At 40.8% G+C, this 103,414-nt stretch overlaps 4 protein-coding genes and 1 long non-coding RNA gene across 11 annotated transcripts in view; 3 read left to right on the top strand and 2 right to left on the bottom strand.

Annotated features, from left to right (window-relative positions):
• The window catches only part of LOC117459984 (zinc finger and SCAN domain-containing protein 10-like), a 5,734-nt gene extending 2,755 nt beyond the window's left edge, over nt 1-2,979 (top strand). For all 3 annotated transcript variants that reach the window (XR_004553582.2, XR_004553583.2, XM_034101171.2), the window contains exons 2-3: nt 1-121; nt 813-2,979. The exon at nt 1-121 is cut by the window's left edge and continues 43 nt beyond it. Coding sequence is in view for 1 of the 3 variants with exons in the window: in XM_034101171.2 (XP_033957062.1) it covers nt 1-121; nt 813-1,786 (1,095 nt within the window). In the remaining 2 variants the exon portion in view is untranslated. The remainder of the gene's footprint in view (nt 122-812) is intronic.
• Nucleotides 2,980-16,271: 13,292 nt separating this feature from the next.
• LOC117459640 (equilibrative nucleoside transporter 1-like) lies at nt 16,272-61,908 on the top strand. Of its 3 annotated transcripts, none has more exons than XM_034100663.2 (13): nt 16,272-16,387; nt 49,428-49,518; nt 49,715-49,796; nt 50,672-50,838; nt 52,256-52,395; nt 53,204-53,338; nt 54,933-55,030; nt 55,324-55,405; nt 55,984-56,069; nt 56,308-56,416; nt 57,112-57,197; nt 59,933-60,132; nt 60,347-61,908. In XM_034100663.2, the coding sequence occupies exons 2-13, from the start codon at nt 49,490-49,492 to the stop codon at nt 60,456-60,458; spliced, it is 1,326 nt and encodes a 441-aa protein (XP_033956554.1). In that variant the 5' UTR covers nt 16,272-16,387; nt 49,428-49,489; the 3' UTR covers nt 60,459-61,908. The 3 variants fall into 3 exon arrangements, with proteins under 3 accessions (XP_033956554.1, XP_033956552.1, XP_033956553.1); XM_034100661.1 differs by lacking the exon at nt 16,272-16,387 and adding an exon at nt 33,013-33,117; XM_034100662.2 differs by lacking the exon at nt 16,272-16,387 and adding an exon at nt 47,210-47,317.
• A 699-nt stretch (nt 61,909-62,607) lies between these two features.
• Nucleotides 62,608-83,279, bottom strand: LOC117459627 (atlastin-2-like). Its single transcript, XM_034100632.2, has 14 exons — nt 83,128-83,279; nt 77,913-78,079; nt 77,052-77,264; nt 71,273-71,404; nt 70,996-71,100; nt 70,845-70,895; nt 70,700-70,756; nt 70,263-70,355; nt 69,876-70,014; nt 69,631-69,758; nt 69,138-69,194; nt 68,982-69,053; nt 68,137-68,568; nt 62,608-64,972 (listed from the first exon to the last, which is right to left on the bottom strand). Exons 1-14 carry the CDS (start codon nt 83,198-83,200, stop codon nt 64,853-64,855), a joined length of 1,839 nt encoding a protein of 612 aa, XP_033956523.1. The 5' UTR covers nt 83,201-83,279; the 3' UTR covers nt 62,608-64,852.
• A 2,995-nt stretch (nt 83,280-86,274) lies between these two features.
• LOC139435258 (uncharacterized) lies at nt 86,275-87,483 on the top strand. The gene is made up of 2 exons (XR_011644551.1): nt 86,275-86,390; nt 86,952-87,483. It is a non-coding gene; the product is annotated as an uncharacterized lncRNA (long non-coding RNA).
• A 2,500-nt stretch (nt 87,484-89,983) lies between these two features.
• Nucleotides 89,984-92,784, bottom strand: LOC117460106 (uncharacterized). 3 transcript variants are annotated; one of them, XM_071205672.1, is made up of 7 exons: nt 92,607-92,784; nt 91,424-91,484; nt 91,289-91,339; nt 91,008-91,072; nt 90,789-90,897; nt 90,430-90,501; nt 89,984-90,301 (listed from the first exon to the last, which is right to left on the bottom strand). In XM_071205672.1, the coding sequence occupies exons 3-7, from the start codon at nt 91,295-91,297 to the stop codon at nt 90,008-90,010; spliced, it is 549 nt and encodes a 182-aa protein (XP_071061773.1). In that variant the 5' UTR covers nt 91,298-91,339; nt 91,424-91,484; nt 92,607-92,784; the 3' UTR covers nt 89,984-90,007. The 3 variants fall into 3 exon arrangements, with proteins under 3 accessions (XP_071061773.1, XP_071061772.1, XP_033957232.1); XM_071205671.1 differs by having other exon boundaries at nt 92,612-92,784; XM_034101341.1 differs by lacking the exon at nt 92,607-92,784 and adding an exon at nt 91,908-91,995.
• Nucleotides 92,785-103,414: the final 10,630 nt, after the last annotated feature.

Below are 103,414 nucleotides of genomic sequence, written 5' to 3'. Positions count from 1 at the left end.
TTTCACTGTTTTGAACGAACAATCTTGAAATATGAAGACGAAGCTTCGAGCTCTAAACAGGAAATCGAGCGACTGAGGGGTGTTCTGCTGGAGTTGGCATCAAACACAAACCACAACACAGGTTTGTTAACTATTTATTTATACTTGTGTCAGTGGCAGACTTCATTATAATGTATCATCCCACTTATTTTTAATTGTTTGACACCGTTACATCATGTTTTGGTAATTTGTAGTCAACAGGGGTGTGAACTCTCACTTTGAGTCCTGAGTGAAACAGTATTTGTTTATTTAAAATAATGTATATGTTATTGTTGTATTGTAATGCCTGTATCATTGTGTTCTTAAACTGATACAAAAATATATAGACATCAACAAAGCAGAACTAAAATAAAAGTATGTAATGACTAATAGCCTAAAAGATTTTCAAGATTAAGTCTGCAACAAAATGCAAGAATCTTGCAATGGGCAATGTGTAATAGTTTGTCTCAATTATATCAATGAAAGTGGAAAACTTTACCCAAATAATTTGAATTATTTTGATCAATATTGATTTATTGAAACAGCTAAACAAGACACTTTAAAATGAGAAGTGTTAACAGGTAATTAATTACTTTGATAAGTGGGGGATAAGTGCAGATTAATGATAAGGAAAATAAGAATTAGCTGCCACCATTATTGATTTGATACCGTTACTATTTAGTTTTTTTCCAATATTAAAGAACATATTAACTATGTTGGTTCTAAAACTGATACAAAATGATATAGACGTGAAAGATGCAGAAGGTCTAAACCCTTTACTCTTTTGCCCCCAGTATCTTCTCAGGCGTTGTTGTGTAAAGGGGAATCTTCCCCTGAGCACCACCTCTGTGAGCAGGAGCCGGGCCCCAGCGTCTCTCAGGAGGAACCAGAGCTCCGGCACATTAAAGAGGAAGAAGAGGAACTGTGGGCCGAACAGCAACAGCAACAAGAAGAGGAACAGGATGTGGAGTTTGGGGATGTGGATGCCTCTTACCTACCTCATTCATCTGTCTGTGAACAACATGTGGATGAGGACACAGAATCTCAGACTGAAAACAGTGATTATGAAGAGCAGTTTAAGGGGCAAACTGAAAATGTACACGTAATGTTACATCTCCCTCAATTTTCAGAAACTCTGATCCAAAATGATGGAGTCCAAGATGTCCGGGACAATGGAATACCTGCTGCAAGCTTTACCTCAAACCAAACATACACAGAGCAAACTTCCTCTATCGCTTCCAGAGAAACCACTGAGTTAAATCAATATCTCCCCTGCTTTTTGTGCGATAGATCATTTACTTCCAATTATCACTTGACAAATCATGCTTTCCGCATACATACAAGGATTACAGACGTCATCTGCGCAGTGTGTGGACAGACCATGGAGTCCAACCAAAGCCTTAACCTGCACCTCAGATCTCACAAGAGCTCCAGATGTTGTCAGGTGTGTGGCAAACAGTGCAATAGCATTACTGTAATGAGCGAACACATGGCGAGCCACGCCGGGGTCAAACTGCATCGCTGCCAAATCTGCGGGAAAGAGTGCAGCCGGAAAGGAGATTTAAAGATTCACATGAGGATCCACACGGGCGAGAAGCCTTTCTGCTGCTCCCACTGTGATAAGAGCTTCACCCACAGCGGACATCTGAAGAAGCACATGAGGAGCCACACGGGAGAGAGGCCGCACCGCTGTGAGCTCTGCGGCAGAGGATTCCTCCAGAGCGCACACCTGAAGTATCACATGGGGACGCACACTCAGAAATATTAAGTGCATCCCCCTGAGCCTGTGTTTTTAGGAAGGTTATTTGCTGAGTGTGAGACATTTATCAAGCATGTTACATCTCTTACTGTAAATGTTAAAGTAACATTTGAGAGCCGCTCATAAGATATGACATTATTCATATAAGCAGAAATTGCCAACCAGAGACAACAGTTTCCTTAACGGCCCATCTACGCTACAGGCATCGAAAAATGCTTTCACCGCTTCGCCCATTCACTTGAATGGGGTGACGTAGAAGATTTTGAATCTTCGCCGAACTGCATTGTGGGGAGCATGGCTTCGCAAGCATCGTGAGCATCAAAAGTTGAGCAATGTTCAACTTTTGATGCTCCCGATGCTTTCGAAGCTGGCATCAGCCAATCAAATCCCGTTTATGCAAATCCCGCCAGTACAAGCGCTAGCCAATCAAACCGCGTGCAAGCTGGGAGAGCCAGACCGCAGTTCATTTCCTCATATTCCAAACGAGAAATTACGGTAGCAAATCACCCGGTTCTTTCCGACCAGAACTATTTACCGGGATATTACAAACCGGAGGAACCAGGCATGGAGGGAGGTGGCAGTGGGTGAAACTGGTAGGTTTTCGCCTGTTTGGGGAGTTTATATCCAGTTTACTTCGTTTTAACATTGCTATTGCTTTGTATGTCGGGGGCGGGAGATTCATGCGATTGGTTGTTGGTCGCAAAAAATCGCCAAGCTTCAGACACGCCCAGCATCAAGATTTGTTGATGCCTGTAGTGTAGACGGGCCGTAAGTATGCCATATTGTCATTTATTAGTATTATTTTTTTAGAGATATCTTTCTTATTTTTAAATCTTTAATAACAAGTATCAGGAGTATAAGGGAAACATCTTTTGCTGATATTTTTTATTTAATTACAACTTTTAGCAGTTAAATGTGTTCATTTTCACTGTTGACAAGTTGGGAACTCATTATTTAGTAACAACTAACAGGAAGACTAACTATTTTCAGTAATATCACTGCTGTAAACATCAAGAAAATAAAATGTGCGTGTCAATAGATAGAACTTTTCCTATATTTATTTTTTAGTATTATACCTATATATTCATCAGACTCAAGTTATGAATGCTCTGTTTCTGGTCTGTGATGAATATGGTTTACCACTAGGGGGAGCTGTAGTCGTGTTTATTCATCCATCTATCCTGCAAATCAGTGAGGGCTCTTGAAAGTGAGATTATAAAAAAATAAAATAAAATACTAGTTTTTCTGACTTAAGGTGATATTGTTTATAAAACTGCAATCAAATAACTGAAATTTCTATACAGTATTCGGAAGTAAGTCACAAAGTACAACACTATTATCCTGACATCTTGCACAATCAGAGCTCCAATTCTGTTTAAGGGCCGCCAAGTGAAGATGCTTCCAGGTGAGCTTTTATCCAAAGTAACTTCTACTGCAAGGGTTTAAACTAAACACTCCTAGTTTCTGTCCAAAGCTCTGAATTTCAAATGTTTTACTTGAACTGCCTAAATATTACCTCTCACTTCTATAGAAAAGTAGATGCTACAGTCACCTGGTTTTGAGCCACTCATCCATTACATTTTGGTGGGATTCAAGTACCATAAATTTATAAAAAGCTCCACTTGGATCGCTCCCCAGTGACCCGAAAACTTCCCACAGAACAGGAGCTCATTCAGGTATCTGTGTGTTTTGGAAGCAGCTTCAGGGGATTCAGATTTTAGATTGTAGAGCTAAAGGGCTAGTGAGGCCTCAGTGACCCTCAAACCTAAAACCAACTACTCAAATCTGGTTACACAACCCCCCGTAAAGATGTAGGATTACCAGCAAACACCCCTGGGAACTGTTTCCCAAAAGTTAGCTCATTAGTATATATCTATATTAATCTGCTAGCCAAATCACTGCTAAATGATGGATTCAACTAGCTGTAACACTTCAAAACTATTCTAATCTAAATGTACTTGCAGCAGTATTTTACCCAGACTGTAGCTATTTGAGAAAATTGCCCATACTTTACTGGTAAAAAAAGGGGTGAGAGGTTAATCTTCTGCGAAATTAAATGATCGGAAACTTACTCAAGGCGACTGGACGGATTTTCCGTCAGACTGTGTCTCAGAGATTAACACATTGGGCGAGGGGCTGTGTGCAAAAGCGACATTTCTTCACTCACAAGTTGCTGCAAAGAATTTAGCTAGCGACTTGGCAATCGTGGGGAATTCCTCTGGTCTTCAGTTGCATAACTGGGTCATTGAGTTACTCACCAACCCACCCAGGGAAGTCTTTGCAGCGGAGCCGAAGAATTTGAGGGGGATCCATCTGCACCCTGCTGAGGATGGAGATGATCCAAGTTTCTGGTGGAAGGATGAGATATGACAGGATCATCCTCCTGGGTTGATGAGGAGGAGGAGGATAGCAAACATCTGGTGGACATCCTCCAGAGGCTGAAGCATGCACACCAACAAGCACGGTGTTAAGCAAGAAAAATAAATGTGGGAGTGGGAGGAGACACAGTGCATCTGTCAGATACTCAAATAGTGATGAAGTGTGGAAAGAAATGTATTTGAGTTTATAACCTGTACTGATTTTAATTTAAGACAACAAATAGTATCAGAAAAGTGATTAATGCACATGAACATGCATAGAATTAGAGGTCTGTACTGGAGAGAGTGTGTGACTGTGAATTTGCAAAGAATAAAGCAATGAAGTAGGGTTTTTTCAGTGTTTGGTTCCTACAAACCTAATCATTATATTAAGAAGAACAAGAAAACGTTTTTTATTTGCAGAGCATCTGAGGATGTTGCAGAATCTGTAAATTCAAAGACAGTTTATTTTGTGGTAAATCTTGAGGAAGAACAGATGATATTTCCTAATTGTTTACTTTCTATTGCTAATCCCAGTATTTATAAATCACATGGTGGGCTGCTATTAAAAGCATTGAGTGTGACGGACCCAGCTGTTGTTGCAGTGGAAAGGTTTCCAACACAGTTGTTTCCTCACGTACTCTGCACAGCACTCGTCCTTTACAGATAGTACATTTCTCTCGTATAGGAGAAATAAATATAGGCCTACCTTTTTAGAGAACATTAAACCATCCGGATCAAGTGTGTGCATCCTATGAGGAAACATGTAGTAATCACAAAAAGTCTATACACAACATACCTGCAAAATGTTTACCAACAACATTTTCATGTGTTTTCTTGCTCATACCAAATAGAGAATAATCCAACCGTTTCCATGGCTAGGTATGGGCAGGGGCGCCGCCAGGGATTTTGGGCCGCATGAAAAGATATCACATTGGGCCCCACCACCAGGCCCAGGCCACGCCAACCAAGCACAATGCTGTAACCACACCTCCAGAACCCAACCGACTCATTTATGCTTTGAATAACTACCTGTACAGGCTTGCATCTATCTTGTAGTCAAATACTAACTGCACAATATTTACTGACACTGAGCTGTGAAAATATAACACTGTGCAGACGTGCAACATTCTACTGCAGTAGAATTCTCTATTTGATATAATACTAACATTCCTGACAATAGACCTCAATAGTCATCTTTTATGGTGTACATGCCTTTATTTAAGCTGCCAGGTCTTCCTGCCTCTGCCTCGCTAAGCTGCTGCTGCCACTGCTGTGTTCACTTGCTGTCAAGCCCTTGGGTATATTTGCAGTTTTCCCCGCTTGAAAGGGATGGTACAGTCCATAGGAGGTTTTCACTGGGTTTCACTCGTACAATGACCACAACTTTGTTTCTTTTGAATTCTTCTTTACTTTGGTATTTGTTGTTGCAGTACAGCTTATGTTGTAAGGTTGTAAGGTAAAAAACCTTAAATGAAAAATAATTACTGTAAATACAATGCACATCAAATAATAAATGAAAAAATACATGCTTTACATATCCTTTTTAACACTTGTGAATATTGTATTGAATATTAATGTATTTTTATAAATTATGTTTTAAACAGTTTTTAACTTATGCAGTCTCATTAAAAATGCAAATATAATAGACTGAATTCTTAGCAGCATGCAAACCGTTTTTACCAATCTACATCTCAATAAACAAAACTCGTTTTTTCATGTTGCTTTAGCTTGAGGACATCAAACAAACAAATGACACTGAACTAGAACGCACGTTCTAACGTGCGTCATGAACGGTAAGTTGTATGACTTGACTAAACACACAGTTCGTCTCTCACCGGCCGCTTCTCCAGCTTTTTATGGCTGCACCAGTGCTGCTTCTTCAACGTTTATTCTGCTGGTTCGTTGCTGCTGCTGGACGGACGCACGCACGCACGCTCTTTAGTTTGTCCCTTTCCAGCTTGGATTACTGCCCTTCTTTCAGGTGCGTTGCTTTTAAAGGTGCAGCGACGCTGATTAGCAATTAGAGACTGATTTCAGACAGCTGCCACTCTGTCAATCAGCCCGACTTTTTAACCCCTTGATCTCCTGTGAGGATTTTTCAAGTTGACTTCACACCTCCCACTCGACTTTCCAGTTGAGACACCTGGGAGGTCGCATGTTACAAAGGTAAACTTGGGTCAGACGCTTTGTTCTGCTCTTCAGCGGGAAGCAAGACGACCAGTCGCCTGACGTCTCGGTGAAGAACTGTCGCTGGGATCTCCTCTGAGCTTTTTCGATCTTTGGTGATTTGCTTTTGCTGTGGTAGGCCTTGTGACAGGAACAGGGTAGCTTGGGAATGTTCTGACGTTGACATCCCTCACAATTCCTTTGCTGTCCGAGTTGACACTGACCACTCTTGCAATCCTGAACTGACCCCTCAGGGCGTTTTGGTCTGCAATTCAGACGATGTCTCCGACTGCGACATTTCTCTTGGCTGTATGCCACTTGTTCCTTACGAATAGATTAGGGCCAGCGAGTTGACTCCAGTGCCTCCAGAACTTGTTCACTTGCGCTTGCATTTCTTTAAGCCTTTTGTAGGGATAGTCACTGAAGTCCAATGTTCTGACATCTCCACTCTGCGATGCTCATCCGAGCAGGAGACAGTTAGGAGTGATGAACTGAACGCTGTCTTCTCGGCTCTGTGTTCTGGCGTCAATTGGTCTTTCATTTGTAAGATTGGCTGCCATGTAGAGAGTTGTTTGGAATTCACTCCAACTTAGCCTCGACTCTGCAGTGCTCTCTTGATGATGCGCACAGCAGCTTCTGCAGCACCGTTCCGGTGTGGAGAATCGGCAGGATGAATTTTCCATGTCCATTCTGTGCCATTCTTGGCAGCTCTCTCTTCTAGTGTAGCTTTGTCAAGATTGGTAAGGAATCTGTACTGTTCTTCTAGGACTGGCTTAGCCCCTACGAAGTTAGTACCTGGATCTGACCAGATCTTCTTTGGATGACCTAGTAGTGCTGTGAACCTCTGGTAGGCGAACAGGAAACTTTCAGTGGATTGAGAGTTCACCAGCTCTGTGTGAATAGCTCTGGAAGCCATGCAACAAAACACAACTCCCCAAACCTTCAGTGACACTCTTTTCTTGACATCATCCTTGACTTGGTACGGTCCGAAGAAGTCTACTGTTGTGTATTCAAAGGGGCAGCTGGTTCTGTCCTCTCTGGAGGTAGATCACCCATTATTTGCTGGCATCTTTTTGCTTTAGTTTTTCTGCAGAGCATGCAGCTTTTGACCACTTTCTGAGCAATCCTCCGACCCTTCACGACCCATGCTCTTCTCCTCATCTTGAGCAAGGTTCCGGCCACTCCATTGTGGTTCTCCTCGTGGGCTTCTCGTGCTAACAGCGTTGATACGACAAGATGGGGACAGCAACTTTATCTTCATTGAAGATCTGCACGCGACCCCCACAAGCCAGTCTCTTGGTCTCTGTACACCACTAGCCTGTCTGTGGTTGTACTTGGGAAGGATGCACCTTGCTGTGCCGCAAGAAAGATGTCTCTTAGGGCATCTTCTCTCTTTCACTGAGATGACTTGCGAAGACGACACTGCCTCCCACTTTGGACTGTTTGCAGTTTGCCTCAAATGAACTTCTTCGCTGCTCTCCAAATCCAAGCAACTGTCTTGACGAGTCGACTTGGGTTGCTGAACCGCTCGACGTTCACAAGGTTTAGGACAGCTGATCCTGCTGGTGGCCTTTTTGGGTGTGTTTGGGTTTGTTGCTGATCTAGCTTTAGCTCTGATGGGTTTTGTGTGTTGGCATCGTTTGGATCTGATGGCACTTGTGCCTTTGCCTTGGCTCTGGTTAGTGCTGCAACAAACGTTTTCTTTTGCAATCTGTTGAACTTGACACTGTCTCTGGCAGCTGTCACCAAATCTTTGGCAGATTTCATTGGCCAGTCATCCACTGGAAACTTCAAGAACGTTGGTCCGTTCTGCCATTCTGAACTTTCATCCAGGTCTTGAGGACTGGCCCCTCTGGTTATGATGTCAGCAATATTAAGAGGACCAGGAACCCACCACCAATCTTGGATCGCTGTTGTGTTCTGGATCTCTCTGATTATGTTTGCGAAAAAGGTCTGATAACCATAGCTCTCTCTCTGGATTGCACCGAGGACTGTTTGGCTATCAATCACATGGAACCACTTTCCAACCTGGATCTTGCTGTGCTGCTCGAAGTATGTTTTGAGACGTGAGGCAAACACTGCTCCGCATATCTCTGCCTCAACAGCATCACCTTTGTGGTCTAAAGGAGTTAGTTTCGCCTTGGACTCCACCAGAGTGACAAATGGGCTTTGGTCGGTGTTCCACCGGTACATCACAGCACCGTAAGCATGCTCACTTCCATCGGAGAATGTTATTGCCCAAGGTTTTTCAATGACGCTTGGAGGCGTTATGGCCCTGGTGAATGTAACCTGCCCGAGTTGCACATACTCTTCAAAGAGTCGGATTGCATCTTCTCTGAGGCTGTCTGACAATGCTGTATCCCAGGTGTCTTTGACAGGGCAGTTGTCGCTCTTTGCCTCCTGGAATGCTCTCCGCACAAGGATGGCACCCTTCTGCTTGGCAGGAGTTACCAGACCAACTGGATCATACAACCCTGAGACTTGACTCAGGAGGTTCCTTCTTGTCAAAGGGTTTGGGGTTTGCGCTCTTACTTGGTCTAGTAGAAGGTCTTGGCCAAGTCGCATCTTCTTTCTCTTTGAGAAGTTAATGGATGCCATTACATGGATCTTGTCTTCTTCCACAAGGTAGCCTAGACCAAGCGCTTTGTTATCTTCATCCCTCATTTGATTCGGGAGGACCATGTTATTAACTTTGGTCTTCATTGGTTTGTTGTCGTTCCCCTTCCTCCCACTTTGGCCTGAGAAGAACCAAGGCTTCAATAGGAAACCTCCAGCTTTCAGGATTTGCTGTGATGGTTTTCAGCTTCTCGAAGTCGTTGTGAGACGTGAGGATGTCGTCAACGTAGCTATCATTTTGTAGTACCCCTCGCTCCTCTTCAAGGTGGGCGAAAGGAGGTAGGTTGGCTGTTTCTCGCATTGCGAGCTGTGCGATGCATCCTGCAGGCTTGTCACCAATATTGACTCTGGTGATTGTGTACTCCTCCAACTCTTTGTCCTCAGAATCCCGCCAGAGGAACCTGTGGAGGTGCATCTCTCCATCCATACAGAATTGTACATTTTCCTGATGTCCCCTAAGGCAGCGTTGGTTCCCCCTCTGAACCTCAGGAGGACAGCACATATCTGGTTAAGGACGTCTGGCCCTTTCATCAGCAAGTCGTTCATGCTGGTGCCTCTGAACTTTTGACTGCTGTTTCAGACGAGCCTTAACCAGGTTGTTGTAGAGCAGGGGTGGCCAACCCGCAGCTCTCGACCCGCATGCGGCTCTTTGCCTAGTTTCATGCGGCTCTTCAGTTCATATCGAATTGTATGTGTGAGTTTGGGGGAGAGACACTGACTCCTGACTAGTGTTGCACGGTGTACCGATACTTGAAAGGTACCGCGATACCCTGCCGTTAAAAACGTTACGATTCCTCCGTTTCATTAGTATCGGTACTTTAAGAATGACGGGGAAAAGTACCCCGGTGAGAAAGCGCCGTTTTAATAAGAGCCGTGTGTGTTCAGCGCTCTGCTTCCACTCCCTGCACTACAGCCGTGCCTGCAGTCCCTCACCTCTCTCGTGCACGCGCAAGCTGCCAGAGCATGTGAAAAAACGACAAGTATGGCTGCAGGTGGGAGTGCAACTGCCGCTGCGCCTCGGCTTGTTGACAAAAAAGACGCCAGAAGTGAAATTTGGAAGTATTTGAGCTATATCTCTGACAGTGAGGGCAAGCCTACGGACACCACGAGGCCTGTCTGTCAGACATTGTTTAAAAGTTTGTGTTATGGTTATGGTTCTGGTGTGAAATAAAGCACAATAATTACATTTAAGACTGTTTCCCTTTTTTTAAGAAAAGTATCGAAAAAGAATCGGAATCGCAATTCTTGACTTGGTATCGAAACCAACATGTTGGTATCGTGACAACACTAGCTAGCTACTCCTGACAGTTAAACCTGATATTTAGTAGGTCTGTTAAGTATTAACGTAATTTGGCCGGTCAAAGTTGTTTGGGCTCGGATAAAATCGCTCCGTTACTTTCGTCCCGGCTCTCCCTACGTGTGTATGTGTGGTGTCAGGTGTCAGTATGAGAGGATGACATCGCGTCTAATTTTGATGTGGCCCAAGAACCAATCACAATAATACCTGCGATGCAGTGAACCAATCACCTTTGAGGGGGGGAAAACCTATCGTTGATTAAACACTATCCAGTGTTTCCCCTACCATTGTCTTGGAGGGGCGCTGCGCCCCGCCAACGGAGCCCCGCGCCCCCCCCCCTAAAATTCAAGGTGTTTAAAAAATATATATGATTTTTTTTAAATATATATGTATAGCACCAAATTGCAAATAATCTATAACTACTGTCACTTTTCACATTGAACATGTGCTCTTTTATTAAATAAACTAAACGCTTTCATCTTAAGTTGTGAGTTTAGGGTTTTTGACCCTAAGAAACACTGATGCATTAATCAATAACAATAATCCACAGCTCCTCTCTCTGCTCCAGAGGATTTAAAGAATATATATCCCAATGCATCAGTGACGTGGTTGAAATCTTGTCTCCAGAAAACAAAAAACTGAAACAAGCGGTATCAGTGACTGTGTGTTTGATGTGGCTCTTTGCAGTAACATAGAAAAAATGTGGCTCTTAACCTCTGACTGGTTGGCCACCCCTGTTGTAGAGTGTGCATGGGTTTGGTGCAATAAGGTGACTCACGAACCATACTGGTCCTTTCCAGTTCATGATCTGCTCTTTAGTCAACTTGATTGCAGCTCCTCTGTCGATCATGTCATGCACTTGAGCTTTGTAGGCAGACTTCCACTCTGGTGCCTTGGCTAGCTGCTTCTCTGTTCTTAGGAATGTTGCTTCAACTGCACCTCTGTTGTTCGGCAGTGAGGCCGGATCCTCTAGCCAGGGATACTTTGCATGCCAATGTGGTTCTCTGCTGTGATCATCGCTCCTGACATAGGCGAGTCCATCCTTTACCACCTCAAGCTCCCTTTCCTCCGACAGGGTCATTTCTTTACCACCGGGCTGGCAGTTTCCGCACCGGCAGCCTCCACATCTGGGCTTGCATGATGCGCCAATGACGTCCCATTGCCACCATTTCAGGAAACTCTTTGCTGGTCGAAACAGTTGATCCCTGTATTTCAGCTGCTTCTTTGCTTGAGGGGTTTTGTTCTGGAATGGGGTTAGTGAGCTCTTCATATTTCACAGCTGCTGCTCTCATTGATCTCGCAAAGTGCATCTTTGACATGTGGGCTGACACTTCAACCTCCTCAAACAGTCTGGGGTGAATTCCTCCAACTGTTTTCCCGAGTGGTCCGTCCCACAGTACGAGGTCTCCCACGACTCTGATCCTCTGAGGAGCTAACTGGCCTTCTCTGTGGCTAATGAGAAGCTCGACTTCTTTGGGCCTCACAAGCTCATCAAGAGGTACGTCTGGGAAGAATGGCTGCAGTTGCTGAGGTGTCACACTTTTGTGGACGTCTGTAATGTTGTCAAGCCCATAGCAAACCAATTGATGTGCTCTCAGTGTGCCCTTGGGGGTGGATACACGGATTTTGAGGAGATGGCGCTTTGTCTTTACTTGAATCTTCATTCCGCCAACTCCATGTACAACGAGCATGATATCTTCACTCTTGAGATCCAGGCGGCTCGCCGCTCTGTGAGTGATGTAATTTGTGTCAGATGCTACAGTAAGTCGATTAGTGTTCCAACTTTCTGTCCGGCGTTAGCATCATGATCACTGGAAGCTCTTGCATTCCACTCTTTCAATTAGACTTTGTTGGTCATTTGAGGTTTTGAAGACTCTGGAGGCAACATTTGAGAAAACCTCCCTACACTGCTTTTCTAGGTCTGGTGGGAGATTTTTGATGAAATCTTCTTGACCCTCTGTGTACTTCTTTTTGCCTTCATCCTTTTCAGATCCGTCACCAGACCTCTTTGACACAGACTTGGGACAGAGGTAGTAGTGATGCTCAGCCTCTCCATCTCTGCAGTCCTCGTTTCTGCATAGAAAGCCAGGTTTTCAGGATGACTGGTCGTCGTGAACCTCAAGGCACCTTGTACATGCACCCAACTTCCTTACTGAAACCTTCCTTTCTGCTGCACTCAGAGCCCTGAACTGCTTGCAGAAGTAGAGCTTCCTCTTGTGTTTGACATCGCCGCAGACTACACAGCCTTGGTCATCAGCTGAATTTGTAGACTTGGTTCTGGCACTTTTCTGCTCAATTCTGGTGTCTTTCCAACTCGGCTTACTTGGCTCCTCATCTCGTAGCTGCTCGAGCTCCTCAGATAGTCTCTTGCTGCTTGAGAAACTCCAAGAGATAATCAAACCTTTTATCTGGCCTCACCTTTTTTGGATCGGCTACATATACAAGCCACTCTTTTTTGATAGACTCAGGGAGTTTACTCTCTATCGATTTTGTTACGAGGGGATTCTTTATGGCGCCTGTGTCTCCGAGGTCACTCAGGTCCCAGAGTGCTTTCTCCACGGCTTGAATCAACTCGTCAATTTTCCTTGGTTGGCTACTTCTGACAGATGGCATCTTCTGAAGGTCTTCCACTATTTCAATGGCAATAGCCGTTCGATTGCCATAGCGGTTCTCCAAGACACGGAGAATGTCATCTGCGGTGTTATAAGTAGTGAGGTGAAAGTCTTTCTTGATCCTGTCATCGAGACTGTCTAGCAACTGTATCTTTTTCACTTCTTTGGAGCCTGTTGGTTCTCCCTGTATTTGGAGCGACTCCCAGTCTCTTCTCCACCTGTGAAAATCACGCTTGTAGCCAGAGAATCTGGGGAGAGCTGTGGGTTTTAGCCTAATACTTGGGGTAAATATGGGATGACTGGCAGTACTTGTTGATCCTGACCTTGTGTCTTCCTGTCGTCTCGCCATGATGAACTCAGCCTTTCTGGAAACCAGACTGGTTGCTTCCCGTTCGATGTCTCTCAACCGATTGCTGAACTCCTTCTGGTTTTCCACTGGAACCCACTGCTGCCACTTGCAATGAGCTTCCTTTGCAGTCCCCACCAGTGACTTCAGATGGCTGAGCATGAATTCGTAGGCCTCATGGTTGCCATCAGGACGTACTCGAGCAACACGCTCACACTCAGCTTCTGCTAGTTCTACAGCTGTGCACAGTTCATCTCCAAACATTTACCAAAGCATGTCTCTAAGTAGCTCTCCAACCTCCTTCAGCTTCAAGTCACATTCATTTGTGGTCCTTGCTATGTCAGCTTCTTGCTGTTCGGTTAGTTCGACTGACTCCTCCTCTTTCAGCTCTGCCTGCTTTACTGCAATGACCTCTTCCATGACTTCGTCATTGGTTTCCATGACTTTGTCGGCTCCCATGGAGAGTTTATTGGAGCTATATTGGAGCTGGTCTTCTGACATGCCGTCGTGAGTTCTGATGATACTGTTAGCTAGTCGTGTGAAGGATCGTTTTGCTGCAGTTCGCTCATTTTTGAGTTGCTCAACTGTTTTCCTGACCGTTTGATCAGCCATGTTGGATTTCGGTACACTGACTGTTTGAAAGGTGGTATTTTATCTTTTTCCAGGTCACTGTTTTCACTGTTCCAGCTTACAGCCCCGGTTTTTTACTGTCAAGCCCTTGGGTATATTTGCAGTTTTCCCCGCTTGAAAGGGATGATACAGTCCATAGGAGGTTTTCACTGGGTTTCACTCGTACAATGACCACAACTTTGTTTCTTTTGAGTTCTTCTTTACTTTGGTATTTGTTGTTGCAGTACAGCTTATGTTGTAAGGTTGTAAGGTAAAAAACCTTAAATGAAAAATAATTACTGTAAATACAATGCACAAATAATAAATGAAAAAATACATGCTTTACATATACTTTTTAACACTTGTGAATATTGTTCTTACTTTCTTAATGTATTTTTATAAATTATGTTTTAAACAGTTTTTAACTTATGCAGTCTCATTAAAAATGCAAATATAATAGACTGAATTCTTAGCAGCATGCAAATCATGTTGCTTTAGCTTGAGGACATCAAACAAACAAATGACACTTAACTCGAACGCCCGTTCTAACGTGCGTTATGAACGGTAAGTTGTATGACTTGACTAAATACACAGTTCGTCTCTCACCGGCCGCTTCTCCAGCTTTTTATGGCTGCACCAGTGCTGCTTCTTCGACGTTTATTCTGCTGGTTCGTTGCTGCTGCTGGACGGACGCACGCACGCTCTTTAGTTTGTCCCTTTCCAGCTTGGATTACTGCCCTTCTTTCAGGTGCGTTGCTTTTAAAGGTGCAGCGACGCTGATTAGCAATTAGAGACTGATTTCAGACAGCTGCCACTCTGTCAATCAGCCCGACTTTTTAACCCCTTGATCTCCTGTGAGGGTTTTTCAAGTTGACTTCACACTTGCTATTGCTGCGTTCATGTTGCTGCTGCTTGCCTGCCCCACGTATCACTCCCAGCCCTTGGTTAGTGTTAGGAAAATATCATGTAACATTGAAAAAGTCAGTGAAATGAGTCACAAGACACAGTTTCTTTTCAATATTCACATACAATCAAGGTGTTTTTGTTTCCTGAACACAACAACAGGCAGCACTTTTGCGGCTTTCACACCAGCGCTTTTCAGTTTCTAGCTCCGAGCGGGAGCTTTTCTGGTTCAGCTCCGGTTTCCCTTTTCAGCTCCCGCTCTGTGCACACCGCCCACTGGCGCCCCAGAGCTGCCCTTGCTGCGTCATGACGTCACCGTTTACATCGCTGATTTGCCCCCCAACGGCAGCTCACAACAACAACAACAACAACTGCGTCGGGTCGATGATCGTGTTGCTTTTAATCACACGAAGCCAGAATAAATTGAATAACGACTTCTCCAACCTTATACTTTTCTCCAGAGTGCCGTGCTTCATTGTTTATTAATGTGTTTCTGCGGCATTTACCGACCGCTGCAGGAGTTTATTCTCCCGTTAGCTTCCGGTTAGCTCACACTGCAGCGGCCGCTCTAAAGTATTCACTGTCCGACTCACACAAGCAGCTGATGCATATCCCCAGTTCCCTTAGCCTAAGTGAATGTGTGTCAGTCTGAATTGACACTGTTTGGTATCACAACGCTGTTATGAAAGTTTCTCTGGTATAAAACGGGTGATGTTAGCATAGCAACCGAAGCTAAACTGACTACTTGCATCCGATAGCTGCAATAATACAAAACAACACGTCTGCCTCTCTCCACAATGATCGATAACAGCGAACGGATGGTCAAAGTAAGGCACAAATAAACAGAATCACACGAAGCCTGGTTAGTGTTGCCTGACTTTATAAAGTGTGTTTATAGGCACTACTGCTTGTAGGCAGGCATAACAGTCGACCCATGGGAGGTGGGTTTAGTTTCCTGCACGCCTCGACGTAAGAGAGACGTAAGCGACGTCACCTCTTAGCTCCAAAGCTCTTGCCTCTGGACCGACAATTTTTTGGAGCTGGAAATGAAGTGGATTCCGGAGCTAAGAGCCGGCGCAGCTCCGGTGTGAACTGGAAAACCCGGCGCTTTTCAGGCTCTAGCTCCGAGTCGGAGCTGAAAAGGCGCTGGTGTGAAAGGGGCATGTGTAGGGTGCACCTTAACTGTCCACCTGAAAGGCTTGCACTCTGCACAACACATAGCGCTTACAAATGATATTAGAGCTGAATGCTTCATCAATAAATGAACGAGTAGGTTATGATCCTCAGGTGTTTGTGACATATGGTGGAGTGGAGTCCAGTCCCACACCATACGCCCCTGTTGTGTTACAATACCTGGGCTGTGTTTAATATTGTTGTCACAGAACCAGTGTAGTTATAATAAAGAGCTCTCCCTGACCCAGTGTGTGGCTGCTCTGGCGCACGGTGCAAAGGACTATAATCTGCTGGTTTATGTGTAAAAACCCCAAAGTAACCAGCTGGCCTGCTATTTGTCGGAATCTGGACCAGTCACAGAGACCCCCCCCCCCCCCCGGTGCCAGCTGCAGGACTGCGGAGCGTTTAGTGGAGTTTTGCTGCTGAAATAGCTTCGATTAAAACGGACTGAATGAATGCATGAGCGTCGTTGCCTCCGAAGCTACGTGCTGCTCCAATGCGAGGGTATCGCAGACCGGTTGTCTGAGGGTAAGTGTGACAAGTGTGTGCTTCTCATGCGTCGCTGATAGACGGTGTGTGCATAGCATACTGCTGACACAGCCTGCCAAAAATACAGAGCCCGAGGGGGGAGGGGGGGCAGAGCGTGGATGTCAACAAAGAGCACGTTGTTATGCTGCTAGGCTCATGCAGATGTTCAGTTTGAGCCGATTGTGTGCAGTTGTTGGAGCTCCAGGTGAAATGGTGACAAGGTCAAATGGTCACCAAGTCGCAGTGCGTTGATTTGGGACGTGACTGGAGCATAACGTCCCCCATAGCTCCTGGAAGTGTTGGTGTAATGTTGGGGGTCAAATCTGACCGTAAGAGGTGAGAGAAGTACATTCACACAGTACATTTATTGCTTCAAGGCCTTGTAATTTCCTCCACAGTAGGCATTTGAACATATAAAATGCTGGTCACTACTTTTATTTAATTATGAGCGGTTTGGTCAACTTTGTTACCCCTACATGGTGTTTGACCGCCATAGGAAGTGACCCTAGATTATGTTCTTCCATCAGATAGTAGGCTACACACCCACAAGTGCACAACCAACCAAATGTTAATATTGGAAAACATTTTCAGTGTCTATGCTTTGTATATATATTGCAGTCATGTAAACCAGTACTCTGAGACATTGTTTACAGCTTAAAAGGATGTTAAATACAATTTGACATGATTCATGTTTCACTGTAAGAGAAGTTAAAACAGACCAGTCACATTTGACCGGGAACACCAAAGTAAGGGGAAAGAAACTAACATGACAGGAGGTTTAATAAGGTCAGATGAGTGACTTGAGTCATTAGTCATGAGGTCTTTTCTTTATCAACATAATACCAATTGTGTTTTTGTTGCTAACAAAACCACACTCTTTACAGAGTGCTCAGCTCTGTGGACCTGACCTCTTTGCAGGACATGCTTCACAGACCATAGCACTTGCTTCGATATTATATATAGTGTCTGATTTGAGTCCAAGGGCATTTGCTGATAGCTACATTTGATACGTGATATCAGAGAGTATGCTACTCTATATTAAGACCAGGAATATCTCTCTCTCTCTCTCTCCGTTAGTAATCCAGTCTGCATGTTGTTGTAGCTGCAGAGGAAGTTAAAAGCTGACCTCGCGTTGGACTCAAAGTTGTTGAGAGCCAGAGGTTGAGACTTGTACACAGTCTGAGTTAAGGCATCACAGCAGGCGAGAGTGTGAGAATATAGATCGTCCTCACACACACAAACTTACACACCTCACAGAGGGGGGGAGCATGAAAGAGATCCAAGAAAAGACCCCATTGAGCTAAAAACCACGACTGTACCAAGAAAACACTTGGTACAACTCTGTTTGGAGTGCACACACACACATACACACACACACACACACACACACACACACACACACACACACACACACACACACACACACACACACACACACACACACACACACACACACACACACACACACACACACACACACACACACACACACACACACACACACACACACACATTTTCCTCAGTGTGCTTGATACAATGTTGGTGAAGTATGTTTGATAACTTTTGAAGGAGCTTTGAAAAGACTGCTATTCTCACAGTGATAAGCTGCATGTCAGTCGTCACATGCAGCGAGCAGCGTTAGGCACGTAAAGAGGAGAAAGTTCAAGATGCTCAGCTAAGAATCAAGCTGCTGGTGTCGCTAGTGCTGAAATACCAGAGGAAGATTAATAGGTGAACGTTTTGATTACTAGTTTCTAGAGCCGCAATCATTCAAGATTGGAAGAAAATGCTGTTTTCAGCCTCTCAAATATTATAATTTCCTGCTTTTCACTGTTTTCAGTCATTTCAAACTAAATATATTTGGGTTTGGGACTGTCAAAACAAGACCTTACGGATGTTTTCAATTATAAGTTAAAGTGCCAGCGTGATATATAAAATATATAAATACATTCTCTCTATCTAGAAAACAGATCCATTTGAATGTTTACCTTTTTTTCATACAAAATAATCCATCAAGTGTATGGACTCAATACAGAGAAATGGTCAAAGTCAAAGCCTGATATATCCTCACTTTTAGTCGCCAAAATGGTTCCACATTTCCTGTAATGAACAAACAAATGGCATCTTTTTATCAGGCCCTTCCCGCTTCTGAATTCAAATTTCCAAACTTCTTTTTTTTGTGATGGCTTTCTGTTTTAAATCTGAAGTTTACAAGCCCATACCCTTTCCCCTGACGACGCACTGACACACTTCTCAGCCATGACGGAGCTCAAACATTATTCTGAGAAATAAAAAGGATAGAACTTGAAATGTATCCCATAACTGAGGTCACAGACTAGACGTAGGACACCATGTTTCCTAATGAAGTGCCTTGGAGCAGGACATTGAACGCCTCCACCTCAACCACAGTATGCTGATCCTTTTTACACCTCTCTCAATCCCCCGATGTCACACCAAACCCTCGGTCTCAAGACAACGAAATGACCATGATGAGAAGCTTCTATGAAAAGCAGGCAGCACAGCACATAACTATGTAGAGTGTTATAATGCAACCATGTGACCAGGATTGGATAATGAAAAGCATCATTGTGTTTAAAACCAGACGCCCTGTGATATACAACGTCATGAATACTGATGAATCTGGGGGATTTATTTAGGGGAACAGCAAGAGCGGGAAAGTAGACAACTGCAGACTGTTGAATTGTTATTCGATTAATTGCTCAGTCTATAAAATGTCAAAATAAATAAGACTGATTTGAACGTTTCTTAGAGCTCAAGAGGACATTTTTTAATAGCTTATTTTCACCAAAACAAATACATATTCATTTATGAGTGATATACACGAGCAAGGAGTGGAGAGAAACTCCTAACATTTCAAAATATTTTTGGCAGGATATAATGGAGATTGCCTGTGTGTGTGTGTGTGTGTGTGTGTGTGTGTGTGTGTGTGTGTGTGTGTGTGTGTGTGTGTGTGTGTGTGTGTGTGTGTGTGTGTGTGTGTGTGTGTGTGTGTGTGTGTGTGTGTGTGTGTGTGTGTGGATGTTCAGTTGGTCGTGTCACGTTCTCTCACATGATGCAGGGGAGGGAGGCTGGGAAGTTTACGTTAAAAGAGCTCCTGGAGTTATCTGAAAAAATAAGGCATCTAAATATCCCTCAGATAAAATAGTTTGAACACAATTATTGTTCTGCTACGGGTCAGTTCAGTTTAAAGACATTGGAATGTGGCTTCATTAGTTTTCCATAAGTAAATAAGCTTAGGTTTGTTTTTACATCTTGCACAACATATATTGTAAACACACACACACACACACACACACACACACACACACACACACACACACACACACACACACACACACACACACACACACACACACACACACACACACACACACACACACACACACACACACACACACACACACACACACACACACACACACACACACACACACACGGTGGAGGCAGATTGAGGTCAGTTTGGCTTTCAGCAACATTTTTACATAGTCATTTGTTTCCATCACATGTAAAGTTAAAGCAGCTCATGTCACAATAAAATCGTTTGGGAAAGTCGTAAAGATTGGAAAAAATCGTAGAAAGCCTTTCTTCATCAGAGGACTCGATTATATAACCTCCCCGTGTTGGCTCAGGGAAACTCCTGGGATAAATGTGAAACACATGTTAGCCATTTAAAATGTTCAAATAACATTGGAACATCATCATTTCTGCCTGTGGCTTCATGTTTGTTGCTATTCTCGTCTACAAAGTTAACCACCTACACACAATAAAGCAAAGAAACACAAAAATGAAATACAGTATCCATGAAAGCAAACAATTGTTCTGCCAATCCATGGTCCCCCTAAATATTTACAGATAATAATAGTGAGGCCTCTTTATTCTGTTTGCAGGAGGTATTAGGGATGTAACGATATATCGAATATCACGATATCACGGTAAATAGATGTCTCAATACCGTCGTGAGACTGACAAAATCTACCGCGATTTCTTTTTTTTTAAAAAACCTTTATTTAACCAGATGGTCCCATTGAGATCATCGATCTCTTTTTCAAGGGAGACCTGTCTAACATGGCAACAAGTCGGTTACAACATGAACATAAAACAACAGATAACACAAAAGGACATTGTATTTACAGGGCTACATGTACATACCTAGAGACATAGACAAGTACCAACAGTATATTTATATCTCGCCCTGTCAATAAGCCTCACCTTCTTGGCAAAAACTGTATTGTTTTTGAAGTGGTGGAGAGACAATGCACAGTTTTACCCACTGCTGTCACCCATGGCCAAAGCATATCTCTCTGTCCCAGCAACATCAGTACCAAGCAAGAGAGTCTTTCCCACAGAGGGGATCAGGTTCAGGTTCAGGTTCAGGTTATTTATTTGTACCCGTAGGTAGATTCTGTTTGCAGAGAAAAATACAAGGGTTCCATCCTGACACTAAAAACAAACACAAACAACAGACACATCTCTAATAAAGGACTAGTAAAAGTACAAGTATACCCTGCTCAACCAAATCTCAAAAATATTTAAAAATATTGTAAACGCCCAAACATCCCAGCTTCTACCTGGAAATGTGGACATGCTCATATTCCTAAAAGATAACTTTGATGATGCTGAGCGAGTGAATTAGTGAGTTAGAGTTGAGTTACTTGAAAAACTAAAGTGAAACTTGATTTATTCTATTGCAGGGTCTGATTATTATATTGTTGACACTTTAAAATACTACTATCCTACTAAAATACTGTACAAATCAGATGTATTATTTAATAAAGAACCGTGAGTTTTTGGTACATCCCTCGGAGGTATACTGTATGTGAGCTTCAGTGTGAATATTATGAGATTCAATTGAACATGAAGACATTTGCCATGGATTTCCAGATGTTTTTAAATCTGTGATTGATACTGACGGTGCTTGATACGCCGCAACACTTCTCTCAAACAGATGAAAGGATGAGAAAATAATTCCAATATTAACAAAGCATTTTACTATAATATCTGTGCGTGGAATGTGGTATTGTTAAGTCTAGGGAAAGGTCATGGTAACAGTTGTTAAATGCCTGAAACACTACATGCCCATGCACCCTCACCTCATAATGTAAAGGTCACACTATTTCCTGCACTCAGTATTTGCTTTGGAAGTAAATCAGGAAAGTTATTCCCAGTGCTGGAGCCGTGACAAGCTCTGTTTTTTGTACTCCTCAAAAGTCAAAGCTAATCTAAGCTACGGCTTGTTTAAAATTACCTTAAGTCATAGTCTAAGACTACATTTGAGTACAATTTTGAAGGAACAGCAAACACACACATTTACATCCTCTTTCTGAGGTCTGTGTTTTTGTCAATTCAGATGGCATTACTCAACTTAGCTTGTCTGCTTTTTGTAGACGACCACAACTTCACTTTACTTTAGTCATGGTGGTTGTTAGAAGTCAGGGCGGGCTTTACTCTCTGCTATGTGTAATGCATTTGTGGTTAGTCTTTTCAGATATTTAGACATTTCTTCAACCGGATGACATTAATATTGTAAATGTGTATATATATATATATATATATATATATATAGTACAGTAGATTAAATGATCAACGGATAGAGAGTTCACATACGACATTTGGTAGCTATTATTAACTGTTTAAATCATATAGTACTTAAGTATTTTCTGAGTGTCAGACTAATACAATTCTCTTAAGGCTCTCAATTATAAAGAGCATTTTATGTAACCTTATTGACGTACAAAACAAACAAATGTATTTCCTACTTAAAAAAAAAAGTGTTTAAAATAGTTTTCCGTTTCATGTTCAGCTTGCTGCTTTCTTTTTTCTCTTACCCCTGCTGCTACCTTTTACTGCATATTGCACTGATATGTGTACATATATCAATATATGCAGTCTGCAGGCATGTACCACATCACTCCCGTATGTGTGAAGTGTGTCTTAGTGCTGGTTGATCATTGTTACACATATTTGCCCCACAGTGGCAATCATGTTTAACATTTCAACTTTAAAGTGTTACTTTAATCTGAATGTATGACCTTACTCAAAGACATGTCACGTAAACAAAACAGAAATACATTAAGTGACATCCTGCTGCCTGCAGTATTGTTAGGCTTGTCTGCTATTCTGTGTATTGTTATCTGGAAATACCAACCATTGCAAGGTCTCAACGGAGGTTTCACCTTTCGTTGTGTTGTGTAATGAAGGTACAGAGTGAGGACATAGTGCTAAGAACAGAGCTGTGAAAACAATAACACTGTGATTTAAATGGAGTCATTTAACTTTAAATCAACTCTTAATGTATGAGAAGGCAAACATATGTTATAGTAAAGTGTATATTAAGTATGTATTTGATGCTTAAAGGTGGGGTAGGTAAGTTTCAGAAACCGGCTCGAGATACACTTTTTGTTATATTCCATGGAATGCTGTTAACATCTCGATAGCAATGAATACATTAAATGCTTAAAAAATACATAAAACAAATGTCATCTGTGGAAGCCGTAGTTCTGTAAAAAGCACGACCAATCATCTGAGCCGGCCCGGCTAAAATAATTGGATGGCCTACCTGCCTGTCAGCCTTCCACCTGTGCACAAACTTATCTCGTGCCCTCACTGGTCATGTGCGCGTTCATGTGTGTTGGAGGAGGGGCTCTGGAAGGAAGTGGCAGATTTTTTCCGGCTGTGTATTTTCAAATTCTAGCGCACTCGAGCTGGTTTCTCCGAAATTACATACCTCACCTTTTAATATGAACTTTTTTTACATTTTGGAAAAACAGATTACTAAATAAACAAATCTAAAGTAAAAATAAAACATAAAATCAAATGTATATTCCTACATAATATGCAACATGCTCTTATTTACACACACTCAATAGCGTGTATGTGAGTGTTGTATAACAGGCCTGTATTCATATTCTCCCCTCATACTTTATTACTCAGTTCTCGTTAGCACTGAATACATTTGCTCATTAAAATGTAATATTTAGTCACCCATTAATATTAATGGTAATATGATAATGGGACTACTGGATCTCTCACACTAGACATGTGAAATTGAACCCATTCCCTGAATGATATTGAGGCAAGTGACACATTTCACACGCAGTTGTTGGGACACATATGCACAGATGCATCTCACTTAATCATATGTGTCAGACTACTATGCACTCTGCATGCAACTGAGGGCTCTTGTGACAGTTATGGAAATTACTTTATCTCAGAAACAAGGGGCTTCAAACTCAGAATATTGTAAAATAAGTGCACTTATATAATAAATGTGTTCTTTTTATTCACAGATGTTTTCCACCAGGTGTTTTCCTTTATGTTGGCTGATAAGACCTCTTTCAGGACTGAAAGGTGTAATCACACATTGAGTGATTGGCACTTCCCTCAGTCTTCTTTTACTGTACTTGCACCTGTCAAACGACAGTTTTTCATGTCACCAACTGCCGTTTCTAAAGCTTAAAGTTACTTCACAGCAGCTGCTTCATTTATTTGTGCCAACGAGATGTATTTTCTGTTTCCACTATTTCACTTGTGCACACGTCACTGAAAAGTAATCCAGCATAAACATGATTTCTAGGAACAGTCTCCCCCTTCCTCTTCAACATTCACAGAAAGAAAGCAATGGAGAAGTGGAGTTAAGTCTGTACAAATATCCTGAAGTCATTGGTTAATCATCAAAACCACCTTCCACCAATTGTAATAAGTATCTTCAAACTCCTTCATTTTTGCACGAGTTCTCTTTAACAATGTTACCTTGGGTCTAATGATCTAATGGTTTCAGCAGATGGCCTCCAGGGTCCAGAGAGTCAAGCAAACAAGAGGTGTGGTTTGGAAATAATCAAGGTTTAATTAGCCGGTGTCAGTAAGACTGGGACATTCAGACATACCGTCTCACGCAACAATAGAGAGAGAACAATTGAGTAATGAATTGCAATTGGGCAAGCAGGATGTTTAATGGACGTCACTTAACCAGACAATAGAAAATATGGCAATGGCAACACTCCAAAATCTTACAAAAATAAGACCTTGCCCTCAGTTACCCATGTTTAATTTCTTTCCATATCAGGACAGGCCAACAGGATGGCTGACAGCTTCTGATAAGATAAAGGGATGGGTCAGCATGAGGACCTTTAAAGATGATCTTTGAAAAAGAGAGAAATCACTGCAGAGGAGAGGAGATCTATAGACGTCCGACTGCAAAACTCAGCCTACAGAGGATTATTTAAACAGCTGAGTCGGTCGGAAGGGAATTCTCATTTCCTGAATTGATGTAACAGACGTCTGTATGTGGGGAACATAATGTACATGCATACAAAAGAAAACAAATACATCTGATTGCATGTGCGTGTGCGTACACCCAACTGTATAGCTGTATTGTAATTCATAAATGTAATGCGCGCTAATGCAAAGGAATGAAAGGACATAAATCCCCTGAACAACAATGTAAGTACAGATTGTACCATGATAAACAACAGCGTCGTCTTTGTGCTATTTTATGTTTATCCACTTAAAATAAATTAAGTTAAGGATCTGCCAGCCAGGACAAAAGAAGTGTACATAAAAGGGTTAAAAAAAGACTTCAGTAAATGTTATATGAAGAATAGAAACTTAAAAAAGGAGAAATAAGTCTGTGCAGGGTTGCATCCATCTTGCAAGATCTTTGCAAAACAATTTTGAGTTACACAAGTTTTTTTTGCCCATAGATTTAGCCGCAACTTCACTTCATTGTAATTGATGCCCTTTTTTGTTACAATTCATTGCACACAAAAGTGGAAAGGGTTTTAAGGGTGACAAGATGAAATTGTGGACTCAATTAAATAAGTAAGTGAAAAGTGTGCATCTGCTTTTCTTAAGCTAGTTAGCTCAGCAATGTGCAACAAGGGCTTAGTACTGCTTTATATTTGAACTTTAAGTGTACTCTAAAAACGTTATCACATTTTTAAATGAAGATGTTTTTCAGTTTGAATGACTTTTCATTCACCATTTAAGTGAGTAACAAATGCCTGCACCGATCCATCTTTACATTGAAGATGTATTCATTTCACAGTAAACATGCAAAGCTTGCCGTTCAGCCCTATTACAGTCGTGCGCCTCAGTGTAAGCCGATGATGCCGACCCTCCTCCAGATCAGGGTTGGGTACAGACCTACTTTCTACTTTGGTAACCTCACATCTCTGTTGCGTGTCAGACCTAAACGGTGGTGTTCTTGTCTATAATTGGGAGTGACAGCAGTTGGGTGTGGTAGTCAGCATAAGGACTTGTGATTTAATAATACGTTTTAAAAAGATCAGGCCATGCTTTAAAACTTGTTGGGACTGACCTCTCAGAGGGATAGATTGGATGTTTAATCAGGGTAAAATAACAGTTTTTGAGCATAAATGGAAACAATGGCTTCACTTTCTTGTTGGAAATGGCAGTCTAACAGAAAGGTAAAGCAGGGGAAATATTCTAAATATATTAAACAATTAAACTGATATTGTTATTTGTAAGTTGGCCTTTCTTTTTATGTCTAAAATAAGATATGCTGTTGCCCCTGTCCACAGCAGTACATTGCCTTGCTTTACTACTCCAGTCTGTTTCCTACAAACTATGGGAAAGCCATACTGTAGGTAATATACTAACTATAAGCAAAGTAACTCAAACAACCCCACTACAGAATTTCAAAGTACCCATTTAATATCTGCTGGAAAACATCCTCATGATTGGGTGTGGGCTGAAGATAAGACACACTCACAAATCAACCCCTTAAGACTGTAGTGGTTTTCTGCCAGAGTGGGAATGTGTGGGTTTAACCTTCAACACAAACGTTCTCAAGGGAGCCGGATTCAACCCCGTTCATCAGGACAACACTGTTACCAAACATGTCAAATTCAAGCAAAAAAAAAACAAGAATGTGGAACTGATAGGAATGCACGCTCACACAATCCTCCTCCTCATAAAACCGAATCTGAACTTTGTATAATTGCTAGATTTTATGAGCTTTCACTGGAAGAAGATTTGGCACTCAGGCCTTGATGCCTGTTCACATCAATCATTTTGGCCAACAGTGGTTGGCCAAAATGAGTGATGTGAACAGGCATCAAGGCCTTCTTTAGCTTCTCTCATTTACATCAAATGAATTATGACACTTTGTCCTTACTAAACGGCTTTATTGATAAATGGGGAATCACAAGGGATGTAATTGAGCATTATAAACCAACGTAAGATCCTAAATGAATAAAGAGATGCATCTTAAAACCCACGAGCAGTAAACATCTTAGCTTCAATTTATAAGGCTTACATTTTTTAGATAAGATTGAGCATGAAATCTAAGCATTTATCAACATTTGGCATACAACACATATTGATAAAGGAGGATTGTAAGGAATGAAGGGTATAATGTTTGTAATGGAGGGGAGATGGTTGCAATACGCCACAGAGCATTTGTGGACACATTTTGAGTAGCTGGATTTAAGGAGTGAATCCTATAATGAAGTGTTTCAAATGTACCACTTGTCCCTAAATGCACCACTGGATCAAGAGGAATTCATTGTCTGTGCAGCAGCAGATTTGTGGGTCATCCATCGTGACGAGGATTTCATATCAGAGCCTGACCCTCACACTCTGTTGGGAACTTGTGGTCAGAGATGAGGAGGGATTTCTTTCCCAGACCTCCCTCAGGAGTTATTTCTTTGTTTGCCTGTCTTCGTCACTTCAGCCCGAAACTTTAATCCTCCTTAATGGAGCCAAGCCTTGAAATTATTAATCCCAAATGGGATTTACTTGACTCTCTGTGTGTCTCCTGCGTCATTTAGGGGTTGAAGAGGCCATCCATTGGAATTCCTTTTTTACCGCTGTCCTCTTAAATCTCAGTATGTGGCCAGAAAGCCACTTCCAGTCCATTCATGTCATGCCTCTCCACGAGTTTGCCTCTTTTGCCACGAACTTCACAGGATGTCCTCGAATTAGACATGTATGATGTTTATTTGCTCATAAACCTTGGGAAAGGGAACTTTCTCGGGTCAGCAGGAAGTGAAGGAGTTCAATTACAGAAGATTTTCTGGACGACAATAGAAATGCATACAACTGTACAACATAAAGGAGGCCATTGAACTTTCCTAGTCCACATACCTTGTGATTTAAGCTACTGTGAAGTCAGGCTAAACTCATTCACTGTTTGTACTTATACCTAGAAAAGAAATCCACAATAATGTGCATGTAACCAAAGGTATTGTGAACCGGGATGTACAGCTAAAGTAGTACATTACATTTTATTTAGCGGGTGCTTTTATCCATAGCGACTTACAATAAGTGAAATCATCCATGAGGATACTAAATCAGAACAGCAGGAATCCTGCAAGTACATTAACTTCAAACTGGCCAAACCATTTAAGGTGATGGTGCGTTAGCGTCAAAAGAGTAAAAGGGGGACAAAGCCAGCAGAGGTCAGGGTGGATAGATGGGTGACATAAACAAAGGAGACCGCTGTTTGTGTCCCATGTGAACCAACAATCAATGTTGACTTTTTGAACATACTTTTGTTTTGAGGTTTGTTTGTTACATAACTTATGTATGTAACCGATGCCGCATACGTCTGTTACATGGCAAAAAAAAATACTTCAATGTTTTTCCATCTAAGGACTTTTTTTTAATGAAAAGGGCTTTGCAGTTGCACTGATCGTTTGAGTTGAAGTATATGTATAGGAAAACAAACGTAAATCGTTATATAAATATATACGTCTATATATTTTTGGCTTTTGCGGGATAGTGTTACTGGTAGATACATATATTGTTAAACAGTTGCCTCATAGAAATCAGTTTGTGGCAAAGCCGTCTACCACACATGCACCTGTTGAAACGGTTTTCACTATTTTCAGTTCATTCCTCATCATCTTTATTCCACTTCCATTAAATCTCTCAATTATTCAGTGTTTGTTGTTGTCTAATGACGTACGTGTCTCATAGATAACTTTAACTTGTCTCCGTCTTTAACTGTCTCTCTGTTTTTCTCTGTTTTACATTGTGTCTTACTCATCTCCATGGAAAAACCTAGTCAAGGCTGCACTAAAAAGCTGCTGACACATTTTAGCTACACACGCCAGAGAAAAAGTTAGAGAAATAGAGATAGAATAGAGGGAGAAGTTTTAAGGCATATTTAGCTGCAGGAATATAAAGATATCCGTTTGATTCAGTGATGGAAATGAGATATACTTTAGTGTCTTCACACCAGCAGAGAGAGACAGTGGTTCCTCAGTCCTGCTGTCAGGTTTGAGTTGGAGAGGACGGAGCCAAACTAGCACACATGGTTTCTGTCTTGAACCACAGCCGGCTTTTTTTAGCCTTTGGGGAGACAGGGTGTGGATGACTGTGTACCTACCACGACTATATGAGCAAACAGCAGGGACCAAAGCTTAATGTGGCTCACAAAAAAAGACCGTAAACAACACCTCCGCACGGCGGTTCAGACAAGCCAAAGTGTTGTTATGGAATTATACATTAGTGTCATGTCTCTCAGACTCTTAGAAAAACAAGCTGTGCTCCTAAAGCAGTGGAGAGAATTATAACATGTTTACTTTGTCCTTTCCAGACAGCTTCAGGGCATTGTGTTGCTTATTAGCATCAATTGAATGCACATTTTTGAGTAAGTAAGTCATGCCTCATCTAGTATAAAGGAAAAACATTCACTCTTTATTTTTGTAAGTGGGATGTCTTAAAGTTTAAAGTGAGGTTTCACACAGTCGCACAGACACAAGCTCTCTCGTGCACACTCTGACTTTCTTATACTTGGCTTGTATTGTTTTGTCCTTGAATAAATGCCTCAGGCTGTTAAGCACTGTCATCAGGGGCGCCGTAAGGGGGTGAAAAGTTAGGACGATTCTAAGGGCCCGTGACTGACAGGGGCCCAAACTATTTTAGAACATTAAGAAGAAAATGTTTAAGTAACCAATGTGATATCTTTTCATGGGGCCCAAAATCCCTGGCGGCGCCCCTGACTGCCATCATTGACCTTCAGCCTGGAAACAAATGCTGTCTTGCATTGTTTGAAGTGTTTAAGGGTGAATAATGCTAGATAAATGACATAATTCAGGTCACAGCTTCAATTCATTTAATTTCATTTCATTTTTATTTGTCCCGCTTATGGTACGCAAAACCACATGTACAATAATTGCCACAAAACATGACTCTACCAAAACACCATTGAGCGAAAAGGAGCAGGGAGAAGAATAAAATGTGACCTGCCCCTTTCTAAAAAAAACAAAATAAATACAAATAGATGGTCTGCCCTTCATAATTATTTTATTTTATTTTGTTCACAGCCAAACATAACAGTATCTTAGGATTCTAAGAGAAACACAAAAAAACAAAACGTATTTCCCATTTGACGGTTAACGGAAAGAAATAAAACAACACCAAAACATCACATGTATAAGGAAAAGAAAAGTGTAACACCCTCAGCTGAGTCCTACTGGAGAAGAAGGTGGAAAGCGACGCATGATGATAATAATAACAATAACAACAATAACAATGGCAATGGGACCCGCAAATACAGAGGACATCAAAGACATCAAAAACATGAAGGACCAGAGTACATATACTTATTCACATTCTGCTTCATATAGTCCCATCTTTCTTAATTTATACAACTTCTTTAACTGAAAAATACAAATACTATTCTTTAGATCCTTTTGCTGAGAATTCCACAATTGTACACCAACCACCGAAATACACATTTGTTTAAGAGTAGTCCTTGCATATGGATGCTTAAAATGTAATTTCCTTTTGTGATCTTCCTTGTCTGATCGAAAAACAAACAACTGTTGTAAATATGCTGGTAACATTCTGCTTTTTGCCCTGTGCATTACTGATAATGTCTGCAGCTCAGCTATGTCTTTGAGTTTCAAGAGTCCTGACTTAAAAAACAGTCTGTTGGTGTGTTCTCTTGAGTCAGCTTTATGAATTATTCGGACTGCCCTTTTCTGTAATATTGACGATGGCTTTATGTTGCTCATATATGTGTTGCCCCACACTTCTATACAATAAATGAAAAATGGCAAAATGAGTGAACAGTACAACATCCTCAATGCCTTGTAATCTAGCAAATACTTTGCCTTGTTTAGAACAGAAATATTCCAAGACACTTTCGTTTTAACATGTGCTATGTGTGATTTCCATGTCAACTTTTCATCCAGCGTCACACCTAATAATCGAAATTCAGAAACCTTTTCAATAAAAACTCCATCAATGGACAGTGACATTTTTTCATCTTTTTTTCTATTAGCAAAAGCCATAAACTTCGTTTTATTCAAATTTAGGATTAACTTATTTTCATCAAACCATCTTTTAAGTTTGACCATTTCATGTCCAATACACTTTGCTAAAATGTTTAAATCATCTCCTGAACAAAATAAATTTGTGTCGTCTGCAAACAACACAAATTGCAATAATGTTGATGTTTCACATATGTCATTGATGTACAAAATAAAAAGTATAGGCCCTAAAACCGAGCCCTGCGGGACACCACATTCTATGTTCATACACTCCGATGTACTACCAGCAAATTCTACATATTGTTGTCTGTTATCTAAATAACGTTTTTACCAAACTAGAACTACTCCTCTCACTCTGTATCTATTTAATTTCGAAATTAATAGGTAATGGTCTATGGTGTCAAATGTCTTTTTTAAGTCAATAAATACACCTATTGTGTATTTCTTTCTTTCTATAGCTGTTGTAATTTCTTCTATTATTTTCATTAAAGCTAAAGCTGTAGATCGATTTTTCCTAAATCCATACTGACTCTCACTCAATAACTAATTTTTTTCAATAAAATTATCAAATTTTTGGACAAACAATTTCTCAAGGACCTTTGAAAATTGTGAAAGCAAGGACACTGGTCTGTAGTTGGTAAATTGGCTTTTGACCCCTGTTTTAAAAAGTGGGATAACTTTAGCTATTTTCATGCTATCTGGAAAAATACCTGTCTGAAATGAAAGATTAAAGATGTAGTTTAGCGGTTTAATTATGCAGTCGTTTTCACTATTGTCATGTCGATCCCATCACTCAGTCGAAGTCTTATTTTTGCATTTGTCGACAATGGATCTAATTTCAATTTCGTTTATCTCTCCCAGAAACATTGACTGCAACACTTTACTTCCCCCAATTCCGCCATCATGTTGTTTTGGAATAGTCTTTGCAAGATTAGGTCCGACATTTACAAAAAAAGAGTTAAATTCTTGTACCACTTCATTCATGTTTTTTACAACCTTATTTTTGTCATCAATGAAGTGACTGGGCAGGCCAGTGGATACAGATTTATTTCCAATAACATTATTTAAGATTTTCCATGTGCCCTTGATATCATTTTTCTTTTCTTTTAACATATCATTATAATATTCTCTTTTTGCTTGTCTCATTATAACTGTCAACTTATTTTTATATGCCTTGTATTTCTTTTCAATTGCCTTTGTCCTAAATGTTATGAAGTCTTTATAAAGGTTATTCTTCTTCTTGCAAGCATTTTGTAAGCCCTTGGTTATCCAAGGCTTTTGATGATAAGTACCTTTTATATGCACGGAGTACAGTGGGATAATGTTTTTCATACAGTGATATGTAGATTTTTAGGAATTCAGCTCCCTCATGCCTGTTTACACACAAACGAGAGAGTATAACTCTGTGAATATCAGAACATCAATAATCTTTTCATCAGATATTGCATCATGCAACTTTGGAACTTATTTCCCTTTGTTCTTTTTTGGAAATATTCAAAAAGCAGGCAATTATTTTCCAATTATTGAGGACATTTAGTTTTTTAGCTGTTACACTAAAAGTGTGTTTGTAGTTATGGTCTTATATACGCTTTTTATCTTGGTCCAAAAATATGGCCTGCTGAGTCAGGAAGAGACTTCTCAAAAATGCAATCCAACTCAGAACAGCAAATTACTTCCAGCTGTTTTCTTTTCTGTTTTTCTCAAATCTCTTCAGATATCAAGATTTAAGTTGTGTCCTATTAAAAGTATTTATACATATTTTGTTCATGTCTGGTTGTATCTGAATATTGTGAGTAATGTTGCAAATCAATGAGCAAGAAAATACTATCTATCATGATAAAAGAGTACATACACAATGTGATATTTCATCAGCTCAGATGTGAAATGTGTTTAACAATAACTCATAACTGACAGACTGAGAGACATAGTTTGCAGCATTTGATGCACCTTTCCCCATCGTTAATGTTGATGGGTTTTTAAAAACAGTATTCATTTCCATACACGTTTTCAGAATTGGGCAAATAGAAGGAAGACTGGCATTTTAGTTTCTCCGCACATCAAATAGGCTATGAAATTCCCTCCGCCTCCTCTGATGAAGATTCTGCTTCAGGGACACTCGGGATTTCATAAGTGCGAGTTCAGGACAGTTGATTCAGGACACTTGAAGTTACCGCATATGTATGTATTTATTATCAGTTACTAGCTCACATAGACTGCATGGATAAGATAATTGTATTTTCTAAAAATGTAATTGATGGTTCAGTACAGGATTTGTAATCGACTTAATTTTGTTAAACGATTCATATTTAATTTACGAAATAAAACTGTTGGGTGTTCGTTTTTGCGGTAGGAGTCTAGTTTTCCCGACTAGTCCCTGAAGGTAACTACTCCAGTAGTGTCCCCCTGATCATCAGAGAGGACAGACTCGATCAGATGCAACACGCCTGCACACACTGTAATGATAAGGTAGGACATCTCACAATTTAACACGGTGTTAACTAACTAAACCTAACTGACAGTCATTTATAACCTTTATCCGTGAAGAATGGTGGCTGCTTTCATTCAAAACACTCGATTTTGCTGTTAAAACAACGTTAACGTGACTCGTTTCGGGTTGAATTCAGCCTTTTTTCGTGTTTGTTTTGTTCAATAATACCATTCCGTGTAACGTTTGTATTTGTTTTACTGTCCTGGACGCTTACATGAAGACACATGTGGCTTGTGTTTTGGTGCTGGAAGCATGCCTCCTTTGTTGACGGACGCAGGGAATGACATTAAGCGCCAACTTCAAGCGTGGTGCGTCCATGGACTGTATAACCGGGCTTTTTTTTTTGTTTTCTACCCCCAGCAAACGAGATAATTTCCTCGAATTGTCACCCTGAGCCATTGCTCTTAGTGAATACAGTTCAAATTGTTATGCTATTTTGAATATTTGAAATAAGAGCCCTAAATATGGCACTTTCTGTCTTGAATTGAAGGAGTAAAGAGCTGCATTTTAAGTCTCCATTCACCGCGATAATGATGTGCCGCATGTCATGCTGCTTAGGGAAGCACCTGCGCTGTGTGACATTTAATGAAATCTGGTGGTGGGCTGATACAGTATCACAGGACCAGACAGTAGAACAAGTAACGAATGGATTTAATTGTAAGCTTTATAAGCTTGATACGTTTTTTATTGATTTACTCATTTACTAAATCAATAAACCTACTTACTGCTGTAGTCGAAGGAAAAAAACAAGATAAATCTAAATCAAATATTTGTGCATGGTCCCTAAAGTCACTGTAATATTCAGTGGTGAATAAAGTATTCAGATACTTCACTTGAGTAAGTACCAATATATAATTGTCAAAATACTCCACTACAAGTAAAAGTTCTGCATATCAAATCTTACTTAAGTGAAAATACAAAGTATTATCAGCAAAATATACTTTAAAATAATCATTGTGCAGAAAAGTACCTCAAAATTGTACTTAAGTGCAGTACTTGAGTAAATGTACTTAGTAACTTCCCACCTCTGTATATTCTTTTAAATGTGCCTGTTGTACTTACTAAAGTTACTTTGGATACTTAGTTGTACATTTGTGTTGCCCATTTGTGTTGCCTATTAGGATAGTTTTTGGGTTATATTATGTTTGAATAATTTTAAGGGCTCATTTTTTTGTATTCTCCTAAAATGCATTGGGGCTGCACGATTTGGGGAAATAATCAAATTGCGATTTTTCTGACAGATATTGCGATTCGATATGCGATATTTGTTTTTAAGCGACCCAACGGAAGTTTATTGTAAAATGTGGCCATATCTCCGGCTAGGAAGGTCGTATCAACGTGCTCCCGTCTCTAGCACCCCCGCAGCCCGAGCTACGAGTGAAAGAACTAAACTTACATGAAACTTCCGTTGGGTTGCTTTAAAGTCAAGCTTCAGTTTAAGATTCACCCTGTAATAGAAACATGTGATGGAGCATTTCTAACCTGACTCAGGACTCAGATGGTTTGTTCCACCAAACCATCAAGGAAAGCTCCATTGGAAGCCATTTGGAAAAGTATTTCAAAAATACTTGGCAGGTGATTGGATCAATCTGTCTATCACCTACTATCATGGGCCACTTCTGATTGGTTAACAATGACTGGTACACGTGGAGCACAGCACTTCTGATTAGGGATGTCCCGATCACCTTTTTTTGCTCCCGATCCGATTCCGATCATTTGATTTTGACAATCTGCCGATACCGATTTTTCCCGATCCGATCTTTATGCAATGCATTAAGGGGGTAAAAAAGGTAACAGATAACGGCTGGTCATCCAACGCGATGAATTCAGCTATCTTGGCTGTTATTTTTTGGGCCTTTTCACTGTTCTGGGGCAGTTTCTCTTTCCTTTTAAAAGTCTCTGAAAGTGTCGGTTGTTTCAGTGCCATTACCTGAGTGGCCGCTGTGTACTCGTCGTGTTGTTGTTGGTGTTTGTTTCTCAGGTAGCGTATTAGATTCGTCGTGTTGAACGTAGCTCTGTTCTTTCCACCACGCGGAACCTCCGCCTTGCAAACATTGCATCTGGCTGTTACACTGCCTTCGCTTTCAATTTTATAATACTTCCAAACTCCTGACATTTTCTCTGTCCCGACTCCCGAGTCACCAGCTGAACGTAGCCTCTCGTTAGCTTACTGCTACGATTAGACACTGCGCCCACTCTGTTGCCAGATTTGAGAGAAATAAGCAACCAGGTCTATGAAAACAAGCCCAAAGAAAGCAACACATACATGACGTTGTGTAATTCTAAACCAAAACTAAGTCCTCAGGATGACTTTAAGACGTGAACATGGTCATTTTTGTTTTGTAACATTAAATAAAATAATACAAATATTTTATATAAGAATCTCCCGATTCCGATCTTTTGAAAATCACGTGATCGGCTCCGATCACGTGATCGGATCGGGACATCTCTACTTCTGATTGGTGTGGATGACTGACACACAAGAAGAACAAAACAATTAAAAAAAATCGCAGGCTTTGCGATTTGATAATTGCATAATTTAAAATCGCGATTTAGATTTAAAATCGATTAATCGTTCAGCCCTAAAATGCATTACACAATTCTTATTATCCATTTAATGACGAGGCATCTGTCAGACTGTGTTTCCCTGCTGTCCTGCATGTCACACATGTCTGTGCTATTTGTGAATCCATGACCCTGAGGCCAGAAGAAGAGTGCACCAGAATGGAGGCTTTGTTTTCTATTGAACAGCTGATGGGACAGCAGTATCAACCACCTCTGGTTGAGCATATGTGTTTTATAGGAGTGGGAGTGAAGTTATCCCATCTGTTTCCTGGAATTGAATGGCAAAGCAAGAACCAAATGTCGTCAATCATTGTCCATGCTGGCAGAATAAAGCACGTAGCTCTTATTCTGTATAGTGGCTGGCAACACCTCATGTGAAGATAAGATTAAGAAGAACTGACTCATCAAAGGAAACTGTTCCCCCTCTTAATAATTTCACCCATTCGCGCTAACTGTAGAGTAGTCATGATGAGGAGTGGATTCACTATTGCCGACTTCATCATAAAGCCACTTATCTAAACCACTTCAACTAACCAAAGAGACAGGCAGCTGCAGAGAGGCTTTGTTCCTGCTCTCTTTCTCGCTGAGTGGCGGGAAATCATTTCAGGCGTAAAGGGGCGGGTCTGTAAGAAGACAATGAGTTTGGAGACCTATTATTCTTCCGCTCTCTTTTGGCTTGGATGAGACTTCCCCCCTAGGGTTTACCTTTATGTCGCTACAATTAGTGTTTCATGAAGGTCTCTTTTCCTGTCTCCGTGCCATTGCATCCTGCTTTTATTTGTATCATCCTAATCACAACCCAGTTAAACAAAGCATGACCATCCCTGGGGTTCACTCCCCTGCATTGAGAAACAAACAGAGAACAAACTGTACTGTATTTCATTACATATGAGTGGATACAGTTTAAATTGAATAGGAATAGATTAGAACAGGGGTCTTCAACTAAAATTCAACGAGGTCCAGTTAGAGAAAATGTCCCCATGCAAAGGTCCGGAACATCAAAATGTCTAACTTGCTTCATGAATTAGTGTGATATATATTGAAGTGACCTGTAGCTTTATCAACGTCTGCATAATCAACAACTGACTGCCAATCAAATAAAGAAAGTACAATTCAAAAACAACTATTTATTGTCAATTAACATTAAATACTGTGGATATGTGTAATGTTCCTCTCGGGCTACATTCACAAATAAAATAGAGAAAATAAATAAAATTTCAGACGATTATAGAACAATATCAGTCTTTACACATCATAACAATTGAACAGTTTAAAAGTTTCTCTTTCTTTCCCTCTTATATTGCAGTCCCCCACTCACTTCTTTTAAATTCAGTGCGAGAATTGAGCTGGAGCTTGTCCTGCCAGGAGTTTGTAAATGGGCTGAAATGGAGTCAGGGCCATTCTCACACACATGCAGGTGCTCATTTGGTTATCTCACCATGACTCACGTATGCATGCATGTGCACGGTGTGGCGTGACCACCAAAACAGAAATATATGGACACAAGATGTGTGCAAATGTATTTGGTATCGTATCCATGTGAACATGATTTAAGTGAGGGGGGGGGGGGGGGCCTAACCTCCTATAGGGGGGTCCGGGGGCATGCCCCCCCCGGGAAGATTTATTTTTAAATATTGAAGTTAAAAGCATCAATCTGGTACACTTTGAGAGCAACATTAAGAGATCTATGGATACATCTCTCAACATCCATATGAAACAGAACTGTAAGCATATTTTTCTTTTTGGATATTTTTACAAATCACTCCCCTTTTTAAACTATATTCTTGTTATTTTTAACAACTTTTTTGTTACTGTCATATAGTATTTTATACCTGTTTTTAATTTAGTCTCATTAATAACTATAATGATCATATCAAGGTGTGCCTTAACTAGGGCTGTGCAATTAATCGTATTTTAATCGCGATTACGATTATGGCTTGCGACGATTATGAAAACAGCATAATTGACAAAATACGATTATTTTGCTGGGTGCGCTTTCGCCCCTCCCTAAAAGCCCACTCGGCCACGTGGGAGTGACATGTGTTGTGAGTGTTCAGCGTGAGCGAAGATGTCAGAACAAGAGCAGCAACTCATTAAAAAGAAGGGTAAAACTATTTCCACTATTTGCAAGTACTTTGCCATTACATTTCACATCGCTAAAGATATGTGCCCAGTTAGCACGGTTAGCAACCAGGCATAGGCGGCGCGTGAGGCTCAGGTTTGGGAAGGCAAATCACTTTTTTTTACCCGACGCTGCCCGCCTCCGGCGTGTATAGAAAAGAGATCAACTCAGTGAAAGCACCGCCTGCTGAAAAATCAGAGCTCAGTGTGCGGAGTTTAAATCTATCAAGTCATATTACAGGATAAAGGAAATACAGTTTAAACTGCTGTATGCAGAGAAGACGCCGACGTGTCGCACTTATCATTCATATCACATTCAATCAGATCATCGATCATATAATATCATAGCCTATATTATCTCCTTATCTGAGTCAGCTGAGCCGTATCTGGCCGTGCAACACTCACAGTGTCACATACTGTATGCAGAAGTATTATTTTAAGCAACACATTAGGTTGACGAAACACTCGAGTCAAATGTAATTAAAGTCAGATCCACTCGTGTCTTAGATGGGGCAGTGATATCATAAAACTGTTACGCTTTCAAACACTCGGTAGTTTATTTATTTTGTAACCAGTTGTTCTGTATTCACCTTGCAGATGGCTTGTATCCTGGATTATTATGTTTAAGTCATGGATGACTAATATTAGACAAATATGAACTTTAAAGTTCATATTTGTCTTCGAAGTGTACCGAACGAATATAACGTTAAACGTAAACAATTAAGAACGTGAACAACTTCTTGGAAGTAATCGCAGGTGCTGCGTCGCAGCATTCAGAGTAATTTGCTCCCATTGTGTTCAACGCATAGAGCGAGCAAGTCAATTCATTGGACGAGCTGGTCAGAGGGATGCGTTCAAATGTAGTCAGTAATTTGAGGAACTGTCGAAATGGCGAACGCAGATAAAGTTGAGCTCGAAAATCCTCCAGCATCATTGAAGTCTCCGGTTTGGGAACATTTTGGTTTCGCAGTTATGTACAAGGATGACGGACAAAGACAGGTGGACCGAACCAAAGCTGTTTGTCGGCATTGTTCAACTAAAATTGGTTACGCGGCTGTCAATGTCAATACATCAAACTTGCACACTCATTTGAAAAGGCATCACCCGAACGTGAATATCACCGGTACCAAAAGACTGAAGTGCAAACCCAACTCCCGCTAGCATTTAAGCCTCCACCACTCGCAAAAACTTCAGACCGAGCCAAAGCTATTACAAACGGCAAATATCCTTATGTTGCCATGTTAGCAAAGCGCTACCTGGCTGTATCTGCTACCTCTGTCCCTAGAGAGGGTGTTCTCCACAGCAGGAGACATTGCTAGTGCCAGCAGATCTGCCCTTTCGGCAAGCAATGTGGACAAGTTCATCTTTCTTTAAACAACATGAAAATACAATGACAAGCAAGTCATAATGTGAAGCTGGCTGCTTAGGTACTAGTACAGTAACGTTCAAATACAGATTATTTCAGTTCATCGAAATGCTGCACCTTAATGTTTATTTTATTATATTTTGCATTTATTTGAGTGAATATTCATAGTTTAATAATAATTAAAAACCCAAAACTAATAGTTTATGTTTTGTGAGTACTAGAACAGTACAGTTCAAATACAGATTATTTCAGTTCATCGAAATGCTGCACCTTAATGTTTATTTTATTATATTTTGTATTTATTTGAGTGAATACCTTATTCACAGTTTAATAATAATTAAAAAAAAATATGTTATGTTTTGTGATAATTTTTTCTGCTGTACCGAAAACGAACCGAACCGTGACCTAAAAACCGAGGTACGTACCGAACCGAAATGTTTGTGAACCGTTACACCCCTACTTATGGGTACTGCAATATTTGAAGAGCTGGAGCGGCGTTCCGGTGTCAGCACTCCTTTCAGACGAGACATACCGTGAAGACACGTTACGCTCGTGTTGTGTTCAAGGAACCTGTCTTTGGCCAGGAAAAACAGGTACTCGCTTGTTTAATTATTTTTGCGGTCTAGATTTCTTCTTCTTTTTTGAAGTGAGAAGTTGTCCGTCAGTCGGACTGACGGACGGACTGACGGACGGACTGACGGACGGACCCCCACCCCCAAAACGAAAACTCTTCGGTTCCCCACGAATTACACAAGTCACCCAAATCAGCGTTAAAAAAGCGGGAGGCGCCGAAAAATCCCCTATTAATGTATTGATTATAGCTCTGGGTCCGGATCCGGACCGCGGTCCGCCTGTTGCCGACCCCTGGATTAGAAGGACTGGAAAATAGTATTGTTTGGTGTAAAGCTGTACTCTGTTTTCCTTGTCTGCGTCGATCGGTTCAAAGTGGACGCTTTTCATTATTTTATTAAATGTAATTGTTAAAACTACTCCAGCTGGACATTCGTATGTATATAACTGTTTCACTTCCACAAGGTTTTCCACAAAGAAAAAGTAACTGTCTCAATTATTTGGAGTGAGAACTGAGAACATGTAGAGGTTTTAAAACGGTTAAAATATCAATATTGTGGTGTTTCTTGGGGATGAACAATCTTGCAGAGACCTGATTGAAAACAGCAACCTGTGCAAAGATAAATATTGTGAATTGATTACCAACTGCGGTCCCATTGCTAAATAGTTGGATTTCTGACCCCCTATAGTACCTGAAGTTTGTTCAAGTTAATGTAATTGTTATCTAGGACTCAGTGTCAATCATTAGGCTCCCTGCAGTGTTACCTGCTGTTTATGCTTGGTGTGACTTAATACCCAAAAGCCTCTCTGTCTGCATGGAGAGGATGTGGTGTGGTATGTGGGCACCATTCTTTGCACCGCCTATGTACTTAAGACAAGTTTATTTATATAGCACCTTTCAGCACACAGCAATTCTGACAAAAAAGACCTGGGTGGACACGCTGTGTGAAGGGACGAGTATCGACCGTGAGACCTTTTGGTTTCCAAGTGAACCAAAGTGTGGGCTTGTGATAGGAAGTTGTTAAATGTTTAGGCAGCGTTGCATTTGCTGCCAGGGTGACTCTGCAAATGCCCTACTTACATTTGAAAAGAGGACCCGAGTCTATGTGATTAGTGTAGATGAGTGATTGTGAACTCGTGCCTGCAGGTGTAGATGCAGCATTGCTGCTTTTAATTGAACATACACATTGAATTTAAATGCAGAGTAGACTAGATTATGGATTTTTTTGCCAGTTTATTTGAAAATGTGAAAGTACTAAAATAGTGAAAATGTGAACTATAAATCAATGAACACACCAAATGTTTCTACAGCAGGAACAAATCCACTGATAAACACAAATAAAGCTGCATATTTGTACTCATTATTCCATTTTAAATATTCTAAAACAGACCTCTTCAAACTTGGTTTCTCACGCTTTTCAAGAAGCTTACATCTCTTTAGGATTAGGAAACAGAGTAGTCCGTCTGTTGATGGAGTTTTTTCTGGAATAATTCATCTATTCTCTTCGGACAGTCTAAAGACAAAATCAGTAAATCTGTCCTTGAAAGAAGAGCAGGAGGAAACGCGGTGTGAAATTGGAACTAAAGGCTGTAAAAGTCAATGTACTGTGTCGTAACTAATGTATTCTGGGATGTCCTCGAGCTGTTGAGCATGCTCCGGTTTATATGCGTGTGTGTCCGTGTGTGTTGGTCATTCGAGGAGCGGTGTGAAATTGGAAACTTGGCTGTCGGGTACAGATGTGAACAGCATATCAATCACCAGTCAACAGTTTCACTAGCCGTGCAAATTAAGAATACGTTTCAGGTTTATTGTGATCCATGTCCTTAAACCCGTGTTGCCACGAAAGCCCACTATCCAGAGGCTAATTTATTGCTTCCCATGCAAGGGAATAATCATTATCCTTATTTGTTGTTGTTTGCACTGCATCCTGCCTCTGTTAATTTAAGGAAGTCCGATTTTGAGAAACAAAGCCTGAGTGGAATGTAAACGCTGAAGTAGAAACAATGCACAATTTGTGATGAGTGCAAAGTACTGAGATTCTTCATTATCCAATTTGTCCTGTTTCCACATGCGGAAGGAACGGTCGAGAAAGTTCAAACACCAATGCCTTGCAGCTGATGTGAGAAATGACATTAAGTGTACCTTCTCTTAATTGAAGTTAATTGGATTCAGGTTGTATCATTTTGGCACTAATTAGTTTAACCAGGGGAGCTCATGTGATTTAGGAAAACATAAAAACACACATGTCATTGTTTCACGGGATAAGCAGAATTTTACTTGAATTTACTCACATTATCCCATGGTTTGATTTCATGGCTCTGGGTAACATCTTCTTGCATTTTGTGATGTAATACTTATGTTTTATATGATATAATACTTCCCATAAACATTATTACTGTGTGAAACAGGTATTAGATTGTTATAATGTAAATGTATGATTGACAGTGACACCAAACACAACAACTCTTAGCATTAGCTAGTCATGCCTATTGCTAATTGTCAGCACTGATGAATGAAAAAGAAGTACCTCCCTAGTTCTGCATTTACTAGTTAATTCATCTTTAATCACTGAGAAACAGCCTGGAGGAAAGGGGTTGTTCTTCCTTTGCCTCATCATATGACCAGCATCACACTTGTGTGTGTCAGCCTGGGAATAAAGATGACTGTAAGAGAGGTATGCTGGCGAGACAAGAACAAAGTCCCTTTCCATTAAGACTTTTCCCTGCTGTAAGATATAGGTCAGACTTCAAACAAATTCAGATTTATTTATGTTTATTTTCAGGTTATCTCCTCATTTGACAGGTCACTGATATATGCACTGTTGTTCTGGGTAGAGCTGTAGATAGAAATGTGTTAATTAGACATCATCTTACCAACCACCATTATTTCTACCTGCCAGCTTTGAGCTCCACTGGGAACGGTTGATTTGCAGGAAGTCCAACCCACTTATGATGCTTCTGAGGAGACCTGACATCCAAGTTGTCTGCAAAACAATAATTGGTTAGAAGCTGCTCTTATAAGATTGTAATGGTAAATACTGGATTTTTCTTTCTTGTAAGCATTTGCTACTTTTTTTTTTTTTTTGTACATGTCACTTGTTAGATGCTTTTATCCAAAGCGACTTACATACTCAATACTGTGGACAATCCCCACAGGAGCAATTTGGGGTGAAGTGTCTTGTCTCAATGACAAGCCAACTTGATAATACAAATATGCCAACTTTGTTTTTGAACAACTTGAAGCTTAGTTCAGCACTTTATTATAACACACAATTTGGGTTTAATAATCGGAACCGTCTTGTCACAAGAAGCCTCAAACCGGAAATATAAATTATCAAATTACGTGACCAGGTTTTCAAGTTACTCCGTTAAACCTTCGCACACAATTGGGACCAGGGCTAGCCTATTTGGAAAGATTCGACACATAAACATACCCTCTAAATTCGAGGAGGAAAACATAAATTAGTGTCACTGTCACCCTGTTAAATCTTTTTTCCATTGGAGTACTGATTGTTGGAGTTGGATGTCCCTAAGAGGCCGGCTAGTTAAAGTGTCCGACTGATGCCAAACTGGAGTTTTGTACCACTCTACAGACTGGTGTGTGTGTGTGTGTGTGTGTGTGTGTGTGTGTGTGTGTGTGTGTGTGTGTGTGTGTGTGTGTGTGTGTGTGTGTGTGTGTGTGTGTGTGTGTGTGTGTGTGTGTGTGTGTGTGTGTGTGTGTGTGTGTGTGTGTGTGTGTGTGTGTGTGTGTGTGTGTGTGTGTGTGTGTGTGTGTGTGTGTGTGTGTGTGTGTGTGTGTGTGTGTGGGTGGGTTCATACGGGTTCGTGCGGGTGCTTGAAAATGCTTGAAATTTGACGTGGTGTTTTCAAGGTTGGGAAAGTGCTTGAATTTTGGGAATGGTGCTTGAAATTGAGATAAAGTGCTTGAAAATGTAAATGCTTTACTTTTACAATAAATTGCTGTCTGACTGAATAGTTCGCTTTTTAGATTAAAAGAAAAGAATTGCTTCGCTTCTACATAAAACAGCTCCGCTGCGGCCTTCCCGCGCTATGCGCGCGACCTGCAAGTGTTTTACGTCACGTGTGACCTGGGCATTCTGATGAGAGATAGATGACTGTGTGCCAGGAGGCTGCAGTTTCAACGAGCGTTGGCTAGCAGAAGACAAATACAATGTGACGTTACATTAGTCCGTTCTCCGCTTGTAATTATGCCGAAGCTTCAAAGTTGTATTTATCATCTGAATTTGCCGAAACAAGTTTAATATTCTGAAAGCCAAGACTTTGTTTATTTGAAAACAGATGAAAACAAACTGTCTTTTATATAAAATTGAAGTATTATAGTAAAACTACATTTAGCTTTAATCCCATGTAATTGTAGAATGAACACAGTCTTCCTTTGAAGATGTATAAGTCAGGAGTCTTGAGTAGTCAACATTACCTAAAATCATTGTACACATTTTCCACTTGTTACCATTGTGAGTCTATTTTTATGCAGCTCTGCGTGATTTGTGGCTACAATTCAGGCCAATACAGTACCAGAGGTGGAGAAGTACTCAGATATTGTACTTGAGTAAAAGTAGAAGTACTCAGATATTGTTTGAGTAAAAGTAGAAGTACTCAGATCTTGTACTTGAGTAAAAGTAGAAGTACTCAGATCTTGTAGTGAAATTATAAGTACTCAGATCTTGTACTTAGTAAAAGTAGAAGTACTCAGATCTTGTACTTGAGTAAAAGTAGAAGTACTCAGATCTTGTACTTGAGTAAAAGTAGAAGTACTCAGATCGTGGACTTGAGTAAAAGTAGAAGTACTCAGATCTTGTACTTAGTAAAAGTAGAAGTACTGAGATCTTGTACTTGAGTAAAAGTAGAAGTACTCAGATCGTGTACTTGAGTAAAAGTAGAAGTACTCAGGTCTAGTACTTGAGTAAACGTAGAAGTACTCAGGTCTAGTACTTGAGTAAAAGTAGAAGTACTCAGGTCTAGTACTTGAGTAAACGTAGAAGTACTCAGGTCTAGTACTTGAGTAAACGTAGAAGTACTCAGGTCTTGTACTTGAGTAAAAGTAGAAGTACTCAGATCTTGTACTTGTGTAAAAGTAAAAGTACTCAGATCTTGTTCTTGAGTAAAAGTAGAAGTACTCAGATCTTGTACTTGAGTAAAAGTAGAAGTACTCAGATCTTGTACTTGAGTAAAAGTAGAAGTACTCAGATCTTGTACTTGTGTAAAAGTAGAAGTACTCAGATCTTGTTCTTGAGTAAAAGTAGAAGTACTCAGATCTTGTACTTGAGTAAAAGTAGAAGTACTCAGATCTTGTACTTGAGTAAAAGTAGAAGTACTCAGATCTTGTACTTAGTAAAAGTAGAAGTACCAGAGTGTAGGAATACTCTGTTACAGTAAAAGTCCTGCATTCAAAATGTTACTCAAGTGAAAATAGAAAAGTATTCTCTCATCTAAATATAGTGAAAGTAGCGACACTAAAAGTAGTCGTTGTGCAGATTGGTCCATTTCAGAATAATATATATGATATGTTTTATAATGATTGATCATCAAAATGTTCTCAAAGTTGGTGAAGGTGCAGCTAGTCTGAATGACTTTGTAGACTGCAGGGTAGCTGGTGGATTTACTCCAGGTGGAACTAAAGACTGATTCAACACTTGATTAGATTTCACATCATTCATCCACATCTGTGAAGTAACTAAAGGTGTTAAATACATGTAGTGCAGTAGAAGTACACCATGTACCTCTGAACTGTAGTGGAGTAGAAGTACACCATGTACCTCTGAACTGTAGTGGAGTAGAAGTACACCATGTACCTCTGAACTGTTGTGCAGTAGAAGTACACCATGTACCTCTGAACTGTAGAGGAGTAGAAGTACACCATGTACATCTGAACTGTAGTGGAGTAGAAGTACACCATGTACCTCTGAACTGTTGTGCAGTAGAAGTACACCATGTACCTCTGAACTGTAGTGGAGTAAAAGTACACCATGTACCTCTGAACTGTAGAGGAGTAGAAGTACACCATGTACCTCTGAACTGTAGAGAAGTATAAGTACACCATGTACCTCTGAACTGTAGTGGAGTAAAAGTACACCATGTACCTCTGAACTGTAGTGGAGTAGAAGTACACCATGTACCTCTGAACTGCAGTGGAGTAGAAGTACACCATGTACCTCTGACTTGCGTTCACTACCAACCTAAAAGTACCTCAACAATTAATCAATAATGTATTGAAAAGTTATTTGGCTGATTGTTGTATATCGGCTCAGACAGGTTATATGGGAGGCCCAGTCTACGTACAGATTACTAATTTTGAAATATTAAACTTAGTTTTCTTTTCTTTAATTTGTCATCCTCGTGTAGAATGCTATCACGAAACACACATTTGGTTGTTTGTAGCATAAAGAGGTAGGGAAATAATCATTTGAGTATGTGTATATAAATAATTATGTAATTTACAACAGCTGTAAGATGCTTGAAAAGCTGGAAAATGCACCGTGCTTGAATTTGACTTTGGAAAAGGTGTAAGAACCCTGGTGTGTGTGTGTGTGTGTGTGTGTGCGTGTGTGTGTGTGTGTGTGTGTGTGTGTGTGTGTGTGTGTGTGTGTGTGTGTGTGTGTGTGTGTGTGTGTGTGTGTGTGTGTGTGTGTGTGTGTGTGTGTGTGTGTGTGTGTGTGTGTGTGTGTGTGTGTGTGTGTGTGTGTGTGTGTGTGTGTGTGTGTCATTCCAACACCATGCATCTCATGCCAGCTGGCTCCATCCGAGGACATGTTGGGTTAAGAGAGGAATGACTACAGGACTCTGGGACCTGGTGTGTTTTCTGTTTGGACAATAATTAAGGAATTGACTAGAAACAGAAAATACAAATGTTCCATGTTTTTACTCAAATGGCCATTTAAACAAGCCAACGACAAAAATACAGACGTGTGAAATTAGTCGTTATCTTATTGGTGTGTACCATTAGAAGCAAGTATTGATGGGTTATTATCGTGTTACCTTATCATATCTTTATTGCCTATCAACCAAAATATTTGCCATTAATCAGGGATTGGGCAAATATCAGCTGCTATATTGGTCAGCCAATTATCAGTCAGCTTCTAGTCTTTATTTATTGTGCATGCCTGGTCTCGTGGTAAAGTTCCTGTTGTGCTTTGTTTGCATGCACATATGGACTTGTTTAATAGTCTCATGTCTGTTGGGCTTTGTCCCATCTCACATGCCATGAAGACCTTCCCCATAGACAGTTGTTTTCTCCGGCTTGCACTTTGCTGGATCAGTATATTTTAGATGCATGATAGTGTGTGTGTGGCCCTCTTCATTTAGAGTACTGCTTCTCCTTACTGAGACCAAAAACTAATGTCATCCTGATGAATCATTGGCCTCTCTTTCTGTATCCAAAATATCGATCGCGTCATAATCAAACAAAACATTCTCTTGCACAATTGTATCTGTTTTATGTCCTACGGTATATATGCATGTTGCACTGTTGGAGGAGCCTGTGACTTAAGTTGTTCATTGCCATAGGACAATAAAGCCTTGAATCTTGAAGGAAATGTGTGAGTATACAACACAGGATTGGGCAAATGCAGTTATATTGCCATTCGATACTAAAAGAACTAAGGAGGATACATTCAGGAGTCTCACAGCCTAAGGCAAGAAGCAGCTTCATAGCGTGGAAGTCGCCAGCGGATCCTTCTGTATCTCTTGCCAGACAGCAGCAGGGTGAACAGGCTGGCATGTTTTTTTTATATCCTGTGGGCTCTTTGCAGGCACCTCTTCTGCCCTATATCACTGAGGATCGGTAGGGAAGTAACCAGTGAAGCTCTGGGCATTTCTGTACACTCGCTGCAGAGCTCTCCTGTCCTGGGTCCTTTCTGAATCTATTTTGAAATCAAGCGTTACTTCCCAACATGCACTGTGTCTATGATTAAGGTCTTTGAAACGGATTAATGCATAAGACATATACAAAGATGATTTAATCATGAAGTGGGAAACTTGCATCGTTTACTTGGGATGTAAGTCACAGGTTGTATCACTATATGGACAATACAATAGTTGTCAATTCGATTTTTTACACCACTATTTATATCCCATCCTATTTATTTGTGAGCTGTCTTCAGTTTGCATTTCTTGGAGCATTTCTGCCCCCCTTGGACGAGTGGAATAGTGAGAAATCATTGGAAGTTTCACCTCACCCGTGCGCGTCGGGGGAAAGAAATGGACCTAATTTACTATAAAAGTCAATGTGTTAAATGTATATAAACTTGGCCTTCTGTTGTTTAGCTTGATTTGATGCCAAATTGCTCTGTGTTTTTTAAGAAGTGTCTTGTAGAAAATAGATTCTGTTTGGAGAAGTTGTCACACAGCTATTTCCACACATGTCTTCCCTCAGGATCACAGGGGAAGACGTTAGAGAAGGGAGAGATGGTGGCGGATTAGTAAAGGGTGGAGATGAGAGTAGGGCTGTGGTGTATGACCAAAATCTTCTATGGACATATAGGTTATTCAATTTCACAAAAAACATCAATATCACGATCTAGCATGTATTCTGGTATATCAATTATTCAATAGACTATATGAAACGACAACATTGTTAAACCATCTTTGGTATATTTCGGTGTGAATTAAATACTACCGCGTATTTTTACTTTTAATTAGAAGCTTTAGTGCAAAATGAACAGTTTGAGGTGAAATTGTAGGTAACCAAACATATTTTAAATCATATATACACTTGCAAAGAAATACAGAGCAATCAGATGTATTGATTTGGATTCAAATTAGGGGAATCAGAAGTGTGGAAGAGATGGGAATGTAAAGGCTAGAGACATTTCAGTCTTTTCTGAGGACTTTAAACTCAACTTGTTTACTTGCAACTGATAGAAATCAAGGAGTTGACATCATAACGTCAAAATACTCAACGCATGCCAAGAATGTAAAAGTGTGTCGGAAGGATCAAGGAGAAAAGGGAGTTTGAGGTGAAGGGAAGAAGGAGGGATGGACACTGAGATGCGAATAGGGGCATGTCCAACGAGCTGAAGACAGCGGGGTGTCAACCTACAAAAGCTCTGCATGGTATAAGTGAAGCCTGCACAGCTTGCTCAGACTTTGCTTTAGTTGTGCATCAGACCAGAGGAGTCTCTTTCTTCCTAATTGACCTAAGTGGTTTTCTTTTAAGGTTAGAAATGGTCACGTGTTTGCATTTATTTTGTACTGTGGAGCACATTGATGAGGAATGTTTTGTGAGGTAAAGCACGTGTTGTTTCCGACTCATGTGAAGTTGTCTTGTGAGTTTCACAACTGTTATGTAACTTTCCCAAGAAGTGGAGAAATGTCTTCTTCTGAATTTCCATCTCAGACGCTAACACAGAAATGGGAAGTTGAGATGGGTCTCAAATGTCAAGTTCTCTACCACTGATGCTGGCGTGCTTCCACTTGGAGCTAATTTCAAACGGAATCTTACAATTTTAACTATGTTGGTTTATTGTTTTATTTTCTGTTCAAATGACCTTTCGCAGCCCATTAATAATTGTTCAGTTGGCCCTCACATTGCCTGGCTAATTAACATATCTTAATATAGAAAGGAGAGACATAAAGCTGCCGATGATACAAATGTTGCTGTTGCTTCTCTCACATTGGAAACATGCATTTGTTTTCTGTGCATTTCAGACCTGGTGCCACCCTGATCAAACCCTGAGTGAGCACGTGACTCTGTCTGCTTAATAAGAAACATGACGGCCCTCAACGCACCTCGGGACAAGTAAGAGAAACTGTTAAAAGAAAAGAAAACTCTGTTTATGTCCATCCTGCACTTATTACGGTCAATACACTATTTTCAGTTCCTGTTTAACTTGCAGTATGTGCAGAATTAGATCTGGATGAAAGCCACTAAATTGTTTGTTGACATACAGTTGAATTACTTAATTCATGTGAACATCCTTTTGTCTCTTTCCCAGATACAATGCAGTATGGATCATTTTCTTCATCCTGGGCCTGGGAACCCTCTTACCGTGGAATTTCTTCATGACGGCAACTATGGTAAGTTAAACAACCCTTAGGACCCATTTGAATCCTTGGATATGAAAATATTTGCAGCTTAATGCGGTTAATCCTCATAACAACACGCGGATGGACGTGAGAGGGAAAGGCCTGTTGGTGGCCGTGTGGTTATCCATTAGTTAATTAAGAGGTTAAAGTCCACTTAGAAGAAGCTCATCTAACTTTGAGAAAACAAAGATTGTTTGTTTACATTTCCCTCCAAAACCACCTGGTTTCACTCAGTGCGGCTGACCTGAGTCCAGCCAGGTGGATTTGCACGGCAGGGGTACAGACGCTCTAATTCCCCGCCATTTTTCCTCAGCTTTAAGGGGTTAACTTCTTAAGATGAGGAATTTCTACTTCATTGTCCCGGGAGAGTTCATTTGCACCCACCCTCAGGGGGCTTTCTGATAAAGCTCACGTAGCTTAGTGCTTGTTTGTTGGAATGCCACTTGGATAAAAAAAGGTGCTTTAAGATATGGACCAGACATATGGTTTATAAATAACTATGTTGCTAATATCTATAAGTGCAAACGCTTGATTTTATTATAAACAAACAATAATATGTACTCGGTCACAGGTTTTTAAATTGCACAAGCCAATGTGAGCTATATTACATTAATGTATAGGATTATACCATTATTATATTAAAAAGGTCTCTCAGTTTTGCTGTTTTGGGAAACTATAATTGTTAGATAGCTTAGTTTCCTGAGATGTTCTAGAACATAACTATATGCTACTTCCTTCTCTGCGAATGACATGCTTGTGCAAACTAGTGACTCCATACTCATTTAATCCTCCCTCACTGTTGCTGCTGGGTTTCAGGAGCTCATCACCATTGTGACAAATGTGCTTCCCTCCATCCTCTCCTTCAGTACTTCACCAGCAGGCTGAAGGACACGCCCTCCACTCAGACCAATGAGACGTCGGCAGCTGGAGATACTCGCAGCGTTCTGGAGTCAAAGTTTAACAACGTGATGACGCTCTGTGCCATGGTGCCTCTGCTCGTCTTCACCTGCCTCAACTCCTTCCTGCACCAGAGGTTCATCTTTTAGAAAACACTTTCCAAGCTCCCGCGCTGCTCTGCACTGACACACTCACACTCCAGTGATCTATGTCATTTGCAGCCTTGTGTCTAGCATTCTCACTTCCCCACCCATAGGAAGCAACACGTTAAACCCAAGAGAAAAACATCTGGTAACACAACATTCAAATTCTGCACCTTGGCTCACCCTCTCTTTCTGCCTACCTCGCCGCTATACGTAACGTGATCCTGTTGTGTGGGTCTTTGGGTGCCATGTTTACTTTAATTAGAGTGGGATCGAGGGAGATCTGGGGGGACCCCGACCACGGCTGATTCTGCCCGGGCAAAAACACACCCAGGAATGCTATTTATGTTCTCTACTTTCCCTCCATCATCTGCTTGACCTCACTACCTCAGTTTATTATATATTATATAGATTTAGTGGACCCTTTTTGTCTGCTTTCTCCCTCTCGATTTGTTCCTTTCCCTTCTTTTGATAAACAAAGGCCTGTTGGACTCGATGCACTCTATTTGACACTCTCTTCAACCTCATGTTTGAAAGTAACTTAATTCACTGAATCATGACCTTCTTCCCATCGTAACGGGAAACATTTTCTCAATTTTTCTCCGTATGTTGCTCGTCTTTCTCACACCACATTCAAGAATATATCCTGTGTTCTCCCGCTTTGTTCCAAACCCTGTTCTAATATGTGATGAATACGTGGGGTTGCAGAAGTATTTACTTTTATTATACGATTTTTTTTTAATGAATGGCATTTATTTGATTTATTTACTCCTACACAGAGATGGCAAAAGTACACACATCCTTTACTCAAGTAGAAGTACAGATACTCGTGTTTAAAAATACTGACCTAAACTTCTTTACTCAAGTAATTGTAAAGAAGTTTGGGCTTTGAAATGTACTTCAGTAAAAAGTACCCATAGCTACCAGCTGTTTTAAAGAGTACCTGACCTCCCTTTATATCAATAGAACAATAATGTCATTGTTAGCTAATGAATGTTTCCATGCTGAACAACGGCAACATGACAACGTTTCCATTGGTCCCTCTTCTTTAGAGAAGACCAGGAAATGATGGATACACGGATCGTGTTCAAACCAATAGGCACGCAATGACTCTAAAGAATAATGATCACGCCACCAAACACACATTCAGACTAAAGGAACCAGCTGTTTGGAAGAAGTAGAAAGTACAGGTATTTGTGTTCAACATGTAAGAAGTAAAAAGGCGTCAGAATAAGTACTGGAGTAAAGTACTGATACCAGAAAATATACTTAAGTACAGTAACAAAGTATTTATACTCCGCTACTTCCCACCTCTGCTCCTACAGTGTCCACAATGGATATGGCTAATGTTGCTGTATTGTAGAAACAAACATTAAGTCAATTTCATTCTCTCTGTGTTTCCGCTCTCAGGATTCCTCAGAAGCTTCGCATCATTGGCAGCCTGGTGGTCATCCTAGTGGTCTTCCTGTTGACCGCGGTGTTGGTGAAGATCGACGTGGGTCCTCTCTCCTTCTTCACCATCACTATGATCAAAATCATCTGCATCAACTGTGAGTTTCCAAATACAGAAGTAATAATCATCATTCAAAACTTAATCGTTTATTTATATCCCGTTTCCACATTGAAGTCATGCAAATAATTATTTCCATGTGTCTTTGGTCTTTAATCAACATCATCCGCATCCACTGTGTGCGGAAAATCGCTTTCATATGGTTACACACACACACACACACACACACACACACACACACACACACACACACACACACACACACACACACACACACACACACACACACACACACACACACACACACATCTTCCCTCATACCACACTGAGCTTCAGAACACATTCTGTAATCACACTGGGTTTGTTTATTTGCAATGACTCAGTAAGCAGCGGGGATAAGCTCACCCCCCTCCTCATACCCGTTGGGCCGGTCCTGACCCTCAGGTCCTCATGAGGAACAGCCCATCATGTTTTATTTAGAGGGGGGGGACATCGTGACCTCGACGCTTTGATATCGAACGTCGGCACATTCCTCTCAGCGGACACGTGTTACAAGATATCTGCAGCTAATTCAACTCCACAGTCGATGTATAAACGTTTAAATCCATCAGTGTGATTCGAGTTTATATGAAAAAGCCTCATTGTTTACTTGTTAGTGTAAAGTGAGAGAAGGAAAATAGTTACATAACAGTAATGTTAAACAATTCATTTGCTCCGTGGTTTAGAAACGGGGTCTGTGGTTTATATTTGATGGGCCTCTTTCTATTGCTGTGTGTCAGTGTGTTGTTTCTGTGTCACAGCGACTCTTTAAAATATGCTAATTCTTAAACATCCTGTCTTGTTCCCAGCGTTCGGGGCGATTCTCCAGAGCAGTCTGTTTGGGCTGGCAGGGATTCTGCCCGCCTCGTACACGACGCCCATCATGAGCGGACAGGGGCTGGCCGGCACCTTCGCCGCTTTCTCCATGATCTGCGCTCTGGCATGTATGTCTCTCACAGCTCTTCTTCGACCATTGAAACATGATGCACAACATGACAACGAGACAATGCAAGTCCTGAAGAAACTGCACTGTGAATGCTGAAAAGCTGATGCTGAACTCACACAATTTGGATGAATTATTGTTAATGTTTCTTGAAAGTTAGGAATGCCAGGAGTAATAGCCGTTGATTTCTGAACATGTTGATGTTTGAATTAAATGATGAGGAATGTGGGAGAATGATTCTCAGCATTCACACCAAATAACAACAACAACACAACGCGCCTACCATTGCTATACATAGACTTTTTAGGAGGTTTAGCACTGGTGTTAGAAGTGGACATGTGTCAAGCACAAACTGCACGACCCCCGTCTACTACAGTTACATTTCTAGAAATATGTCTTTCCAACTCTTGCACAATTTGTAACTCTTATAAACACACATTTTAATGACCGAAAGTTAACTTTTGGTAAGAGGTCAGTCGGATGTTCAATCTCTGGACAGAATTATAAAAACAGACTAAGTTGCTCAGAAGTGTTTTGGCTCACGGGATTGTTGCTCACAGATTTGGTTTCCTCCGTGCTCTGACTCCCGACACATGCATGCAGTTATAATAATAATAATAATAATTCCTTACATTTATTATAGCGCTTTTCCAGACTGCGCCACACCGTCCATCTTCACGCCTCGAAGTCATCGAGGCGCTTTTACAAGTACACATTGATATTATACATGTACTGTGGACAATACCCACAGGAGCAAATCCGGGTGAAGTGTCCCAAGGACAGAACGGCCTGACGCAGTGGCAGCAGGAGCGGGTTTCGAACTGGAGTTCCCCAGCACCCCCCTTGATCTGATGATCAGATGCACAGACCACTGCACCATCCGTACCCGGAATCAGTTCGATAACATCTAGCTTGTTTTCAAAATCTAACAAAAAAAATATTATAAATCTAAATATAAAGAGATACATCTCTCCTTCTCGACCCATGAGACGTGCTAATGATAAATGATGGAGCGTGAGGGTGAATTTTGTGACGTGTTGTTCATACCTATTCTTATAATGCAATGAGAACACTTTATCGATTTTATCAACAACTTTAAACAGCTGTATGTTGCCATTATTTATTGAAAACATATATGCATAGACACCACACAAATACTTATTCACAAAGTTCAAATACATGCTACAGTTTGATTACCTGATAGAGCCGTCTCTAAAGTAAACACTTACAAGTTGTATTTATTGTTGGCACTTGAGATGGTTTCATTTCAACCTGAATGGAAGTTTGAGGCCGTTGATTGTAGTAATGATTACTAGATATTCATTGAGCTCTTGAAGCCCATGATGGTGCCCGAGTTTCTGATGGGTCAGTTTCAATTCCACTACTGTTTAGAGCTGTTGTTTAATTTCTTAGTTAAACTATATATAAAACCAATGAGTCATTTATCAAGAGAAATGGGGAACATTTACCTTCGATAATGAAAATAACTTACCTGGGCATTTTCCTAAAGCTATAGAAAACTGTTAAGTTGTATCATCACTAATGACAGTCTTTAAAAACCCTAACGACTCTGTGCTTCTTGTCTCTGTGTGCAGCGGGATCCGCCCTGCAGGACAGCGCCTTCGGTTACTTCATCACGGCCTGCGCGGTTATTCTCCTCGCCATCCTGGCCTACATCGTTCTGCCCAGGATGGTGAGTCTCCTCTAAATCAAACTTTGTAGTTAATTCTTTCTAGTATCTGTATTTTGTTCAATGCACTTCAATCTGTCTCTCATTCACTTTTTTGTAAACATGCGATAAGAGCTGAATGCTTTTATATAGGTTGTAAATTAGGGTTAGTCTTCTGTTGTTGGCATCAGTCCAAACCCTTCTCTTTGTGAGCTGATGGATTTACACATCTGTCAGAGAAAATGTACCACATCTCAGAGAGTGTGATCTCTCGTCTTGGCTCTACTGGCTCGGCTTATTATGTTGTTGTTTGACAGGAGTTTTTCCAGTACTTCATGGAGAGTAATGGATCCAGACCCGCTACTGATGAGGAGAACAAGATGGACTTACTCAAAAAAGGTACTGACACTTATGGCTGCAACCATTTTCATTTAAATGAATGTTTTCTGCTAGCGGATAACAACACAGGCAATATGATTAATCATTGGTTTAAACTTTATGGTGATTGTTCATCCCAGTTTCTCTGTCTTAAAAGGCCTTGTTTTCTCAGGCCAAATCGCAAACCCAAAGATAACGGTAGACGTTTTAAGTTTTGTTTTAGTAATCTGTTTTTGTTACGTTTCAATATACTCAGACTTGTACCTTTTTGTCAAATAATCACACATGTTGTAACACAGTTGCTTAACTGTTGTATGGGTGATTGAACCATGAGAGTTTCATGTTAATCAGGACCTAAGGCTTATACTAAGGCTGAGTCCTTGCAGCAGTGCAAGACTAATAAAAACAGGAAAAACGATCATGACTTTTACGTCCCGGGAGAAAAACCCACAGAACCAACACGTCAGACATGCCGTTTGGATTATTTCTGGTCTCTGTGTCGCCTGAGCCTCTCCCTCACACTCACAGTATGCTCTGTTTACTACACACTAACCATGGGAGCCAGAACCTCTGAATTTGCTTGTTTGTTTGTTTCTCAGATAGTACAGAAGAGAAGCGGCCGGTGGTGAGGCTGACGGAGGAAGAGGCCAAACCCACCGTGTCTGTGGTAAACATCTTCAAACAGGTGAAAGGACTTTCTATTGTAACAAACACTAACAAAAATAAATGGATGCCAATCTTCTATTAAAAATCGTCTTGATGGACCAACCTTTGCTGCCGTTCAGCATCCCATAACAGCTTAGACATAACCCGCTTCGTACTGAATCAGTTGATTCATATAATATCACACAACACGTCTGTCTCGGTGGAAAACAAAAAGACAATCAAATATAATTCCATAACATTTGTTGCTGTTCTTTCAGATCTGGGTGATGGCTCTGTCCGTGTGCTTCATCTTCACCGTCACCATTGGAACATTCCCGGCAGTCACAGTGGAGGTCGAGACGACGGTGGCAAATGGAGGAGCCTGGGGTGAGTCTCCATCTCTAACATCTGTACAAAGCTGCAGGAGCTACTGAGCCGCTCACGCTGATAATCTGACATTTGAGAGGGGTGGCCTTTATCTGCATAACGTGATCAGCCAACATTTCCTTACAAGAAAATCTGAAGATATGTAACTCCTCACCTCTGACAGTAAGGGTGTGTTTATGGGGCAATAATGTTTTGTCTGAGGATATTGTGAGAAAATTGGAGGTAACTCTACATTAGTATGGACTGACCTGGATCTGTTTCTGCTCATTTGTATCCCCTAAATTAGACTTGTACTGTCATTGCAGATCCATGTAGTTTAAATTGTGAAAGTAGTAGACAGGACAAAGAGTTAATTAATATGAGAGCAGCCTTTAGGAACTCTGGAATCACTTTAGTATAATCTTTAGTTAGCGATGTAGCCCTCAAACAGTTTCAGCTTTGAGCACAGTAAGCTTTTGTCTGCTTGGATTCACACGCCCCGGAGTCGAAGCAGAACAAAGTTGAAAAGTATTTTGAGATGTTTCTAAGGCTGTTATGATGATATACTTTCTGTGCTGTGACTGCTGGGAAGCAATGCTGACTGACCCCATTAGGGTTTTAACTCCAGCTTTAATCCCACTGAGGTTTGTGTCTCAAGCAAATACATCTGCAGGCTTGTTGTTGACAACAGCTGGTTTGTTTTTGTCCCTTTTCAGAAACGTACTTCATCCCCGTGTCGTGTTTCCTCCTTTTCAACCTGATGGACTGGGCCGGCAGGAGTCTGACGGCCGTCTGTATGTGGGTCAGTAACAACTCCACAACACAAATGAATCTACCAACAATCACTGACTGCAACTTCTCTGGAGCTTTGGACTTTCTCCTTGGGATCCATCAGTTCTCAAGCTCGGACGTAACTCATTCGTGCAAGTTTAGGGGATATATTCAGGCAGAACATTGATATAGAAACTTGTCACAGATTAGCTTAGTCTCAGTCTCACAAGGTCTTAAAGTTACCTTATCTATGCTGCTACTTACAACTGTAAAAATACCACCAGAAAAAAATCCAAAACGACCCCTTTGTAGATATACAGGTAGTAAAAGCATAAACTCTGCCTCCTCACCAAGCCCGGCCAACACATCCATTGATATACAGCACTCACACACATTTGCTTTCGAGTCCTTTTTGAATGACCATATCAAAATATTTAGTGTGATGTGCTGATGTCTAGCGGGAGAGTGGTGCTCTGGACACTTTAGTAGAAGCCTTTGGCTGCATTTAATGTTTACTCACAAATAAATCACTGAGTTGAGACTGTAAAAACGTCAGTCACTAGGAAATGAAGGAGAATAGTTTTGTTGTGCTCAGATCAGAGGTTTATTTTGGGGAAAAGTGCTTAAAAGGAAGTGGTTTTAGGATCTGAGCAGAGAGACTGGTCTTTTTGAAGGTTTCCCCCTGTTACTTGAACAGCTGAATGAACGCTGGCAGCTTTAGATAAGAAGCCTGACACACTGGGCATTGTTTCTGTTGTCATTGTGATACTGCCTTTATAAATGAGTATAGGTTTTTACCACAGCTCTCTCCGTCCCCACTTGGTAACCAATGTCTTGTGTGGCCTCAATTTGAATGTGTTGTCTAAACTTGTCTGTTAAAGTTTAGACTCCTTTCGAGAACAGACCCATACCAATTCTAAATGTACAAGTCTAATTTCCTGCGCTCCTGAGGAAGTAACCAGAATTGAATAAATGAATTCTGTACAGTGAGTTACTTCGTCTGACCTGCACAGGAATGCAGCTTGTCATGAGTGCAGTCAGATAACTGCAGTCAGCTGCTCCGAGACCATGTGAGTGCATTTACTATCATTGCACTGATCAGGATCCCGTTGCTGCGTAGTGGCTCCAAGGCTGCAGTGGAAAAGCGAATACAGCTTCTTCCCGTGTTGTTTTCTAACCATATTTCCTTGACCTCAAAGGAAAATGTCACGAGAGATGTGAAGGACAATTTATAAGGACTTGGGGAAAGACACCCACAGTGGGGTCTTGGGAGCACACCTGGTAGAGTGGGCGCTTCATGTATGACTGGGAATGAATTCAGCCGTGACCCTGTGCTGCATCATGCATCTCTTCCCCTCTCTCCTTCCAGTGTTACTGACGATCCTCAGCTGTCCTATCACATAGAGGCAAAAGCAAAAAGCCCCGAAAATGATCTTAACTACTTCATACCTTTTCTGCCCTTCAAGCACCCAGAGTAATCTGTCTGTGCAGACATTAGGATTGGGCGATAAGTACAATCTTTGTTCCTCTAGCTCTAACTCTTAATTACTCTTAAAGGGATGACAATTTAGTACTGTAGGTTAAATACAATTCTGAAAACATTTCCAAAAACAAACTGCAATTTGAGCCCGTTTTTGCTTTTCTAATCGCCCTACACCAGTGTTTCTCAAACTTGTTCATACCAAGGACCTCTTAACCAATAAAGAAACACTCGCAGACCGCCTAACTCCACAAATATCCAAAACAAAAAGCCTGCTTACCACTCCAACAGTTTATAACAAATTACAGCCTAATAATGACAGCTTAACCTTCTCTATATCGCCTCATTCACACATTAAATCAACAATACAAATACAACTAGAGATTATATAAGCATTTCGTTCAGATGCCATTTAAAATGCTCAGGTTTTACACCTCTTATGAAATGTAGACTACATTTATTACGGAGTTTATGTCCGAGCCAACAGACTCACAGATCATTGGCTACTGAGAGAAATGCAAAACACACCGCATGTAGTACGACACAAACCTCCGCTGTGGATTTTCAAAACAAAATACAGTTAAACTATGGTCGCAGGCCCAAGTTTAACTCTCTGAGGTCTAAGCCATTTTTTCACATGTTAGGCTCGCGTGGGCTTTTTTTGTTGTAAAAATGCTATTAAAACATGAACCTCGGTGACCATCGGGCTGGCCTGCATGGTCTGCCTACAAAATAAGAATACAAAAACGTTTTGCAGCTCCAACAACAGCCTCTTCATGTAATGCTTCATTGGATGCACATATTAGATAATAATCTCTATCTCACTCCAAACACATCTAAATCTACTTCCAGCCTGGATAAATGTTCATAAAAGATATCCATTGTTTGTTTTCAACGCTTCTTGAAATCTAAAAACAACCACATCGTTTTTCTAGAACAGATTACAAATGGCCTGAAAATGGTACAAACAAGTGGCAACATGTGTGACGAAGGTGTTGTGCTGGGCTATATCATGCAATTGAAACTTAAGCTCGCTCCATTGCGGAGATATTCCCGCGAGAGTGCGGAAAACTTAAATAAATAAATGTATTTCATATGTGAAATTGTACTAATATACTCACGGGCCACCAGTGGTCCGCGGACCACACTTTGAGAAGCACTGCCCTACACTAACACATATACTCTACATCAGTGTCTGCAGGACATAGAAACACCGATGATGTTTCAGTGTTATAATGACTCTCAGTCTGTCCCTGTGGCTGATGTGAGTGTTTCTCTCTCTGCAGCCGGGGAAAGACAGCATGTGGCTCCCCGTCCTGGTGGGTCTGAGGATTGTCTTCATCCCTCTCTTCATGCTGTGTAACGTCCAGCCTCGTAACTTGCTCCCCGTGCTGTTCGCCCACGACGCCTGGTACATCATCTTCATGATCTTCTTCGCCTTCTCCAACGGATACCTGGCCAGCCTCTGCATGTGCTTCGGACCCAAGTAAGAACTACTCTGTGTCAAAACTCTTACATTGAGACGGGATTATATTAGTCCTGGCAGATTCTTTCTGCTGATTGGACGATACGATTGCGTCCAGTAACTCAGTAAAGTCTTCTAACTCCTTATATATTTCCCATGATGTTGAACGATCCCTTGTCTCTAACGGTGAACCTCTCCTCCCCAATGGATCTGTCCCCCCTTTGTCTCCGTGCAGGAAGGTCCCACAGCATGAGGCAGAGACGGCGGGGGCCATCATGGCCTTCTTCCTATCCCTGGGCTTGGCGCTGGGCGCTGGTGTTTCCTTTGCTTTCAGGGCCTTGGTCTAAGAGCTCCAGAAGACCCCTCATTAGACGTAGATTAGACGACCCCCCCCCCTCAAACACTGCCTGTCTTCACCCGCCAACAGCCTCTTACTGAGAGGAGACGGCAGACTAGAGGCCCTCGATCTTCTCAGATGTACATTAGAGACTCATCCAATATAAGCTGAACATGTTGCTGAATATACGTCTTCCAACTCAGCAGCACAGCGCGAAAACTCGATGCCATTTATCAAACAGGTTGTTCCTCTGAGATTAATTGAAGTTCAGAGGGCAACTTGACAAAAACCAAAAGTGTAGTAGATCAGTTGTAGCGGACTCGTCATGTAGATGTTTTTTAGTTTTCCAAGATAAGACAAATCCCAGGCAGGTGATGAAGACTGTACATGAAGCGTCCTAGAGCCTGATTCATAAAAATGTTTTTTGATCAGTCACGTACTTTAGAAATCACATGAAGTTATGATGGTGTGTAAAAAAAGTCCCAACATTTTTATAAATGAGGCTCTTAGATTCTGGTGTTCGGATAGTCTGCTTGAACCAGTACATTTTACCCTCAGTTTGTAAACTGTGATCCTGAACGCTACTTTTTTTTTAAATGACTTCACTCTGTACTGTTGCAGCTTTTTAACTTTGATCAAACCAAATACATGAAGACACGTGGAAATTGTGAATTTTGAAGGGAGGGTAGACCCATCAAACGGCTCATTAATGTGCCGTGTGCAAACCGCTTCGCTCAACGCTGCTTTCAGTGTCACCTTAGTCCGTAAACTTCCTATTTAAGAATAAGCACAGAATAAATCCCGAAGACGAGGTTTTAATCCACAATCTGAGCCACTAACTGCTGAGTACTCATTGTCTTAGAGAGTGCTGACTGTCTGTCTGTAGATTTAGATGAAGAAGCACCAGCGTGGGTCAATTTGGTTTATCTCATGTTTCTGTCTAGATTTTCAGCCCACAGGATGACGTTCATACTGCTACTGTGTCTTCCTGTTAAACCACATTTGCCACAATGTATTTTAGAACAAGAAAAATATGCAGCCGTCAAAGACGTGAAATGTGCCATTTGTGAGTGAGATAAGGAGGATTTTTTTAAATGTCATTAGTTGGCTTTCTTTCATTTTTTTTATGTAAGATAAGTTTTGTATCAGAAGTAGTTTTTAGTATTCTGTTCAAACTTTACCACTCGGCTCTTTGAGTGAGTTTTGTTCTCATGAATTGGGAGGTGCCTATCAGTGTTATATATTTGTGGCATTTTTGATGCTTTTCTTTCTTTTAAGTCTGCTTTAGTTATTCATACAGTAATACACATGCTAACTGCCTGTTTGTTTAAAAGCACAACGTTGGTCTGTTCTTCCGTACTGTGTGTTGTAGTTTGTATGGGAGTCATGGATCAGAAAATGTTGATCATATTTGCAGCTTAAAAAAGTTATGTGATAAAATAAAACTGTATTTTTAAGAATCTGGCTCCTCCTGTTGGTCATTTACGGAAATGCACTGCTCAACATTCAGCCGATCAGGTAATAAAGAAATCTGGTTGTTGCTAATATTCATAAAACAACTGGACTCAAACGTATCTAGACTTAATTGACTTGAATCTGCAGTGTACATTTACGGCGCTCCTCTGCCGATAACTGCGTAATGAAGTTAACTTTCCAGAGACGTCTCTGTGTTAGTCACAGACAGATTTAAAATCTCAGTGTCTTTTATGGCACTGATAAAGCAACTCTTGACCCTGTTCAGATATAAGTGCTCTAAAATGGATACATAAGTGGTAAACTTTAAGAGGTGTCTTAATTGCTTAAACATTTTAAATTAAGATAAGTTTCCACTTGCATTAAGACACTTTCTTCCTCATTATACCCTATACACACCAGCAATGAAGTACGGTGCTGGTATCAAGAGTAAAAACATCTTAATTACCCAAGGACTATATACCTTCAACCCCTTATAGACACAGAGGATGCTTAGTGTTCAAAAAAACTGTTTGTGCCGGCATAGATGACATGTGTTAAGTGCTTTAAAGAACTTGATATAAAACAAGTCTTAAAACTTGTGTTCCTGAGTGACGTTGAAGAAATAAAATATTTATTTTCTGTCATTTTGTTCACATGAAATCATTTCCAAGTAATCATTTCCTTAAAAGAAAAGACGCAAAGGAGCCAATTGATGATTTATTCTTAAGGTAAACATTTTATTCAAAAATAAATTACCGGAGACATCTTTAAAAGGCAGACAGACAGACATTGTCTCCGAGCCACTCGTCACAATCAAAACATTTGCCTATCAGAATCCAAATATTCACACCGCATAACGTCCGTCCTAACGAGAAGGAGATAAACTATGTAAACCCTATACAGCAGCAACTTATCCATCTTAAACAACAGACTGGTGTTAGGTTGATCAAGGAAAAAACAGCAATTGACAACTGATTCACTATAAAATGTATACAAAGTTTATTTAAATATTTAATCCAACATATACATGCCCGATTTGTACTATGTGATCACAGAAAGAGAGAGACTGTACAGTTCAGAAATGTGGATGGAATCAACGAAAAGAGCAGAGAAAGAAGTCAGAAATAAAGATGGGTCCAGGTCTATTTTATCAGTATTGGAGAAATCGAAATATTCATCCGACTCCAGAAAGAGAGGCAGTGGATACAATCTTAACTCGTCGGTTACAGGAATAGTTCACAATGTTTGCAGTATAAACTCATCACTTTGTTCCTGAGTAACATGAGAAGATTGATACTAGTCTTGTGGCTGTCAGGTAAATGTGAAACTGCAGCTAGTTTGCTTAGCATTAAGGTGAAACGGCTAGCATGCTCAAAAAGAAAGAAGTAAAACATGGTCAACACATCTAAAGCTTACTTAACACATTTAAATTGTAAATTCAACTGACAGGACATATTGTGGATTGTCGAGCTTTGGATGTGCTGGTACAGGCCACTTTATTTAATTTCGAAAGTTTCACCCTGTGAAGCTAAAAGCATTAGCTTTTGGCTGCAGTTTTATTTTCAATCCAACATATAAACAGCTTCAATAATCACACCTAACTCTGACTCAGGGAAGCAAATAAGCATATTATCCAAAATGGCAAACTATTCCTTTATGAAATGTGAAATAGGAGTTGGAACTAAATACAAATATATTTATTTAACTCCCTGGAAGTAAAAGAAGGCTTCCAAGTGTATTCAAAGTCCTTAAAATGCAACGAGACACATTTAGTGCTCGTGCAGCTTTCATGAAATGGTTCAACATGTCGGTCCTCCCTGCCTGCCTAAAAGCTCTTCGCTAGTTTAGCGCTACGACAGAGTAGCTCCTAACACCATGCAGAGAGTCAAACACTGGCGGGGACACTAAAGGCCAGATAAAACACGTCAGTCCTACAATTAAAAACACGTCAAAATCAGCTGAGAGGCTCGCAGCTTCCTACAGTTCTCTTCAGGATTACAATCAGAAAATAGAGAAAGAGAGACAGAAGCAACCGGAGCCCAGTGGGATTATGTTGCCTGGTGACAAACTGAGTGTGAGCAGTGAATGAATGGAGGCAGGCAGGTGAAGTACTTACGTGTCAAATTAAGTAATAACGAGCTTTGTTTAATTTGTGCACTCTTCTGAGGACAGACATGACTGTTCATGCCTCTCCAGATTGTAAATAACATGACTTTACATTTACTTATGTAGAATCAATCAAATCTGTTTCCTGATTTTACTGAATCAAATAATAAAATTCACACGTGAGTCAGCTCATTACTATTCGCTAAGTTACTTGTGCTTGTAGGATGTGTTAATTAACAGACTGAAGTAAATAGAGCTCTCGCCTATAAGACAACACAAATTATTAAATGCACACAACCGTTTCATTTTGCATCCGTTTGTTGATTACAGCTGCCCACGGCGTTGTCAGTTTTCCCTGAATTACAGCTCAATTCTGAAGCGAGTGCAGTACGCTACCAGCAACAGTGTGTGTGTGTGTGTGTGTGTGTGTGTGTGTGTGTGTGTGTGTGTGTGTGTGTGTGTGTGTGTGTGTGTGTGTGTGTGTGTGTGTGTGTGTGTGTGTGTCAGCCTACAATACAAGACGCATCTTTTACAGCATGGCACACCGGAGGAGATGCCTTCAGGTCCTGATTTGGCGAGAGGCTTCTCTGCTCAGTCCTCTTAATATTAAAAAAGGTACAGCGTCTGCTCTGAGGCACTGGGGGGCGATGTAGAGCAGACAGAGAGCATCAGGTCCAGCAAATAGAGACGGTGGCAGCGATGAGATGATGGAGGACTTTTTGGGGAAGGGGCTAAAAGAGGATCAGCTTTGGTGTTGAATTAGTTCCACAGTTCTAGGTTTGATCACATTGAGCGAGTGGGCGGTGCACATGGCGGGGGAGATGAGGTGGAGGAGGAAGAGCGTCAGTGAGTCTTTAACTTGGTGTGCTGCGAGCCCGATTCTGTCAAGCTGGCTTTGATAGAGTTAACCACCGTCTGTCTGACGTTGTCTTCCATATAATGTTCACTGAGCGGCTTCAAAACCTGCAGGAGAGGAGGAGAGAGAGGGGGTTTGTGTGAGAATACATCATTAAAAGTGTCCAGAAAACAGTCTTAAAAAGGGGACAAAGAAAGTGAAATTAAAGATTTGGGGGAAAAAAAGATTAAAGTGAAATAAATTAAGGAAAACAAGGTGTAGCGTCCAACTTGGAGACCACAGACAACAAAAAAACAACAACCCAGGATTCACAACGTAACTGAAGAAAATTTCAACTGAAAATAACAATAAAGATTATTAAAAACCGTTTTGGCAGGCTTCCTTTCTTTGAGATCCTGAGATGGGCTTTGCCTGTCGCAGTTACATTCAGTGACGCTCAGAGGACGTCCAGGGGTTAAAGCTTAAGAGTCCAGCACCATTTGACTGAATAATATGCAAAAAGACGCCAGCAAACTGCAGGAGTTTCCATAAGAAGTTTAACAGAGAGTAAATGTGTCCGGCAGCTAGATCCTCTTCTTGTAGTTGTTGTTGAGAGGAGACAGAGCTCTGAGTCCTAGCGAGGCTCCTGATGGGAGGGAAGAGAGGAGAGAGACGGGCCACGCCAGGCGGCTCTTTACGGGCTCCAAGAGTTTGGAAAACACCTGAGAGAGAGCAGGGAGGAGCGGGGGGGGGGGGGGGGGGGGGGGGGGGGGGTTATAACGAGGAACAAGAGAGACGGGCGGAAACACACTGGAGCAGCAGGAGGAAGATACGGGAGGAGAATGGGGAAAAACTAATAAGGACTGCAGAAAAAATGTCAAAAAAAGTTAATAGTAGAAATAATATTTATTAATATAATAATATTTCTAAAAATGTTTTAGAATAGTAAGTCATAAAACATTTTAATAATTATCTTACTACAGAATCTTATAAATAAAAACATAGTATAATATGTGATAAAAATCATTTAAAAAAAGTCAGAATATTGTATGCAGTAAAAAAGTCAATTAAAAAAAAAAAGTTTAAATAAAAATGTGTAAAATATGTGAAGATGTGAATTTTAAAAAGGGGAAAAGAAGAAAGACTTGAGAATACTTGGGAGATGTTGAACCACACGAGTGAAAAGAACAGAGGGAGAAGGAGGGGGAGAAAGGAAAGGAGGCAGGATGTTTGGAACGACGGGCAGAGGATCAGAGAAACAGGAAATGACATCTCTCACCTTTCTGAGGGTCTTCTGTAAACAAGGGAGGGAGGAAGAGACACAAAGCAGAGGAAGGAGAGAGAGTCAGAGGAAACGAGAGGGAGGGGTTTGTTGTGAACCCCAAAACATTCATGAAACACAAAACAGAAGACAAACAAACTTCATATCCTCCTGAGTGAAGTCTGAGGGTAAAAACTGAGGGAGGAACGACAACAAATAAAAGTAGGTAATGACAGAGTGTAAATGAGGAGGGACCGCTGGAAGGTGTTTTCAAGTTTGTGAGATGGATGTTAAGACAATCGTAAACATGGAGTGGAAAAAAGAAAATTAAACGTGAGAGGATTCTTGTTTCCAAGTCTAGAAACCTTTCAGACAATTCAGGGAAAAGTACAAGTACAAAAGCAACATGAAATAAAACACATTTTAAATATATTACATTTCACCTGCTTTAAAAAAGGCTTATATTTGATACATTCTTATAGTAATACAAATCTAATATTTGTATTTGAACTCAAACATTTCTGATAGGGATTACTTCAACTGGAATATATATCTATATGTATCAAGTGTCACATTTACAGTTGAAAAATAAACTACTGTTCTCTGGTAGACTAACAACGCCAGCTAGGGCTAACAAAATGAATCAAAAAAACCTTTTCAAAACCATTTTTTTATAACTGGTTGATAATTGTATCTATGTTTTACCAAGCTAAAATGCCCCAAATGTGCCTGTTGCAGCTTCCCTTTAAGCCCCAGCCACACGAGGACGATAACGGTCGTATCTGCTACAGTTCACTATCAGATAGACGGTTCGGCCACACGAGGCCGACATAGAAACGCAGAAAACGATAACGGTCCCTAGGTGGGTAGATCTGCAAACGAAACGCTCTGGGGGGCAAGCGGCTATGCCGTGTTTACGCCTATACGATCATTTCCTGATAACGTTGAAGCAATAGCCCCGCCTCTCCTGCTCAGAGATCAGCTGCTGGGCTGGCAGAAGAGGGGGAGGAAAAGAGAGGCTCCGTTTTTTTATTCTTATATGATTATATAGAGTCGTTATTCATTTGTTTTAAAGCTCAATAAATAACAAAGAAGACCTTTGACCGGCAATTTTCAAATGTTGTCCTGAAGATTTAAACTTTAACGGACATGTTGACCGGCGGAAAAAAATCTAACTGAAACTCTGCCGCACGGTTCCCTCGTCCCTTGGAAGAGGCGGAGAGGTGGGTGTTTGTCATCTGCTGGTGGACTACCGGAGATTTATAGCAGCAGGAGCAAACGCTTGCCTCGGGGAGGGAGAAAAAGAGCTAGAGCGTCCACAGCGAGGAGAATAAACAGAAGGGCAACCATGGCAACCATGCGCGGGAAGTCTTCTTCGCTGCTTTTGTGGCAGGACTACAGCGCCACTTACAGGCCTGGCATATGTACTACAGCGTCTTCAGCGCTTTCGAGCAGTCTCGTGTGAACGGACACGTTTCTGGTGCCTGTTGCGTGAGGACAGAAGACTTTTTTGATAACGATTGCGGTCCGTTTGCGTTATTGTCCTCGTGTGGCTCCAGCCTTAGTCAGTCACCTAGTTCAAGCTTAAAGTTAAAGCAACTATTACAAAAATAGCCATCAAATTGTTCATTAGAAATAACATTATTTCCCGCAACAGATTATCCTTACCACACACACACACACACACACACACACACACACACACACACACACACACACACACACACACACACACACACACACACACACACACACACACACACACACACACACACACACACACACACACACACACACACACACACACACACACACACACACACACACACACACACACACACACACACACACACACACACACACACACACACACACACACACACACACACACACACACACACACACACACACACACACACACACACACACACACACACACACACACACACACACACACACACACACACACACACACACACACACACACACACACACACACACACACACACACACACACCTCTGATGACCCACCTGTTCCCAGAGGGTCTCTGCCACCAGGTCTATCAGCGTCCCCACCTCTCTGAACTCTCCGCTGTACTTCACGTAAGCCCAGGCGCAGAGCGACAGCAGCGCCACGCCCATCGCCAGGTTAGCCAGCGCCGCCAAGGTGCTGAGGCCGATGAAGCCCGTCACCCCGGCGACCACGTAGGTGACAAACATGACAGCGAAGAGCGTGGCAGGCGTGCGTGCCGTGTAGAAGATGTTCTTTCCGTCGTTGTGCTTGGTGAAGTTGGAGAAGGTCTCGTCGAGCTCGCCCTCCAGCTGGTTCTGGTAGCGCTGGCAGAACTCCTCGCCGCCCATTTTCTTCACGGAGCGGAAGTGACGCACCGAGTGCTCGCGAAAGTCCTCGTGGAAATGCTCCAGGTCTGTTGGGGCGAGGTACGGCTTGTCCCCACCGCAGACCTGACGGGACAGAGGAGAAAAGTGTGACCAACAGGAGAGGAAGAGAATCCATTTTTATTAGACATATTAAAATAATAATAATACTACATTTGATTTATATAGCGCTTTTCCTGGTGCTCAAAGCGCTTTACAAGCAAGTAAAGAAGAAAAAGAACAACAAAAGTAAAAAGTGCTAAACTAGGTGGAATAAGGGCGAGGGGTTAGTGGATTAGGAGGCAAGAGTGAAAAGGTGAGTTTTGAAGGATTGTTTGAATAATGTGAGATGTTTTGAGGGAGTAGTGTGCTGCGAGCTTCCTGTAAAACATATTGAACCATGACTTCACCCCAGTCTCCCTAAATGACACCTTTGGCAATCCTTGGGTTGTGTAATTGAATGTAATACAGATGAGTGTTGAAATAAATCATGTGCGTACCTGCTCCATGTTCCTGGCGTACATGTCTTTGGCTCCTGCCACAGCAGTCAGGTTGTTGGCTTCTGCTGTCGCCTGACAAACCGGAGGAGATGATGAGTTTAGGATTCAAACCGAACTAGAACCACACCTAATGAGATCCCTCAGACAGTAACTGACCTGCAGCATGGACTTTGGGTGAGGCAGCTCCTCCCCTTGGTAGATCTTTATGTAAGCCTGCAGGAATGAGATATTACACAGATTACCAAACCAGTGTCTCCTGTACAACGTTCTGCCAGCTGACAGAAAATCAACAGTCTGGTAAGGACTTTCTTAGGATTCACACACGGCAACAAACGGCACAATGGGTGGTGTTTAAAAAGAGGATTAAACCAACAAAAAAAGATGGATTTAAAACTGAGACATAATTTAAGTGATAATTAGAACATATCAATCATAAAATTGTGTCTTTTTTATGTCAAAATAAACAAAAATGTTAAAGCTCTGCAAGCCATAAACAGAAGGCAAAAAAACGTTATAATTATTTTAACATGTCTTCATTTTACAATTGTTTTAAAATGTCTAATTTTGCTAAAATGCCAAAACAATGTCAGACAACACACCCTTATCTTTTGCCATTTGTAAATTATAAATCTACTGCACTTTGCAGCACCTTGAAGTACTCCAGGAGATCTCTGCAGGTGACTTTGTTTCCTCCGATCTCCTTCTCCACCAGACGCTCGGGGGCCAGCAGGAGAGGAACCAGCCTGGCCAGCTCCATCTTGAAATCCCCATCGATGTCTGAAACACACAAACACACACCTTGATTGTCCTCTGCAACAAGCATATCAGTCCGGCTCACTTTAGCCATCGCTCTTCTTCATTATTAGAGTATTATTATTGTTCCTGTTTGCTCACCTTTCAGCCTGCCGTCAAAGTAGGGGTTGGTGGCCACCTTGAGGCCGGGGTGAGGCAGCAGGAAGCAGCCGATGTTAGAGAAGCAGGAGTGGATGTGCTTCCTCACGTTCTGCAGCTCTTCATGCTGGTTCTGTTTCACCTGAGTCAGCAGAAAACCATTTACTCTCACAGTGAAAGTGTGTGCTTTTTCCTCTCGTCATTGACTGATGAGCGTGTACACAAACCTCTCACTAAGCAAATGTACTCAGAGCTGAACAGACGCTGCTGTTAAGTGTGTTAGTGCTCTTCAAAAGAGGAGCGTCTGACAGGAGCAGTGAGTGAGTGTGTGTCCTGCTGCATACATATATTTAATGATGTGTTCAACTATAACTTATCAATTATTCTCACCTGTAGTCTTCTATCCAGGAAGTGGTTTCCACCTTCCAGTCCGTAGCCGTGTTCATAAGGATAACACCAGTCCCGAATCAGGAACATCAGGGACTGAACACACAGGAAAATAACAACACAGATGACAATTAAAAAAATAAAATAAAAAAGGTGTCTATATATTGATTACTTAGATTTAAAAGAATAATTTTAAGATTTATAATAATAATTTTAGGATTTTCTTACTAACTTTTTAACTTATATGTTCCATAACGTTCCTGTTTTCAGATACAAATTCTAATTAAATTGCATTTCTCAATTATATTGATCTAGTATTGACCTGCTGTGCAGCCACATGTGTAATTATAGTATATGTTATGGACTAGGATCATTGTCAACGGTTTATATTAATACATTAGGACAACATGCATGTACACAGTCAACAGAGGCGTCAGTACCTGGAAAGGTTTCTGGCAAATCTCTTCCATTGCCAGGCGGCCATATTCTGTGAAGAGCTACAGATGGGAGAAAAACACATATGATCAGCAAACAAAAGTCACTTTGGGGCGACTGTTCCGTGGGAGTAGACAACACAATGCCAACCTGCAGATGCTGCAAGTCGTCCTCCTGTATGTTCTGGGAGAGATTGTACACCTGAGAAGAAGGAAGACAAATATGAGACATAAATACTGACATTTTAAGAGGGAAAAAAAAGCATATTTTTCACAAGACAGGAAGTGCTTTGAGGTGTCACCTGCACAGAGCTGGTCATGGTGCTGAGGGCGAACACAGTGGCACAGTCCTTTATGGTGGACTGGCTGTCAAACGCTCCCTGAGTGTCAACGAGCAGCACAGCAACCTGTCGGGACGAGAGGGGACACATTTAAACTGCTGCACACTTCAGCTTGGCGGGGGCCTGGGTTCCTGCTTTAATTGTTTATGCATGTAAACGTCACGAAGAGAAAACAAATGTGATATTGAGCAGATTCTCCCAACGCTTTTTTGTATCGATTGTTTTGATTTGTGTTTACCTTGTTGCCATCAGGCTTGTCGACCACAAATACTTCGCTCCAGATCTGAATTCCTGTGGTCTCCCTCTCGCAGCCTCCTCTCCAAGTGAAGCCAGTCAGCGGCTCATCATCTCCTCCCATCCACGACTTACCCTGTTGAAGAGGGGAAGAGGGAGGAAACAGGGGGGGGGGGTGAGACGAGAAGAATGACAATATGAAATATTGGTTAGGTTACGAAAAGATGGAAAAATCCCCATAGAGTGATAAAGGTGCAATTGGTAAATTGTTAGAGTAAGAGGCAGAGATTATTGAGAGAAGGTAGAGATAATGGTACGAGAGAGAGAGGGAGGAATGGGGGGGAAATGCAAGAAGAGAGAGTACAGGTGATTGGACTGAAGTCCACCAACATGTGGCTAAGGGTGCGTTCACACCTGCCTTGTATAGTCCGGTTGAATCGAACCCTGGTGCGTTTAGCCGCTTGGTGCGGTTCATTTGGGTCGGTGTGAACGCAGTCCGAGACCTCTGAAGTGAACTAAACAACCGGACTCTGGTCCGCTAAAATAGGTGGTCTCGGAGCGCTTGCTTGTGAACTCTGGAGCGGTTCATTGCTGGTGTGAACGCAGTCCGCACCAAAACATAGGACGCGCAGTATTTACGTGTCACAAGAACGCGGATATCTTCAAAAATCTTTAGGGAAAGACTCTTTCAAGACATCCGCGGTTGTTTAGTTAAAGAGTGAAGCAGAATTAAGTGTTGAACAGTGACATGTAAAGTACAAATTCTCCGTCAGCTACATAAAAGTAAGAACACCTGTCGTCGGTGAAACGCCCCTCCTCTGCAGAACGTCTCTCATGGATAATGCTGCACATTATCCCGCTTATTACATGGCCACATTCTCAACAAAGTAACGACATGACTCCCAGTATTTAAATTGACATGCATCCGCTAAGAAAAATAGTCCGTTGTTACTGTTTGAACTAACGTAGCAACGGCAGGAACTGCTTCGATAGAGTTGTTGAGGAGCCTTTTGATTACAGATTTGAAAAAATCGTTGCTTGCTTTAAAAGTAGCACAATTCATTATGTCAAACCTTGGGAAGTATCTAGATATCCCTGCCCTAATGCCAAAGTAACTGGCAACTGAATATGTGTCACCGTCTGACCTATGTCTGGACCGCTGCGTAAAAAGGAGGGTTACTTCTCCGCTGTTTTCTTGTCGCTCTTGTCTTGCCAGTTAGTTTCAGCCAAACTGTATACAGTTAAATCGAACGGACTTCTTTGTGCAGATGTGAGCGTTCTTAACAACGGTCAATACATCCTTGACAGCGGTCTGTCTGTTCTGGATTAAAAACGTCTCACGTGTTTTGAATTGACCAATCAGAATCGAGTATTCAACAAAGCCATGTAATAATGTTTTTTAACGGACGTTGTCTGATTATATAATCATATGCGCGGGCCGCTAGTGTCTGTTGATCTCCAGACTAACAGCAGCATGAGAATAACCTGCCGAAAGTGCCGATGCTCCATGGCGGAGGCTCCGCTAGAAATTGCCGGGATGTGTGTTTGTACCCCCTTAATGTCTGACCAATGGTTGAACAGCATTTCCGAGCACATGACTTGTGTTTAAAGTTTATAGTCTGTTTGAGTTTTGCCCGTGTGAACGCAAACCGAACCTTCTGAAAAATGAAACAATGTAACAAACTGTCGTCTGGTGCGCACCAGAGAGCGGACTATTAGGTGTGTGAACGCACCCTTAGATTACCAGCTAAAAGACAATGTATTTTATTTTTGAAGTGCTAAAAAAAAAAAAGGATTGTAGAATTGTACGATTTTTTTTTTTTTTTTTTATACACAATATTTCCCAACCCAAATTAGTGAGACATTTGAAAGTATTTTTTGCGACCCTGTACTCTTTAGCCCTAACCCATCATCAGGCCTGACTTGGACAATCCTTACACTGTATAATAACAAGCCAGTCATGTCAAGGTGTGATGTAGATCAAGACCAAAACAAATCACTGGAATTATTATCAGATCGTGGTAAAAAGGGTAAAAGGAATTTACTCTTGATTTAATCTGCAGCACTGTAGCATCTCAATTGACACAAGTTATACCATCATCCTCATGGTTAGAAAAGTATGGTGTGTACTGAGTAACAGGTGTGAACAGCTCACAGGATGACATGTGACTCCCACAACAACAATAACAACAAGAGTGGCGCTGCAGCAAAAGGCTTCAGTTTGAGACTGAACAACAGATTCAAAATCAACTGTTTTACTCATTATTATAAAGCAATCTTTGTCACTGAAAGCCCAAAAGATGAGATGAAACAACAATGTGACCTTGTTATCATTTCCACCGGACATGTCATGAGCTCTGCTGACCACAAATAGGATACGAGTAAACAAGCCTCACAAACAAATGCCTGATTTGAAATGCAAAGTATGCATGAACATCGATTCTTGGTTTCTAGGACAGGACATCTGTGCCGACTTCCGAGTGGCTCAACAAGGATCTTGTGACAGAACAATATGACCAATCTCATTTGATAACAACAAATACCTGCGATCCAATAATATTAACATAATCCCACAACTGCCCGTTCTTATTTGTAACATTAACTTCTGAATATATGTTGAATATAAAGACAACAGTCTGAACAAATAGCATCAGTGTTTGGGAGAAAAATGTGAACATGTGCAGATCTGGTCAGAGTTGCATGAATGCCCACGTTCATGCTGCCCAACAGCTGTGAGAAACACCTTCTTCCGTCGTCTTTCCAGAGAGCGTGTGTGTTCGAGAGAGAGAGAGAGAGAGAGAGAGAGAGAGAGATTAAGTGCAAGTGTGTGTTCATGAGAGAGAGAGAGATAGAGAGAGAGAAAGAGATTAAGTGCAAGTGTGTGTTCATGAGAGAGAGAGAGAGAGAGAGAAAGAGAGAGATTAAGTGCAAGTGTGTGTTCATGAGAGAGAGAGAGAGAGAGAGAGAGAGAGAGAGAGAGAGAGAGAGAGAGAGAGAGAGAGAGAGAGAGAGAGAGAGATTAAGTGCAAGTGTGTGTAAGGTGATCCTGGCTCCTTCTGAAGGACTAGTTGTTGATACTTGTGTTGGAGTGAGCCACACAGCTGTTGAATGCACATGCTTGAAAATGTGTTTGTGGGTTTGTAATAGGGGTGCAACAACTAATCGACTTAATCGATTAAAATCGACGACCAAATTAGTTGCAAACTAATTCAGTCGTCGATTCGTTGGTGACATCATCACGTGTGTTTTACACACCGTTAAGCTCCAACGTTATCGGTGTTTTTATCGGTACTGGAGACATTTAAAAAATATATGTCATGTATTATTGCTACAAAAACATTATATTGCAGTCTGAGTGTCGCCAACTCGTTTCTAATATGCAAAAAGACAAAAATATGCGTCAATGGTGTATTTTCGATCTTTCCAATCGAGACGAGATCTCTCTCCCGTCTGTGTGCGAGGGGGCGGGGCAGTTTACACACACGCGGCTGCTACATGCAGCAACACACGGAGGAGATGGCGGAGAGAAGCGCACCAAGGTGTGGTTAAATGTTACCCGTCTCGATGTGGACAATGCTCTTTGCCAATAGTGCAATAAGAGTTTAGCATGTAAGGGCGGCAACACGAGCAATTTGTCTAAACATTTAGCAAAAGTGCTCCACATCCAGACGGAGACATGCACCAGGTTCCACTGTCTTTCTAGCAGCTCTGTAGCCCCATCCACAAGCAGGGTTGGGTGTAACGCGTTACAAAGTAACACAGTAACTTCATAACTATATATATAACTTTTATAATTCAGTAATCACACTACAGTTACTAACATTGCCCCGACACGCGTTACTTCGTTACTTACTAAAATCAGTCATAATCAAACACCTGCAAATAACACATGCTAATGTGAAGCTAACGCACAGCTATTTGTTGTTTGTTTATATCACGTGGTCTGTTCTTCTTCTCCGTTTTCCGGTTGTTGCCTGTTTTGAACGACGAATACACACTACCGCCGCCTGCTGGTAAGGAGAGTTATTGCCACTCACGCATGCGCAGTTTGTACGTGCTCAGCTGAAGTCTTTGCGGTGTCTGGTTCCAGTGCAACACATGGCCAACACGCAGGAGAACACGCCGACGCAACAGCGAGAGCAGAGATAGACTGCGCAAAATATACAGATAGCAGGAGACAGAGGACAGCCACGGTCAGATAGGAAAACATTCAGGAGCTATCTGGATCAGTCTTATGCGACAATGGAAACTGAACTAAAGAGAACATTTGAAACTTTAGCAGTCTGCGTGATCTGCCTGCAGGGAGGGGCGGGCCGGCCCTGCGAGTAAAGTAACGAGTAAAGTAACGAGTAAAGTAACGAGTAAAGTAACGAGTAAAGTAACGAGTAAAGTAACGAGTTACTTTATGTAGAGAACAACGAAGTAGTGTAATATATTACTTTTAAAAAAAAGTAATATGTAATATATTACTTTTTTTTAGTAACGACCCCATCTCTGTCCACGAGTAACGTTTCCACGTCAGGTGTAATGTATGCTAGCAGCAACACACAGAGTTAACTACATTATACAAACATGGGTTAATGATTAGAGGAAACTGAGTTACTCTTTATTTAGTTAAAGTTACAGCTATTCTGTTTACAGTTCTGTCATCAGATTATTTAATACAACTTATTAAAACATTGTCGTTTCTTTTGATGTGAAATATTATTTATTTAATTTAAATAAAAAGCAATGTTAATTTTGTAAACAATTTGTTAAGTTAATTTAATAATATATGTATTTTTGAATCAATTATTCATCTTTATTGTCTTCATTGTTAGTTTCCACATGCCTAAAACAACCTCAAGCTAAATCTAAAAGTCGATGGCTAAATAAGAGCGTTTGAGAAATTGTGCACAAATGATATCAAAGGTCAGTAACCACACAGGGGAATTACGTTTATTGGACCAAAACTATTGATAGACTTGAATAACTGTATACAATAGTTCTCAAACTCTTATTATGAAATGTAATTCTGATCGGTAATGATAGGTGGAAACCAGTTAAACCACTCTTTTTATTCAGCAGGTTGAGTAAGTGTCTCGGTATGAGATCAAACAGGAAACACTTGTCGATGCTCGTCATATTGTGCTTCACATGTCAGGACTGGGTGTAATATCATAGGAGGTTTCTGTTCATTCAGAAAACCGGTCTACAATTTCTACTCATTGTGGTTGTTGCACAATAATAAATCCCCAGAGTCGTGTTTACCTAGCTCATGTAAACACAGCAGAGGCATTACAACAAGTGTGAACAAGTTATATTACTAATTTAACTGACACTGAGCTCCAGATGAAAATGGATATCCAAGTTATACATAATGTATCGCGTGACTTGACTTCTTCTTATAGGTAATTTATGTGCAAAAAGGGACTATCCAAGGCCAACTGTTTTTTTTTATTGATTAAGTTAATACTTAAATATCTGTGTCTTTGTCAAAAATGCAAATTAAAAGTTAATAATTGTAACATCTATATGAACTTATCTCCTTAGAGAACATGTAGGATTTAGTAATAAATACAATTTGTTTTGAATAAATCAGTAAATGGATTATTTAAATGACAGAACATCAACAGGTACAACTATTTTAATAATTATCATTTATTTTAAAAAAGATTTTTGGGCAACCAGTGCCTTTATTAGAGTGACCGTTTTGAAAGTTGGAGGCAGAGTGACGCCCACTTGACATAAAGCACTCGACTGATTAACTTCTCTATTACTGAATGAAACCTCACTCCTCTCACCTGACTGTGCATGAAGCGCAGCATGAAGTCCAGCAGGAAGGACTTGCCCTTCCGGAAAGCTCCGGCCACGGACACCACCACCACGTTCAGGTCCTTGACGTGGTCCTGCAGGAGGATCCTCTCCAGCGCGGGGGCGTCCAGCTCGAAGCTGTGCTCGTCCTCGTTAGTCACGACGATCTGGATGGGCCTGGCCTTCGGTTCCTCCATCGCGGCCTGAAGACATGAGTTTGCTATCAATCAGGGCTTTCCCTGGCATCGAGAGAGCATTTAAGTGATTACAGTGATGAGGAGGCAGGTTGCAGGGAGGAGACAGGGAAGTGAAAGCTGAGATCAGCAAATTAAGTGTCTGAGGGAGAGTAGGACACACAGAGGCAAAGACGCACCTAGATTTAAATGTAAAATACACACAGTGCCACAATAAAAAACTAAAAGCGATCATTTTGATTGATAATGTAATTGTTATTTGAATAGCAATATTAGAGGGAATGATCATTTTTGAAACATAATTCACATTTTCATTGATAAATAGATTAAAATAATCAAGTTGACAGATGATGTGTGTAGAATACAGTTTGTAGGCCAGGACTTCACTGCAGCACTACAATACTTTATTCAGATGCTTTTTCACATATTTTGCCTTTACCAAATATTGTGCTTATTGCGATTTGCACAGTGCCCTATTCAATATTATGATAACGTTTCTACTATGGGGGAGCTATAATGGCACAGCATTACACTTGCCTATTCCCTTCCTTACAGCATGTACTCACAAAAATAAAATAATTATTTTGTTAGATAGATCCCAGTTTGACATGGTAATACACAGGAATATATATGGCAGGAAATACATTAACATCTTACCTCTTCTTCCTGAGTCTCTTCAGCTGGTGAGGGGCTGATGAGTGTATTTTTGCCCGAGTTTGAGGCCGAGGTCCTGGGGGGGAAATCATCCTCCAGGTCTTCGGGCTGGGCTAAAGGAGGCCTCTTCTTTTGCCGTGCAATGGGGACATCTTCCACACCACTCAAGCCTTTAGATAGCCGGACAAAGTCGAGACAGAAAGATTCAATTACAGGGGTTGGATAACATCAAGCTGCATGTCAGTGAGACACATCGGCTGAAGGGAGAAGGAGATGAATGTGGAGGACTGGTAAAGCAGGAAGACTAAAACACACTTTTTTAAGGAATACATTTGATTGTCATAATCTTGTTTGCATGAGAGACTGATTATTATTTCATAGAAGTTTACAAGGCAAGATAAATGGCCTTTAGGTGGTCTAACTGAAGATCTTTCCAGCTCTCTGTGCTGGGCTAAATACTGTTATCCACCCCGGTGTTCCCATCTAGGTCAAGCGCAAAAATAGCCTTGTTCTGAAAATCACAAAGGACTTGCAAAAGGGACACAAGAAAAAAAAGATAGGACAGTTTTTTCACTTTATATTAGGTTTCTGTGAGTCTTTACTTTACATGTAAAGCATGTTTCCTTTAAAAAAAAGGCAGGATTCCTTCCTTCCTGTCAGTTCAAAAAAACTGCAGTATAAGCAAGTGTGCTGAGCCACAAACTGTAATGCATGACAGAAAAGTAGCTCGTCTTGGCGGCCTTATTTCTTAAGGCTGATCTGTTTTATTGTTGATTGATCTGATATATCAATTTATTGTTGGCACTGTAAAATGTAAGAAATGAAGTCCAAGGTGACGTCCTCAAATGTCCAATTGTGTCTGACCTACAGTCCAACAGATTAAGTTTAAATGAAACCTTTGAAGATCCAATTTTTTTTCAGTTTTCTACTTTCAGCCGTTTTCAGAGCTCTAAATAGAATTCTACAAAATGTAAGCTGATGCCTTTAAAAAAATGTAAGCGGATGCCTTTAGTTTTTCAGCGTCCTGTTTTGTCTACTTCTGGGATTTCACACAGAAGTAGATCCTCATTTTTTTTAAACCTCCTTTCTATAATCAAGCCTAGAAATAAACCCTGCTGCCGGACTAAGATGACACTCCCTGAAGTAAATATGGAAGTGGCAAACCCTTGGTTGTACACCACCTGACTGGTAGGACAACAAGTATCAAGCATTGCTCATTCAAATGATTAGCCATTCATCTGTACCAAGTTTCGCACGAGATTATGTCGCACCACATTCAAATAAGGTTTAGGCAAACCAACATGACGCATCCCTTCCAGGAGTACCATCCTTGATGAGCACAGGCCCTGATCTACGTGATGTACACTGAGCGGTTTATTGTTTCGGTTCCAAAAGCTCAAGGTGACATTTTGAACTAGCATTCACAAAAATACTCCAAACAACCAAAGATATAGAAATCAAACATGACACAAGACAAAAACTGAAGCACCTCTGCCTCTGAAGACAGCGCGCTATAAAAGCCCTGAGCCAGGTTCTTTTTTGTTTGTTTTTCATGCAGTTTAATTGGGAGATCAATAAACGTGTGCCTTGTGCACATGGAGCACATTTGGAGGGTTTGTGCTGTAGAAACAAGTTTATCACAAATTGGACCTCCGTGCAGGACCACAGGCGGTAGGTCCTAGTAGTTAGATTAGCAGTGAGCACACTTATTAGATTTACCGGTACCTAAGTCAGAAGAAAAACAGCCAGAGATCACACCTCTCTCTTCAGTACAAAATAGCTATTGAGCATTCTCTCATAAGCATTTCCAATGACAACAAATGGTCCTCTATCATAAAAATGGATGCTCCATCTGCTGGCCAAAGCCAAGAAACAAGTGACCTAGCGGTGAAAAACAAAAGCAATTCAGATCATGAAGAAATAAAAACGAAATATTGAGAGCAAACAAATAAAATAAGTAAAAAGAAGGTGTTGTTTTGCTTTCATACCACAAAAAAGATTCTACATCTTAGTTGTCGTTACACTTTGTGCTTCTTATATGTGGTAGCAGGGCAGTAACAGTACGTGACATCATTGTTCAAACAACTATAAGTGGGGCATTTACAGATCAAACTGGAAGTGCAATAAACTCCCAAAGGGCAGCAGCAACGCTTTCAGCACGGAGCAGTTACAGTAATCTGCTCTGCACACAAATTAGCCCAGGAGATTTCATCAGTGTGTAGCAGTGCAGGTTCCCATGTAGTCCAGAGCAGCACTCGGCAGCATGAAGAGGCTCACACTGCTCTGCCGCACAAAGACGCTATTCTGCTAGGAGTCTGTGCTGCAGCAGAAATGTGTGCGAGAGACGAAACACAATAAGCATGCAGGGAAGCATTACCAGCCAGTGAAAACCCATTATCTTTGCTGATCACTGGTGCACTCCACGACGAAGGGGCTAATGCACTGTCCCACTCCTCAGCTCACAGAAAAGAGGGCAGAACTAAATTAGCCACATTGCTTCTTATTTTATGGAGACACTGAGCAGATGTCTACATGTTTGTCTGCATAGCACACACTCCAACAAAAAAAGTTGTCAAGGTATGAGTTTGTAAAGTACGCAAAGCAAAAAGCATTCGCCATAAAGACATAAGTGGGGGGTCTCTCTCTAAATATACATGGCAAGAATAGAGCATGTCTACGCAAGCTAGCCTACATCTCAGCACTGTGTCCCGAACCAGCACTCCCTTCCCTGGACTCCTGAACTATATCTGAGGCAGACTTTGATAAGGGCATGGTCTACTTAACTTAACCAGCCATCTAAATATGGGACTTCTAATACTTTAGTAACGAGGACATTTTGTTGGTGTAGGAATGAATACCTTTTGGAAACATTTGAGAGTGAAGGAAAATGCCCAACTTCAAGTTTGTCAGTGACAAATACTCCGCAAGCAAGATTATGTAAAGTATGTGCTGATGTTGTTTGTCCTGACATTTCACATTTGGATCGTGCGAGTGAACACTGGCACTGTTTAGAAAGCAGGGCAAATTCATGCCAAAGCCTTTCTCTCTACTGTTGCCACACTGATTATTAGTAACAGTGCTTCTAATGCAGATTTTTAACAGCATCTTGTGACATTAAGGCTATGCATTTCAGATAATTTGAAGAAGAAACAACCAAGAATGTATGATATTATCAAGACAACAAGACTGCAGGGACTTAGTTCATGAAATGTGGATGAGGAATCCACTGTAGCCTATTAAGATGCGGGTACATTGACTTCTCCTCACACCAGGAGCAATAGACAACCTCACACGGCCTGCTTGGACAAGAGTCAAAGAGGGCAAACGTTCAATTGCAGCAAGCAGACCAACCAGGAGTCTGCGAGGACAAAGTGCAGATTAAGAGCAGCAGGAGTTAGTGAATGTTGTTGCCACGGAGTCAGCTGGCCAATATGAAAGTACACATAAGGGTTATCATGATAAAATACTCCTCAGTGATGAGCCTTGGAGAACGACAATTTGTTGTTTGCCTACCCGTCTTTACAAGGTTTAGAGAGAGGTTACAATAACTGTTGGTGTGCTGGGGTAGATTTGCTTTAACCATTTTGTTTATGTTGTCATTTTAGATTAGGAAAAGGATATCAGCTTGTTTTCTCCTCTTTTGAGATGACAATAGTAATCATAACAAATTCTTTTTCAGATCAGTCATTTAGTTTCTAGGTGCATAAAACGTAAGTAGTTTAAGCAAATTACTTAGTTTATCTGACCAACAATACAAAATACAAAGCTGTTCAAAGTGAAAAACTATTTGCAATTTTAACTTGTGTCAACATTAATGATTGATTATGAAGGCATCCTATCCAGTCATCCAACTAAACAGGGAGCTGGCTGTATCCCCATTTCCTCCAGGCTGCCAAGAAGCCATGTATCTCGAGCCTACTGCTTTAAATGCAAGGTACAGGTGAAACAGATAGGGAAATTAAAGTTTTTTTACCAAAACCAAATGTTAATTTTGTGGTTAATGAATAAAAACCAATGATCCGGATATTATAAGAAAGGAATCCTTAACATTTTAGATTCTTAAGAACTGTACCCAGAGAAATAGTTAAGACATCTACTTCTACTAAAGTGAACAACTTAGCTACAAGATGACATATTCAGTCGTTTTCAGAGGACAGAGTTAGCCTCGCAACTACGTGGATAAGTCTGCTGGCAAACTGAACAGCCTAATAATAGGGCTTTTAAAAATACACATGTCTTTAGTGGGATGAAAAGATTAAAGTGTGTGTGTTGTGTGGAGTTAGTAAGGCAGAAACCCTTGTTGCACAAAGCGGGCTATTTCAAAGTTTAGAAACGATGAAGCCAAATCATGGTGAGTGAGCATCAACATGTAGGTTTACAGACAAGAAACAACAGATGAGCTGGTCCTCTGCGGGCCAGGTGAAAGTGACGGGGCGGACAAACGAGACAACAGGTGTCACGGATAATGTTATATCCGGGTCAAAATCTATTTCTTACACAGTTGGTGGAAAAAGTACTCAAATCTTGATTTCAAGTGCAAGTAAAAGTCCTGCATTCAAAGATTGGCCCATTTCAGAATAATATATATTGTGTTTTTATTATAAATATTGATAGTGTTATCAAAGCTGGTAAAGATAGTTTAAAATACTTTGGATGCTGCAGGGTAGCTTGTGATTTTACTCCAGGTAAAGTCTTATTTAAGTGTGTAACTAAAGGTATTAAATACATGCAGTGATGTAAAAGTACAATATTTACCTCCAAATTGTAGTGGGGTGAAAGAACAACATAGCGACCAAGCTGTCGCTTGTTGTTCTTGACAAGTCCCTCGAAATTGTACTTAAATACATTACTTGAGTGAATATACTTTACACCACAGCACAGCACCTTTTCAGCTTAAGTTACACAGGAGAAAAGCTGTTTTGACAGCGCCAAACACAGTAACAACACGTAACTTATTTAAACTAGTAGTCACATAGTTTGAACTGTTTTAACACCATGTGTCTGTTAGAGGAGACACATTCTGACACGGGGCACCATATTTTTCACAACACCTCTCAAACTGAAAACAGCAGCTAACGGAAAAGCGAGTTTGCCACTCTCAAAGACAAAGACGAAGGGAGAAAAAACACTTTAAATGTTAATCCCAAGATTCTTAACTTCAGCCTACGTAATCGATTCACTGTCATACATCTACTTGACGAAATCAACAAGGGTTTACCTTCGTCAACGACTCGGCTTTTGCAGTTGGGCTCGAAGTGATTTCTGCTCCTCAACCCGCTCACCTCCGCCATCTTGGACTGCTCAAATCTAACGTGTGTGACGTCAGATGAGCTTTTTCTTCTTCACGCTTGTGTCTGCAGCAGTTCAAACCTCCACGAGGCTGCTGCTGCTGGGTGAAGACCATAGAGTAGACTGTATGAAGGTGAAGACACAGCAGCAGAATGTAAACTATGTTCAAATTCACAGAAACCAAAACAATGTGCTTTTAAGGCTTTTAAAAAGGTAGCACATGTTAACCTTTACTTCATATCCTATATTCGATTGACATGTAGCCTATACCTTTTGCACTACTTTGTATTTTTGTGTTTTATAGTAGGCTATGTTGCATTGTTGGAGGAGCTCAGGTCAGAATAATTGCATTGCCATTTCTACACTGTGGCTTTGTGCATATGACAATAAAACCTTTGAATTTGGTTCAATGTGATTATTGTGATAGTCCAAACAATATAAATTCTGGGACTATAGGTCATGTTTCTTTATTTAGTTTATGAAAACAAATGAATAAAACACATTTGTATCCTATGCAGACATTTATGACTCCCTCAGTATGTGTTCTTTCACTGGGTTTGTTGCCAGAATCCATTTGTATCTGAGAAGTCATTTCTTAAAACCCATGAAGGCTATATTTATTTATTTGTTCATTTATTTATTAAATTAATTGTTGTATATGTGTTTCTATTTCCTATTTTATCATATAGCTTATTTTCCCTCAATGTTGTATAGCTCAGACAGGCATAATAATGTGTTACTATTTGTTTATTACTTACTCAAATAACTACTATTACTATTAATACATTTTTATTGTCAAATACTTTGGATTATAATATTCTAATACCTGCCAAACTGATTACAGTCTATGACATCCTAAACTGCAATGGTCAACATCGTAAACATTAAAAACATAAAAATGTTAGCATTGGCCTTTTGAGAATATAAGGATGTTAGCTTGTAGCTCAAAGCACCGTGTCTCTTAGCACTGCAGCTATCTTGTCTAGTTTGTTTAAATGTCATAATATTCATTCACTTATCCACTCACTCCTTGTTACAACACCAACCTCTTGTGGTCACCAGCAGGCCTGATAATGTACACATTGAACCACGCTTCCTGCCTCTGTGTAACTTGGTGAAGGTTCACTTTCACAGACAGTACATATAAGACTTATCTCCAGTCAGATATCTGTGATGAAGTGCAGATATGTTGCTCTCCTCTCAATAACTTTATGGTGTTTAAACTGCTGTCAGGGATGACTGCTAAGCAAAACGTCGTTAAAGCTCTTTATCTTTGTGGGTAAACTGACTTCATGTATTTACACAGCCATTCACATCCCCAAATCTGCCTGGAGGTGTGGGACCAGGCCGACAAAGAGGCTCCCCTGTCCGAAGCAGATGGGAGCTACATGGAGTCCCTTTTTCAGAACTACACTTTGTTGTTATTGTGAATTGGCATATTTCATGGTTGAGCAATATCATGAGGTACAAAATAAAAGTTCACAACACCTTCTAAATTGACTATGTTGTGAGTGCAGTTTGGTCAAGGATTCATTTGCTCCTTCAATAATTTTTGGTGTGTTTTGGTCAGCTGCCCTGATTGCATTGGCATTTAGCTAATCTGAAAACGACCTGACAAAGCTGCTGTTTGGAGAAAGTAATCAAAGGTAGGCTACTGTTGTAATTGACCAACTCCAAACTCTAACTGTTATGACCTCGACACACACAACAACACAGTCGATTTACATTTAAATATGAACGTATTCAGAGGGCACCTTAAGTAACCCCGCACATTTGCCAATCACATTTTAGGTGGCTAACTGGGATTGGGTGTCTGACGACTGCTGGATCAACACTCCCTCTCTCTGAGGGACAACCCCACATTTCCTGGAGATCCTGCTCCATCCAGGGATCAGATCTGACATTTAGGAGTCACCGAACAACCCTCCATGTTTCCTGTACTTCTTCACATTTCAAAGTCATAGATTAAACATCCTAAACCAGATCACATCTTTGCCTGTTGGGAATTGTTGGGCTGTGTTGCCTCCCATCTTCCATTATGCTAAATAAGTTCAATAGCCAAACACACAGAAAAGAAGGTTAATGTCAGAGAGACAGATGGAAAATAATTGGTACCAGAAAGAGTGAGAGGAAAGAGAGACCTGCTGTGCTAATCTGTGTCACTGCTCTTCTATTCTTAGAAGGTCCCATCGGCCAGCAGAAATATGAGAAACACACGTGATGACACAAGTCCTGATACATTTAGAGAGAGGGTCAGCAAACAGTGACAGAGCCCCCAGACCAGCAATAAACTCCAGATGTGTGGACAGTATGTGTGCCTGGATGGCATGGAGCTTTTCTAGGAGTGCAGCGTCATACAGACATTTTCTTGAGGAATTATTAATAATTATTCCCATGCATAGGCTATGTACTTTTAAATTATTCCCCCTCCCATTGAAACTCATGTCATATTTGAAAACCAGATCCTTAGGGTCATGTTGCAGTCAGTTTAGAGAGGCTTTACTGCATGTATTTGAGCTCATGTGATGATAGAGACTGAGTAGATGTCTCCCTCTAGTGTCTGCAACGTAAAATACAAGATGTTTGGACCCATATCACAAGCTGCACAAGTCTTTAAGAACAAGTTACAGCTTTCCTGGATTTATTTAAATAATAATAATAGATTAATTTTGTTAGCGCTTTTACAGGTGCTCAAAGTCGCTTTACAAAGATAGTGAAAAGAAAAAGAACAACAAATACATATAGTTAAAGTCAAATTAGAATCAAGCAATACAAAAACAATCACACATTAAAAGCCAGATTGAAGAGGTGAGTTTTTGTAAGTTTTTTGAAGGTGGTGAGGTCAGTGCAGTAAAGAGGCCCTATTATGGTTTTTGGGGTTTTCCCTTTCCTGTAGTGTGTTAAATAGGTTTGTGTGCATATAAATGGTCTGCAAATACTGAAATCCAAAAAGTTCCCGCAAGAGGGAGTTTCTCTTCCACCCACTCCTCAACTCACAAATGTATATTCTGTTTAGTTAGTTACAGAATGACTCAGTTATTTGAATGTCAACATGTTATAATGTTCTATGAACAGAACTCAGATGCAGACAGGACATATCTCCCTCATTCAGTCGACTCAGCAAGGAGTGAGCAGCAACTGATAAGAGATTAAAGATACAAAGATCAACTATGGGAAAGTATTTCAAAACAAGTAAGGCATTTTAGAAATCTGTTATAGATCAGTAAGGCTAACTGTTGTGTAAAATATCACAGGATGCCTATAGCATATGTCAAATAGCTGCCTTTTTAATTGTAGGTACTATATATGTGTATAACCAAACCAACATATGGTTATTTGTGTGATGTAATATGTTTTACGGGTACTTAAATATATATATATATATATATATATATATATTATAGAAAGCATGTCTGATTTTGTCATAATCCAATACTGCTTCCAGATCCTAAATTAAATGGTATTGTAAAATATAGTATAATTTTAAGGTATACTTTACTTTCCATACAATTGAATTTCCTACTTCATACAGTGTGCATTTACATTTTGGAGTAATTAAGTGATTTTTAACATTACATAACAGTTTCACCAAAGTAACGATTCGCCATACCTCTTTCATCACTGCTTCAAATATTAACAGCAAGCTGGGAGCACATTTTAGAGAAAATAAGGCACAATGAAAAAATCCATAAAAATTACATTTTGATTGTTTATTGTTGTTGTGTGAGCTTTCCTTTCTCTCCTGTCTTTCAGCATTGATGCAAAAAGTCCCTTGCCTTGATGCGTTGAAGAGTGATGATGGATATGCTGTACGTAATTTAAAAAAGGTCCTCGGGGAAAAGCCATATCTTTATTATCCAGCCAGCAACTTCTCCGACATGGGCTGTATCTCATCTGAATCTGGTCCCTCCAAATCTACACCAGGACCTGAAGGCCTCCACATGTGGGAGCAAGACAGCAGGGCCGATGCCTTTCATCCAAGAAAGGAAGACCATTCTCCTCCAGTGAATCACTCATGTGATCTGAGGGATGTTGAGGCTCCTTATTCCTGCTGGATATTGAGGACTCTGCAGAAATTCACTTTCGGATCCATCTACGGCTATGAGAATATCAATCGGAAATACCTCTACGCTCCCCCTTCTGACATATCTGGATTTATGGATGAGGTCTTCACACAAAGCATCTAGGCCGAATCAGTGCTTGCAGCAAAAGTAGTCAATAAACCACCAATATAAATTGCACAAAGCCATGAACCCATTTGAATAAAATGTATCGGCATACTTTATTTGGTCTTCATTTGGAAACTTTTATAAAAATTCATAAAAAAATACAGAAAAAACCCCAAATGTTTTACAATCAATTACATTTGGTTGGTTTTACAGTAGCTAATATAACTCTCTTAGTTTGTTGGGGAATAATCTGTTTAGGTATTCAACCTTTGACACAGTTAATAATTTTCTCTTTTCAGTGTCTCCTTTCCCATGGTATAAGTCTACGGCCTTGGGTATTGCTGCTATCTCTCTCAAGGAGGGCAGCTTGGGCGCATTGTTGTTGCCAGCTTATGACTGAGCACAAGCTGACATGGGATAGTTTATTGTTCAGGGATGTCTAGAAGCCAGGGCCGGACTGGGACAATAAGTCAGGCCGGGAATTATACATCCAGCCAGGCCACTACCAGTTTTCTTTGTGCCATTTTGCTGGATTTATTTGTCAATATTTACAGCGTTGCTGCCCATAGTGATAGCCCTATAGTTTAAATCTACTACCCAAAAATAAACATATGGACATGGGTCACTATTTTAAAAAAATGGGAAAATCTATTTAGGAATCTATTCATGTGAACATATTTTAAGTGGGGGTGGACCTCAAATCCTCTAGGGGGGTCCGGGGGCATGATTTTTTTGTTAAATGTTGGAGTTAAATGCATCAATCTGGTGCATTTTGAGGGGGAAATAAAGAGACTAGATCTATGGAAACACCCATATGAAACAGAACTATACATTTAAATAATCATAAAATCATAAGAACATGGCCATAACCATACCATTTCCAATATTTAAAAACATTTGAACTTGTTTATTTATTTGTTTTTGGTTCATTTATGAAATTCCCAAATGTAAAGCATCTTTGGGTTCAAGAAAAGCGCTATAGAAATATAATTTATTATTATTATTTATAGTTGTGAGTGTCTGGGCTCCTGAATCAGCCTCTCCTGTCTCCCCCCTCTCCCCCCTGCTCCTCTTTGAGGCAGAAGCAAAGACTAGTTTTAGCTCTCAACAAGTTTTAAAAGTGTATCTTACCTTTTTTCACCTAGTTAACATTTGTTTTTTAATTATTCATGCTTATTTCACTAATCTCACTCCAATGGAAATATGTGTTTACAGAAATGGTGACCAAACCGTTTGAGACCCACAGAGATAACTTAGACAAAGTTAACTATCTAAACTCAGAGAGTCCTTTACCTCACCTGAGCTGTAGTTATCAGTCTCTCAGTCGGACAGGAGAGGACTCTCCTCCACCTTGATGTTGAAACAGCTCCTTATATCCGTTAGCGCAGCTAGCTAGCACCAGATGCTAACAGCAACAATACACGTAACCGGTGCGCGCGCTCTCTCTCTCTCGCTCGCTTGCGCGCGCCACACATACAAACCCTCCCGAGCTTGAATGACACACAGAGACCAATCGAGGGCTTTAGTGTATGATCTGTATGAAAGTGGCCATGTCGCCAGGCCACATCATGTAGACAGCCAGTCACCCTCTGTGAGGCAGAGTAAGACCCACATTTGCGCAGCGTTGCGTTCACAATATATACATAACAAAAATAATCCTCAGGCCAGCAGGCCACTTAACAGGCCAGGCCATCGGGAAACCTGCCGGTCCTCCCAATGGCCAGTCCGAGCCTGCTAGAAGCCCTTCTTTTTAGGAACGTAGGTTCACTGGCGCAAATAATTTTCTATGGACGACAGCTCTAGTTAGATTCAGGGTCCATATTTGTTTAGTCTCGCTGATAAAGAATGTTGATTATCACACTCCGAACTAGTTAAAACCTGGAACTACAGAAGAGTTATTCAGAATTTATTTGGCATCTCTATCGTGTATCTAACTCGTGGCCTGTGATATGTCTTGTGAATTATCCATGGGAGCCTGCCTGCAGACCTCCACTGTCAGGACAGTTCCGGTGCAGACCTCCAGTGTCAGGACACCTCCACTGTCAGTACAGGAAGTGACGATTCTGACGAACACGTTTTTTCCCCGCCCACTGAATCACAATGGAGACTCATCACGGAGGTGATGAGTCCGCTCACCGTGCACTTTGGGTCGGCCTTGGTCAAGCCCTTTTGACCCCCCAGCCTGGTTCTCGTAAAAGTTTTTCGCTCAAAAGACTGAAAATGATATGTATAATTATGTTACAGCTCTATAGTCTAATTACTGTTTGCTATTACAATAGACTGTTTCACTTCACTCCTACATACTTTATTTCTCCCTTTACTGCACTATTGGATTAAGAATCTGCATATTAAACAATTTGCTATAAATTATATCCATTTTAGATTCCATTGTGTATTAAAATGTCAATTATTTTCATATTTGGTAGTTATTTTTTCTGCTAGATCCCCTTGATGGACTCCTAAATTGCCCTTGTGGTGTGATGCGGGAGACAATAAAAGGCTTATCTTAAAGTAAACCAAAATTCCTCTGTGGTGTTCATGGTATAATCAAGGTGAATTATCAAATGCTTCATTGAAAAACAAAACAAAGCAAAACACACAAAAACTGACAAAGTGTTCCAACTTCCTGTTGCCCTTTATTCAAACAGAAATGCATTCGCAGAATGCCAGATACCCTCTTTTGTCTCTGATCTCGTTTAAGAAGGTCCACATGTCTTCCATATGTTTAAACCTAAACTTGAATGGCTCCAAGATTGCCTCCATCTCATCCTCGTCACATTCGTCAGGCTTTTCCTCCCAAAGCTTGACAGCCTCTCTTAGTTGTGCTTCCCCCATGCTCACTGCATCGGGCAAATGCACCCTGGTGCACAAATGTGTGTGTGCCACCACCCATTCTGCTGCCTTCTTGCAGTCCTGCACGATCTTAGATGTTGGCTACGGAAAAGAGAAAATATATCATACCCACTGATACATATTAAGCATTAAGTAGCTTTTTGGCAGACTAACCCAAGGAAAGGGCGTCCTCCTTGGATATGATGTATATAACTAGTAAACAAGCCTACCGCTTCCATTGTTTTATCCACATCTTTCCCAACTGAGACATCAGCTGGATGAGGCTGAAGTTGCTCCTCTTTCTAAAAAACAAAAAAACTTCAAATGTTCAAAATACAAGGGACTATTGCCATGAACTATCATACTTTTAGTAAAGTATGCTATTTTCAACATATTCTTTAGTTTAAGGACTGTCCTCCAACATCGTCCTAAATACTGATACCACGAGGAAGAATAAATGCAGTAAATATTGACAAAATACATATATATTTAAATATAGAGTGGTGAAACAAATAATGAAATTGAAGCTTTAGTGTGAGAGTAGATACAAACACAACTTAAATGAAATAGATTGCAATGCAAATCTGACCTCCGTGATGTCATCCAACTTCCTCTTCCTCATTCTGAACACTGGAGGCACCTCACCTCGCAGGAGGGCTTTAGATTTCTCTGTCCAGTGGGCAAACATTTTGCCATGACTCAAATAAAAAGGGTTAAATAAAGACACAAATACAGGTACTGTTGGTATAACATTGTGTTTTTTAACCATTTCAAAGTTAATCTAACGTCAACATTTTAGTGGTCTCACCTTCGGAGGTCGAAATTCTCCATTAGCATGACACACCACCATTTTCGCAAAGCTGGCATGTCAGTCTAAAAAAGGAAAGAAATATATTATCACTGTATGTCAGATTAAATGTCATAATGGGATTTTGAGTTTACTTTAAATGACCAGATCAACTTATAATAGTGAAATCATAGGGTGCATCTAGTATGGTGTAAAGGGCATACTATGAAAGAAAATATATAATTTAATGTTATTATCTTAAAAACAACAGAGAATTAAATCAGACCAATAATGTAGCCTACCATCAACATGAAGATGCCACAGTCATTCCCATACAGTTGCCTGGGGAAACCCTAGCATGTCAGAAAGCATTTAGTTGTTTTGTTATGGTTTGACATTTCAGTTGAATATAAATGATACAAATGGTATACTATTACCTCTATTACCAAACCAGTCGTCTCTTTCCACGGTCCAGGATGTATTGACTGTGAAAGGTTTCTAGAAGGAAAAACACAGCTGTATGAAGATCTAAACAGGGCGCTATCAAAATGATCAATATGGTCCTCTTTCATGCACAACACACACCATCAGACGTGGCAAAAGTACACACTCTTTAATTAAGTAGAAGTACAGATACGTGTGTAAAAAAATAATTTGGTAAAAGTAGAAGTACTGATACAACATTTTACTTTAAAAAGTACAGGCTTTGTAATCACACTACAATGTAACTTTAAATGCCTATTTTCCTCAATGTACACGCCCCGGATTCCTATGACGAAAATAATAGAATGTCGCCAGTTGTCATGACTCACGTTATACTGCAACACCGTAACAAAAACACATGCTTGTACATCGGCACACACACACGGTTACTTAAGGTTTCTCACACAATGCCACTGCCTCGTAGCAAATAAGACATACCGGCTTGTCTCCATTTATCACAAACTTGTGCTCAGTTTCTCATGTCTCGGTAAACGAGTGCATTAAATTGCCTCCATCAACTTTTTTGTTATTACCGCTGATGATATTGAGACGCAAGACCGAAAGAACGAGATCGCGGATACAAGCGGCCGAGATGGGTTTCCTCCGCCGGGTGGCTGGTGTCTCCCTTAGAGATAAGGTGAGAAGTTCGGTCATCAGGGAGGGACTCGGAGTTGAGCCGCTCCTCCTTCGCGTCGAAAGAAGCCAGTTGAGGTGGTTCGGGCACCTAGTTAGGATGCCACCTGGGCGCCTCCCTAGGGAGGTGTTCCAGGCACGTCCAGCTGGGAAGAGACCAAGGGGTAGACCTAGGACCAGGTGGAGGGATTATATCTCTTCGCTGGCCTGGGAGCGCCTTGGGATCCCCCAGTCAGAGCTGGTTGATGTCGCCAGGGAAAAGAAAGTTTGGGGCTCTCTGCTGGAACTGCTACCCCCGCGACCCGACCACGGATAAGCGGGAGAAGATGGATGGATGGATGGATATTGAGACGCATCAGAGAATAACGGCATAGGTGGCCTATGATAAGCAAATGATATGCTCTGCAAGTATATATATATTATATCGATACATTTTGTTTTGTCTGCGAAACAATACATTTAGACTGCATTCATTGTTTTGGATAGTGCAAACAGGTCACGCACCTTACCTTACTAATTTGCAAAAACCATCAGACGAGTCGTTCGATGGGCGGGGAAAAAAACGTGTTCGTCAGAATCGTCACTTCCTGTACTGACAGTGGAGGTGTCCTGACACTGGAGGTCTGCACCGGAACTGTCCTGACAGTGGAGGTCTGCAGGCAGACCCCTCTCGAATTATCCGGCCGAAGCTCCAAATAAACCGTCAGTGTTTGACATCAAAGCTCCAGCTCTCCTCGTGTCTCTCTGAGTCCTGTTTCCAATTGCTACAGCATTTCCCCCCACACTGGTCTTTTTTTCTTTCTTTTTTTACATATTTGCATCAAGTTATGTTAATAATATAAGACTTTGCATGGCATTATGATGTGCATGTATTGCATAACGTTCTAGAATTCAAATAAATGTTATTTATTTTATGCATGTTCATTTCCACCTCTTTACTCTGTTTCTTGTCTAACAAGTCAACAGCCATTGCCTGCTATTGGATGCTAATGTTTAAGTTACTCACTTACTTTTACAGTAAAATGATCAGTGTGACGTTGCAGATAATGGAAAGAAATACTCAAAAATGCAAAAGTGTATCATTTCCACTATACGACCACAAGGAGTCAGTGTAGGCCTGTTTGAGTAAAGTTTGAACTTAAAGGCACATCACAGTTGTTCAAGCAAGCTAGGCTAAAGATGATTACACATTGTCAGCATCTTATATTTGGACTATTTAGTAAATCTGGCATAGCCTACTTATATTGAAATGTCTCTCTATGAACATACATTTAGTCTCAGGTCCTAGATTCAACAGAGACTTAATCAGCATTTTATCATCTCCACATAGAAGGAATGAGAGGTCTAATGTCCGGACAAGATTTAGAAGAACTTGTTCATTCCTTCACTTCCAGCAGGGTGGACTATTATTATCTTATCTGGTCCCCTCAAAAATAGGAGCTTCAGCCCAGTCAAATATTACAAAGTGTCTAATACATGTCTAATAGTTTGTACATCTTCACACTTGCTCATAAGTCATACAATTGATTTTGAAAAGTACATTATAATTGTACTATTAATACATCAATTCAGCAAATACACTTTATAACATGAAAATGTTTTTTATATTTGAAATCTAAAAGTACGAACAACCTAATCATTTTTAATTCCTGTTATTTCTCTGCAGGTATTAAGATACTACATCACCTCACTGTGTCTCCTCCACTCAGCAACATTTTGATTGTCCGCTCTCTCATACAGTTTGATTGCTGAATCAACAGCATTGCTGCCAGGTTGTCATGGTGTCTGATTGTTGAGTATCATGTCACAGCCGGACGCCCCCCCGAGCCTGCAGCCGATCCCATGGTCGCCATGACGTTTACCTTGGCAACCACGAGAGGCTGAAAAAGATGAAGGAACCAGGAGAAGTTGTGTTGTGTCACCTCATGTCAGAGACGTAGTGTTTAACACAACGTCTCTCATGGGACGCCTCCAAACACTCACCACAGTTATTTTTGGAGACCTTTTAGTTAAGGTATTGAAAAGTGTTTATTAACTATAGCTACTTCATAATAGGTCAATTATTGTTATCAGAGAAAACTGTATAATGAGTGGATTTCTATATTCTCTCATGTATCATTACAGAGAACTTACACATAAAATTAAAGTCCACACACATCAAAATATGTTGTTATGCTATGTTTTATGCTATGTGGACGAAGGCAAGCCAAACAAATTGTAAATAATTCAAAAGTACAAAATGTTTGTCAGCTTTATTTAAATTATTACTTATAAAATGTGTTTATTGCAATAATATGTAAGGAGCCATGTTGATGTTGTAATGTAAAGCAGGAGCACATATCAAGTATTGAAAGCAGGTATCTATAACTTCATTTTATAAATTAAAACATCAAATCATTATTGTTACATTAAGTACAATGTTTTCTAGTTAATAACTGGTGACTTCTTACACGCTTTTAAATTATTGTTGTATAGGAAAAGGTGAAATAAATCCTAAATAGCTAAATAACAAATACAAGGTTGTTAGTGTTGGAGCTCTGAAATCCCTCTGCAGTAGCTTTTATGCTGTAATAATAAACAACTGAGAATGTAATCATCAGGTGCTTGTGAATCAGAAGTGTTGTGCACAAGGGGGGGGGAAGCAGGTCCCGGGCCGCTGCAGGGTCTCAGTGTCTCCAGGGCTCCAGCCCTCAGGGGCAGCGCTTTGAAAGGGAAAGCCTGGGAGGAGACTCCGAGGCCAGGCTAGCTAACACACCAGCAGGGGGTTTCATCACTCTCTCCACACTTCTGCTGTCAGGGCTTTTGTTTCAGCAACATTACTCACTCCCAAAGCCCTGCCTCCCAGGTAACTCCACTGCTGAGCTCAGCCTCGGCATGCTCTCACAAAATGTGCATCAACCAACAGGAAGCAAGAGTAAATGAAGACATACTAGCAACAGGATTTTTACACATCCAGAGTTTGGAAACAACCTTCACACTCATACCCTTGCTGTAGTCTTACAGAACGACATACAATAAAACCAAATTGTTTCCGTCACTTCCCCTCACTTTATGAACAGTTAAATCAGCACCCTTTACTTTAAATTCAAATCAATTTTGTATTGCCATGTCAAGACATTTTATCTTGGAATTTGCTGAAGAATAGCTACCAAAAAAACAGCTACCAAAAAAACACACATCACACACACAATCAGTTGTTGAATATAAATAAGTAGCCTTAATTTACTCAAGTAAAAACATTTATGATAGTCTACATTAATTCAGTTTCAAGGTAGAGATTCAAACATGTTGGAAGAAAAATACTAAATGCCAAAAATGGTTTAATTGAACTTTATATGCTGTCTTATCACTATTACTAATATTCAATCAATTAAGAAGTGTAGCTTCTGCAATAATTTTAAACCAAACATCTAACCAAGAAACATGCATATTCAATACCAAAAAAGAGTGAAAAGTTGAATAGAAAACAAGTAATCCAACATTTGAGAACATCTGAGTAGAAATGTTTTTGCTCACTTCCCTTCAGATCATTTTAATAACAGGGTGCAGATTTATAATATAACAACAGAGCTACTCTCCTGAATCCTTCACACATCAAAGACGGATTTTAACGAAGTTGCTTCTTCTGCTTTCCTTCACACCTTTTCCATTTACTTCCAATGACGATTCAGATGTATTGTTTACCCCCTGGTGTCATGGCATACAGCAAAAAAAACTCAATAAACAAAGAGGTAACATGTTGAACATCCTTGCAGGAATCACGCTGTGTTTTTTAAAATGTTCCTGTTTTTGTTCTAAATGTTTGAGCATTTACTCAGTAATTATCTATGCTTTAATTCTCATCAACCAAAGTATTTACCCCGAGTAAATATGATTGTTTACCACATTTTGCTGTTTCAAGACTCCCAACAATCATTTCCAAACAATTGTCTCTTTTCCTCAAAAACAGAAACTTTTCTTTGTTTGTTGATTCTTCACATTACACAGCACCACAATGTTATTCTCTTATGTTACATTATGACACTATCTAAACTAACATCATTATCCATGCATTCAGAGGCTTTGGTTTATCAGCCACAGGGTTTATTTAACCGTAATTAAACAGGGAAGTCTCTTAAGATACATTTTGCAAGAGACACCCGGTCACAATGACAGCCTAGAGATTATACAGAGTCCAATGAATAATTTACTTTATTTGCATGTAGCAGCATAACATAGGACCCGAGAGGTGCAAAGAAGACAGTGTGATCATTTACAAGAGGCATATTATTCATAAAACATGCATTTAATGTGGTGTTACTCTGAAGACCTAAAAAGGTGCTGTGTCAAACTTAAGTTTGTCTCACCCACTGACTTTATATCTAATTTTTCAGTATCAGTTTAAGATATATTGAAGTTGAAAACTGACATCAATGAAAAACACATGACAACAAAAACGACCCTGTGTACTTTACATTGAGCTCAAATAGGTTGAGCATTGTGAGTTTATTTAAAGAGGCAGTATTAGAGTCCAAAGAAATAGTGTTTCCCATTTTTCTGAATTAGATTTTACACATATTATTAAATGTACACCCATATTAAACTATGACACCAATATTTTCACGTTTAGTCCCTTTTGTGCGCTGGCAGTATGGATCCCACTCAATTATGTCAAGTCTTTCCAAATCAAAGGGTGAAAGTTCAAGTGAATTACCGGGTCACTAGAGTTAGGGTTGATAGGCGTATTTTTCTTGTCAAGTCCAGACCAGTTTAAAGTCCTCAGTATTGAAGAGTCCTCTGAAATGCATTATTTAACATGAATTGTCCTTGTTTCATACCTGTATTATGTGCGTACATTGGTTAAAGAGTGAGAGGGAGAGCTGCTCCACCACCTCTCCCTCTTTCTGGGTGCAGCATTGTGCGCCATCAAAAGGCCCTGAGCAAAGAGACATGAGCCTTAATTGTTGTTCTTTATCAGGCGGATAAAGGCAGGATGGGCATCAATTTAGGAGGCCTTTATTAGACTACAAAGTGTGACAGACTGACGGAGAGGTAATTGGCAGAGAGGGGAAAGGAGGACGGGATGAAAGAGGAGAAGGATGGAGAGACGTGGAGGAATAGGGGATGTTGATGGAGGCGCATTTGATCAGGCAGTTATGGAGAAGAGAGGAGCAGAAGACTCAGAGGACGGTGAAATGAAACAGAAGTAGATGAAACCAACTTCTCAGGTTGAAGTTGTTTTGCAGAAGAACAAAACCAGTGCTACATCCATAATTAAAATCCAAAATATTATACATTTATTCTTTATTGTTTGGTCCTGCAATCATTTAACAGTGTATCACATATTTCTGATTATGTGGTCTTGTGATTTACTTTTCCGTGCAGCATAAAGTTCTAATATTTCATTTGTTAAACTGTTTAAAAAAACAAATAAAATGTTTTTCAAAGAGCTTACACGTTTTCCAAAGAAGCATTGCGATTAAATGTCTCTCCTCGACATTTTGAAGGATTTCCTGAATTTAAATGTTTGCAGAGTTAAGAGACAGACACTTGTCGGGGTGGTGTATGTGTGTTTTAAAGCTTTGTGTAGTGTCAGGATGCACTCGCTGCTCGGTTTTCCTGCGCGCCACAGCTTGTTAATGTGGCAGGATAATGTTGGCCTCCTTCGATTACATCTGAACTAATGTGTTTGTCTGATTACACTGTGGCAATACGAGGAGTGTAAAACAAAAGCTGAGCATCATTTCCAATCTGTCCTCCACACAGCACGCTAATGACATCATTTCCTTTTGATGCATGTTAAAAAGTGCTGAAAATACATGAAAAAAAAAAAACGTTATTCATTTATATTCTGCACTACCTATAAGAAGCGTTAGATCAGTTGGTTTCAATCTTCCCACAAATCAATTCGATACGAGAATAGTTTATTGTCAGATCGAGTCTGACATTTTTCTTGCATCACAGCAGCTCCATTTGCAACATCAACAAGGACAAATAAAAACCAAGGGAACAGGCATTTAACACAACATCATGATCACTGAAGAGAAGCATGCTTAAGACCCTCTAACGTACATTTGACCTGGGATTTAACTCACACACACCCTAATAATTCCCGGGTTCACACACTGACGGTGCAGCCCTGAAACCCCCGTCCCTCTCCACCCTGACATGAATATATGAGTGTTTTTATGTGTGCAGTGAAAAGGCACCGCTGAGTTAAGTGGCCTTGTTGTATTCTGCCTGGGCTCTAACGGCTTCCAGTGGGGGGGAGTGGGTGAGAGTGGTGCTGGTGGAGGTGGAGCTGGGGGTGGATGAAGGAGAGGCCTGCAGGACCATGCCTAATCAGCCTTTCTCGCCAGGGTCAAGACTTTCTGTCTGGGTCCGCGGTGCTCCCTGCCACCGAGGACTCGTCCATTCAGGGGCACAATGTCCCTGTCAGTCCCGACAACACTTCCTGCCTCTGCTGGCTCCAGCCCTCGCAGGGATACACAATATTTCACAGCTCAAAACAATGGCCTGTCTGCCTGCACCCACCATATGGTTACTATGGGCCACAATATTGACACACATCACTAATTATTCAAAGAGCTGGGTGAGAGGGAGAGGGAGCTGAGGAGGAAGGAGGTCAGTTTCCCCTCTGTAATGTGATGTGAGATTAGACTCTGCTTTAAAAAAGTGAGAATGCACAGTACCTCCAGTCCAGGTTAATATTTGTGTATAATTTGTTGTCTTTGTTTAGCACCTTTCAAACCATATTTTTCTCATTCAATGGCATAATTTCTACAAAGCTGAAACCAAGGGAATATCACAGAGTGCCTTAAAAAACTTTAGACATTTATTTATTAATAATACAAATATTATTTAAGAAAATGTCAAGTTTGAAAAATAAAATATTTACACACTGAATACAGCAAAATAAAATCTAATTATTGCATTTTTTGTTATGAACAAGGGTGAGATAATCCATATTGACAGCTTTGTGTGAATGTGAGGACATCTGGGCGGCAGTCTAGAGGCATCCGGATCACCTCTGTCCAACATATGTCTGATCTTATTCCCACAGGAGCTTCCTTACGGCGCGGGATATAATATAAATGATTTGATCTTTGACCACTGATATAATGCAGGATTTGTAAAGAAAAGAAAATGAAAAATTCAACCGGAGTTTATTTTAATTTCCAATAAACTTAGACCCAGTTGTGCCACTCAAAGTTTAACATAACATTTGAGTCACAAAGCAAAGCATCTGATTTTCTGAGGTAAACAAACATTTTCTTTCCGCTGTTGTGAAGGTTTTTTCCCAGATCTTCAGAAGACAAAGACAAATATCTGTCCACTACAACTTTAATTCATTATCAAGACGTGGTTTTATTTATTAATCCAGGTTAATGGAAACGTCAACAAATTGGATGCTAGCTATGTTACTTAAATGTAATATGACATACGTACAGAACAAGCAACATTAATAAATAAACCCTCTCTTAATGTAATTTAACTAATGGACTAATATTTAATCTGACCATATTGCACTGCTGTCCCATCTCTTATCTGTTATTATGGTTTACCTACCTAATGTTGAATATAATCTGTGAAACACACTGCACTAAAATACTTTTTTATTTCTCATCACAGCCTTGGCAGGAGGCAAACTAGTTTTCAAAATGGCTTTCTAGAATTAATATCAGTAGATTTAAGAAACTTGGTATTTCAACAGCCATTTAACCACACTGAAAAACATGCATTTTGAGAATGTTTACGGCCTACTACTGCTAGGCCTAGGCCACCATTAATGTCATCCTTAAAGAAATCCTGTTTGTGTGTTTCTCCTTTTGATTCATTATTCCTCTATTAACATTCAGACATGTACCACCGGGTGATGTTTGGAGCCTCAAGCGCTTCTTTACACAACATTGTCATGGTAGCATTATCTACTGTCCACCTTCTTTCTTTCAAATAAGAAAAATGAACACATGGTTGTTAGATGAAAAGTCAGGGGTCATCATGATAGTCCATCAAACTCAGGATACATCATCTGGAAATCATGAATGACTCTACAAAATGTGTGCCAATTCATTCAGAATTGATATTTCAGTTTGCATCGAGGTGGCGGGCCGACAAACCAACATTATCATCACTAGCAGAGAAGTAAATAATCAGAAGCAGACACCTTCTCACTGCTTTCACCACCGTCTCTCCTGGCTTATATTTCTCAGTCCTCGGGCCTCGTAGAAGCCCCAGTCTGTCCCCGCCCGGCCGCCCCCTGAGTGGTGGGAATGGTCTCCTGTGCAGCAGGCCATGACAGGCCCATGTTGGGACAGGCCTCAGTGCTCCACTCCACAGAGCAAATGATTGACAGCTCTCACTGAGGGAGGTGGGATTCCTTCTCTGTCAATCAAAATGCTGCTGGATATTAAGATGCGATGTAGAGGGGTCGCAGGGCCTGGTGACATGTGACGAGTCGGTGTTTCCTCCTCTCCTTAGCAGCTAGGTAAAGTTAGCTTGTTGGCTGAGGGTGAAGGTTGCCACAGGTCCAGATGTTCCTGAGGTTCTCGATCCCTCTCCCGGCTCACTGAGATGTGCTGTGCCACATCTGTCCGGGCAGAGGTGTGCCATATTGCTTCCCATCTGCCACATGGCACACCCACGTTCACACACACACACAGGAACAGAGACACACACATGCAGCGTGCCCAGAAACTGCCCATTTTAACCGGGGCCATAAATAGTGTAATTCATGGGTGTGAAACAGCGGGTTTTTAAGAGCGCTCAGAGGAACGGAGCAGAGCTGGAACCTTTGGCAGCTGACGGACAGATTTTCTGTTCCTGGTAGCCACATGAAACTCTGTGAACTGCACACTGAACACACCGAGACAGAGAGGCAATGAAGACCTGCTGGTGCAAGAAAATAAGAGTCAAACCATCTTTCTCTTTCCCTTTGAATTTCTCTGTCCTTGTGTGTCTCACCATCTGTCTCTATAGCTCCATCTCAGTCTCTCTTACTGTCCCTCCTCTGTCCTCTTTCTGAGCCAGGGGTGCAGTATTGAAATGAATGTCACCCCTGTCCCAATGTTACTTAGGGGAAATTGACTCCTCAGCCCTGGTGCTGTCGGCGGCCATATGCTGATGTTTTCATATTCCAGAGAAATTAGGAGAGGGAGTCGTAAAGACTGCTAAAGTCAGAATTACAACCCTGGCTAACACCGGTGAGGAGAGGGAGAGGCTCCTTCTGTCACACCTCGAGCGCTGTTAAAGCCCCATTCCCTCAGTCCTGGAAAGTGCCATGGGCTTCTGAAGCACCACATTAACTGTGGCTTTTCATCGAAGTTAGACACTTTTTTACATTGCGCCATTGGCAGGCATCTCGGTCTAATTCATGGCTTGTGCGGCAACATGTTTAGCTTCTCGTTCTTATTAAACATTCACAACCGTGCGGAGGACTAGGATCTGTTTAGTTGCTCTGCTGATGGTGGCTTTAGGAGACATCACATGTCTTCCTCTGCACGGACCGTAGAGCTATAGGCTGCGTTTCAAGCTTATCTATATTTCATGCTTTTATCTGCTCTCAGCTTTTAATTAGGCAGTTAGCGGCTCGTTAAATTCTATTGAGAGCAAACTTTTACCTCGTTGCAAAGTTGTGCTGATGTTGAGCTTTTCCCGGCGACGGAGGATTTTGATTACCTTGCACCCACAGTGTCATAAGTTATTATTGAGTTATGTTTTCTTTGTGGTTTTGTACCTTATTTTTTCAGAGAATATATTCACTTCTGATATTGTTCTTATTATTATTGAGACGGATGGAGGAATAAATAGTATTCCTCCTTAAAAACCGGAGTCTTATGTAAAGCATGACATCATTTAGCAATAGTTAAACTTGCAATAACTGATTCTTGGCCAATTTGGGGGCAGCAGAAATATCCAGAAAGGGACATATTATCATCTTAAGAGTAGATATGGATGATGAGAAGACTAGATCTTTTAGTTAGTCTGGTTCATGTCGTTAGTCGCCACTAGTGAACCGACATGCACATGTGTCTTTTGGTTCTGCTACAATATGAACGACTTGTTCTTCGGCTCACAGGAGCGCGTTGAACGGATATCTGGATGGATTTGTCGGAAGTTAACCTGGCTCTTATGAACAACTATGTGTACATACAGAACCATACAGAATCAGGATTTTGGTTTGAATTAAATTAAGTTGTCATTCCAAAAAGATCAGGTTGCATATTTAACATCCCTACTATAGGCTATGGCAAAAATTGTTAGCAGACCAGTTGCCTGTTTACCAGACCAGAGACAACGTTAATCATTTTGAGTTGTGTTTGTGTCCAACTGATAAATGTTTGTCCTAATTTACTTTTTTGCTGCTTAATACTCCATACTACTTTTGTCCGCCATGCTATTCACTATCTTTGGTGGGTGATAGAAAGGTACTGTACGGTGGGTTTGTCTACAAGTTTTTACTAAAAGTAGGTGAGGAGTCAGGTAACAAGGTATGTATTCACCCTTCCACCATTAAACGTTGTTGTTTCATCCATTGTTTATCGAAGTTTATTGATTATAGATGCTTTAAAGATATTTTTAACCCAATTTTGAATATATGCGTATGCATCTCTTCTAGTTTTCAAGGACAAATTGAAGAACAATGGCCAACATCAAGTAACTCTCAGTTGTATGCCATAAGGATGTGTTGAATATTACCTGACCTTCATCTCTTGTCCTGGGAGCAGAGTTTTACTCTGGGTTTGCAGTCCTTTCTTTACTTTAGTATCATGGGCCATTGTCAGTAGACGGACGTCCAAACCAAACTGCCAACCTGCTGCTCATAACGAAATGACAAAAATGACATGTGTTGACCTCTGGTATATGAGAGACATGATTTCCCTCCCTCCACGGTTCGTCCTGCACCAATTTTCTACTGTGAGGCCTGTCGGCAGACCTGCAAGTCCCATGTGAGCCAATCAGGGCTGTTATGTAAGTGCAGGGTGTTGGGAAATGGCAGTGGCCGGCCACTCAGATATGGCTTGTTGCTGATAATCGGTGGCGTGGCGTGGTGCGGCGTGCGGCTGACAGATGCCTGCTCCAGCTGGTACAGGGGGGGTTTATCGCCCGGTTGGATCGCGGGTCCTCACACCCCTCCACTGTGCTGGCCACCGTCGCCGTGTTTAATGAGTCACGAATTGCCTGTTTGTCTTCTGCTCCCTGCTGTTTCTGCACTCCCGCTTCCAGAACAATCCCTGAAACACATGCTGCTGCGCTCCGCAGAGCAGCCAGACAGGCAGGCTCAGCCAAACTGTTGTAAAGAACAAAGTTGTCATTTTTTATTTCTTCCCTTT

Source organism: Pseudochaenichthys georgianus, chromosome 15 (assembly GCF_902827115.2).
Source record: "Pseudochaenichthys georgianus chromosome 15, fPseGeo1.2, whole genome shotgun sequence".
In the NCBI taxonomy this organism is placed as follows: Eukaryota; Metazoa; Chordata; class Actinopteri; order Perciformes; family Channichthyidae; genus Pseudochaenichthys; species Pseudochaenichthys georgianus.
Note: the sequence above shows the minus strand (reverse complement) of the source record. Positions and strands in the feature narration are given on the sequence as shown.

Bases quoted from the DNA above. Each gene is read 5' to 3' on its own strand.
- LOC117459640 (XM_034100663.2), top strand. From the start codon at position 49,490: ATGACGGCCCTCAACGCACCTCGGGACAA. The intron at 55,406-55,983 runs GTACTGACACTT...TTTGTTTCTCAG, and splicing joins GATGGACTTACTCAAAAAAG to ATAGTACAGAAGAGAAGCGG. The intron at 56,070-56,307 runs GTGAAAGGACTT...CTGTTCTTTCAG, and splicing joins TGGTAAACATCTTCAAACAG to ATCTGGGTGATGGCTCTGTC.
- LOC117459627 (XM_034100632.2), bottom strand. From the start codon at position 83,200: ATGGCGGAGGTGAGCGGGTTGAGGAGCAGAAATCACTTCGAGCCCAAC. The intron at 69,054-69,137 runs GTCAGTTACTGT...CCGGTTTGTCAG, and splicing joins ACCCAAAGTCCATGCTGCAG to GCGACAGCAGAAGCCAACAA. The intron at 68,569-68,981 runs GTACGCACATGA...CTGTCCCGTCAG, and splicing joins ACGCCAGGAACATGGAGCAG to GTCTGCGGTGGGGACAAGCC.
- LOC117460106 (XM_034101341.1), bottom strand. The intron at 91,340-91,423 runs GTAATAGTATAC...CTGACATGCTAG, and splicing joins CGACTGGTTTGGTAATAGAG to GGTTTCCCCAGGCAACTGTA. The intron at 90,502-90,788 runs GTCAGATTTGCA...TTTGTTTTTTAG, and splicing joins AGTTGGATGACATCACGGAG to AAAGAGGAGCAACTTCAGCC.